Here is a 144179-nt window from a genome sequence, read left to right on the forward strand (position 1 = left end):
TACTCCTTCATTTCGACACGTACGCGGTGAGTAGATTCCTCACATTGTGCTTTCACCAATTCTATTTGTGCAGTTAATTTTCGTCTCTTCGGCCTGATCTTTGAGTTCCTTGGTCTTCGCCTCTATCCGCTGCTCTAATTCGGAAAAACTGTCTTGTAACTGCTGCTTAATCTCAGTCTGGACTAATTTCATTTCTTCTTGAGTTTGAGTGACTGTCACTAATTGTGCTTTAATATCGGTTTTCAGATTTTCCTGCCCTTCAGTAACTGAGGCTAATTTCGTTTTCAAATCATTTTGCCCTTCAGTAACTGAGGCTAATTTCGCGTTAATGTCGGTTTTCAGATTTTCCTGCCCTTCAGTAACTGAGGCTAATTTCGTATTCAAATCATTTTGCCCTTCAGTAACTGAGGCTAATTTCGTATTCAAATCATTTTGCCCTTCAGTAACTGAGGCTAATTTCGCGTTAATGTCGGTTTTCAAAGTATTCATGCTCTCGGTTATCATCTGCATCTGTCTCATGATAATTACTAATGGATCCAATCCATGCTGCGTACGTGCTGTTACACCTCCAGCCGAGACTACAGTGCGTTCTATTGCGCTATCTGTAGCCATCGGTCCTACAACACTTCTTACTGCATCATTATTATCAGTGCTAACAGCTGAAGGCTTTTGCGTGCTGCTATGCTCTGCTTGACTCATCCTAAACATTGCCCTAGTTAAAACCATATAAATGTTCTACTGTCACTATATATAACTCCCTTCTACTGTCACTACATGCAACTCCGTTCACACAAGAGTACTTCTTTGTCTACTTTCTTAATGTACATATACAGATAAATGCAACTGGGACAGGTCAATCAAACACATCTAACATGAACACAATTAATCTGTGTTCAAATATCAAATAACACTAAACAGAAAAGCGTATACTTCAACTAAATTAGCAAGCTTCAATAATAAAAATATAGATCTGGCCTTTTCTCTGCGCCCTGCGTGATGTCTTTCGGCTTTATTTGTAGATCCAATTATATCACCTGCGAGTCTTTCCTCTCCTTTCCAAGCGTCAGTTAGGTTAGCTCGTCGTAGTTGACATGAAACAGAGAACAAAATTATTTTAGCAACGTTCAAAAACGTGCCCTGTCACGGATTGGCCATTTTAACACTGTTAAACACTGCATTCAGTCGGGAGAATCAATCGTGTGGACAATTTGTTCCTTTTAGGAAAGATTGCGAATTCCAGATGTGTACGAAGCCTTTTTGGACGATTTAACACAGACTCTGTGATTGCAGGCTCTCTTCGACACAGCTGAAACTTCCCCACTAATTACAGGGCCAATGTGATCATCAAATGATTCAGAAAAAACTCATTCGTTCATTCACTCCGGAACAAAAAAAGTCACTGATGAAAAATATTATTTAAAGGCAAGAAAACATTTTATTAGCTTTGTAATTACACCCTGGATACGAAAAAAAACACATTTACTGTAAGAAAATACACAGAAGTTACACACAAGCCAAGAATAAAGATATTGATAGCAGAGTCATGGAGCAGCACATAAATATAGACGTCAAGGAATTTTTTCTTTTCTTTTAACACTTCCTCCAAAAGAAAAAATCATGAAATTATTGCTTTGTCTCTTGCATGCCAATTTCTAAACATAGAAAATTAAATCGAACTCGTTCAAGAGGTTTCGTCAAAATATCTGCCAACTGGTTGTGTCCATCAATGTGTTCCAAGAAAATCTCACCGTTCAGATATCTTTCACGAACATAGAAATGTCGGACCTCTATATGTTTAGAACGTCGATGATATTCTGGATTTTTTGCCAACTTCAATGCACTAGCATTGTCAATGTAAAGAACTGGAGGCTGCCCCGACATTTCCACTAATTCTGATAGCAGACGACGTAACCAAACTAACTCTTTTGCTCCTTCACTAGCTGCAATTATTTCCGCCTCGGTTGTGGATGTGGCCACTACTTTCTGCAACTGACTTGTCCATGACACTGCACCACCTGAGTACTTTGCAAGAATTCCAGTTGTTGAGCGCCTTGTCCGGTTATCACCTGCGAAATCTGCATCAGCGTAAATCTTTAACTCTTCTTTTTTATTATATACAATTCCAAAATTTAAGGTCCCTTTCAAATACCGGAAAATGCGCTTTACTCTATTCCAGTCTTCAGTGGTTGGTTTCTCCATAGATCGAGCAGCTTTATTGACTGAAAAAGTGATGTCTGGACGAGTTACTATTGAAAGGTACATGAGACAACCAATTGCTTCACGGTAGGGTACAGATGACGAAACTTCTTCGTTTTGATTATTGTCCTCACGTCCGATAGGAGTTGAGATTGTATTGCATTCTGCCATTCGAAATCTTTGCAGGATTTCTTCTGTGTATTTCTCTTGACTTATCATTATTGCTCCATCTTCATATTGCTTTATTTTTATGCCAAGAAAATTGTCAAGGCTGCCAGTTGTTATTTCGAATTCATGTTGTAAAACATCCATAAAAACAGCAATTTATTTCTTGTTAGTGCCGACAATCAGGCCATCATCAACGTAGATTGCCACATAAAGGCTATTTCCATTTTGTCTACGATAAAATAGGCATGGGTCTGCATCACTGTTTGAAAAACCAGCTTTCTTCATGAACTCAACAAAACGTTTGTTCCAGCAACGTGGCGCTTGCTTCAACCCATAAAGACCTTTTTTTAAGAAACGTACTCGGCCTGTACCATCTTCGAAACCTTCTGGTTATTCCATATATACTTCATCTTCAAGTATTCCATTCAAAAAAGCTGTCTTTACATCGAATTGTTCTAGCAGCATTTTCTTTGAAGCAGCTACAGCCAACAGAGTTCGTATGGTGTCATAACGTGCCACAGGGCTAAAGGCGTCGTCATAATCAATTCCTGCTTTCTGAATACAGCCTTTTGCAACCAATCTGGCTTTAAAGCGAGTACCTCCATTGACTGCGACCTTTCGCCGTAGAACCCAGCAGTTTTGCAATACTTTGGCATTCTTCGGACGGTCAACCAGCACCCAGGTATTGTTTTCCTTAAGTGATTGAAGTTCTTCACTAATAGCTTGCATCCATTCTTCCTTCTAGTTTGACTGCAATATTTCTGAAAAACAGTTTGGATCTTTGTATCCAAGTGCATCAACTTTTGTTGCCATACAAAATTCACCACTTTCCATCCAGGTTGGTTTTCTTCGTTGTCTTTTATTCTTCTGTTTCTCTTCATTAGAAGATTCAGCAGCTTCTGCTTTTATAAATTCTGTTAATTCTTTATTTTCTTCAGATTCACTCGACTCTTGACTTTCTCTAGAATCGAGAGTGCCAATTTTTTCTTGAGTTTGGCTTCCACCAGAAGTGTACAGCCTAGGAGATTTACATTGGTCATCTTTAGATGAATTTGGATCATTAAATTCTTCCCGAGGGACTTCAAATTCAACATGATCACTATGTAAATCACAAACAATTTCTGGCTTAAATTTTACATCGTGACTCAACACCACTTTTCTTTTAGATGGAATCCAAACTCTGAACCCATCTTTGTCATTAACATATCCAACAAGTCGTCCAAAAACTGCCTTATCATCAAACTTGGAACGGAATTGTTTGTTAATGTGAACATAGCAGCCTGTACCAAAAATTCTGAGATGATCAAGTCGTCCTACTGGTCGATTAAACCATAGTTCATAAGGGGTTTTATTTTCAACTGAAGATTTTCCAGTACGATTTATTAGGTAGACTGCTGTGTTACATGCCTCTGCCCACAACCCTTTAGGTAATTTACTCGGATTTGGCATTGACCGGACAGCTTCAATAATGGTCCTATTTTCCCGTTCAGCCACACCATTTTGTTCAGGAGTGTAAGGCGGAGGAATCAGTAGCTCTATTCCCCTGTCTGCAAGCAGTTCACTGACATTCTTATTGTTAAATTCTTTGCCACCATCACATCTAAATTGTTTGACAACATGTCCATTAGTTCGTGCTTCATTTAAAAACTGCTTAAGCACAGTACACACTTCACTTTTGTGTCTTAAAAAGAAAATTCGACGAAATTTACTAAAATCGTCTTTGAAACATACATAATAATGCTTGCCTCCAAAAGATTTCGTGCTCATTGGTCCATTTACATCCGCGTGGATTAATTCACCAGTACTGGTAGCGCGTATTGTTCGTGTTTTGAATGGCAGCCTATGCATCTTTCCAACCGCACAGCCGTCACAAAATTCACTCTTGGCATCTTCCACATTAATGTTCATTCCTTTTAAAATATTCTTCACATGTTGTTTATTCTGATGACCAAACCTTTCATGGTACACTTGCAATGTTTCGGATGAAGTCATCAAGCTCATACGATTCATTTTTGCATTTCTAACAACACGCATGTTCAACACATAGTCCATTTTTCACATAACCTGTCATAACAATATTGCCACTGACTTGTTTTCGAACACAGACATTATTATGACTAAAATTAGTACTGTAGCCTCTGCAGGCAATGGCTCTCACAGAGAACAGATTAGCACTTGCATCAGGGACGTATAAAACATTGTCCATTCTAGCATTGTACCATTTATTGTTTCGTCGGATTTGGATGTAAACTGTTCCTTGATCGTACGCACACGTTTTCACATCTTGTTTTCCCAATGAAATTACTTGAGGAGCATCAAATTCACTATACGAAACAAAATACTGTTTGTTGGGAGTGATATGATTTGTAGCGCCACTGTCGCAATACCATTTATTTGGGTCACTGTGATTACTGGTACACACACCCATAGCGTATGAAGTAAATGCAGCGTGTTCACTGTCTCGCTTCTTCTCTTTTCTTTTATTGCTGTCACGAGTGTTCTGTGGACACTCTGCTGCCCAATGACCTAATTGTTTGCATTTATTACACGGAAACTTCTGTTTTAATTGTGACTTCGTCATCTTTACTTGCTGATTACTTGTTTGCCGTTTTCTTGTTTTAGAAACGACAAAAGCTGCACTTCCATTAACGTCTTGTTCACACAGTTCGATAGTACAGAGTTTTTCAATCAATAAATTCAAGCTTTGCTTTTCTGTCGGTATCGTATCCCAGAGATCCTTAAAATTGTCGTAGTCTTTTCCCAGTGTAGACAAAATTCGCCCATTTAAGATTCTTTCAGATAGCGTATTTTTTTCATGTTTTGATAATTCATCGTTCAGGTCCACAAATAACTTTTGCAGTTTGGCCACATGTGCACTAATATCTTCCGATTCATCACGTTTAACACGGAAAAATGTTTCAATCAACATATTCAAACGCTGAGTACTGCTACGTTCAAATCGGGCGCGTAATTTGTCCCAGATTTCTTTAGCATTATTGCACGTTAAGACGAGTTCTGCAACAGGTTTACTTAGCGCACTTGCTATAAGACTTGCTTCCTTTGCGTCGTCCTTCTTTTTGTTCACTTGTCGCATCTTGTGGCAACTCTACACGTTCACGTGTACCGTTAGTAATATCTTCTAGTCCATATGAACGTAGCACCATAGAAATATGCCATTTCCATTTGGCCCAGTCGTCAGGTCCTTCAAGCTTATCAATGCTGACCTTATAATCGCCGCTAGCAGTCATGTTTCTTTACAGACATACGCTCATTTCAAATATTGTTTTAATAAAACAGTGTTGTTTGCCTTTACACGTGTACTGGGCCCATAACCTGATGAAAAATATTATTTAAAGGCAAGAAAACATTTTATTAGCTTTGTAATTACACCCTGGATACGAAAAAAAACACATTTACTGTAAGAAAATACACAGAAGTTACACACAAGCCAAGAATAAAGATACTGACAGCAGAGTCATGGAGCAGCACATAAATATAGACGTCAAGGAATTTTTTCTTTTCTTTTAACAGTCACAAACCTTATTTATGCAGGAAATTGTGTATTAAATCCATCTCCATTACATGTCCCGATCTCTGGTGATTCCACGTCTTAATTTTTTTCCATTTACAGTCTCTTTCTATTCAAACAAACCGCTAGCGGCACAAATGTTAATTGGCTCGCTTTAGCGAGAAGAAAAGCAGAATATGTATCTCTCAGAAACACGCCAATCCCTCAATCGATACTCCAGAAGCTGTCCTAGTTACCACTCTCTAACAACCATGGAGAATGCATATATGCATCTCTGTTATTTCAAAGAATAAACACACTAGAAAATGCTTTGCGTCGTCGAGCTGTCGCCGCATATGTTACGAGAAAATCAGATAAGATACTTTTCCAAAGTGAATGAATGTGGATGGTTTGATTGACAATGATTAATTGGTGCGTGGTAGAGGGTATTTTCTGTAGGGACATTACACACTCTCACACCCTGCATCCTACTACGACTAAGTCTTAATTAACTCTTCATTTGCAGATATTCAACTCTGTTGCCACTGCTGCTGCTGCCGCCACCACTGCCACCCCTGCCACCACTGTCAGAACTGCACCAGCCAACAGTGCTTTCAGTCCCTACCACTGCTCCACTGGCACTGCCATCATCACTACATTTGGGTCCAGATGCAAAAGCACCAGCCACACGTACACCACCAAGTACCAAACCCACACCAACAACATATGCCGCAGCTGTGACTGCATCACCCACATCTGCATCAGCTTCAAGCCTCCCAGCTCCAAGTAATAAAAATAAGAAAAGTCCACAGTCAATATCCTCCAGCATCCTATCCTCAAACAGTCTTTGCAGTCCACCTAGTACAAATACCGCTAATATCTCTGATACCCAACTGCTGCCCCACCAGTCCCACACATCAGAAACTATGGAATATGCTCCCAGCCCATCCCACACATCTCCAACACATTCCTTCCTCCTATCACATCCTGATGTGAGATTCCTCAATCCTGAAACATTTTCCCTCGAAATAAAACAGTACCTTCTAAACCTTAACATATCACTACCCTTGTCCTGCAAAGACTCTGTAGTCATCAATCCTCTGATCCTAATTTTCAGACACATCTACTGCAACAAGTACCTCCCATTGCCTTTGGTCCACAAGCCGTCCTGGTCCCACTTAGCCCACCAGGACCCAGAAAACCACAACCCGCCCCCACCACACACTGACCCTTACTGCTGTGATCAAAGGGATGGACTCAAACATCATAGTGGGGACAGTTGAGTGGAAGCTAAATTTCAGTCCTGACTCCCAAATCTGAAAAGCCCTTCGTATTCACCACCATTCCGGTCATATTCATCCCTCATTCACATCTTTCACAAGATCTCTCAACCATAAATCACTTCTTTCAGAATGGAGCCTTCATCTATTACAATAAACATGAAGTTGAGCCTTCCTATTCCCAAGCCCAAGTCTACTGTTGCCACAAATGTCTCATTTACGATGATAATTTGTCTCCCGACTGCAAAAACCCTCCTACCTGTCTCTACTGCAACGCCAAGCTACTAACACTGCCCCAACATCAAGTCACCACCCACACGTAACACTTGCAACCAGTCCCATCCCAGTTACTCCAATAAGTATACTCCCAAACCCCCTCCTATCATACCTTAACTGACTGTCCCAATTCGCCCAACTGACATACCACTCGAGCCAAATAATTCCCTACATCCTACTCCTACCACTGAGGACATCATTCACTTCATAACAACTTCCCTTCAAAACATCCACTCATTTGAGCATTCACATATCCTTCTAGTCACCCTGGCAGCCCGTCCTGTACTTCATTTAATTGTCAATGTCGCATATTCCAAAAACCACTCCCACTTCCTCTTTTCCCCAATAGACACCCTCATCTAATACATTTCCATCCAACCTTGGGCAGCCCCTTCAACTCCACAGCACCCTAGATGCCTTCCATCACCATCCTTCTCACACCCACATCAACAATCTTTTCTCCTACTTCACAACTTCAGTGTCAGCTCTCTATCCTCATCTTTTGTTTCGCACTCCACCATGCTACCCATGATCTCTTCCATTTGCCCCTTACCTGAAGCTGGTCATGAAGCAGACGCCGTATCAGCATCATCTCCTGCAACTTGTCGCCTCTGACAGCTCGCTACGAAATGCCAATCTCAACACATCAGCAGCACCTGGACACCTTCAGTACTCCTATTTTGTTCATTTTTCTACATTTTAATACAGCTATTACAATAAAAAAATGTAGGCTGAAGAGCGGCAACATCACTGCTGGCATTCCGCCTCCACATGGGGAATTAAATGACAGTAAAGGAGAAAACCCCATCGCAGATTTTTTGGATATGCATGTATTTAAGGTGATGTTGATACTTAACACAGCGATCAGCGTACTCCTGAGAATTAATGGTGGAGGGGGTGAGAGGAAAGGAAAGGGAAGGAAATAATGATATCAGCTGCATCAGAACATTGTCCAGAATCAGTGGCGACAAGTGAAAACGTGCGACGGACCAGGACTTGAATCCGGGATCTCCTGCGTACAAGACAGTTGCGTTAGCCACAGTGCCATCCGGATGCCTTGTTTTTCGCAAATGCACGAGCTATCTTGGCACCCTCCCCAGCTGACCTGCACTCCCACCACCGACACCTATCTGCAGTCTCGTCCATGTCACACATGCTCACTAATTTTAGATTACCATTGGCGTTTAAACCCTGATGTGCAACCGCACTGAAGGTTGGGGATTCATTGCCCATCGAGGCGAGTCACTTCGTGTATAATCAGCACTAGCACTAGTCTGTACAGCTGCTATGTGTAATTGTTGTCAGTCTCACACGGTATATTACACTCTAAGGAAAAAAAAAGACGATCCACGACGTAGTTATGCAAATTGGTCACAAATTGATGCCATACAGGTATGGACGAAAATTGTAAGCTTTGGCGGCTGAGGGATGAATGTGTGACACTGCAGTGAAATTTCGCTGCACATCTGGTAAGGATAGTAAACAAAGAACTCGTCGATACCAGGGTAAAGTCTTTGCAAATTTCATTCTAACTGTCAGACAGTAACTACGCCTTGCAGACAGACGCATGAACTATATATACAGATGTCACCATTTGAGAGAGGGCGTGTAGTTGGGCTGAAATAAGCTGCTTAGAAAGGAGCAATGCCACTATTCAACGATGTTGGCAGAAATGGGTGAACCATAACTGAACACAGCGTAAGAAGGAAGCGGTCGACCTAGCGAGACAACAGAACTTTGAGGACTGAGCAATTTTCAGAAAGGCACTCAGGGTCATGGATTCGTCATTATCATCGATCCAACGTGCAACTGGTGCTTCAAATGACCACAAGGGCCATTAATACGTAGCTCACAGAAATGGGGCTGAGCTCACTGCACCTCTTGCGCCAACTACCATTGACCTCCACACACGAACAAGCCTGTTTGCAGTGGTATGAGATAACAACTTGACTGTCGCCCATCGTATGGCCTGACAACCAGGAGAGATGGTATGGGGTGCCATTTCATTTCATAGCAGGATCCCTTTGGTTGTCATCTGCAGCAATCTTACCGCAGAACGGTATGTCGATGATATTCCGCAACCCATTTTGTTGCTCTTCGTGGCAAGCCAGCTGGGCTTACATATCAATAAGATAATGCCCACCCGTACATGGTGGAAGTTTGTACTGCTGCTCTTCATGCTTGCCGAACTCTACGTTGGCCAGCAAGGTCACGGGATCTCTCCCCAATTTAGACCGTTTGGGGATTTATGGGCAGGGCCGTCCAGCCAGCTCTGGGATTTTTACGTCTAACGCACCAGTTGGACAGAGTTTGATACGATATCCCTCAGGAGGGCATCCAACAACTCTATCAATCAATGCTAAGCCGAATGACTGCTTGTATAAAAGCCAGATGTTGACCAACGCGTTATTAAACTGCTCAATTTGTGGATCTCTTTCTCTTGAATAAATTACCCAATTTTTCTGAAATTGTAGTCATTTGTTTTTCCGTACATGTGCATTGCATTTACCGATTTCCGTCATATTGTGGTAATTCGTTCGTGGTGGTCGGTATTTTGTCTTAGAGTATATAAATCCCTGGCACTCTCACGCAAGGTTACCGTATCTTTAATGGTTGCAACGTTTCTTCAATTTTCCAGAGTGACTGGAAGGCTAAACTGATTCCTCGTCTGTTTAGGACTCTACCTATCTTACTAATTCTTGTACCGCAGAAGGACGGAAAAGTCTGAACAATAGGAAACATGTTTCAAAGCCATTAATTACTGCATTAATGGGCGGCAGAAAGAGATTGGAACTTTAAAGTCGAGAGTGATGGACGACTGTAATGCATTAAGTAAGTGAAGAAGTAAGGAACATCAAATGAAAAGTGATAAAATGAAAGTGATTTACATTGCTAAAGATTTTGCACATTATGGTTCAGACTTGAACAACTTTAAGTAAAGGAAAACAAAACAAGATAGAGTTCTATAACAAAGACGTGAAACAGGGAAAAGATTCCAAACTTTGGGTACTCAGCTTTAGTGATGTTCTGTGATTTTTTTACTTATGTTAAATGATGTTTTGATTTGTGTACTTATAAATAAGATTGTCAGTGGATGACCCGTTTCCAGATGATCAGAAAAACTTGTTAGCAGTCATTTAATGTTACGTGCAGGTATAATATTCCGCCAAAATTGTGACTGTATGGGAAAGACGAGTTTTGTTATTCTTCATATCTGTGTATACCGAATTAGATAATAAAGGAACCTAATAATTACATACACCAAGTGTATTTATTTCGATGTGCGGAAATGGAGAAAACACCCAAAGATATTCCAATATTTGAAAAATATGACTAGAACAGTAAGACCAGTGCTACGAAGTGTGAAAGTAAAAGTCTTGACACCATACATTACATAAAAATTATGCTCAAAAATATTCAAAGGATTATGGGACTTCTAATAAGAGGCGAGAGCTCACATCCCAAGACTTTATCACTGAAGGACCCTATTACTGAAATCATGAGGGAACAAAAATATGGACAAAAACATGGAAAAACAAAAAACACAACATATTATTATGCCTAATATGGTGTGGGAAAACCGTTGGCATTCCAAACAGCTTCCAATTGTCTCTGAATGGATACGTACAGGTACTGCACGGTTTTCAAGGGAACTGTATACCATTCTTCCTACAAAATAGTGTCAAGTTCAAGTAATGATGATGGAGGTGGATAGTGATCACGCTCCCTTCTCTACGAAGTAGACCACAAATATTCAATACCATTGAGATCTGGTGATTGTGGTGGATATGGGAGATGCAACAATTTATCTTCGTGCGCACAAAACCTGCTTTGGACGATGCGAGCTGTGGTAACAGGATCGTGCTACCTTGGAGCACAGCATCATCGTTGGGAAACAAGCATTGTGCCATGGGATGGACATGCTCAGCCAAAGTAGTCACATAAACCTTGGCAGTAACGCTACCTTGTAGATTATCCATGCAGCTCATGGAGTACCACGTTATGACTGCTCAAATCATCACCGAATCCGCGCCGTGTTTCTCTCTTGGGACGTGAACTCGGTCAGAAGTTGTAAACAGTGTGACCAAGACCCATCACACCAAATAATATTTTTCTATCGCTTCATCGTTCAGGCTTTATGGCTTCGCCACCATGTTTTCCCATTACAGGCATTTGCGTCACCTATGAGTGGTTTCGGGATTCCAGCTCATCCTGCAATTCTCTGGTTTATGGAGCTCCCTTTGAGCTGTTTTGGTACTGACAGAATTTGCATGTGACATTTGCAGCGGTCGTCCTCTTATTTTTCGTCACAATCTTTTTCAATGATCGTCTGTCACGAGAACTCAACTTACACTTTCGTTTGCGTTGTGACTTCGTGGATGATGTTTTTCCGCTTTCCCTGTATGCTGTATAAATCTTCGACATGGTGCTTCTTGAGACAACAAACACTTTGGCTGCCCTGGTTACAGAAACACCCACCATACGAGAGCACGTTCGAATTCACTTAATTCCTGCACAATGCACTCACAACTTCACAGAACACTCTTCTGGCCATGACTGACACTTCCAACATGTTGAAGGTATTGCACAGGTGCCGCTCGTGGTCAAATACAACAGCGCTACCTGCAATCTTGGCTACATCTACGTTTATGTTCAAGCATGCATTTCTCGCTGTTTTTCAATATTTTTGACCAATCCCTGTATACAGGGTGTCCCAGAAATGTTGCGACAAATTGTGTGGGATTGTAGAGGGTGTCGTGAGGAACAAATCGAGGACAGGAACCTGTGTCTGGAAACGTCATCCAACGACGCTACAGAGCGTCAAATTTATAGGCGCTGGCGCCTACCACTAGGGCACTCCTGCAGCAATCGTAACTGTCTAAAATCTCCAATATTTTTCGGTATATAGGAGAAAAGTACATTGCAGATAGAAACCAATGTCGAAAACCGTCATCCAGCGCAACAGTGCATCGCATTCATAGGAGACAAGGCCTGTCGGTGCAGCAGCTAGGTCGTTCTCCACTGGCGGTCGTGGCAATCAGTCGCGATGACTGAATAACAGGCAACATTGCGAGACGTTCCGTCTCCAGACGGCCAGCGTAAAAAGTCCAGTTTCCTGCCGGCACCTATAACTTCGACGCCCTGTACCGTCGTTGGATGACGTTTCCGGATACGTTATTATCCTCGACTTGTTCCTCAAGGACACTCTCTACAATCTCTCGAAATTTGTCGCGACATTTTTGGGACACCCTGTATAGCGTTCAACATGTGGAAAAGTTTTGTACGTAACCGAAATAAACATGTAGGAAATCCCTACCATTGGGTATCCAGAATAACACCCATGAATGAATGAACAAATCTGTGATATTTTATTAATATAGCATCTAAATAACTGCATATAGCATCCAAATAACTGTCTACAATTTGATATCACTATCTGCACTTCGTTAATTTAGATTAAATACTCATGTGCACTTCAGATATGAATCACAACCAGAGGTAACATGGTCACTAACAAGGGAACTCCCCATCGCACCCACCTCAGATTTAGTTACACGTTGGCACAGTGGATAGGCCTTGAAAAACTGAACACAGATCAATTGAGAAAACAGGAAGAAGTCGTGTGGAACTATGAAAAAATAAGCAAAATATACAAACTGAATAGTCCATGTGCAAGATAGGCAAATCAAGGACCATATTAGCTCAGGAGCGCCGTGGTCACGTGGTTAGCGTGAGCAACTGCGGAACTAGAGGTCCTTGGTTCAAGTCTTCCCTCGAGTGAGAATTTTAATTTTTTTATTTTCAGTTTATGTGACAAACTCTTATGTTTTCAACACTTTCTTGGGAGTGATTATCACATCCACAAGATAACCTAAACCGGGCAAGGTAGAAGAATGTTTTTACCCATTCGCCAAGTGTACAAGTTAGGTGGGTCGATAACATATTCCTGTCATGTGACGCACATGCCGTCACCAGTGTCGTATGGAATATATCAGACGTGTTTTCCTGTGGAGGAATCGGTTGACCTATGACCTTGCGATCAAATGTTTTCGGTTCCCATTGGAGAGGCACGTCCTTTCGTCTACTAATCGCACGGTTTTGCGGTGCGGTCGCAAAACACAGACACTAAACTTATTACAGTGAACAGAGACGTCAATGATCGAACGGACAGATCATGACTTTGCGAAAATAAAGAAAGTAAATTTTTCACTCGAGGAAAGACTTGAACTAATGACCTCACGTACCGCAGTTGCTCACACTAACCACGGGACCACGGCGCTCTTGATCTCACATAATCCTTGATGTTGCATATCTTGCGCATGGACTACTCAGTTTGTATATTTTGCTTATTATTTCATAGTTCCACACAACTTCTTCCTGTTTTGTCGATCGATCTGTGTTCAGTTTTTCAACGCCTATCCACTGTGCCAACTTATAACTAAATCTGAGGGGGTTGCGATGGGGAGGTTCCCTTGTAAGAATAGGTATCATGTGCATTACAATATCACTCGATATTTGTTATGGTAGGCTTGAAAGATAACACAAAAAATAGAACAGTCACAATTCGGTCTTATAAGTTTTTTAGCAGAGCCTAAGTGCCTTTAATAAGTCAATTCAGACCGCTCGTCGTTACTTACATACACTGAATACATAACTTTCGTAAGATAGTTCTTTGGTCCCTTTAACTATCATTTCACTATTAATGATAGACACATGATTTCTTGTGACGTTCTGCACGTGATTTTATATTGACGTGCTATATAATTAATGAAATCTTCCCACTATTAACCGTCAGAGTTATTACTTTCACTCCCAATCACACGTAAGGCTTGATTAGATTTATTGTCGTTGAACTTCCGTTTAGCTCCTTTCAAACTTTATATGGGCCGTGAGAAATGCCATTAAAGTTGCTTACAGAATCTTTCCGGAACTACAAGCACTCAAAATTAATATCCTCGCATTTCGCATCAGCAACAGACACATACCTGGCAATAAGTAACAGACGCATACCTGGTGATGCATAACTTTTTAACATTGACAGTTAGACATCAGACACAACAATGATTACAATTTTATCGTTTCATGTACTCGGCAAGACATTTTGATGTTCAAATTGAGTCTTCACAATGTCTTCCAGGTCGCCTGTCACCCGCTAGCCGTCGGCTGGTATCCGCCCCGGTAGCTAAGCGGTCAGCGTGACAGACTGTCAATCCTAAGGGCCCGGGTTCGATTCCCGGCTGGGTCGGAAATTTTCTCCGCTCAGGGACTGGGTGTTGTATTGTCCTAATCATCATCATTTCATCCCCATCGACGCGCATGTCGCCGAAGTGGCGTCAAATCGAAAGACCTGCACCAGCCGAACGGTCTACCCGACGGGAGGCCCTAGCCACACGACATTTCCAATAGCGCCCTGTGTACCCGTTGCCGCGTCGTCAAAACAACAATTGAGTACCTTGCCTGGTCTCTACCGTAGTACATGAAATACAGACCAAACGTAGGATTTCTTACAAAAATTCATGTAATATCTATAGCAGAAAATTATAATACCTATTTACACCTGCCCAGCGTCGCTCAGCGGAACATATCAATGTTAACCACGATTTATCGTAAACACTACAATCAGTAAAGGACACAACACATGTTAGGGAGGCAGGATACAAAGAACGGACAAACACTTCAATATGTAACAAAGATGAAACAAAACACGACAGAAACTCGTGAGGTCGCTGTATGTACAATCGATATTTTTTTGGTACAAAATCCCTACAGAGCCCCCTCCCCCCCTCTCCTCTCCTCCTCCAGTGCGGAGCATCAATGGGCAGGCTTGGCTCTAACGGTGGCGTTCCCCAGTGAGCTGTTGCGTCACGACCAACTGTGCTGTCGCAGGTCTCCAATGGATGGACCGTTTCTGCAGTGTCCACTTCCTACCAGTTGTTGCAGTGGTATGCGTTCCTGTAGCACAACAGTAGGACCGTTTCTCGCATGGTAAACTCTTTGGTGGTACCCTTACTCCCACGGGTACTCATTCAGATAGGGCAGCGACGTAAGGACACAGCTAGCTGTAGCTACAGCTGTCATGGTCGGCGGCACCGTGTTGTGAGAGTGGCGTTGCCATGTCAATGATCTCTGTGGGAGGGGAATGGTGTTGAAACTCAACTGGAGGCGGGTCTGCTTGGGAAACTTGATCTTATAGTGGAGCGGTGTGTCCATTATCCACTTCTTAACTCTGTAGCGCCCAGGCTGGTTTCAGACGCTGGACAGAAACAGTGGAAGGTTTTCCATTTAGTAGTATCTTGAACGTTTGCTCGTTGTGCTCTAGGATCTACATCTACATACATACTCCGCAATCTACCATACGGTGCGTGGCGGAGGGTACCTCATACCAGAACTAGCATCTTCTCTCCCTATTCCACTCCCAAACAGAACGAGGGAAAAATGACTGCCTATATGCCTCTGTACGAGCCCTAGTCTCTCTTATCTTATCTTCGTGGTCTTTCTGCGAAATGTAAGTTGGCGGCAGTAAAATTGTACTGCAGTCAGCTTCAAATGCTGGTTCTCTAAATTTCCTCAGTAGTGATTCACGAAAAGAACGCCTCCTTTCCTCTAGAGACACCCACCTGAGTTCCTGAAGCATATCCATAACACTCGTGTGATGATCAAACCTACCAGTAACAAATCTAGCAGCTCGCCTCTGAATTGCTTCTATGTCCTCCCTCAATCTGACCTGATAGGGATCCCAAACGCTCGAGCAGTACTCAAGAATAGGTCGTATTAGTGTTTTATAAGCGGTTTCCTTTACAGATGAACCACACAAAATTCTACCAATGAACCGAAGACAACTATCCGCCTTCCCAACAAGTGCCATTACATGCTTGTCCCACTTCATATTGCTCTTCAATGTTACGCCCAAATATTTAATTGACGTGACTGTGTCAAGCGCTACACTACTAATGGAGTATTCAAACATTACAGGATTCTTTTTCCTATTCATTTGCATTAATTTACATTTATCTATATTTAGATTTAGCTGCCATTCTTTACACCAATCACAAATCCTGTCCAAGTCATCTTGTATCCTCCTACAGTCACTCAACGACGACACCTTCCCGTACACCACAGCATCATCAGCAAACAGCCGCACATTGCTATCCACCCTATCCAAAAGATCATTTATGTAGATAGAAAACAACAGCGGACTTACCACACTTCCCTGGGGCACTCCAGATGATACCCTCACGTCCGATGAACACTCACCATCGAGGACAATGTACTGGGTTCCATTACTTAAGAAGTCTTTGAACCACTCACATGCTTGGGAACCAATCCCATATGCTCGTACCTTAGTTAGTAGTCTGCAGTGGGGCACCGAGTCAAACGCTTTCTGGAAGTCAAGGAATATGGCACCCTTCATCCATGGTTCGCAAGATATCACGTGAAAAAAGGGCGAGTTGCGTTTCGCAGGAGCGTTGCTTTCTAAAGCCGTGCTGATGCATGGACAGCAACTTCTCTGTCTCAAGGAAATTCATTACATTCGAACTGAGAATACGCTATGTTCGAGAATCCTGCAACAAACCGATGTTAAGGATATTGGTCTGTGTGGTCCAGTATAAGGCTGTTGTAGTTCTTTATAGACAGTGTCGCTTCGAGGCATTACATGTCCACAATTGGTCAACACCTTGTGAACGAACATGCCGTGCTCACTCTGAGGTGGTGGAGGTGGTGTATGGACACTGGCAACATGCTGTTTTACCTGTTTGCCCAAATCCGTTAATTCAGACTTGGCAGGTGGTGGAGCTACAGCCATGACGTCTGTTGGCAGAATGAGACATTCACCATATAAAATTTCCTCCAAGGATGCTTGTGAATCTTCCTTGTAGGCCTATTGGACCCTAAGGAGCACCCAAAGCGTCACTTCTGTCTACTGGTCACTGTGACGCATGAGTGCAACTGTAAGGGCGTGATGCCAGCACTCAATGAGGTCGTCACTATGGGGATGATAACTTGTTGTTTGAAAGCATCCGATACTACACAGTTCAGAGAAGAAGTGTTACTCGAACTGGTGTCCTTAGCTTGTAATAATGGGCATAGGGCAACCGACCCCCACTATTCACATCTGTATGAATGCCAGAGCCGTGCTTTCAGCTGTCATATCCACCAAATGCATTGTCTCCAGCGTGTTACTCTGTCTGTTGTTGACAGGATGTAACGATAGCCACTGGCTTCTAGTAGAGGTGGAACAACTTTGGGATGTGTGTCTTGTAAACGTCCTTTCGGTATTGTTTATCTGCCGTGTATTGGAAATATGTGACATCTGGCAGATGATGAATGTTCATATCCATTCCATGCACTCAGATTTCACATTAGGCCACACGAAATATTCTGTGAGAATTATGGTGGTTGGGTGTACACAGGAGTATGACATATTATGCATATTATTAAAATTATCTTGCGGAATTTTTGTAGAACAAGTGGGCATAATGTATGTTGCGATGATCATACCATTATTCCTTGTCAGTGCATGGGGTGATGTGAGAAACTGCAAGGTTTCTCCACTCTAGTGACAGCCACTAATGACTCCAACTGACAGACACAATTGCATCTAACAACAAATCTGCATGCAACAACCAGACAGTTCAATGATTCATGAGTGGCTATATGATAATATAAGATGAATCAGTAGCAACATCCATCGATAGGGGTGGTATGTTGTTACCACCATCAGTAGAGGCTTGGGTGTATGATGTCATAATAAATGCTGCTGCTGCTGCTGCTACTGCCAAACTTCATGTCAGTTTTACACTAACTGTGCAAGGACCAAACTGACATAATATCAGTGCCAGCCTGTTTTTTATAGCTGAGGAGAGGTGGTGGTGATGGTGGTGGCGGTGGGGGGTGAGGGGATAAGAAATAACCAATCACAAGTGAGCTTTTGTTCTGTGGACTGATGTATCAACCAATGCCAAGCAAGTTTTCACTGTGGTGTATGTTCCTAATGCACACCTCACGTATCAGTGAAAGTTCACTTGTGATTAGTTATTTCTCACATCCTCTACCCACTGCACACATCTCTTCTCGGCTATACAAAGTAAGCTGACACTCCAGTTTTATATCAGTTTCCTCTGCATTAGCATCAACGTCATCATGAAGTGTAACAGTAACATCATCAGCATCCATAGTGACACCAGACACCGAAGTCTCGACGATGGTAATAATACACCATCCCTACTGATGGATGTGGCTATTGATTAATTTTTAATGGATCAAATAGCTGATCTTGAAGTGGGGAGCTGTAATCCGGCAGGCACCAGAAATTTCCCCCGATTTTTAGCTCGGCATGGTTTGCGGGACAGTCAAGTGCCTTCGAGAAATGTTGGAACTATTCGGTGCAGTGCCTCATCAGTGTGAATTGTCTGCCTCACTAAGCGATTTTATTCTTACCATCATATGCCAGTTGCATTGCTAGCTTTGCACTCGTATCAATGATTCTTTGTTCACTAGGCTCAAACTTACAGTACTTACAATTTTGCATCAGTACCGTGTCGTTTTATTTGTTGTTGTTGTTATGGTCTTCAGTCCTGATTAGATTAGATTAATACTAGTTCCATGGATCATGAATACAATACTTCGTAATGATGTGGAACGAGTCAAATTTTCCAAAACATGACATAATTAAGTTAATTTAACAACATAATTAAATTAATATAACATCTTTTTTTATTTTTTTTTAATTTTTTAAAAATATTTTTTGTTTTTTTTTTCCTTAATTTATATCTAAAAATTCCTCTATGGAGTAGGAGTAGTTGTCATTCAGAAAGTCTTTTAATTTCTTCTTAAATACTTGTTGGTTATCTGTCAGACTTTTGATACTATTTGGTAAGTGACCAAAGACTTCAGTGGCAGTATAATTCACCCCTTTCTGTGCCAAAGTTAGATTTAATCTTGAATAGTGAAGATCATCCTTTCTCCTAGGATTGTAATTATGCACACTGCTATTACTTTTGAATTGGGTTTGGTTGTTAATAACAAATTTCATAAGAGAGTATATATACTGAGAAACTACTGTGAATATCCCTAGATCCTTAAATAAATGTCTGCAGGATGATCTTGGGTGGACCCCAGCTGTTATTCTGATTACACGCTTTTGTGCAATAAATACTTTATTCCTCAGTGATGAATTACCCCAAAATATGATGCCATACGCAAGCAATGAGTGAAAATAGGCGTAGTAAGCTAATTTACTAAGATGTTTATCACCAAAATTTGCAATGACCCTTATTGCACAAGTAGATGAACTCAAACATTTCAGCAGATCATCAATGTGTTTCTTCCAATTTAATCTCTCATCAATGGACACACCTAAAAATTTTGAATATTCTACCTTAGCTATATGCTTCTGATTAAGGTCTATATTTATTAATGGCGTCATACCATTTACTGTACGGAACTGTATGTACTGTGTCTTATCAAAATTCAGTGAGAGTCCATTTACAAGGTACCACTTAGTAATTTTCTGAACGACATTATTGACAATTTCATCAGTTAATTCTTGTTTGTCACGTGTGATTACTATACTTGTATCATCAGCAAAGAGAACTAACTTTGCCTCTTCATGAATATAGAATGACAAGTCATTAATATATATTAAGAACAACAAAGGACCCAAGACCGACCCTTGTGGAACCCCATTCTTGATAGTTCCCCAGTGTGAGGAATGTGGTGAACTTTGCATAATATGAGAACTGCTTATTTCAACTTTCTGCACTCTTCCAGTTAGGTACGAATTAAACCATTTGTGCACTGTCCCACTCATGCCACAGTACTTGAGCTTGTCTAGCAGAATTTCATGATTTACACAATCAAAAGCCTTTGAGAGATCACAAAAAATCCCAATGGGTGGTGTTCGGTTATTCAGATCATTCAAAATTTGATTGGTGAAAGCATATATGGCATTTTCTGTTGAAAAACCTTTCTGGAAACGAAACTGACAGTTTGTTAGTCCTGAGACTGGTTTGATGCAGCTCTCCATGCTACTCTATCCTGTGCAAGCTGCTTCATCTCCCAGTACCTACTGCAACCTACATCCTTCTGAATCGTTTTATTTAACAGTTATTTAATGAAGTCATCATACAGTATCAGTAGTCAGCTACTGATACTTGGTCGCCCCCTACTTCTGAAACATAAATTATTTTGCTGCACCCCCTCCCCCCTCATTTTTCTTTTCTGCTTCAGCGCTTCTCATAGCTGGCACAACATGGCTCAAGATATCTATGTACCCATGTAAGGTACACACATTGCAACTGTGATGTACAACAATAATAATAATAATTATTCAAGCACATGGGAGTTAAACCTTTTTCAAAAAAGTAATGTGCATTTGTGTTATTCAAAGGTGGTGAAAGTTAACAAACAAAGCTACAGTTGCATGTACAGTTGTTGAAGTATGAAGAGCAAGTATGTGTATTTCACTATGTACATATTTCTTTAAAAATAGTTCACAGGTTAGTTAGTTGTTTAAAGCTTAACTGTTTCCATTTACAGGGTGTTTCACAATTGATGTTACACACTTCTACAGTTTGTAGAGGGAACTTAGTAGATCACGTTTTACACAGGAACCCGTGTCTGGAAACGGTTTATTTCCATATTGCTACTTAATTGCACGCTAGATGTTTCTTAATGCAGTTCGCCTGTTATGGAAAGCTGCCCACATTCATGAATGGTACAATGACGGGATGTCCTCTGTTTATGGTAACTAGTACTACAGTAACGGAGTGCCTGAGTACACGTTCGCAGCATACATCGATATGTTGTAAATTTTCGGTGAAGCTCGCTGTAATGGAAGAGAACCTGAAATTCTGTGCCCTGAGTATATTTCAAATCGTGTGATTCCATCTCATCCAACGTCTGCCAGAGTAGAACAACGACTGCAGGAAAGTGGGAAATTTACGGGCAATAGAACAAATTGTGGTGCTCCAAGAAGGTGGTGCACTGTCCTATTGGAAGAAGAAGTGCTTCATCAAGTTGGAGGAGAACCTGTTGACCAATAACCAAGCCATTGCATGTGACTTGCATGTGTCTCACGTCTGTCTGGCATGTTCTGCATGAACAGCAAGTACACTAATATCACCCATGTAAGGTACACACAATGCTCCTGGCCGATTTTGTTCCACGTTGGTTATTACACCATTGCGTCGATTTTCCTCAGTTGCCACGGCAAATTTTGTTGAACACTTGAAATAGCCACATTTGGGACCAAGAAAACACCATTGCCACATGAGTAAAGGTATGTTGAGGTTTCTGGTTCACTTTTTTATATCAAATTAACATCAATTTGATTATGCAAAATAATTAATTGATCAATAAATTATGCCCACCCCATGACGATGTCATGGGTTTTCCCCAACCGGCATGTGGGCCCCCTCAGGGAACTCCCAGTCCTCTCCCCTCCCATTATGTAATCCAAGATGGCGGATTGGAGAAAATGACAGGATATTCAAATTTATTGAAGGGAACATCCAATTTCATTTTTTCACCTTGAGGTCCGGAGACCAACTGATCTAGTTCACAACACAACCACCAGATGGTGCTATTGGTCCTCCCCCCACCCTACCCCCTGTAACGATTTGAACTACATACAGGACTCCTGTAGCAACATCAACTGTGAATGAAACGCACTTACACCTATTTATAAGTCATAAGTTGCATCCTAGCCAACAGAAACACGGGAAATATATCGTACAATATTTTTTTTTTTTTTTACAAATGCAGTGCTCATTATCTTATCTGAACACAGTGTCTCAAGATGAAAAAGAAAACTGACTAGTCACCTCTAGTCACTTCCAGTCTAATCCAGCACAGTCTACCAAATGTATTGTGTACCTAAAGAGCACAGCCACCAACCATCACAGGCCAAGCTAATCCTCTACTTCCTGCCACCCGAAGACTCCCGACATCACCCGCAGTGCATTGTGGCTTGACTCAGACTAAATGCAGTCCCATTCCTGACACAGAGCCCCCAGTTTAAAAAATCCGAAACGGAGATGTTCTTTTGTCAATACACCTAGAATTTACCCTGTGAAATGTATATTTCTCCCTTTTATACAAGTTATTTTGGAAGATAGAAGAAATAGGACCATACACGCGTTTACACATGGCTTAAGTATCGTTCCTTGTTGTGAAAGTACTGTACAGTACTATGGCACAGATCAACTGCAAGGTTGAGTACTTACCAAACATTTAACAACCACTAATGACAATAAGCCATTTGACAATGGACTTACACTTCCTTCAACAACTGCCTATAATACTAGATTGTTAATCACAGCCAATGTGACTATCTTCCCGATTTCCGCCAGCCTTCCAGAGTCAGTTCAAGGGTAATGAGTGTCTCGCAAACAAGAATCTTCATGTGGCCCCACAAGAAAAAGCCTAAAGGGGTAAATCTGGGCATCTTGGTGGCCAAGCATGTGGTACATCTCGACCAATCCACATGTCCCAGTATACTACATGTAGATGGTTTTGACATGAACTGCAAAAAGTACTGCTGTACCATCATGCTGCAACCACAATTTGTACCAATTTGTTGATGGCACATCTTCAATGAACTCCGCTAGTACTTGCTCCAGGAATACCAAGTACGAGGCACTGTTATGTAGCTAGGAAGGACGTCTGGCCCAGTCACACGACCATTAAAGACATCTGCCCAGACACTTATGCTGAAGGTATGGTAAAATCTTCATACACATGTAGGTAGTCGGGTGATGGGGATTTCTGGCACTTTTGACATCAAATTCATTATGCAAAGTAATTAGTTCATCAATTAATTACCCCCACTCCCCTGATGATGTCATGGGTGTTCTCCAGCCAGCACATGGGTTCCCCTCAGGGAACCCCCAGCCACCTCCCTTCCAATGATGTAATCCAAGATGGCAGCCCAGAAAGAAATGGCAGGAATATCATATTTTGTGTGTTCATCGTGAGGTCCAGAGTCCAACTTACCTAGTTCGTAAGATGAAAAAGAAAACTGTCCAATCACATCTAGTCTAGACCAGAGCATCTACTGACTGTATTGTGAACCTGAAGAGCTGGCCAGCTGCTGTCTATTACAGGTCAAGCTAATCCTCTACTCCCTGCTTCCCAACCATTCTATCCATCAGCCGTGGCTCAATATGGCCCAGCTTGAACTAACTGCAGCCCCAACCCTGACATAGGCCTGCCAGTTTAAAAAAAGGGGATCTGACATTCCATGCTCCGATCTGCAGAATGCCATTTTTCTTTTTCCTCATAATGACGTCCTCTTGAGTAGTCCCCGCCCGGAGATCTGAATGGGGGACTATTTTACCTCCGGAATATTTTACCCAAGAGGACGCCTTCATCATTTAACCATACAGTAAAGTTGCATGCCCTCGGGAAAAATTATGGCTGTAGTTTCCCCTCGCTTTCAGCCGTTTGCAGTACCAGCACAGCAAGGCCGTTTTGGTTAATGTTGCAAGGCCAGGTCAGTCAATCATCCAGACTATTGCCCTTGCAACTACTGAGTTTGTGGCACAACTTGACAAGAAGAAGGCACAATTTGACAAGAAGAAGGGACCGGTTGGTAGGACATATTCTGAGGCATTGGAGGGCAGCGTGGAGGGTAAAAATCGTAGAGGGAGACCAAGAGATGAATACACTAAGCAGATGTGGAAGGATGTAGGTTGCAGTAAGTACTGGGAGATGAAGAAGCTTGCACAGGGCAGAGTAGCAAGGAGAGGTGCAGCAAACCAGTCTCAGGACTGAAGACCACAACAACAACGTTTTTTTTTCCTTAAATTGTGAACATGTTCATTTTTGCATGTCACTTCCTCACATGTGCCCTATGTGCCTGAACACGTTTCAAATATGTGAGCAGTTAACAGAGCATCTGTTGGGCTGCTCTACACATGACCCAGTATGTGACACACTCACTGAGATGAATAAAACAGTGAAGGTTATGAATTTTCTTTATAAGACACGAGTACTCTTTGCTGTATATGAGGACTGAGTCTCTCCTTACCCCTGTGGTGGACTGTAAGGGTGACTCCAGTGCTTCATACACTACTCTCACAGAGCAGCGTGTAACTTTTGTCGCAGCGTATCAAATTGTATGTGCATATGAATCAAATAAATCATGATGATTTGTACACTGGGCAAGACCCAGTGAGATGGTTGCTCACTGAGCTTGAAGACCTTAGAAGGAAAGCTCATGTGATTTATCACACCAATGTTCCTATGGCTGTCATTCAATAAAACAGATGGTTGCTCAAGAATACAGTTATTGTTATATTTTTGAGTAGCCACTAGCTTTTAAAGCTGAAAAAACACAGAGGGATCATTTCCATCTATCTGACAAATTCTGTGCTGCTGCACACAGTTCATACAAATTGAATTACCAACGCCCATAACACATACCCATTTTCACTCACAGTTTAGGTGGGTATGATGCTCATTTCCTTGTTGAGTCCTTGACTGATTTTGGTCTGAGTAATGATCAGTTTAGTGTCTTGTCTGATAGCACAGAGAAACATTTGTTTTCAAAGAGAATCACCAAAAAAATTAAACTGTACTTCCTGGACTTTCTAAGGTTCATGCAGCCACCACTACAAAAGCTTGCTGAACTCATGCATCAAGAGAGTTTGCATCTCACTCAAGCTGCACATCCCAAAGATGCTAAGTTGCAGCTCATAATGAAGAAAGTGGTCATACAAATATCTGGACTCGGTGGGGAAACTCAATGTAAACACACTGCCTGACTTAACCGCATTATCCAACAAACTTAGAGGCACTGCTGTATAGGATATGGTGTATGGGCAGGTGGTGAGTGTTTGGTATGAGTATCTAACTTATGGAAATATAAAAGTCTCTTATGGACACAGATGTATGCTTGCTTACAGACATTCTCAAAGGATTCTAAAGCGCTTGCCTGGAAGCAATCTCTGAATCCTGCATTCTACAACACCACATTAGGGTTTTCATAGGGTAATCTTCTCAAACTCATCGTTTCAATACTAAACTCATAACAGATGCTGACATGCTGTTATTTTTAGAGCAAAGGATTTGCAAGAGACTTTGTCAATATGTCCATACATATGAAAAGCTAAATAACCAGCAAAAGCATGGACAGTTCAATGACATGCACGATGATTAAAGTAACATCGTGTACTTGGATGTCAACAACTCATACGGAAATGCCTTGCAACAGTCTGTACCAATTGGAGAATTTTGACAGCTATCTGATAATGAAAGCATTAGATTGGGTAATTTCTCAGCTGTGGCAGCAGATTCTGAAACAGAATGTGTTTTAGAGGTGGATTTGACATATTCTAATAGTCTGCATGACATACACAGTGATTTGCCATTATGTTCAGAGTACTGAGATCTGTGAAATGGTTTCCAGGCAAAAATTTTAACAATGCTGGAGGGAGAAGGAAGGTACATTACACATTATCAAAATCTCCAACAGTTACTCAAGTTGGGGCTGAAACTGGAAAGAGTCACTAGCGCTATTTCTTCCACACAGGATCCCGACTGAAGGAACATGTTGTTGTAAACACTGATAAGGGGCTTCTGTAACATAGCATATGAATAATGGAATTTTACGTAAAAGTGTGAAAAATATTAGAGACCGTCATAAAATTTACTTACTCAACTGGTGAGGGGGGAAGGGGGGGAGGAGAACGCCTCACATGGAAACTGTTGTTGGTCATATTTTCACATTGTATACTGCAATTAATGTGTATTCCAAGCCATGATGTAATGTGAGATATATTTTGTATATTTATTGTCTGTAGACTGTAAAACAATTTTGTGAATAATGTTCAGTTTTGTACTTTGTTTTCTGTACAATATATTAATAACCTAAATGTAAAGTGGTGACATTTACACTTCGTAAACACTGTTCAACTTTTACTGCAACATCCTGACCTAGTCATGTGGAAGTGGCTTGGGATAGTTATGATGTTGCTTAAAAATGATGATTACATTGTATCTAAATAGTACTGTGCATCTCACAACATAACGCCTCAGCTAGAACAATGTGTTGTAACTGACAGGAAATGGGGGCATGCTGGACTTCCGGTCACACCACTGAAAGCCAACAGCAGGGTATTGTGCGATTGTAGGATGGACATCAGGCTGGCACAGGTCATCACTAGCCACGAGTAATGCTGTCGGCTGCCAATGTTCGACTGGTCAGTACTCTGTATCTGACTCATATGGCTGATGGCTGGCCATAGCACAGCACAGTCTCTCGTTGTGAGAGATGACATTTCAGTTACAGTTAGCTAGCGGTGTGTGAATACCCAGACAACTGTGTTCAACCTCTGTCCAACCAGCAGCACTCTGGTCTTGCCCATAGTCTCGATAGTTTTGGCTCTGAAATGCCATGTACATGAAGGCTACTGATCACTACTGTCATAAAATATTGCTCATTTCCTATCATGTGGGTTTGTTGCATTTTTGATGTTCATGATTGGTCACTTCGTATAAATTTATTTGGCTCCCAAATGTGCTTCATACGCATTTTCGGTGGCTGGCTATGAACAAGGTCAGATACTGTCAGTTTAATAGTTGCCACCCATCCTTCTACATCTACATTGATACTCTGCATACCACATTTAAGTGCCTCGCAGAGGGTTCATCAAACCACCTTCATAATTCTCTATTATTCCAATCTTCTATAGCACATGGAAAAAAACGAACACCTATATCCTTCCGTACGAGCTCTGCTTTATAATCGTGATCGTTTCTCCCTATGTAAGTCAGCATCAACAAAATATTTTCGCATTCGGAGGAGAAAGTTGGTCACTGGAATTTCGTGAGAAGATTCCTCCATAACGAAAACCGCCTTTGTTTTAATGATGTCCATCCCAAATCCTGTATCACTCCCCTATTTCGCGATAACACAAAATGTACTGCCCTTCTTTGAACTTTTTTTATGTGCTCCGTCAATCCTACCTGGGAAGGATCCCACACGGCATAACAGTATTTTAAAAGAAGATGGACAAGCTAAGTGTAGGCAGTCTCCTTCGTAGATCTGTTATATTTCCTAAGGATCCTGCCAATAAAACATAGTCTTTGGTTAGCCTTACCCACAACGTTTTCTGTGTGTTCCTTCCAATTTAAGTTGTTTGTAACTGTAATTCTTAGGTATTTAGTTGAATTTATGGCCTTTAGATTTGATTGATTTGCTTTGCAATTTGTTTTGATCTTCTGATGACTTTACTAGCTGGTAAATGACAGTGTCATCTGCAAACAAACTGAGACGACTACTCAGATTGTCTGCCAAACCGTTTATATAGATAAGGAACAGCAAAGGGCCTATAACACTACCTCGGGAAACGCCAGAAGTCACTTCTGTTTTACTCGACGACTTTCCGCGTATTACTACGAATTGTGACCTCTCTGACATGAAATCACAAATCCAGTCACATAACTGAGACGATATTCCATAGGCACGCAATTTCACTACAAGCTGCTTGTGTGGTACAGTGTCAAAAGCCATCAGGAAATCCAGAAATATGGAATCATTTTGAAATCCCTTGTCGATAACACTCAACACACTGTGCGAGTAAGGAGCTAGTTGTGTTTCACAAGAACAATGTTTCCTATACTTGTGCTGACTGTGTCAATAGACCGTTCTCTTCGAGGTATTTCATAATGTTCGAATACAATATATGTTCCAAAATTCTGCTGCATATCGACGTTAATGATATGGGTCTGTAATTTAGTGGATTACTCCTACTACTTTCCTTGAATGTGGGTGTGACCTTTGCAACTTCCCGGTCTTTGGGTACAGACGAATCTTTCGTTGAGCAAATGGTTGTATATGATAGTTAAATACGGAGCTATTGCACCAGCAAACTCTGAAAGGAACCTAATTGGTACACAATCTGGATCAGAAAACTTGCTTTTTATTAAGTGATTTAAGTTGCTTCACTACTCCGAGGATATCTGGTTCTACATTACTCGTGTTGGCAGCTGTTCTTGATTCAGATTATGGAATATTTACTAATTCTTTTTTTGTGAAGGCATTTTGGAAGGCTGTGTTTAGTAACTCTGCTTCAGCAGCACTGTCTTTAATAGTATCTCCATTGTTATCAAGCAGATAAGGCGTTGATTGTGTCTTGTCCCTGGCATATTTCACATACGACCAAAATCTCTTTGGATTTTCTGCCAGGTTTCGAAAACTATTATAAGCATCTTGCATTGAAGTCCGTGCTAAATGTCGAGCTCCTATGAAAGATTGCCAATCTTTGAGATTTTGCGTCTGTTTAAATTTGGCATATTTTTTCGTTGTTTCTGCAACAGTGTTCTGACCCGTTTAGCGTACCAAGGAGGATCAGCTCCATTGTTTGTTAATTTATTTGGTATAAATCTTTCAACTGCTGCTGATATTAGGTATTTCTTTGAGTATTTCTTTGAATTCAAGCCACATCTTGTCTACGTTTACATTGTTAATTTGAAAGGAGTGGAGGTTGTCTTTCAGGAAGGTGTCAAGTGAATTTTTAAAAGGTTATTTTTCGTTTATTTTTTGAGGATTTGGAGGTCTTGCTACAACAATCCTGTGATCACTAATCCCTGTATCCGTTTTAATGCTCATTATTAACTCAGGATTATTTGTTGCTAAGAGGTCAAGTAGTGTTTTCGCAGCCATGTACCATTCACATGGGCTCATGAACTAAATGCTCGAAATAATTTTCAAAGAATGCACTTAGTATGCATACCTCTGAAATTAAACATGTATTTTCACCAACATATCGAGGGTAAATTAAAGTTACCACCAACTATAATTGTATGGGTTGGCTACTTGTCTGAAATCAAACTCAAGTTTTCTTTGAACTTTTCAGCTATTGTATCATCTGAATTGGGAGTCAGTAAAGGGATACAATTATTTTATTCTGATTGCTAACAATGACCTCTGCCCATACTAACTCACAGGAACTATCTACTTCAATTTCATGACAAGATAAAGTACTACTAACAGCAACACCGCCAACTGTGTTTGGTCTAGCCTTTTGGAACAGCATTGGGTTCTTCACAAAAATTTCGGCTGAACTTATCTCCAGCTTTAGCCAGCTTTCAGTGCCTACAATGATATGAGCATCAGGACTTTCTATTAGGACTTTGAGCTCTGGTACGTTCCCAACACAGCTACAATAATTTACAATTGTTATACCGATGGTTCCTGGATCTACGTTCTTCTTGTGTTCGGTCTGCACCCCTTTGTGACTGAAGCTCTTTTTGTGTTTTCACAAGACCCTCTAACCTAAGAAACAGCGCAGTCCATACCCCACAGCCCCTGCTACCCATGTAGCCACCTCCTGCATATAGTGTCTCCTGACTTATTCAATGCAACCTGGAACTCAACCACCCCTTGGTGCAAGTCAAGGAATCTGCAGCCTACACGGTCGCAGAACAGTCTGAACCTCTGAGACCCTACACTCAGCTCTTTTTTTTTTTTGTTATAGTTTTAGGGCGCAAAACTGCAATAGCACCTGTTCTGTGGCTTAGGGAAGGGTAAAAAAAACAAATTGGGAATCAGCTGCAATGGGAGCGAAACTCAAAAAGTGGGGAAACTAAAAAACAGACGGAAAGCTTAGAAAACCACTACAGAACAGGGTGTGGTTTTCCCCAAAAAAGAGCTTCAGATGACCAATGTCATCTCACTGACACTGATAAACTCGAGGGCACGACTGGTTGAGCTAGAGTCATCTGGTAAAATGGAAGATATATCGGGCGACAGCTGTAAACGGGCGCATAGCAGAGTAAAATAGGGGCACTGAAGTAAAAGGTGTCTCACTGTCCACAGTTAAGAGCAGTGGGGACAAAGCGGGGGAGGATCGCCACTTAAAAGATGTCAATGGCTAAACAGACAGTGCCCTATCCGGAGTCTAGTTAAAATTACCTCCTCCTGACGATGTGTTCGGGAGGAAGAGGCCCAAGCACAGGGAAGAGCTTTCACATCCCACAATTTATTACTGGAAAGTGTAGACCAATGTTCGTGCCATAAAAGAGCAACACAATGACATAAAATACTCTGTATATCAGCAAAGCGAACCATCCAAACAGCAGGCTGAGGAAGAGAGACTGCAGCCTTGGCGCTATATCGGCCTCCTCGTTTCCATGGATACCAACGTGTCCTGGGATCCAGAGGAATGCCACAGAGATGCCCCCTAGGTGGAGCAAGTGGAGGCAGTCCTGAATCCAGTGGACCAGAGGGTGGACGGGGTAAAGAGCTTGGAGACTGAGCGAATCTGAGCATATAATATACTGTATCCGCTGATGGTGACAACGGATGTATTGGACAGCCTGGAGAAAAGCGTTAAGCTCCACAGTAAAAACCGAACACTGGTCAGGAAGCCGAAAGCTATAGGGGTGTCGCCAACAATATAGGCACTCCCAACACCAAATGATGTTTTTGAGCCATCAGTGTAAATAAATGTGGCATCCTTCATTTGTGTGCATAGAGCAGCAAATGCCCGATGATAAATAAGAGAAGGGATACCATCCTTGGGAAACTGCCAAATGTCCCGGAGCAGGCAGGTCTGGGGTCAGAGCCAGGGCAGTGCTGTACCCCCAGTTATCAAGAAAGTTTTAGGAAAGTGGAAGGAAAGAGAACGTAGCAGTTGACAGAAGCAGACTCCCGGTGGTAGTAGAGAGGAAGGGCAGCCTGCATACCCTAAATCCAAGGAGGTGTCAAAACAATGGTCATGGGCCGGATTAGCAGGCATGGAAGACAGATGGCTAGCATAACAACACGGAAGGACATCTCACCGATTTGACAGCGGAGGTTCAGCAGTCTCAGCATAAAGGCTTTCCATGGAGCTGGTGTAAAAAGCTCCAGACGCTATACGTAATCCACAGGGGTGTGCAGTCAAGACGCCAAAGAATAGATGGCCAAGCAGAGGACTAAACTATGCTTCCATAATCCAGTTTTGAGCGCACTATGGCACGATATAGGTGGAGAAGGACCACTCTGTCCATTCCCCAGGAGGTACCATTCAGAACACGGAGGGTGTAGACGGATCCCAGATAGCGAGCCGAAAGATACGAAACGTGGGAGGACCAGCACAGTTTCTGTCAAACATGTCCCAAGAATTTAGCGACGTCCGCGAACGGAAGGTCGACAGGGCCTAGATGTAGGAAAGGCGGAAGAAACACTGTATGACACCAAAAACTGACACAAATGGTCTTACTGGGAGAAGAGCAGAAGCCGGTTTTGATGCTCCAAGAGTGGAGGCGATCGAGACATCCTTGAAGACGTCGTTCAAGAAGGCTGGTGTGTTGAGAGCTGTAATAGATCGCAAAATCATCCACAAAGAGGGAGCCCGAGACATCGGGAAGGAGACAATCCATAATTGGATTTATGACGATGGCAAACAGTACAACACTTAGCACGGAGCCCTGGGGCACACCGTTTTCTTGGGAGAAAGTACAGGAGAGAGTAGTGTTCACCTGCACTTTAAATGTGCGCTCTGTCATGAATTCACAGATAAAAAGGGGTAGCCGACCTCGAAAGCCCCAAGAACAGTGTGCAGAGGATGCCTATCCTCCAACAGGTATCGTATGCTCTCTCCAGATCAAAAAATATTGCTACTGTTTGGCGTTTCCTGAGAAAATTGTTCATGATGTAAGTGGAGAGAGCAACAAGATGGTCAACTGCAGAATGATGTTTTCGGGCATTGGGCAGGTGTTAAAAGGCTTCGGGACTCCAGCGACCAGGCTAAACGGCAATTCACCATATGCTCCAAAACCTTACATACACTAGCCGTGAGAGAAATGGGGCGATAGCTAGAGGGAAGATGTCTGTCCTTTCCAGGTTTCGGGACAGGAATGACAATAGCTTCTCGCCATCTTCTGGGAAAAGTACTGTCAGTCCAAATTTGATTATAAAGGCAAAGGAAGTAACGCAGACTATGGTATGATAAATGCAGCAACATTTGGACATGGATACCATCTGGTCCTGGGGCAGAAGAGCAAGAAGAAGAGAGTGCGTGTCGGAGTTCCCGCATGGCGAAAACAGTATTATAGCTTTCGCTATTTTGAGAGGAGAAAGCAAGAGGTCGTACTTCCGCTGCACGTTTCTTCAGGAGAAAGGCTGGCAGGTAATTTGAGGAGCTCGAATCTCAGCAAGGTGTTGACCCAATGAGTTAGAAATTGTAACAGGGTCCACTAAGGTATCATGCGCAACAGTAAGCCCAGAGATCAGGGAGAAACTAGGCGCACCAGATAACCGTCGAATTCAATTCCAAACTTCTGAGGAGGGAGCGAAGGCGTTAAAAAAGCTAGTAAAGAAGTCCCACCTTGCCTTCTGGCTATCGTGGATGACGCGATGGCATTGCGCACGTAACTGCTTATAGCGGATACAGTTGACCAAAGTAGGATGGTGGTGGAAAACGTGAAGAGCAGGTCTCCGCTCGCGTATTGCGTCACAGCACGCCTTGTTCCACCAAGGAACTGGAGATGCCAGTGCAAATCAGAGGTGCGAGGTATTGAACGTTCCGCGGCTGTAAGAATAACTTCTGTAACATGAGTGTCCTGATCGTCGACGCTAGGAAAGTGACGGTCATCGAATGTCGCTAGACGAAAAAGTGTCCAATCAGCTTGGGCAAACTTCCAACGTCTCAGGCGCATAGATGGCAGTTGTGGCTGCAGTCTAAGGACACATGAAAATGGTCATGAGTGTGTATCAGCAAGAGCGAACCATTCAAAGTGCTGAGCTAGCTGAACAGTACCAACCGAAAGGTCCAAATGAGAGAAATTTGTCGTTGAGGCAGACAAAAATGTAGGTTCCCCAGTGTTGAGGCAGACAAGATCCGCTTGGTGGAAGAGATCAATCAATAGAGAGCCTCACGGACAAGGACTTGGAGATCCCCAAAGCAGGTGGTGGGCATTGAAGTCCCCAACCAGCAAATAAGGGGGTGGGAGCTGACCAAGGAGATCAGCTCTTGCCATCTGTGTGGACAATGGAATGTATACGGTACAAAGAGAGAAGGTGTATCCAGAAAGGGAAAGACGGACAGCAACAGCTTGGAAGGAATTGTTTAAGGGGATTGGGTGATAATGGACAGTACCGTGGAGAAGGATCATAAGTCCCCCATGTGTTGGAGTGCCATCAACAGAGGGGAGATCAAACTGGAATGACTGCAAATGAGGGAAAACGAAGCAATCGTGGGGACGCAGATTTGTTTCCTGAAGACAGAAGATGACCGGCGAGTAGGATCGTAAGAGGACAATTCATCCTGATTGGCTCTAATGCCACGGATATTCGAATGGATAATGGACATAGCGTGTACAGAAAAGGGAAGAACCTTACCATGGTTGCTCTCAACTCAACGACTGCTGAGAGCCGGTCGACAGTGCGGAATGGCATTCACCCAAAGGCAGAAGATCCTGATCCATAGGTTGTTCAGGGGCAGCTCCTGCCACCAGCAATCAGCTGGTTGATTGGCCACCAGCAGTGCGCCTTGGCAACACGGGAGAAGGCCGAGGGCGGTTACCACCAGGTGGCGCTGTAGATGAGACACGCTGTGGCGGAGGAGGAGAGGAACTTGGTTTCATATGAGCCTTCTCAGAAACAGGATGTTGAGATGAGGGAGGAATCGGTGGTTGCAAAGTCATGGTACATAAAAAAATCTTTGTGAGTAGGCTCTTTTTTGGAAGTCCAGGTGTCTGATTTTGGGGCTCGTGATGTAGCAGGAGCCGATGAAGGATGAGCCGTAGAGTGAACAGGTGATGGTGGGGAGGTTGAACGGCCTATCTGACAACTGTGGCACTAAGGATGAGATCAGAAGTCTGTGTTGTTGCCTCCTTAGTAGGCCGAGGAGATGCAAGGACAGTGATATATTTACCTGCTGGAGGCACAGTGGGCTTTCGACTTGTGAATAACTTGCGAGCAGCAAATGTTGACACCTTTTCCTTCACTCTGATTTACTGAATGAGCTGTTCATCTTTGAAAATGTGGCAATCTCTAGAGGAAGCAGCGTGGTTGCCCATACAATTGATGCAACGAGGGGATAGAGGTGTACAAGCACCCTCATGGGCATCCTTGCCACACGTAACACACTACTGTTTAACAGGAGTAAAACAAAGCACAGGGCTATAGATAGGGAGCTGCTGAATGATGCTTTCAATGACTACTATAGCAAAATAATATCAAAGGATTTCTCACAAAACCCCAAGGAATTCTTGTAATATGTAAATGCTGTTAGTGACTCGATGCTAACTTTGGTACTACTGAGTACAAGACAGGGTCTGAAACTGAGGGTAGCAAAGAAAAAGCAAAAACGCATAACTCAGTTTTCAAATGAAAATCCTGGGTTATTGCCTCAATTTAATTCTTGCAACACTGCAAAGATATGCAATATAAATATATCTAGATGCTACTATATGATCCTGATTTCTCCCGTCTTCATGGCCCTTATGAGAAACATATGTTGGTGGCAGCACAATCCTCCTGCAATCAGCTTCAAATGTCTGTTCTCTAAATTTTCTGAAAGGTGTGCATCAAAAAGAACATTGCCTTCCCTTCAGAGATTCTCATTGAGTTCTCTTAGCATCTCCGTAATAATAAACATGTTGTTTCAACCTACTTGTAACATATCTAGCAGCCCGCCTCTGAATTCCTTCCCTTACTTTGACCTAGTGCTGACTCCAAACACACTAGCTGTGCTCAAGAATGGGTTGCACTAGTGTGCTATATGTAGTCTTTATAGATCACACTTTCCTAAAATTCTCGCAATGAACTGAAGTCATCAGTTTGCCTTCCCTATGCTCCTTACATGCTCCTTCCTTTTCATATTGCTGTGCAACATTATGCATGGATTTTTAATCGAAGTGACAGTCAAGCAGCACACTACTAATGCCGTACTCTACCATTATGGGTTTGTTTTGATTCTCATCTGCATTAATTTACAATTTTCTACATTAGAGTTAGTTGCTATTCCCACCAGGCTGTAATTTAACAAACAACCTTTGGCAAAAGTATATGCTACATATTTTGATGTTGCTATTAAAAAACTATTGCCATTGCTAGTTCCTTGAATCTGTTACAATATTTTGAAGTTCTGTAAGAAACAACCACACTTGCACCATTTTGGTGCCAAACTGCACAGCAGATATCTCTAACACCAACCACAATCTTGGCACCAATATTTAAATAGAAATAACACCTTGTGACAGGAGAGTTGCCACAGAAAGTCGAATGAGACAAAGTCACTCATGTAGGAGTTCCACCTGCAGGCACTAATGTGTACCCACCACCAGTAGTTGATTAGGGAGGAAGTGAGGGGTTTAGTGTTAATAGCACACTAGGAAAAGCAAGTTCTTGCATGTAGAATTGTACATTGATAGCAAGGAATTTATTGGTGAAGGGATAACAACTGTGGAAAGATGGTCAGTGAGATAAATTGTGGACAACTGTTTGGAGTGTTGTAACAAGCAGTAATGGGGCCATTACTAAAGAGCTGGAGTTGGATTTGTAGATCTCTGGAAAAGGTAAAAGGTGGTTGTCAGGGGATTGCTAGAGGTTGATTTTCACTTTTTGCAGCATTCTCAAATTGAGAAAGAATGTTTCTTTACAATTCAAATTTTCCATAGTGAAGTCAAACTACAAACATCCTCAAAGGGACATTACGTGCCATACAACCAGCTAGGAAAAATGGTTAATATGAACAGTAGCCCTTTTTTTTTAATTAAAAATATTTTGAGTCTGAACATGACCAAGTCCATGATGTTTATAGAGTAAGATATATTCATGTCAGAAGACATCAAAAACACACTCATAACTATTACATATTCTAAAAACAAAATACAATACCCATATGACTTACTAATTCAGCATGGGAATTCTTCAATCAGTATTGGCAGAAGAGTTTAAATTCATCTTTAACCATTAGTGGTAAAGGTTACTACAGAACGTCCTGAGAGTCTACATGATTGTCATGATAACGACTGATGATGATACTGATACACATACAATTATCCCAAAGCTACTCAATTATCAATTGCCATTTTAACATTACACTACTACCAGTTCTCTCTCTCTCTCTCTCTCTCTCCCCCCCTTTTTTTTTTAAGTGAAAGCATACAGATGTGAAGAGGGGGAAGAAAGGTGGAAAATGTAGAAAAGAGGGGCAGACCAAATTTCTTGAGAAATGTTATCAACAAAGGTCATCTGCAAACTACATACACATATATATTACAAAAAAGTTGTCAAAAAGACATTCCCTCCTAAACATGGACATTGCAAATTTGTGTCTTATAACGCTGCATAACCTAATATATCCTCTGTTTTATTACGTTGGTTACTAATAATTATTCCAACACTCTCTTTTACAAACGGCACCAGTTATGATGCTTTCAACTGGTAATGATAGTTTAATTGAAGGAAAAGGCCACAAAACATTAAGAAAACATTTTGCTTACAAAAGTTTATCAGTATACAAGGTTACACAATGAAACTTCACAAAAACATTTTTCCCCAATGTCATATTAGTCTGTAATTGTGGGATGAACAAAATAATTTGTTTGTTTCAGATGTTTTATTACAGGCAAGTCATTTTGTACCTCTATCTCCCATTTGCATAGGTATATTTGAAAAGTTACAAAAGTTGTACAAGAAATAAAGATGTATCATTTACAGGCAGAAGAGAGAGATGAATGCATTTAGTAGCAACATTTAGGTCAAATTTATACTTTTGCATTCCATCATAGTTGTTTGATAGGGGTGTCCTGATAAGAATGATGACAGTATATTTAGAATGACTGACTAAAAATATAAATGAAAAGGCAATGTAACAAGTCACTACATTTTAAGTTTTTTTATTTATTTGTGACATTTCGGAGGCTACACGGGTTCGTATGGCAGGTGTTACTAATGAGCTGCTTACAAACTTTTAATGGCCAGAGACGGAGGAACTGCTTATACAGACAAGAACTCTTACCCAGTAACATTCACCTACTTACACTGCCTACAGAACAGTCTTGCAGGACAACAGTTTTGCAAAAATAATAAGAAAAATGTGGTTCTGGCAGAAGTTTATAAAAATTTGTTAACAGGTTTGACAAATGCTTAGACAACAGTAGCAACTTTGTAGAAAAATAAAGCATGAATTAGACAATGTGATACAAAATTATAATAAAAAACTCTAGTTTCTATGAGTATAAACTAGTGATCTTTGCTCCTCAGGCAACCAGCATACCCATATACACCTGCCAGGTGGTAACACCATGACTGTGGTGTCAGATTCAGCAGTAACTTACACGTAAAATTCATTTTTTCTTGGTCAAAAGACATCAAATTATTTTAGTCAAAGCTATAAAGCCATATTATCAAACAATTCTATTTGGAAACAGGCTGATATGAATGTTTAGAGATTATTCAGTGAAACACCACAAAAGAACCTGAATTATAACACTTCAGAAGCTTTATATATGAGTTCCTTAGCTGGGTACCATAATAACATAGAATAACAAACATTCAGACTTGAATGATAGCTAGAGAACTTCAAGAAGTCAAAGCTCAATTTAATTGGCACTTCTACAGAAGATAACACTTATCAAACAATTGCAAGTCCTATTACGGGCCAGTACACTAATTAATAACTGTAATGAATTATGGCAGTGGTACAGCATCAGTGACAGAAGCTTTGCAGGCAACACATTGTACACCTGACAATAGTCAGTCTTAATTACTTTTTTTCTTTTTCATATTTCCACAGCCATGTGATACAATAAACTACTTAAACCACACTAGCTCAAACATTTTTATTATTCTACATTACCCTGCAGTGTTACAGAAAATCCATAATCCACTAAGGTAATTGGTATATTAGGATCATCCATCACCAGATATCACATGTGTAAGTTTTACCAGCAGTAAGTTATAACAAAATATACTAAAGTGCACATTCAATTAAGGATACTATAATTGTAATTTTAAAACAAATCACAAAAGCAGCACTTAGATTTTTTTTATAAAATAACAAAATACTTTCTGACATTGAAATATATTTCACATGTCAAAACTGAAATTAGGGATCGGCATTAGGAAAAATATACAATACTTCAAAGGGGCTATCTTCTTCCTGATAAAAAGCTCTGTTGTCCAAACAGTAGCAGTGTTAAGATACCTCAGTGTTTCAACTAGTGTCATGTTAATCATCTGGTGAAAAGGTTGAGTATGAGACTTCTCAAAATGTTCTGGTATCTCAATACTGCCACCTACCTGAAAACTCATTAGTGTTTCATCAATAGTATGCACTGGTATATTTACGTTCTTTTTATCAGATAGTAGCAGAACATGAAAAATGAAAACAAAATATATATTAAAGACACAGACTGTTAAAAACACAGTAAGGAAGCACAGTTAACAAAAATAACAATAATAAAATTTATAAAGCATTTCTGATTCACAGTTTAGTAATATAACAATGTATCTTCTCATAATATTGGATTACAATCTATATATGACAAGAATATTGCAAACTGATTTTTCTTTTTTAAAGAAAAGAAATTTCCATATATAAAAGTTCTGAACAAAAGCCTTCTATTACATTAAGAACAAATTCATCATTTGACAAACATTCACAAATAACAACATCTCAAAAATCAACAACCCGTAAGTCTAAAGGAAGCAATCAGCAAGCAATCTCCCCCCCCCCCCCCCCCCTCCCAGAGAGAGAGAGAGAGAGAGAGAGAGAGAGAGAGAGAGAGAGAGAGAGAGAGAGAGAGAAAATCATAACTTAATAACAGCAGCATGCTCTCCAGCAAAGAGAATCAAACATACGCAACATCATTAGAAAGATCTGGTATCAGTCCAGCAAAGGATCAGAATCAGATTTATTTACATGCAACACCAATAGAAAAAAATGGTATCAATCCAACATAGGACTGGTGTCAGTTTTATTTATTAAATATTTACTTCTTCAATACAACAACAAAATTATTAGCTCTGAAAATGATTTTCCACAACCAAAAGTCTGATATATAAAAAAGTGAAATTGCACAGACAGAGAAATAACCACACTGATCAGATTGTAATTACATTCTCTGAAGTAATATCTACATAAAACAGAATTACAAAAAACCAGTCCATACCTATTACAAAACGTATTTCTTGTTAACATAATGTGTCACAGGACTCATCACAAAAGCAAAATTAGAATTTTGTATTACTAAGCAAGGCGAAGTGGTTACTCGGCTGTAGCAGGAATTACCTTATATCACATGGCTACATACAGCCCTTGTGTGTGTGTGTGTGTGTGTGTGTGTGTGTGTGTGTGTGTGTGTGTGGTGCGACCATGCAAACTGATCTCAAAAAGTTTTAATGGGAAGTACCTTTATGAAACAAGAAAGAGTGACAGAAGATGCAAACAAATGTTGATTTAAGCAAAATTAAAGTAAGTCAATGATGTGTAACTTAGATGACACAATGGTGTGTAAATTAGATGACACAATGCCGAGTAGAGCCAGATCAAGTACCTGCCCCAACACAAAGTAAGTAGAAAGCACATGAATATTTCACTAATAATATACATAGATGTGTTATTAGACAGCAGTGCCTGCAATATTACAAACTCTACAAAGAAAACCCTCTTTGCAAAACTTCACACCTTTTGTTACACAGCACTGGGCTTTCAGGCTATATGTGTTGTGAATAAATGTTGCACTGAGACATTACAGAAGAGTATTGCAAAACAGCCAGGAAATGTTTCACTGTTGTGAATGCAAAGCTTTGTTTCGTACTCCCTTCTCCTCTATTACTATGCGGCAAAACTTCATACTATCTTGTAGAAACGGATAGAAATAAAGTAGAGACAAGAAAAGCCAAACTTTTGGACCCCTTTATTCTGCTGACAATATTCTGTAAGAAAATGGTTCCCTTCCTACTGTCATGCCATCTAAACCTAGATCCTGCAAAGAACTGGTTTGGAATCTCAAAGTATTAGATTCTTAAATGTAATACATCAAGCATAATAATCTATAACCTGAAAAAATAACAGCTGCTGCTTTACTGCTAATAAATAAATGTTTGTCATCTAGTCTGGTGCAAGTTGTTTGAATCTACGTTGTCAACTTGAATATCCAGTTCACTGTTTTTGTATGCAAACAGCTTTTCATTTGGCCTCACAGGGCTGATTGGACCTCCTTCCAAACCGCAACACCAGAGAAAAAGTTGAAGTGATCACCAGGAATCAACTTTAGGACCTTGGCTTTACTGGCTAAAAATGCTTACTACTAGACCATTGGGTAAATTTGCTGTTGCACCTATGACAATTGCTTTTAGGTGTTGCGACTAAGAACAGAAAGGCTGTTCATCGCACTAAAAAGTGTTATGAACACCGTAGGAGAGAGGCTTTGATGATGAAGACTCTGAAGATATTATAGAATCAGCTGGCATATATTCAGAAAACAGTGGGCAATATCACCCATGACAAACAGCAAACAATGGGTCGACAGACACAGCTGAGGAAAACAATATCACTGGGGAAGGACACTGCCAGCAAAGCATTGCGGGCGGTCAAGGTGAGATGTATTGTAAGTCTTGTTTCTGTTCTAGTACTAAATGGACACTTCATTCAGTGGCACGTACAGAAGTGTAGCGAGTAGCAGCACCCCACTTTTAAGAGTACTGGAGAGTATGCTTTAACTACCTCTCCTCTCCTGCTTATCAGATATAAAAAGTAACAACACTGCCACCCTGGCCATGTAGCCAATTCGCTGCACTGGGTAATATACTGATTTGATATCAAGCGCCACAAGGCACAGTTATGCAAACTTGCAGAAAAAATACTTGTATATAAAAATGATGTATGTGATGAAGGACGGGAATTTTACACAAATACTGGTACCTGATGTGAGAACTTAATAAAGCTACCTTGAGTAACTTTAATAAATTAATTATAGCTACAGTTCTACAAAAAAGGTGACATTCTAATGCTTTATTTCATTTCAAGGCCACAAGAATGATGGCAATAACAAATCAGACAGACTATAAATTATGTGCCTGGGCAGAATACTTTTCATTCAAATAAACAGCACAAATCACAGTGGAACACGAGTTAGTCTGTTAAAATGTTCCACTGTTGAGGAAAAAATTTTAACAGAAATAATGGAAAGAAACGAGCACACAGAAACTGTAAATTAACGAAAGTCAAAGGGAACTGTATCCAAACTTTCGAGCAGTCTTTTAACAGATAAATAAAAAATTGCACAGAAATTGTTGCTAGGAAAAAATAATCCACTGCTTAGTTATTTACATGTCAATTTTTCTTAGAGAATTTTCATCCAGTCTTGATTGTGCGTCAACTTTACAAAATCAAGCCATTTCACATATTTTTGAACAGAAACTTTGTCCTATGTAGAAGTACGACTGTAAGTCTTCTCATACAATAAGACTTCACTAAAATTAATTGTAGTACGATGCAGTGTGTTCCATTTCATTGAGTACTATAGCTTTCCATTGTACATATCACTTAAAAAGATTTACAAACAAAATGATAATGCATTTGTTTGCATGGCCACTTCTAAAAATAAACACATATGTACAATACTGAAAATACATGGTGCCCACTCAAACCTCCCTGATTTCAAGGAGCCAGGAGAGAAAAACCACAGTAGATACAACAATGAGAGATGCATCACATTGTAGAGCATCTCAAAGAATTTATATTCCCACATCAGAAGGGCCAAGTATCATCGCCAGAGTGCAGCATGGTCGCATGAAGTAAAAATGGCAACTCCACAGCAGTGCGCACAAGCAGTAGTGTGGTTTGCAGAAACAAACTCACCGATTACTGTGCAAAGAAATTATCATGTGTGTGTGAATGTGATCCACATGATGTGAAAACAATTCAGGAATGGTATAGCAAGTTTCTGGCTACAGGAAGTGTTCACAAGTTCCTGGATAGAAAATTCCCCAATCATTACATCTGATGCGGAGGGCTCATTGCCTGGCCACCACATTCACCTGACATTATGCCACTTAATTTCTTCATGTGGGGATTCGTGAAGGAGCGAGAGTACGTGACAAAAGTGGATGATATTCCTATGGTGCGACATCATCATATCACTTATGTGATTGCAACAATAACAGAGGAAATTTTACATAGAACTTTGAAAGAAATTGAATGTAGACTCAATATTCTTCGTGCTACAAATGGTGCACATGTACAAGTGTATTGATGATCAATAAATTAATTATTTGAAATGCTCTACAATGTCGTGCATTTTTCATTTTCGTATCTACTGTGCTTTTTTTCTGGGTCTTTGAAATCAAGGAGGTTTGAGTGGGACACCCTGTACTTATTTACAAGATGTGTGAGAGACGTGAAGCTAAACTGATGTATGAATATTACATATTTTTAAGCTCATCTACGATCATTGTACTTTTTTGATATACATTGTAAATTGAAGTTTGCAAGAAATGGGGTGTACCAATAAAGAACTTTCTCCCAAATCAACAATGTCATTTTCACAAAAGTAACTTGGCTCAATAAATCACTCCCACAACATAACATCTCTCAGCATGACAAATATGCTCCACCAAGAAGGAAGATTATGGTTTAATATCTTATCTACAATGAGGACTTTGCAGATGGGTGTAAAAACATTGAATGAGAAAGAAAATTTGCCACATTCTTTTCAAAGAAATTATTCTGCCACTGACCTTGACTGAGTTGGAAAAACAATGACAAACCTAAATCCATTTGCTCAGATGGGAAATTTAATCCTGTTCCTTGTCAATGTAAGTATCATATAGACCCCTTTCATCAGTTTGCTTTGCCCAAGAAGACAGTGGATACCCAAACACGAAAGATCAACTTGCTGATCTCATAATGCAAAATCATTAAGTAGAAATGAGACATACTGGACAGATGCAGACTCCTTGGAAAATGCAATGCTTTCACATTAATGATGGAAATAAACCATGCAAAAGTGTTACTAAATAAAACGACATAGCAATAAAGTAAATTAGAGACAAACCTATAATATTTCTGACACTTCATGCAGAAGCAACTGTTCAGTCTTCACAAGAAAGAACAAAAATGACTGCCTCACCGTGTGTTTAGTCCAACCTGTCTTGCAACATTACTTGCTCTACAGAAACAATTATACAAAAGCATAAATTGCTTATAAATGCTTGTAACAGCTCCTTCAATGCCCTTGGATCACATGTACAGAGACCTTCTGTACTGTACCTTACTGTAGTAGTTAACTGAAAGAAATATGCAGCGAGATGAAGAGAAATGATACTTTTATCAAAGACAATAACTACACTGAAGTCACCGCAATTTACAATGGTCCCTTGGACATTACAAAGGGCAGCACATGCTTCTTAATAGGGTGTGGATCACCATGGATGGCAATGCACGCTCTGCGATGTGCTGCCAAGGTGAGCACAAGGTCGGTAAACAGTTTTTGTGGTACAGCATTCAATTCCCCCCCCTCCCCCCCCCCCTCTCTCTCTCTCTCTCTCTCTCTCTCTCTCTCTCTCTCTCTCACACACACACACACACACACACACACACACACACACACACACACACCTCCACAAAAATGACACACACACACACACACACACACACACACACGACTCCACAAAAATGATCATGTTCAACAGTGCTAGACATACCCTCTCATACGGTGAGAGGTGGGAAAGGGTAATGCATCCGGCAACTCTGTTGAACATGATTGTTTTTACGGTTCAGGTAGTATGACACGAGGAGGCATAATGGACATGCTGATCTTCACATTTTTTAACACTCTACACTCACCCGTCAATGTTACTGTGACCCTGAGGTCCTTTATCATGTGTGTCTTGTCAAGGGTGCATCCTGCAAACTATTTTTATGGACGAATTGCGCTACCACATTGAACCGCACAGATGAAGTACTCTCAGAACAAAAAGATATTTGGCAAATGTACTGGCCTACCTGTTCAGCCACTTTAAATCTCATGAAGCTCATGTGGGATGCACTAGGGCGACATACTGCAGCACATCCAGATGCAACAATGACCATCCAGCAACTGTCAACTGCAAAGGAGAAAGAATGGAAAACCCTACAACAACTCCTTACCAAAATTGTGGCCAGATTGGGAGCACTTTGCACAGTGTGCACTGCTGTCTGTTGATCCCACACCCTATTGAAAACCATGTCCTGCTGTTTGTAATGTCTATGGAACAAGTGTTATTTCTGTTTGTCTTATTGTGCAATTCTTTCAGTTACTTTCTGTACTATACTGTAGCAGTTCTTTCTATGTACGGTCCACGTTTCATCAATACATCATGCAAAATTTATTTTCATCCTTATGTTTTGCGTAGGGGTGTAAGCCATGAAGGGATTTAACTGTGAATAACTTTTTTTTTTTATTTATTCTTCTCTCAATTCCATTGTTTCAAATTCTGACAGGAAAGATCAATGAAAAATACCATTATATAAAGTAGTTTAATAAATTGGATTGGAGATGACAAACACATTTCTATAGTAAATCATCACAAATGCACTAAAAATCAAAAATATCTGTAATGAACTGCCCTGCAACTAACAATTATTAAACAACAGGTTCCTCCATCAGTCTCTGCTATATTACACACACATTTATAAAAGAGGAAATCAGAAGCCATATCACGTGAACTAACATGAGTAAATATCTTTAACTAGAGCTGAATTACAGATCTCTCTCTAGTTGGATTTGGTTTCTTTTTCACGTGGTGGTAGTTACAAAAGAAACATTTCCTCAGTTTTGAAAATTGTTGGAAGGATACTAATCCTAATCTTGTTTAAGAAAAGTGCAGCATTTCTTTTTAGTGACAAGGAACTATACAATAATGATGAAAGGTATCAAAGTTTTAATTATCACCCAGAAATAATTATGCTACACTGACGAAATTTTTTTCTGTGTCATCATTGCTTCTTCTGTGCTTTGTGTTGAAAATTTCAGTTAATTATATCCTTTACTTTTATTTTTATTTTATTTTATTTTTCTAAGGAGTGACATAAGTGACTGAGGTGGAAGATGGAGAAAACTGTGGCTTATGGTGTGATACAGTTCCTACATCTGAAGAGTAACAGTGTCCAGGAAATCCACAATGAGATGTTGATGTTTATGGAAATGACTGCCTGTCTTATGACACTATTATGAATTGGGAAAGAAATTTCTTTACCAGTCACATGTCCCTGACAGATGAGCCAAGAGCAAAAGTCAGCTGGGAAGGTCATGCTCGAGTTTTTGGGGTCTGTTGCGGAATCATCACAGATTACCTTGTCAAAGGTCAAATCAACACTGGCAGATACTACAGTAATCTACTGGACAAGATATGAGAAAGAACAGGGTATGCTCTTCAGAGGTGTTCGTTTTCTGGCTATCAATGCACCGGTCACAGATATTACAACACAGCTGACATCATGAAAAAATTGCAAATGTGGTTTAAGACAAAATCTGCAGACTTCTACAATAAAGGCATTTGGATGGTTAAGAAACACTGGAAAAATGCATAAACAGGGATGATGACTACACAGAGAAGAATTAACAACAAATCAACACAAACCCCCTATCACATTTTTAAGGACGACAATCCGAACTTTACGATGGACCCTCGTACTTACTGCTATTAATATATTACCAAAATAATTAGTGGTAGTGGTGCTGGAGGTAATAACTCACCTCCCCCGCATGCACCTACATGTTTCACCCTGCCTCGACCATTCTTAAAGCTCCCCCAACCCCTCCTCCTCCCCTTCCCTCCAGCACACACCTCTACCCTTACTCCCACCATCCAGTGAACATCACTGTTCACTTTAGTCAGATCTCAGTGCTGGGAGATAGCAGTAGCAACATGTACCTTTTCCATCTGCCCGTCAGCTTCTTAATTTAACTTGGCCACTAATACTCTGAAAGAAATGACTCATTATAACACATGGTTACTTAGAAAATGCTGTGGAGAAGAAGAAGAGAACTTACGTACAAGCGGTGAATTGCAATATTGTTAAGTAAAAGATGTTGAAAGTGTGAGTGGGGGAAAAAAGTAGCCAAAGAGAACAGACAAAACAAAATAGTTTTCAAAAACAGACACAGTTGATAGCACCAAATTTGTTACAAATGGCCATACCATTGAATTTGATGTTGCTGCAGATTTTAAATATTTCTAACAAGATCATTGCAGGGATAACATAAAGGAATTTTTAACTTCCAACGTTTGCAATATGTTGGAAAGAACAATGGTGCACCTAAAATCATCATGCATTACTGACAGAGATTGCGAGTATTCTGAACAAGTGGTGATGGACAAATGTACAGTAATGTTACAGAAATGAAACAAATCCATTACAATGTTTTTATGATTACTGAGATAGCACCGACTTTGACAGGACAGGACAGGACAGGAAGACTAGACAGGGAAATACTATACAGAAAGGAAAAGGAAAGGTACAAAAATGGTAGAAAATGTTTAGTTGTAAGAACAGAATTTCCTAAATTCTGGTAGTCAGTGTACAACACAATGCTGAATTAACCAAGCATTTAAAACACTTTGAGGTTTAGTTAAATCACATGGATTTTCATGTTTTTTCACTCAATTCCATGAGCAAAAATCATAACAAGTCCAGGGTCAACCATCATGTCATCACTCATATGGGTATTGTCACACAGCAAAACTACTACGGCTTGCTTTCCTGGCACCCTCTTACACACGTACTGTTCATATTGACGACGATTATTTTGCCTAGTTTCCAGAGAACACAGTCCAGGTGGCCAGCGCCGTTCATGTGCATTTTCCATTAAATCATCCACAATATGGGGTGGACAGCCTGACTCTGACAACGTTCGTTTTATCATTGCCTGCACACAAAGCACAAGTGTGTTACACGTTAAATTTATGCAAAACTATTTTTACATTTTTGAAGTAATATTTCTGTACAGCTTTAACTTAATTTGTTTATCATAAGTAGAGGGGCAAGGAAAAACCAGAATCCTACATTGTAACTGCCTAATCCTTTAATTGTAAGTCCCTGATAAGAATTTACTACACAAAACAATCAATTGCTGCTACAGCTCCATAAATCAGCCTTTTCCATCATCCTTTTAACTTCCAAACATGCTTTGGTTTGTCACAAAACCAAAAACTGTGTTAGCTACACCAAATTTTATTATGATTCTCAATATTAGACATTAAAGTCTTTATTAGGAAGAAGAGGCACACAGTAGTCAGTCGCAATCCCGTTAGCTTTTATTATTCTTGCAAATATAAATTTCGGCTATAAACAGCCATCTTCAGTACATTTTCATTGTATTTCAACAGACTCTTGGCAGTTCATGTCACCATATATTCTTACAGGTGTATACACTGAAGGACACTGAGGCTGTTGCTGTGTGGCTCTCCTTCCTTATAGTATATGGTCACTGCACACAACAGTTCCTGAGGAATCAAAGTTGCTAAAGTGTTTATTGTAACTGAATGAATTAACTTTAAAAAATTGAATTACAGGTAAGAGAAAAGCTATTCAGTCACTCAAAATATATTACAATATCTTCAGTCGCTAAGAAATATAGTGTACGTTAAAGAAACAAAACACCTTTCTTTCAATGTATCAGTTTCCCTATAAATTACATCAGGCATCAGAAAGAGGCATGTTACTTTTTATATCCATAAGAACAACATATTGTCAAACTTACTTTTTATGTAAGTATTCAACCAAAAAAATCACCGATAAGCTTTATGACCAAAGCACGTGTGCGCGTGCAGACAATGTGCATACTTACTCTGTACCCAGAATAAATCAAGTTCATGTTGTATATTTAATGACCTTGCAGACAACATTAACAGGAACCTCAGACATTTTGCAGACAATGCAGTTATCTATAATGAAGTACTGTCTGAAAGAATCTGCATAAATACCCAGTTACATCTTGGTAAGTTTTCAAAGTTGTCAAAGATTGGCAACTTGCTTTAAATGTTCAGAAATAAATTATGCACTTCACAAAATGAAAAAATGTAGTATCCTACGACCATAATATCAATTAGTACCTATTGGAATCTGCCAACTCATACAAATATCTGGGTATAGCACTTTGTAGGGATACAAAATGGAATCATCACATAGGTTCAGTTCTGGGTAAAGCAGATGGTTGACTTCAGTTTACTCCTAGGACATTGGGGAAGTGCAATCAGTCTACAAAGGAGACTGCTTACAAATCACTCACTCATGCCACCAGTTCGAGAATATTGCTTAAGTGTGTGGGACCCATACAAGATAGGTCTAACGGGGGATATTGAATTTATACAGAGGACAGCATGAATGGTCACAAGTTTGTTTAATCTGAGGGAGAGTGTCACAGAGATATTGAAGGAACTGAACTGAAAGGCTCTTTAAGATAGTTTAATCTATCCCAATAAAGACTATTAACAAAGTTTGTAAACTAGCTTTCCATGACGACCCTATGAATACACTACAAACCTACAAACTGCTTTGTATCACTCACATAGAGACTGCGAGGATAAGATTAGAATAATTAATGCACACACAGAGGCATTCAATCATTCTTCCCACACTGCATATGTGAATGGAATGGGAAGAAACCTAATAACTGGTGCACTGGGATGTACCCTCTGCCATGCACCTCACAGTGGTTTGCAAAGTATTAATGTAGATGCAGAAGCCTTCAACTCCAGCTACACTGCACACTGTTTTTGAAACTTAAAACAGTGTGATGGGGATTCAAATCCAGAATCTGGCCTTGTATGGCAATGATCTTACAGTAAGAACACTGTCTATGAATGGCAAAGTTATGGGTTGGAATCTTTGTCTGGCACACAGCTTCTTATCTGCCAAGAAGTTACTACACATTGCATCATTTAGATGAAACACTTCCCTCACGACACATATCTGGAAATATTACTACTCCACCAATGTTACAAGATATTCACAAAATCTTAAACTTTTTGTTCTATATGTCTATCCTAGGAAATGAAATCTATTAAAAGTACAAAAGAAACATACCTAGCAATTACTGTAATACTTTCTTAAAAACCCAAAGACTTCTGTTGTATCAATTACATATTACGTTTTTTTTCTGCTACAGCATCTACTGCTATTCAGTCAGGTCTAATTTTTACCCTTTAAGACAATTTGTCTCGCAGAGATTAGAACGCTGATGTACTTACTTTCTTGTTGTGCACCATGGGAAAGGGGAGACCATTTTTTCATATTGCCCCAAAGTTGTTCCTTGTTTAGTCCACTTTTAATGTTTCGATGCATAAATTTTCTTTCAATAAGGCCTTTTCCTGCTAAACTGTCCAAACCATACGATTAGTTCAGGATATGCAATTTGTGTGCTTGTTATTTCATCAACAGTCAATATTTCTGAGCCTCACATTGTAGGTTTAGCTGTCACACTGTATGTTCTCTTCCCTCTTGAGTACCTTCCCATCACCACTTCAAGAGGCCGTTAATTCTCCTGTTAAGTGCTCATAAAATCTGTTACGCCTGTATCAATTTTTACAGTTCTTCATAATCATGATATGCGACTTTCTCTTTCTAATGGCAGTTTCTTTAATAACACAATTTGACAGTTTCCACCCTGAGGGTCATATGAAAGCTTAACTTCTGTTTTGCTTTGGTTAGCATGTATGCTGCAGATTTCTAAGAAAGTGTGTCAGCTCTGGGGCAGTGAGGAGCAATCACTTGCAACAGTATTTAAAATTAGTGAAAACTTCTGTATAGAACTACTGTATGTTCAATAGCAATTTTTTAATTTCTTTGTTTATTTTATAAACACTGGGACTGCTAATCAGATATTAGTAGTGCACAGGAATTCAGCTAGTTTTAGCCAGTTATTTAGTCTCAGTTCTGCAGACTTCTATATGTTCGATAGCTTTAATGTCTTCAATTCTTACACCTTGTTACCTAAACCTGTCTACTAGTTACAGGTGTATAGAGACTGTGCTTGTTGTGTGTGGATGTAGAGGAAACTGGCCAAAGACAGCAAATCATTAGAACCTGCAATTGTGGTGGTTGTCAGGCTTGAAGACTGCTGCCCATTGCTGTGGCACCAATGTGGCAGTCTTGGCATCTCTTGTGTCAATATCACCCAGCTGGTGTGCTTTCCGATGCACCTGGACTGGCTGAGGGCAAAAGGAAGACACTGGCTGATTGCTAATATCGAGGAAGACAGCAAATGCTGGATATACTGCTATCCCTGTGCATCTTAACAATAGATATCAGGTGTTGCCAAGTGCTATCTCACCAATCTGGATTGGACCCTATCTTCCTATGAGGTTCCCGGAGGGAAGGATGCCTGTTATTGGCAGCTCACAAGACTGGCAATGGGAGCCTCTTAGAAATGACAGCTTGACCAGGAAGGGTGTGCAGTATGGACTTCATGTGCTTCCTGGAAGTCTTGTCTGAGATGTGTAAGCAGCTCTGGATGGATGGTTGGTTGGTTGACCGATTGGGGAAAGGGAGGATGGGAGGGTATAGAGCTTAAGCAGTGAGGGCATCCATTCCTCATGCATGGGGCAGTCCCTTTGGAGTTAAGTGATACCAGTCAGAAAACTGAATTGTGACAGAATGTAGAGTGGTAAAACTAAAGCATTGAAAGCAATATTTATGCCAGAGATGAGAAGTAATTGTGTGAGAGAAAAGTCTCTGGATTATGCTGAACTGCAGACCAGATAGCAGACGAGCCCATTCCCTGAAACCATCTGCAGCAAGAGGCACCTTCCCAATATCTGACCACCAACAGCCTGTTGCTGGTATAAGACAGTAACTGAATGCATAATTCCTTCCAGTTGGGTGAAAATAAGATCATAAAGTATACGTAAAAAGGCTAAAAATGTGATTAACACTACTAGAACTGACAATACTAAAATAAGGTGAGAGAAATAATCAGGTCACTAGGTAGGTGCGAGCAGCTGAGTGTCTTCTAGGACAATCACCCTCCTATCCATGATGCATTATAGTCATACAGTTTAAGATGGGAATAGAGCCCATTTTCTTGGCAGAAGCATAAAATCCTCTTTAACTTTTCTTTCTCATCATTAACTAGTATTAAGGATAAGGAATTATTAATGTCTTGCCTTCACTGAAGTACTATATTACGAAGAGGTGGTACTGCAGAAAAAAAAAGAAAAAAATGATGAGGGGTGAGTTAGGAAATAAAGGATAGCTGCATCTGAAAGCAATTAGAAATAATAAAGAGCTTGTGACCAGAGTGGCTGGCAGAGGAGGTCGGGTCTAGACACCCCACCTCTGCTCTCACCATCAGACCCAGTATGCAGCAAGAGGTACACCAACCCCAACCATCTCACTCCTGCCATGAAATCAATTTAAAACATTATGTTCTGATGGGGAGATAGTGATTGGAAGTATTACATGGTGACAAGGACAACACTGATCAGACATAGTGACAAGGACAATACTGATCAATAGGGTGGATACTGATCATTGAGTTACTAGAAATTAAAGCTCAGTCGAGGGGATTCTGCTAAATAAAATTATGCCTCTGTTAACTGCTATCAGCTCCACCAAAAAATCACTACACGTTCCCAGAAAATAATGTTGCTCCTCAATGTGTGGAGATGTAAAAGCATATTCTCTTCTGTCCATAGTTTTAGAGTTGTCTGTGTGAATGATGGTTATCAGTCTGAAATTACTGAACAACAGAGAGAAATAGACATGGAAAGTGCAGGGGGGCAACAAAGTTCAGTGTCCTTGAAAGAGACAGATCCTAATCGATGGTCTGGGAACTAACGAGTGTCTGGGAACCAACCAATGAGACTAGGAACTAACAAGGAGTGCCTGGGAATACACAAGTAGTACATTCTAAAGGGGGCTAAGTGGACATCTCAGCAGAGGGTCTCTAGACACATTCCAACTGGGAAAGAAACCCAGTGGTGATTATCATGGCACCAACATATCTTGAATGAAAAAGGAATTCAGTAAGTCACATGACTATGAAATTATTGTATGCTGATTGAATAAGTGATCAAGAATTGGTACTGTCAGAACTGGAGAAATAATATAACTGCTTCTACAAAGACTGTCTACAAGACAGAACGGAAGCTGCCAGTGAATAGTCTTCATCAACGATGATGTACTAGACCCAATATTTGCAAAGTCAAAAGTGCTGCTAAGCCATAAACCTGGAAATCATAGTCCAGCCAAGATGAGACTACAGCCCAGTAAACACGGAACAATAGTGCAACCTGCATCCCAAGAAAGATGGGTGAGGAAACAGATAATGTCAAGGTTCCATACACAGTCTTTTGTTGACAAATATGGGGCAGCAATGCCAGCTTTCTATCAAAATGAAGTCTTAAACATTTGTACTCACACAGAGTTCTGGGTCCAGATGAACCGGGATACAATGACAGGAAGGCATGACCCCTGTTTTCTTGGGAGAAAGCTGGTAGCCTTTGGAGAGGGTTTAAGTGGAGAGTCCTCAGATGTTTCCTTGAAGCAGACATTCAGCAAAGGCTACAGATTGGGAGTTAATACAAAAGACGTTGACATACAGCACGTGGGTAAAAAATGAGAGACTGTATGGAAGTCTGAGGGAAGCTGTCCTTTTGAATCTGTGGGGAGCTGAATGACATACCAACATTCACCTGCCATGATAGGAGGGATAGAAACTAACAAAAATCAGTAGCAGAAACTGGCACTGTCTTTGGAGGAAAAAGATTGATAGGGAGACTTGGAAGCCAATCACGGAGGGGAAGTGAAATGTGATGGCACTAAGAGGTATTGTACACCTTATGTATGTCGAAAGAGACTGTAATTAGATGTGTGTGTTTAGAAAAATGCATTTGGCTTTTTTTCTTGAATCTAACTAGATAATTGATTATGGATCATCCTGTCCAGAAAACACACTGACAGCGGTATAAAATGACTTAGGTGGGTTTGTGTACCATCATCAGAAAGATACAGATTGAGACCACAAAAAAATTGGTCAATCAGAAGACCCCTTGGCATTGAAATATCGAGGAGAAGGAAAAAGGTGGCAGGGGAAGAACTGTCAGATTTAGGTATGGAAGTGACCTGCCCAGAGATAAATAGACATTGCAAATGGTGATTGCTGGGGCCATTTGCACACCCACTGCTTTTGCTTCCCATGTTAACAGAGCATGACACTCCTTGACAACATTTGACAATTCATACAGAACCCTCCAGATGCTCTCTTGGGGCCCAAACAACACTGACAGAAGTCACAGTAGTCTCAAAGGTTTGGAAAATGGCCATTGTTGAACAACAAAGATTGCAGAACAAGAGGAAATTATTATTATTATTATTATTATTATTATTATTATTATTGCTGTTGCTGTTCTGGCAAGTGACAATAATATCCATTGCAGTTCCACTGAATTATTACATTTAGGGTGTCCTGGTTCCACATGAAGAGGTCAAGAGGACATGTGATGGTCCAGGATCACTGTGTTACCAGTAGGGACGGAAGAACATTGACAAACATAGGTTGAGAATTCAATGATGTGGGGAGATCTGGTGCCTCCAGGATCACCTTAGCAGCCTTCTTCTCTCCAGGTTTGTTTTTTCTTTTTCTCCCTAACTACTTTAGCCTTTGATTACTTGCAAGGGTTCTGCTATGCGGGTAGGAACTGAAGAGTGAGCATCCCTGGGGCTTGCAGTCTTGGGATCCTTCAGCCACAGTATGGTGTCTGGTCAGTGGTCTGTAGATTTCTGAGGAGTGGGTTCATTAAAGGTAGCACTGTCACAGATAGATGCCAGAGGAAGATGGTGTTTCTCTAGCCAAGTGCAAGAAGACAACGTTTCCAAAGTTGGTGCTGCAGGAACCACAGGGAGGTAGAGCTGCCTCCTCTCTCACTCTCACTCATGTGACCTGTGGCATTTGTTAACAGAATTGTAGGGGCTCCATAATACGCCAGACATGCACGAGCAGCAGAGAATGGGTGGGGATACACACTGAGATTTTTAGGTAGGATAAGCAGCACACCACTGAGCCAAAAGCAGAGTACCTATAGTTATAGCCCGTCCGGTTAGCCGTGCGGTCTAATGCACTGCTTTCCAGGTGGGAAGACGTGCCAGTCCCTGGCACGAATCTGCCTGGCGGATTAGTGTCATGCTCCAGTGTGCTGGCCAGTCTGTGGATGGTTTTTAAGGCAGTTTTCCATCTGCCTTGGTGAATGTGGGCTCGTTCCCCTTATTTCGCCTCAATTACACTATGTCGGCGACTGCTGCGCAAACACTATCTCCACGTATGCGTACACCGTAATTACTCTACAATGCAAACATAGGTGTTACACTCGTCTGGTGTGAGACATTCCCAGGGAGAGAAAGGGGGGGGGTTTAAGGGGGGGGGGGGTTCTGGTGGGGGTGGGGGGGCTCCACTGGGGGCCAAACCGCACAATAACCCTGGGTTCGGTGTGGGGCGGTGGTGGGGGTGAGTGAACTGCTGTAGGCTCTAGGTCCCCAGTTCCATGCAATACAATACCTATAGTTGTTATGCAACAGCAAACATCACTTCAGGTCATAAATAAAACTAAATATTAATTAGCTGCAAAAATGTTCAGGATAAGGTCTTAAGGCATATTTTCATTTATGAGTGACAACAATACACACAGTGCTTTGAATACAAAGTTGGGTGAAACCAGAGTTAAAAAGCACTCACATATTAAATGCTAAATAGAGTGTAACCATAATGAACAAACCATTAGTCATACCCAGGAGATTTCTCACAACAACATGTCACACTGTCTCTAATCTTGATAATAGTCTCAATTCTCAGAGAGAGAGAGAGAGAGAGAGAGAGAGAGAGAGAGAGAGGGGGGGGGGGGGAGGGGGGGGCGGGGTCACAAGCTTCTTCACGTAAGCCACATTCAGCTGCAACTTCTCACTGATTATTAATTCCTGTAGAGGTATCAAACTGAGAGGGTGCGGATTGCTATGCTTCATCCAATGTTCTAGATAGCCCCCAACATTTTCAATGTGATTAACACTGGGTGACTTAACAGGCAAATCAATGTTGAACAGAATGCCAGAGTGCTCATCGGATGAGGAATGTAAGTGTGCAGACCTGTTAACACAGGTATTATCTTGATTATCTTGAAGACAGGAGTGCCCACACTATACTCATCATGATGAAGGAGAAAGGGCAACCCTTAGCCACTGAGGAAGTTTAAAAGCATCCTGGTTCATGTTCATAACAAGACCGAACGAATCAGTCGATATTACGTCCTTAGAAGACTGAATAAATCAGTTGATGCCATGTCGTGATACAAAAGAAACCCCCAAAACACCATGGACTCACCCTTGGCCCAAACCACATCCTCACACATTGCAGATTAAATTTATCACTAACCAAATGTTGGAAAACATCCATATTTATGTTTATGATAGTCTGAATAAGTAGGTTCAAATCACAGTAAGAAAACCTGTGGGTTAAACAACTCATTAGTTATTTAAGTACTTGACATCTAGCGTAATTAGAAATTAGGCACAAAACATGTGCCCAGTCAGCTACTTTGTGTGGGGCCCACTTGTAACACTATTATCAATATTAGCTATATTTGTCTTATTTAACTTCTGTATCACCAAGTTCTTTGATGTAACACCTCCGTAAATGTTTTATTTATTAATCATGTCAATTTATGTCAATGTAACTAATCTACAGATATAACAATATTATGAGAAGGAAAGCTGCTACTTACTATATAGTGGAGATGCTGAGTCGCAGATAGGCACAACAAAAGTGAACTCACAATGAAAGCTTTTGGCCATTAAGGCTTTTGTACAGGAGTGTGTGCGCACATATGTGTGTGTATTGTTGACAAAGGCCTTAATGGCCGAAAGCTTTAATTGTGAGTATCATTTTGTTGTGCCTATCTGCGACTCAGCATGTCCGCCATATGGTAAGTAGTGACTTTCCTTCTCATAATATTGTTACATTCCATCCTGGATTTTCCATTGTTTAATCTACAGATGTAACTTTAAAAATAATCTTCTGTAATCGAATGTAAGTATTAAAACTTTACCTACTGGTTCATGCACACGGAAAGTAGGTTTGTAATCATGAAAAACTGATGGAAGTCCCTCTGTAACAAAACTGGCTTGGCGGTAATAGAAAAGGTGGATTTGGCAGTCAAACTGCAAGACTTCTTTGAGGCCAGAATTAGCTGGTGGCTAGAAGGCAAAATGTTCACATCTTGTGAACTGAGTAAGGCAAGAAGAAAAGCAAGATTATAATACAGCCTCGGATGTGGAAGTAATTTGGCTTATTATTCATAGCATACTTTGGTTAGATCTGTACTACAAAAATCTGATGCTCAGAAGAGAATTTACAGTGTTTGTTACACAACAAGAGCTATGGACACTTTTCCTGCTGTTTTTGAACAGCCACAGATCAACTCTGCCACTACCTTCATCTCAATGAATCAGTTGAGTACTATATAATTACAAGGACTAGTTTCTTTTTCAGTAATAAGCTGGTGTTCTTCAAACTTTGTGTTGAACACACCTGTATTTTATCATAATCATTTACCTACGCAGGGTCCTGTCCCAAGTGCTACAATATTGCCAAGTATCTTATTTTATTGAGCTGAAAAGTATAAGGTTCAGCCAAAGGAAATCTGGTCAGTACATCCACGTTTGCCTTACATGTAAGGTGGCACCATGTAACTGCAGGTATGATGGCACCATCTACTGGTAGAGAGAGTGATGCGTGCACACTGTTTGATGTTGCATAGCGCCAGTGTTGTTTCATGCCGAAGAGAAGGTGGTCACACAAGTTATTGTCCGCTACTGAACATGCAGGTGAGTAAGCAGGAACAACGAGGAGTGATTCGATTTTTGGCAGCAGAGGGAGTTGGAGGCTGTGAAATGTATTGATGGATGAAGGCTATGTATGGTGAGTACAGTCTGAGTTGTTCAAGTGTTGTGAAATGGCACAAATTATTCCTTGGGGGGCCCAGAGTCACTGGAAGATGATGCTCGTCCTGGACAGGCTCATCATGTCATCACACCCGAAATGGTTGTGGAAGTGAATGCTTTAGTCTCTGACAACCGCATAATCACCATGGATGAGATCCATCGGTGTTTGGACGTCTAAAACAAGCTATTCGCGGATATTGATTCGCAATGGATGACTGAGTGAGAGACTGGGTTCAGGCCTGGATCCGGCAGCAGCCTACTAGCTTCTTCAAGGATGGAATCGACTGGCTAGTGTCGCAATGGGATAAATGTGCCAACAGTTTTGGTGACTATTTTTGAATATGTGTACTGTGTATAACTCCAATTTTGAGTTGATAAAATCTTAACAGTTACTTTACACTAGTGACCAAGTTTCATTTGAATTCCCCTAATAATTTTAATAAATGTTGACTACAGTTAATAAACTTTGTGGAGTAGCAAATTTCATAACTATTTAGTGAGCCTAAATTTTGAAGTACTCCTCATATTTCATAAAATGTTTCACCAAAGTACAATTGCCAAGAAAAGATTTAAAGTATTCAGTTTAAAGATTGTTCTTATTGAAATCTCAGTACAGTATTACAGTTACCTGCAAAACTATAATGATAGTTACTGGCCAGTAGACTTCGAAGGTCTGGCATAAGTATTAATTACTGTGCAGGTCTGGAAGAAACAGTGTTTATAATTTCATGTGTATATAATTAGTGTTTCTCGTGTTGTGTTGTGACTAAAATATTCAGCCTTGAGCTGTGTGTAATGATAAGATTTGTGTCCCAGCCCCTTGGTAATTGTTGAGCCAGATTTAAGTTTCATATTACAACTACAGCATTAATGAGTTGCACTTGCCAGTTCTTTAACTTTTGTGTACTAAGATAACTGGCTACAACTATTCAAACTATACTAAATCCAAGTAACACACGTTCAATCTGAGCTAAACGGTATAAGAAAGTGAATGCTCCTCGAGAATAAAAATAGTAATCAGACTAGAGTGTAATTACCTGAAAACCATATCAATGACAGTATTTTCCAATGACTAAGCTGATAAAAGAACTTCTTGTCCAGTTAATGTTGCCTCACCATCTGCAATTATTAACCTACATTACTCATTAGGTTTCTGCTTTAATATTAAGTGTTGTTGAGAGCCAGCTTTTGCAAAAATAGTTACATATTCCTTCTGTTGTTCACACCAAACTACTGTTACATTGCCTGATAAATTGCGCAACTGCTTATTTGCAATACATAATTTCAGAATCGAGTACAGTCAATCCCAATAGTTAACCTTCATGAACAGTGCTAGTACTTGATACAACTTTGCCTAATTAGGCTGGCGACCATTTCCTTTATTACTAATAAAAGTTTGGTTCAACTCCCACTTGTTCTGCTATTGCTTCATTTCAGTAGAAATAGTATCAAGAAATGAAATTCAGTCCGATACCTTATCTGTCAAGCAGTCATGACCTTTCCAAATCCTTTCACAGAAGTAACATTATGGTTTACTGCATATTTAGTAAGAACCAGTAGTGTTATAAACTGAACACATGCAGCTTTATGTATTACTGTTTGCAATTGATTTTTGCAGATACCCAAATCAAAATGTCCATGCATGCAGTTCCCTTTATGACAAAGCAAGCTGCAATATTTTTACTTGTTTTGCCATCTGTTTCCTTAAAATTCATTTTTTCATTTTTGACTAATTACCTTTAACATACATGAGTATCATCTGCATCTTCATAAAAGAGAAAGATTGGCCCTCAGTTTTAAAGACTATAACACCAGATCTAATTTTGTGCGTAGTTTTATGTATGTAATTAATCTTATAATTTATTTGGACTATTCCTTGTGAGTAACTTTTGATATAGGGTGAAATCAGTAATTGTTTCATTACTTAAATTCTATAGTTGAAATATAAACAAATATAAATTCTGTACTAATTATAAAAATTTGGAGGAACAACTAATAGTATTCTTAAAGGATCTATTTGGCTCTATTCAAAAACATGTAAGCAAAGCCAGTCCTTAATTCCAAAGTAATTAATAGTTTTGTCAACAGTATTGTTGGTGTAACAATGTGTGTTAATTTCATCATTTAAACAAATAATTTGGCCTAACTCTCGTGGTAGAAAAAGCTGTTGAAAACAAACTATGTTTCTATATGTATATGCGGTTAACTGAAGGAGTTAAATTTGAATTGTAATTTCTGTACATTAAACATCCAACAATGTATACTTTCAGTGCCTATTATTGTGATCATATAATATATGGGCCCAATTTTTGGTCCCGAGACAGTCAGTCCATGGCCGAGTTTCATACAAGAAACCTGTGTTGGTTAGAGCAACAATAATGCATCAACCTAATCATGAAATAAGTGTTACACCAATAGGCCATGTATGACTGTGTTCAATTTATCTGAAAGATTGAAATGTGTAGTTAGGTTTTTACTGCTCACAGATTTTAGACAGTAAACTATTGTAGCAGTATATTGATTTTTGGCTGCAAACTATTAATGGGGCTTATCGAAAGTTAAACAATAGTGCACTGGTCATATAACTGTGTATTATTGGGGGGTTGTGAACAGCGTAAGTAAAGAACTGTTAAACGCAGATGTGCACGTGTAGGCTACATCATTTAAAATAGTGAGTGTTTAACTTCCACACCCCTCCCATTTTTCAGCCAGTGTAGCAACGCAGTACGTTAACATTGAGGACAATCAATGAAGAAATAAAGCAGGCGAATGTCACACCTTCACAATGCTTGCTTGGAAAGTGGTTGAGATGGATCTGCTTAGCAGTAATTTCAGTCATATTTGAAACCAATTACCACTGACAAGGCAAAGCACTAGCTTCCCAATCCTCTCACTCAGAATTCTCTTACGACCAGTGTTCATATGCAGTGTTAGATAACTGCGAGTTGAATACCATCCCCCTGTAGACACACTAAGGCACACTAAGTCAATGCTGATACACCAACAAATCGAGCAATTTCACTCTCAATGTAGTCGTGCACATGTCTAAACATGGCAGCTGCTGCTCTGTCAGATCTCCACATCAATCCATCTTATAGCAATTATTTATACAATCAACTGACTCCACTCCACTGTCCTCACATTAGAAGTGGAGGGGCACATGACACCTGGTACCAGTTCAACACCATTCGCACAGCACTCCATATTGACCAGTGTGCTTTTTCAAGGTGTGGTCAATATTTTGCCCTGGTAGTTTATTTTGGTAGGATAAGCTTGACACTAATGGTAGACATATTTCTACTTCACAAGTGTGATGGCAGAAAGGTAAGAAGCTATGTGGGCAGTCAGTGGCCAGAGACAGTGGTCATGTGGGTGAGAGTTGTGTTAGTGTGAACGAGTGCCTGTTTTCTCCTGCACAAGAAGGTCTTTACAGGTGTAATTTTTTTTTTGTGTCTGTCTGTAACTCATTGTGTCCTCTATATGGTGAGTAGCATTCTACCCTTTTCATAACATTGTCATTATTTCATCCTGTGTTTTCCACTGTCTTATCCCTTCTTTTAGTCATGTTGTACCAATGACATATTTTTTAATTCTGCTTTATATTAGATGGGACTCTTGCTGAGAACCTTTACATCAAGAGTACAGAACTCCACCCTGAACACTGGCAAAGGAGGCAAAAATCTGCATGGTATGTATTTTTGTGTCTCGTATTGACATTATGTAGCTCATTGCTCAGCTGAAATTGACTTTTATTGACAGCAACAAATCCCATTAAGGAGCAGATGAATTGGGGTAGTGAGTCTAAGAATTCCAAGAGCCTTAAAAAGGCTTCTGGAAGATGTGTGGTTATCTGTTTTACAGAGTATTCTTACTGCTCAGTTCTGATGAATGAACGCTATTTACTTTTGATACACTGCCCCAGGAGGAAGTTCCATAAGACAATGGACAAAAAAAATGTAAAATAAGGCAACATATCTGTCATTAGAACCATCTCTCTGTGTATTGATCTAAGGCCAAAAAAATGGTAACCGAGTCTCCTGATAAGTTTATCTGTGTGTTAATCCCATGGAATTCTAAAGAAGTGTTTCATTTAGAGTATGATCATTAAAGTTTACTTCTGGTTCTAACAAGCAATTTTGGATTCTTTTGAAATTGCATAATACGAGTCTTTGTGAGATTAAGTCTTATACTATTAGCTATGAATCACTTGTAGGCATCTTGAGCCATCATATAAGCCACGGGTGGGCAACAGTATAGGCACATGGGTCACTTTGTGGAAGCAGAGGTCAGTGGAGAGCTACACCTTTTAAAATGATTGCATGCATTAGTTAACTCTCCACTTCAGAAAAGGTATAAATTGTTACATAAAAATTCTGAATGTCTTGGTAGGCTGCAGAAAAAACCATTAGCAGACCACAGGTGGCCTGTGGGCTGCTATTCACCCACATTTGGCTATGACTCTGTTTGGACCCTACATTTGTATAATCATCTCAGCAAACACTACAGTTTCTAACTGCCCTTTAACATCATAAGATCATTTATGTAGGTTACAACCAAGAATGGTTATATTGCTGATCATTATGGGACACCTATTCTGAAGTTATTTTCATGGCTGCAATACAGTCTGTCAATCAGTCCAGCTGCTTTCTGTTATGAAGAACAACTTTGTCCCTGCAAGGGAGATTGCATTAATAGCATAAAATTTTGTGACCCACATAATCTAAGACTTTGACAAAGTTACAGAATATTCCAAATGGATAATTTTTCCTTGTGTAATTGTGACAGAACTTCAGTTGCAAGTTGCTGTATGAAAGAGAAACAGAAGCAGTTCACAAGGTTTTTTTTTTTCCCTCCCCCAACTAAATGAGTTTGTATTCTGTCAATTCTTGGTGCAGTAAACTTTATTACAACAGCAATTAATATATGATCAGAAAGTATAACTTTAGACCAAACACCCTTATTTGTTTGGTCTGTAGCCATTACAGACCTCCTTCTTCTTCTTCTTCTTCTTCTTCTTCTTCTTCTTCTTCTTCTTCTTCTTCCACTTACTGTCTTAGCAGGAGCTTTCTCAAACAGTTTTGAAAAGACTGTAAAGAGTGGAATGGGTTTGACATTGAAGATGGCTCAATTATCTCTAGCTGCTTTGTTCATTTACAACTTCCAGAAGCCAATAAACAAGTTTATCCACTTTCAGAATCATACAATACAGTTCTGCAGTGTCCTACAGTACACAAAATGTGTTCATATAAAAAATTTGAAAAGTTGTTTGAGTAAGCAGCACTCCGTACATAGCTGGGTGTTACCACAGCATATTTAAGTCTGTCAGACATGTGACATGAGTCACTGATTGATTACAATGGTAACTTGAGGGTAATCATTTCAAGTCAGTGTAAGTTTCTGCCAGAAACACCATCATAGTCAGCAGAAGTACTCCTTTTTAGCGCTCTGGTTAATTTTTTAATCTTATTATGGGTTGTATTTTTCATACAATAATGACTGGAGAAGTAAATCTAATGCCTGTGTGCTTCGTTGTGTATTAGTGGGTGGCACATTTTCTGCCACTGTGAGGAAGTAATCACTGAATTTGGTGGCTAATGATTTGAAAGCATTACCATTTCTGCCAAAGCTACTTTTGGTGGGTTCAATTTCATTTCGTTTTTTTATTTTGTCATTTGTCTCAATCTTGCGGTGTTTTATTTTTGAGCTTAGTGCACGAGTTTCACTTCTTAACAACAGACTGGAGGCTTTTACAAAACGGATGATAATGGATTTTCAATTCATCACTGCAGCTTGTTCTCTTAATTAGGTAAAGAGCTCTCTTCCTAACACAAGGCACTTCAATCCCACGAGCTATCCATTACTGCTTCAGCTCCAGTTTACGCTTATTTGTTTCAGGGGGACAGGAGGTGAAAAAACACTATCTGAACATGTTTAAGAAAGAGCTAAATTTATGTCTACACTGTCTGCTTTGTAAATTTCTCTCCAGTATTCTTTCTATTGTTACTTTGTAATCACTGATAAAGTCTGATTCTACTCTGTATACTTTACTATAAGATTTGACCAGCATGGTCAGATAAATCACTGGTTTCACAGCAAAATCACGAGAAGAGGTTGGTTGTATCTCACTGATCTCAATCTACTGTAGAATTATGAAACATTGTGTGTTCATGCATGATAACTTTTCTGGAGGCCAAATAACTCATGTATGAACCAACTTGGTTTCCACAAACAGCAACTATGTAAAATCCAGTTTGCTTTGTTCATTTACAGCTTCCAGAAGCCAATAAACACAATACAGTTCTGCACTGTCCTAAAGTACACAAAATGTGTTCATATAAAAAAAAAATTGAAAAGTTGCTTGAGTAAGCAGCACTCCGTACATTGTTCTTTATCTGGAGGCATGATCATGTAAAGTAGCATTCAGTGTACCTCGAGGTAGGACTGATATTATTCATGAAATTTATATATAATCTGGCAATAATGTCTGTAAATCTATGAGATTATCAACAAAGGATATTTGTGTGACATTGTTAAAAAATTGTTATAAAATACAGGATCTGATGCAAGACTGGCAACTTACCCTCAACAAATTTAAATTAATGAGCTGAAATTTATGAAAAATCCCCAGTATTGTTCAATTCCACTTGGTAATTACTCACATAAATTCATAACGGGGTAGCACATTCATACATAACTGGTTTACAGGTTTGAGCAATGCATATTTTTCAGTAAGCAATCCATGGAGAAATAAATATTTGTCTTCCTCTGGAACCTGCAAGGATTCCTTCTTATTTACACCAACTAACACTTCTGCATCTCCCTTTGTATAGATGTAGCATTAATCTTGACATCATTTCCTGACGCATTTATATCAGGTATAACCAGTGGTACCATAATGTAGCAGCCCAGCTTGCTATCTTGTAGTTGTGTTGGTATATCTGATTACCTTTTAAAACAATATCTGCCACCAAGTATCTTGTCCTCTGTCAGATATAAGAAACTGCTTTTTACTTCAGCAAACTTCTCAAAAATTTTCAAGGCAGCAAAAGTTGTTCCACTCTCTAAAAAAAGGTGAAATGAGTGATGTTAATAAGTAGAGACCCATTTTCATCTTATATCAAACATATGAACAGTTCTTGAAGAAAACATTATGTGGCCATATCTCAAAGTTCCAGGCAAGAAACTACTTATCAGGTCTTCAACAGCTGAGCTTTTGGAAAGTGATGCCAATAAATGAGCTCTTGTACCTATTGTTAAATGAATTATGCAGTGCAATTAATCCAACACAAAAAAAGAATGTAATTCAAGGCCTGAAACAGAGCTCTGATCCGTCAATCATACATCACTTTTGGTGAACTGCTACAGTGTGGAAATAATGGTAAATGCAATACAGGTATGGATTATGTATCACTGAAAGTGTGCAAAGAATTGTGGTGATCACACAAAATAGTGAAAACCACACTGCCAAAGAAGTAGTTGGATGCGGTATTCCTCAAGATTTCGCACTTTGACAACTTGGGTTTATTATACTTGTTACTTATCTATCCCAAAGTGTTTATGGCAGTCGATCAATAGTGTCTGCTGTTGATACCAATATACTGCTTTTAAACAACTATGCTCATCACTTCAATATGAACTGCATGTTTCCTTTTTACTAATGATATCATTAGCATCAGATAATGCCAGAATTGGAAAACCTCAATAACTTTAAACAATCCCAAAATTTGTTGGTGTGAATATTGGGGAATACTATAGTGGACATGGTAGGAAAGTCAAGACAGACTAATTATATTACACTATGCATGTAGTACTCTCTAGGAAGTTTGAAACAATAAAATTGGAATATTTTGTGCTTTTACACTCTCCAGTTCATATTACATTCTCTTTTGGGATATCTTGCATAAGCAGTTATTTACTATCTTTAGGGTAATGAAGTAAAAATCTATCTGTGCTACCGCTAAACTTCTCACCCAGGATCTACATTATTACCAATACAATAAACATACACCCACAAAACAACATGCTACATTCTCAAATTTCTGCATTTATTTAAAAATTGAAGCAGCCTAACATAGACTTACCATTCCAATGATGTATTTTTAGTTAAGTAACAACTCTGAATAAGTCACAGCAGTGCAAGACATACAAACATAATTGTGTATCACACAAACAGGAATCCATATGTTAAACATAAAGGACTATCAATTAGCAGACCTATTTCCATAGAAAAAAATGGAAAAAAGAGGAGTTCTCATGACTGTTAAAAATAACACGAAGTTCAAGTCTATTGAATCCAGTTGTTTCAGCTTAGATCGATAACTGGAAGCTAGTGTTTGTGCGTTGCTGATATCTGGGAGTCATTTGTAAGTATAGATCCCCACGGGGAAATTTTTGCACATTTTTAGGGAAAAAGGAGTCATTATTATGTCACCTAGCAGACAAAAGAAAGCAAATGACAGTCTAGGGAGAATTTGATGTTAAATTTCTGAAAGATCCTGATAAAAGAAATAATTTACAAACTTTATTTAACATTTATAACCTGAATTCTGTTGTTAATTTTCCCACCGGAAATATACAGGGCAGCAATGCATTAATATATGACATACTGCACTGCTGAAGGCATCATGGGAAGGTTTCCATAATACATTTTAATGTATCTTGTGGAATAGCACTTATTTCATGGCAAATGGCACCCTTAAGTTCATTGGTTGTCTGCATAAGATTGACAAAGGCCCTTTACATACCCCACAGGAGGAAATCCAGAGCTGTTAAATCTGGGAAACAGGATGGCCAACTCACCTTGCAAAAGTGGGATATCACACAGTTTGGAAACATTTGTTGGAGTATGCTGTGTGAGACATCGCCTTATCCTCCTGAAACGAATGTTATTCAGCAACCCTCTTGCCCGCAATTCCAGAATGTAGACATTCTGGAACGTTTTGCACGAGCAATGGCATTCACTCTTGCTCCACATCCAGTGTCATCCACAAGAAAATAGGGACAAATAATCACATATACACACACGCACACACACGCGCGCGTGCGCCAACTATACAGTATACTACAACTTTTGGACTCAACTGGGGCTTTTCAAGCAAACATCATGAGTGTTCCTGAAATCAACAGGCTGTTAACATACCTAGTCATGAAAAAGTTTGTTTAATTGGACATAAGCAGTTGCTGGAGAAATAGTGGTTCTCTGTTAAACAACAGCAAGAATGTAAGTGTAGTTGGCAAGTGTATTATCCATCATTGTCTCAACTCTAGCCAACTACAATTAACGCAGCTGAAACTTCAAGTCATCCAGTATACTATGAATGCTACTACTAAACTAGGTAACAGATGGACTGCTTCCTGAAAGTCATCTTCAGAGAGGCAAAGAGTAAGATAATAAAAGTATTATTGTTGGATCTTAATACCTACTAAAGATATTGCTTTCCATTATTTACCACGACGTTCCAGAAGAGGCTGAGTAAGACTGGGGACGGACAGACTAGTTACTGTAGGCTTTATGGACTTGTCATTGGAATTGCCTAAGAGAGTAGAGTTGTATTTGCGACAGCTGGTAACAATTATTACCAGTTTTTTTTTAAGCCATTGCTTTCAAATATTTCCCACAGCCTACTTCATTTCACCCTTGCGATGCTTTAAAATAGCACATGAAAGGATTGCATTCCAAGATTAAATTTACATCTTTTCCTAGCAGTTGCTGTGTGTTTTTGTATTCACTACCTGGCTTAAACTTTTTTAGGCAATCTAGCCACAATCTACTATCGCAAATGAAGAGGGAGATGTACGGCAATACAGATGTTACAACATTTAAAAGTGTGAAGCTGATCTTAAATATAGATTTAATCCATAAGAAATTTAACATCTCTGTTTCCAACTTCTCTCAAGTTTATACATAGCAACTGCCTAAGAACTGTCCTATAAACATTTTCTACAGTGCACACACGATTCTACTGACAACTAAAAAAGGTAGGTAGATAGAAAATACTAGAACTCTATGTATTCATGACACAGAACTTTGTTTTAAATTAATAGAATCATACGTAGCAAGAAATTATTAGCTTGTCCCGTGAACTCAGCACAGTGAAAGTATCTTACAATCAGTTCTATTAAGCTGCCTTGAAGTTTTCTGCATTGGCTAGGGGTGGGGGATACTACTCTGCCTTTCAAAGGTTAATTGTGCCCTCTTTGAGGTTATGCTAACAAAAAGTGGTGAATGCATTTTTTTCCTGTGATAATCTTTTTGAATGCTGCTGAACCTTTCAAGCTGGTGTACTATCAATTACAGATTCAAGGATATAGAGGAAAGAATGTTAGCATTTAACAACAACTTTATTAGAGACAGAGCACAAGTGCAGATTGGTGAAGGATGGGAAGGAAACTGGTCTTGTCATTTTCACAGGAGTTTTCTTGTTATTCATCTTAAAGAGTTTTACAAAAACTACAGACACCAAATTATAGTTTGACCTGCTGTTGTTCCAAATCCTCAATAGATTGCAATAAGAGAAATAACATACTTACACACCTTGATGTGACTATAAGTTACTGTTCTCTCATTTCACATCTTTACAGGAAGCATTTAAGGGTAGTGTTGACTTCCTGTATGGAAAGAATAACTTCATAACAAGATGCAAAAAGACATAAAAAAGGGGGGGGGGTGGGGGGCCAAGATACAGCAGTTTACAAAATTTGTTTGTGGTTTGGATCACCCATAAAATGGCCCCAAAAAGTATTGAACTTAGGCGTTTAAGATGGCTTGCAATGTATTTCTGCAAACCCTCCTCTTTATAGTGTCTGTGGAGAGCTGTTTACTGTGTCCTCGATTCCTTCAGAGCGAGAGGGGAGTAACCTATTACAGTAAATATGCACTCTATGTGCCAGTGGAAAAACATAGAAGATTTAACACTGTTGACAATGAATCTGTTGATTGCATATGATATGCTGCTAATTCACTGCCTCCCTACCTCACTGAGGATATATACGCAGACAAAGAAAGGGGGGGGGGGGGGGGGAATCCAGGATTTCCTAGTCAAGAGTAAACTGCCTCGGGTGAAATTACACTTTTCCTGGGTGAAAATACCCTACATCCCAGGTGAAATTACATTTTTTCTGTGTTAAGTAACAATATACTTTTCCTCAGAGCTGTAAAACTTATCAATCCTTTGAATGGTGAATGTTTTATACAGGAACATAAAACTTCCCGGCACTTTATTATGAAAATATAAACATACATTCCATCAGACAGCACCATAGCTTGCAAAGCATTGAAATCGAGATTGTGATGCTCTTCTGCCAGCCAATCACAGCTCATGTAATGTGATCTAGCCAGACAATGACAACAGATATTCAGAGCACAGGATCCATGATGTAGCCAGCCAATAGGAACATCTTCGTTAAGCAGTGCGAACACAAAAGTTGGAAAAGTTAATGGTTTAAATTATTATATATACAGTATAGTTACAAGAAAAGCTAAGCTTTTACATATAATATTGATTGTCAAAACTTTTTTTTTATTTTTTTCCCTGAGGGTGTGGCTGGGCAGTATCCTACAGGCACAGCTTAAATTGCAGCAGCTGATTATTTCTGACAAGCACAATTATAGCTTTCATTGTTGTGCACTGAATATTTTGTGGGTTACCTGGCTGAGTACATGTTTTGCTGAGCACTTCAACTTTTCTATAGAAAAGCATCTTACATGTGTAGCTGCTCAGGAATTCAAATCACAATTTTTTGAAGGACAATTACACTTTTTGCCATTTTTAATGCATAATTTGTAATCTACAAAACTAATTTTGAAGCTTGGTCTTTTTCAGCATGTGTTACCCTTTAAGACATATCAAACAAAAATATGGCAGTAAAATTTCAAATAATGGCATAAATGGTTGGTCTTCTGAGCCCAAAATTTTTCTAAGTGGCTGGTCCTCAAAGTGTTAAATTTTGAATGAGAGTTTAACGCTCCACGATTTAAGGAATTCATCACACAACATAATTCACCTTGCATGAAAGGAAATTTATTTTGAAAGTAAGTCTTCTCAAAACACCATTCGCAATATTTTCCCCACAACGTATTAGAAATGTAATCACTTGTGACGTCCCACTCACCTAAACAAGGACCACAAGTGTTTTTCATGGGACCCGCATTGAAAGCAGTTTGTTGTTACCAAGTGTTGCATCATAGTCTTCGACATTTTTGCTGTCAGCAGACACCTGTTGTGCACTGTCTTTTGCTGTTGTAAATAGTGCATTTTCTTTGTGTTATTTTATTGTTTATGTTTTACAGTTGCAGTATTATTCTGCAGCAGCAGGATGAAGATAATCTTTGTTATAGAGTACCAAGCCTTACCATACAAAATTACAAAAAAATTAACTGAAAACTAAAACAATGAAAAGTTCCTGGAATTCTAATAATTCAGATGTTTTTTCTGGGTATTTCCTGGATGAGAAAATTCCCAGGTTTTTCCCAGATCTCCCGGGAAGTATACACACTGATCACCACACAAACTTTAAATATTAATGTACATGTAACGATAATTTTAAAATGGGCTAGAACAGAACTTTAACACTGATTTCTCAGTGATCACGAACAGCTCATGATCGATCAGCTTACCAGCATTAGAGTCTGTAACAAAAAGGTTCAGTTCAGGGGGCCAATAACAATTTACAGTTTTTTGAACACTAGTCCACTGTTCATACAGATATTAATGGAAAGCTGTACTTAAAAATTAAGCATGTCTTTGAGACAATGACCAATAACTAAACTGGCACCTCCCTCAGACTGAAATGGTCAATTAACAGTGTACAACAGTTTTCCTAAATAAAGGGAAAATTATTTTTAAAAAATCCCAAATTATTATGAATACAATAAAAACTTAGTCAAAATGTCCTCTGAATGAAGACATTAGACTCTATGGCATTTGGTGTGGACACTGGATTTCTTACCCTTCCCTTCTCTCTCAAAGAAGAAAAATACCAACAAAAGATAAAATGCTTCACTTCTCGTACACACATCACAATCACCAATAGTTAAACATGTGACAAACCAGACATGCAAGTTGTTAAAAGGTGACCATTTGAAAGGCTTGTACAAGTGAACCACAGACATTTGTTCCCTACCATATGAAAAGTGTCCATATATGGCACACAGATAAAAATGGGTTCTCATTTCAGGAGAAAAGAATAATTTAGAAAATACTGGCAGCCTTCATGTGCAGTTATCCATATTTCTGTAATTAGCAAATAGCCAGCTGAAGAGAGAAAACTAAATGTTTGAATATACAATATATTTTAGAGGCTACCGACATCATTCTTATAAAGAGCTTACAAGATTTAATACAAGCATACACAAACTGCAGAGAGTATTAACTGCAGAACTTATGTGGTAGTATCAAATACTTGTATGTCTGATGTTTAGACATCTTATTACCTGCAAAACATCATCAGGGGTTGAAATCATTCCACCCCATCTAGTTACTCTTGCCCTTGTCAAGGAATTGGACCACCTCAACACTTCATCTCTTTCCATTTGGTCCGCTATAGCTCTCATCGCTGGATTGGATATACGCATTGCTCGCATAAAATCCTGAAAGAATGTCTCTAATCATTCTTTTTGAACTCACTGCTCAGGAGACAAGGACCATTCAATAAATAACCAGAAAAGTTGTATAAAAACCACAAAACTTCAACAAAGTTTGTGCTTCTTTGTTATTTTTATTTTTTGATGGTGTCCTAGAACTACTTCCAGAAGGGGCTGGCACACCTGTCTAGCGAATGGGATATTGAGAATCATTAAAACAAGATGGCACAAACCTTGCACGTTTGCACCAAAGTGGAGCAGTGGAGGGGTCATTAGATTTCTGTTAGCTGAAGGGTTGAAACCAATCAAAATTCACCATTGCGTGGCAGTGCAATACGTTGAAAGTTGTTTGAGTCAAACACAAGAGTATGACTGGGCAGATAAATTCAAACAGGTTGTAACAAGTGTTGAATATTTGCCGGGTCCAGGAAGTTCTCTCTGTGCAGTCACAGAGAACAGCATTGGCAGAATTGATATGAGAAAACAGGCATATTACAGCAAGTGATATTGCAGCAACAATGAACATTACTGTCAGATCAGCCCACCACATTGTTTATGATGTACTGACTTTCAATACTGTGCATGCGAGATGGTTTTCAAAACATTTGATATCAAAATGAGCAGTACGTGGGTGTGTGCAGTGAGATGTGAAGTTCACCTGCTTACCTCACCCCTGTATTCCTGAGATCTGGCACATTTTAAATTCATTGAAACAAGCTCTTAGTGGCTCAAGGCACAATGATGGTGAGGTCTAGGCAGTAATGCATAACTGGTTACGCACCCACTCCCCAAGAATTCTGTGCACGTAGAATTGAGAAGCTTGTCCAGCACTGGTATAAGTGCACAGAAGTTCAGGGGGATTGTGTTGAAAAAATTACAGTGTTGTATCCCATTCTCTTAACATATTCTTTAAAAAATGGGTTTCTTATTGAATGACCTTATAATAAGACTAGCAAGACTGCAATATTATAATATACCTTATATTTACATAAAGTTGTGGAGTGGTGAAATGAATACTGTACCATACCAGAACCACCAAATAGCCAGTTCTTAAATTAATAACACTTCCATCAAACATAAGGAAAACACATGTCTTATGAAATTATTTCCAAATACAAAATAATAAACAATATTATACATCTCCTACATAATATTATACATCTCCTACGTAATATTATCCATCTCCTACGTAATATTATCCATCTCCTACGTAATATTATCCATCTCCTACGTAATATTATCCATCTCCTACGTAATATTATCCATCTCCTACGTAATATTATCCATCTCCTACGTAATATTATCCATCTCCTACGTAATATTACCCATCTCCTACGTAATATTACCCATCTCCTACGTAATATTATCCATCTCCTACGTAATATTATACATCTCCTACGTAATATTATACATCTCCTCTTTTCATGGTCGAACTGTTTCCCACAACTGATAATTCGTTGTCTGTTATCAAATTATTTTCATTTTCACATTCAGTGTCCTAGCATGTAAGCAAACTTTAGGTGATGTTTACATCCTTCATGTATTTTATTTCTCTTTTTATTGTGTGAATTCTGTGACACTTTATTCACACTTTTATCCTAAACACAACATACTATCAACTGAAAATGTTATTTTCCAATCTTAGCTGAGAATTTTATTCTTTTTACTACAGCTTTCCTGTCTCTAAATCTAAGTATAATGTTATTAATCTCTTGTCTATAATGTGCCAGCCAAGACACATGGAAATACTGTGGGCACAAATATTTGAATTCCAACAATGAATTCTCTTTATGATGTGCTACATGATTCACAGTCAATGTTAAAATGGCAGCTCAACCACTTACTTACAGTGTAAAAAACTGTAGAATTTATACATTTTGAAGCTCAAGCCTTCATCACCAGAATAGTCATACAAGACTCTTTAAAACTGTCCAATATAAAATGTAAACAAGAACAATAAAAGTAATAATAAAATAACATGACTACTTTCCTTCCACCCTGTCCTCTTAAGATTCAAATTCACATTGCCATCAACTGGTAAAATAGATTAAAACAGAACATACGTTGTCCTGGGTACTGGCAACATCACAACAACAGCAATATGCATATATAGCCAGTGTATCTTCCTGAATGCCACATCCTGGAGGCAAACTCTTAACTAATACAAGTGAGCACTTCATGAATGTAAACATGAAATCCAAAGAGAACACCAAAGAAACAAAGATATACGACTATGTTGGTAGTCCAGAAATTTAAATCTCATCTGTGGAGTCAATAATTAATAGATATTAAACAAGATCTGAAAAGCTTCTGTTTGGATTTTATGTTTACAATCACAAACTGCTCATATATGTTACTTCTATGTTTGCCTGCGGGAGGTGGCCTTCAGGAAAAAACACTGGCTGTGTATGCATAGTGCTGTTACTGTGACTCGGCCAGTATCCAGAATAACACATGGAATTCAATTTCAATCTACTTTTATCGGCTGAAAGTGATACGAATGTACATCTTGAGAGGACATGGCTGCAACGGAAGTAGCCACATTATTTTATTATTACTGTTATTGTTCTTGATGATTTTTTACACGGTTGTTGCTGTTGTGGTCTTCAGTCCTGAGACTGGTTTGATGCAGCTCTCCATGCTACTCTATCATGTGCAAGCTTCTTCATCTCCCAGTACCTACTGCAACCTACATCCTTCTGAATCTGCTTAGTGTATTCATCTCTTGGTCTCCCTCTACAATTTTTACCCTCCACGCTGCCCTCCAATGCTAAATTTGTGATCCCTTGATGCCTCAAAACATGTCCTACCAACCGATCCCTTCTTCTAGTGAAGTTGTGCCACAAACTTCTCTTCTCCCCAATCCTATTCAGTACCTCCTCATTAGTTACGTGATCTACCCACCTTATCTTCAGCATTCTTCTGTAGCACCACATTTCGAAAGCTTCTATTCTCTTCTTGTCCAAACTAGTTATCGTCCATGTTTCACTTCCATACATGGCTACACTCCATACAAATACTTTCAGAAACGACTTCCTGACACTTAAATCTATACTCGATGTTAACAAATTTCTCTTCTTCAGAAACGATTTCCTTGCCATTGCCAGGCTACATTTTATATCCTCTCTACTTCGACCATCATCACTTATTTTACTCCCTAAATAGCAAAACTCCTTTACTACTTTAAGTGTCTCATTTCCTAATCTAATTCCCTCAGCATCACCAGATTTAATTTGACTACATTCCATTATCCTCGTTTTGCTTTTGTTGATGTTCATCTTATATCCTCCTTTCAAGACACTGTCCATTCCGTTCAACTGCTCTTCCAACTCCTTTGCTGTCTCTGATAGAATTACAATGTCATCGGCAAACCTCAAAGTTTTTACTACTTCTCCATGAATTTTAATACCTACTCCAAATTTTTCTTTTGTTTCCTTTACTGCTTGCTCAATATACAGATTGAATAACATCGGGGAGAGGCTACAACCCTGTCTCACTCCTTTCCCAACCACTGCTTCCCTTTCATGCCCCTCGACTCTTGTAACTGACATCTGGTTTCTGTACAAATTGTAAATAGCCTTCCGCTCCCTGTATTTTACCCCTGCCACCTTCAGAATTTGAAAGAGAGTATTCCAGTTAACATTGTCAAAAGCTTTCTCTAAGTCTACAAATGCTAGAAATGTAGGTTTGCCTTTCCTTAATCTTTCTTCTAAGATAAGTCGTAAGGTTAGTATTGCCTCACGTGTTCCAACATTTCTACGGAATCCAAACTGATCTTCCCCGAGGTCCGCTTCTACCAGTTTTTCCACTCGTCTGTAAAGAATTCGCGTTAGTATTTTGCAACTGTGACTTATTAAACTGATAGTTCGGTAATTTTCACATCTGTCAACACCTGCTTTCTTTGGGATTGGAATTATTATATTCTTCTTGAAGTCTGAGGGTATTTCGCCTGTCTCATACATCTTGCTCACCAGATGGTAGAGTTTTGTCATGACTGGCTCTCCCAAGGCCATCAGTAGTTCTAATGGAATGCTGTCTACTCCCGGGGCCTTGTTTCAACTCAGGTCTTTCAGTGCTCTGTCAAACTCTTCACGCAGTATCTTATCTCCCATTTCGTCTTCATCTACATCCTCTTCCATTTCCATAATATTGTCCTCAAGTACATCGCCCTTGTATAGACCCTCTATATACTCCTTCCACCTTTCTGCCTTCCCTTCTTTGCTTAGAACTGGGTTTCCATCTGAGCTCTTGATATTCATACAAGTGGTTCTCTTCTCTCCAAAGGTCTCTTTAATTTTCCTGTAGGCAGTATCTATCTTACCCCTAGTGAGACAGGCCTCTACATCCTTACATTTGTCCTCTAGCCATCCCTGCTTAGCCATTTTGCACTTCCTGTCGATCTCATTTTTGAGACGTTTGTATTCCTTTTTGCCCGCTTCATTTACTGCATTTTTATATTTTCTCCTTTCATCAATTAAATTCAATATTTCTTCTGTTACCCAAGGATTTCTACTAGCCCTCGTCTTTTTACCTACTTGATCCTCTGCTGCCTTCACTACTTCATCCCTCAGAGCTACCCATTCTTCTTCTACTGTATTTCTTTCCCCCATTCCTGTCAATTGTTCCCTTGTGGTCTCCCTGAAACTCTCTACAACTTCTGGTTCTTTCAGTTTATCCAGGTCCCATCTCAAATTCTCACCTTTTTGCAGTTTCTTCAGTTTCAATCTGCAGTTCATAACCAATAGATTGTGGTCAGAATCCACATCTGCCTCTGGAAATGTCTTACAATTTAAAACCTGGTTCCTAAATCTCTGTCTTACCATTATATAATCTATCTGATACCTTTTAGTATATACAGGATTCTTCCAGGTATACAACCTTCTTTTATGATTCTTGAACCAAGTGTTAGCTATGATTAAGTTATGCTCTGTGCAAAATTCTACAAGGCGGCTTCCTCTTTCATTTCTTCCCCCCAATCCATATTCACCTACTATGTTTCCTTCTCTCCCTTTTCCTACTGACGAATTCCAGTCACCCATGACTATTAAATTTTTGTCTCTCTTCACTACCCGAATAATTTCTTTTATCTCGTCATACATTTCATCAATTTCTTCATCATCTGCAGAGCTAGTTGGAATATAAACTTGTACTACTGTAGTAGGCATGGGCTTTGTGTCTATCTTGGCCACAATAATGCGTTCACTATGCTGTTTGCAGTAGCTAACCCGCACTCCTATTTTTTTTTATTCATTAATAAACCTACTCCTGCATTACCTCTATTTGATTTTGTATTTATAACCCTGTAATCACCTGACCAAAAGTCTTGTTCCTCCTGCCACCGAACTTCACTAATTCCCACTATATCTAACTTTAACCCATGCATTTCCCTTTTTAAATTTTCTAACCTACCTGCCCGATTAAGGGATCCGACATTCCACGCTCCGATCCGTAGAACGCCAGTTTTCTTTCTCCTGATAACGACGTCCTCTTGAGTAGTCCCCGCCTGGAGATCCAAATGGGGGACTATTTTACCTCCGGAATATTTTACCCAAGAGGACGCCATCATCATTTAATCATACAGTAAAGCTGCATGTCCTCGGGAAAAATTACGGCTGTAGTTTCCCCTTGCTTTCAGCCATTCGCAGTACCAGCACAGCAAGGCCGTTTTGGTTAATGTTACAAGGCCAGATCAGTCAATCATCCAGACTGTTGCCCCTGCAACTACTGAAAAGGCTGCTGCCCCTCTTCAGGAACCACATGTTTGTCTGGCCTCTCAACAGATACCCCTCCGTTGTGGTTGACCTACGATATGGCCATCTGTATCGCTGAGGCATGCAAGCCTCCCCACCAACGGCAAGGTCCATGGTTCATTGGGGGGGGGGGGGGGGGGGGGGGTTACACGGTACCATCACATTAATGTGACCACCGCCTATGTTTGAAGTCAATGTGTAATATCCACTCTCAGACAGAAGATGGCAGCATTAGCAGCAGATGGTATATAAAGCATGTCCAAAGAATGCAAAAAACAGAGTCATTGTCGTAATGCGGAAATGGATTGATTTATCTAACGTCCAAAAGATCATAATCATTAGCCTTGAGTCCTAGGGTGGATGCCTTTCCATTGTTTGTAAACCATTCCTGTTTTGCCATAGTTAAAGTATACTAAGCGTAGAAAAACAGCCCTATCCAAAACTGGAGCCAGGGAAACTGTGGTGCACCAGAGGGCATAAATGACAGGGGTGAACAACAGCTGTCGAGATGTGTACGCACAAGTAGAGTCGAGATATGTGCGCACAAGTAGATGTACAACTGAAACATTTGACCACCCAAATCAACTTAGGGGCTACTAACAGTGTCTCCTCAATGACCATTCTGCGGACTACTGCGTATGGGCCTCTGGAGCACATGCCCAACTGCTGTTGACTGTTGATGAAGGCTGGAATTTGCATGCCAATACCACAATTGGATATCCACTGAGTTACAATAGGTGGCCTTTTTGGATGACTTCTATTTTATGCCCCACTGGCATGAAATGTCTGAAAACAACCACCCTGCAATAATTGTCAGAAGCATCCACACCTGAGGATGGAGCATTATGGTCTGTGGAATGCTTTCATGCCATTCCATGGGTTACGACATCATTCTTGAAGGCACAAATGAAGAACAAGTATGCCTCCATCCTTGTGGGCCATGTCGAACACTACATGCACTTTATTTTTCCTCAGCACAATGGCACCTACCAGCAAGACAATGCAATGTGTCAAACAGCACACAGTGTACATGTGTAGTTCAAAGAGCACCAGGATGAGTTTACCATACTCCCCTGGCCAGCAACTCCCCCAATTTAAACATTATCGAGAATCAGTGGGACACCTCAATCATGCCGTGGGTCCTCAATCAAGAAACCTAGTGCAGCTGGCCATGCCACTAGTCAGCACAACTTCACACCTCTGTTGGTACCTTCCAGAACCTCACTTACGCTCTTCCTGCATATGTCACAGCAGTTTGCACTGAAAAGGCGGTAATTCAGCCTTTCGGCATGTGGTCACATTACTGTGATTGGACAGTTTATATTGGTCACTTTTAGAGATTGCTTTATGGTTATTATGATGGTGCAGGCTCGACTTTTGAAATATGTAAATTTCGGTGTTTCTTTTTTAACCCTGTAAACAGGCAGCTGGACCAAATTTTAACATTGATTTTTATAACAATGACCTCATAAGCATTATGCCAATGTTACAATTCCATTTTTAAATTCATATTTTATTTTTTCTGAGAGAAATTTTATTGAAGCTACCTTAGAGGCAGTTCAGGAGTTATGCTGTGAAAAATTTATCAGTGTTCTATCATTCAACAATTTAAGCATTTTTCAAACAGCTGAAGTGCACCTATAATTAGAAGTTTGAAATTTTTATTTATTTATTTATTTATTTACACGTCTAGTTTGGTGGACCAAATTGGGGAGCAAATCTCCAAGGTTATGGAACGTCTAAGTACATGAAATTACAACATAAAAGTTATAACACACAAAATGTTTATGAACCCACAAAAAGTCAAGCCATAAGTTTAAGTAGATGCAATCAACATTTTATAAGATTAGTATCAGCTTAATTTTTCAAGGAACTCCTCAACAGAATAGAGGGAACGACCCATGAGGAAACTCTTCAGTTTTGATTTGAAAGCGTATGGGTTACTACTAAGATATTTTAACTCTTGTGGTAGCTTATTGAAAATTGTGCAGCAGTATACTGCAGACCTTTCTGCACAAGAGTTAGGGAAGTCTGATTCAAATGCAGGTTTGATTTCTGCCAAGTATTAACTGAGTGAAAGCTGATAATTCTTGGGAATAAGCTAATATTGCTATGACATATGCAAATGAAGGTCAACAAAGTAGACTAATTTTAATGTTAAACGATCACTTACTTCAGGCCCCATTCGATAAGTAAAAATGGCAGCATTAAGTCTCTGAACAAGATCCTGAATGTGGGCTTTCCAATGACAGTTTACTATCTATCTGAACACCTAGAAATTTGAACTGTTCAGTTTCGCTAATCATATGCCCATTCTGTGAAATTAAAATGTCGGGTTTTGTTGAATCGTGTGTTAGAAACTGTAAAAACAGAATCTTACTGTGATTTAGCATTAGTTCATTTTCTACAAACCATAACTTATGAACTGCACTGTTTGAAACAGAGCCCATGTTGCACACAACAAACTTGCTAGTGCCATCAGCAAACCGAAATATTTTAGAATTAGCCATAATACTAGAGGGCATATCGTTTATATAAATACGGAACAGGAATGGCCCCAACACTGATCCATGGGGGATCCCCCGCAATTTGACCGTACCCCACTCGGACCTCACATCACAGCCATTCTGAATAATGATCTTTTGCAGTATGTTGTTAAAGTAAGATGTGAACCAATTGTGAGCTACTCCCCATATTCTGTAATGGTCCAACTTCTGGAGCACCACTTTGTGATCAACACAAACACCTTAGTTAAATCAAAAAATGTGCCTAGTGTTCAAAACTTTTTGTTTAACCTATACAGTACCTCACAGTGAAAAGAATACAGCATTTTCAGTTGTTAAATGACTTCTGAAGCTGAACTATACATTTGATAGCAAATTATGTGATATAAAATGATCAATTATCCCTACATACACAGCCTTTTCAATAACTTAAGCAAACACTGATGGCATAGATATAGGTCTAAAATTGTCTATATTATCCCTTTCTTCCTTTTTATAATGCCACTTTACTACTGAGTAGTTTAATCATTCAGGAAACTGACCATTCCTAAAGCAAAAATTACAAAAATGGCTAAGTACAGGGCTAACGTGCAGCACAGTACTTCAATATTCTGCTAGGCACTCCATTATTTCCATGAGCATCCTTAGTCTTCAGTGATTTAATTATTGACTCAATATCCCCCTTGTCAGTATCACAGAGGAGTATTTCAGCCATCAGTCTCAGAAAGGCATTTTCTAAGAGCATTATATGATTACCTGTAGAAACTAAACTTTGATTTAATTCACCAGCAATGCTCAGAAAATGGTTGTTTAATACTGTACATACATCTGACTTATCAGTAACAAATGTTTCTACTGCGAACCGACTTTATATCGTCGATCTTGTGCTGCCGACCAGACACTTCCTTCACAACTGACCATATGGTTTTAATTTTATTCTGTGAATTAGCTACTCTATTTGCTTACCACACACTCTTTGCCTTTCTAATAACATTTTTAAGCACCTCACTATACTCTTTGTAAAGGGCTACTGTAGCTTGATTGTGACTATTTTGATACAATACCTGCTTTGTTCTACACAATATCCTTATCCCACTAGTCAGCCACCCAGGCTGCCATTTCCTGCTAGTACCCCATTTAGAGCGTTCTAATGGAAATCAACTCTCAAAGAGCATGAGAACTGTGTTACCGGCACTATAAACATCCTGCCACTCTTGTTCCTTATCAAGGTTTAAAAAACTCTCGACTGCCATTGGATTAACTTTCCTACATAGTTTGTAACAGTATGCAACATTTGTTTGAGTACAAAAGCCTTTTAGTGTTAAAATTTGTGCATCAAGGTCTGAAAGGCCATTCACCCTTTTACTAAGAGAATGCCCATCTAGTAACGAGGAATGAATACAAATATTGTCTATGGCTGTGCTACTGTTCTCCTGCATGCACCCTAGATGGAAAAAACACATCCTGCATCAGATCATATGAGTTTAGGAGATCTGCCAACATCCTTTTTATTGCACAATCACATACAAAATTAATATTGAAGACACCACATATAACTAATTTCTGTTACTTCCTATAAAGTGAACCAAGAACCCTCTCTAGCTTGAGCAGAAATGCTCTGAAGTCAGAGTTAGGGGATCTATAAACAACAACAATTAGAAGTTTCGTTTCGCTAAATTTGACTGTCTGCACAACATTCAAATATCTGTCCAGTGCAGTACCAATGTCTCTGGATTCAAACGGAATACGGATTTTTTAAGTAAATGGCCACTCCCCACTCCACCAGGAACTCCTTGAAAAACAGCCAGATAATCTGTATCCTGGTAAAGGAAGCCTCTGAAGTGTCAATTTATTTAAGTGGTACTCTGATATACCAATAATATCAGAGTCAACATCCATAAGCAGTTCACTACCTTTATTTCTAACACCTCATATTTTGATGAAATGTGTTAATTCCTTCTCTATGTGGATTCCTGACCTCCTCTGAAGGTGATTCCTTAGTTAGAGGGACTTCCTTTAAGCAAGTATACGTAACAGCTGACTTCAACCTAAAAATGTGCAGCTCTAGCACCAACTACTACAGGAATTTTTCCGTGAGTGTTCACATCACCGCCCACCACACTGTCCCCTATAAGCTTTGCCAGCCTCCCCTTCCCATACCTATTGAGGTGCAGGCCATGCCTAGTGAAACCCGATCTACTGACACACTCAACTGGCACCAATGCAATGTGACTCATGTCCTCTGCTATCAACGCCTTCTCCAGCCCCATGTTAACATCCCTAACAGCCGATTAAGATGCTGCCAATCACGAAGCTGAAACAGTTGCATGAAATGCACATTAGTGCCAACAGTTTGAGTAGCTATCTTTACCGGAGATTTTCTTATAGCCATTTTTTACATAGATGTTGCTACAGCTTATTAAAATTTGCTTCAAGTCACTGACTATTTACGGTAACTCAAGGGCAATAATCACAATACAATTTAAATACCAAGCTAAAAAACCTTCATAGCAAGAATAGCTCCCACTTTTTAATAGTAAAATATTTTTTGTAATTTCCAGGTTCAGTCTGAGAAACTAATAATTTTTCATTTGTGAATCACTGGATACTGTAGTAAAGGCAATTATTTGCATTTGTTTATCAGTAGGTGCAATACCCACCTTTGTGGCAAAGAAGGCTACCACATTCCAGTGAACTGACATGATCTGGAAGTACCTTGTTCAAATCAAGTGGTGGGAAGGGAAGGTCCCTGTGATGCTAATGGAGAGAAGTAAGATATGTGGTAACATACGGTTTCATCCGACATCATATTATTCAACCATTGTCATTTGTCAGGAACCACTATTTACTCCACAATTTTGTACGTTCAATTTTATTTTCATATATTTCAAGGCAGGTTTTTGTTCTGTCATGGTCAGCAGAATGCCACGTACTTTGTCCTTTGGGCATCCAAGATTAACAGTTTTCTAAAAGCAGTGACCCCACCATCACCACTACCAACATCCCACAAAACATTTCTAGCTGACATTTGACACACAAGCTGCTGAAACAGTACCATCTAGAAAGGCTTGCCCAGGTTGCAAGTCATTCAAAGGGTAAGGTGAGAAGGGTTGTTCCAATGGCTGCTACCACAACGAAGGCCCTGTTATATCAGTTTCAATGTACCATAATTTCTGCTATGGGTACACTCTGTGAAGTCAATTTTGTCCACCTAAAAGACTTTACTTATTTTGTTTTGGGCTTCTTTTATTGTGACTGTGTAATATCTCTCTCTCTCTCTCTCTCTCTCTCTCTCTCTCTCTCTCTCTCTCTCTCGTGTAATACTGGTGACACTGTCCCACGTTTTGGTTTTAATTAATAATAAACTGATTAATATAAGTTCTTTCAATCACAATCATTAAAGCAATCATCTGTCAGGGAGAAAGCAGTATGATAAAGTTATTCTGAAGATGCATAATTTGACTACAAAGTAGGGTCTATGTACCAGACTGTACAAATATTATGGATGCAAAAAATACTTTCATGTGACTCTTCTTTCCCCCACATCTTAATCCCCTTTTAGCCTATCTATTAGGCAATTGAAATATGTAATCTTTACACTCACTGATGATGGCATCAAAATCAGTTATTATTCACCATACACCATTTTTATTAGTTGCACTTAGATTGTTCGTAAGAAGCAGATTAAAAATAAAAATAGTTTCTGACACTATTAATTAGTATACTTATTTTAAAGTGTGATACAAGAATGGTTGACAGAAAATAACATATTTTATATGGAAGTGATTGGTGCTTTGTACAGGTTATAAATGGGAAAAGCTTGAAACAATGAACTGGATTATGCAATTGTTTGAATTTAAAGTGTGACCTATATACAAAACGGAAATATTTATTCAGTTTCAATCTTTCCAAAACATAGTTTAAGCATGAAATATATGATAATTTATGACACATACCTTTAGTAACTGTAGTTCGCGCTTTTGTTCATTTATCTGGAAACGTTGCTCAGCCATCTCTTGCTGGAAATCAGTCATTTTTTGCTGCTGTGAGTGGATCAATGCACGCAGTTCTCTCACACAGTTGTGCTCCTTTAATTCATCCTTAGGAATTACCAGGCCACAGCCTTGTTCACATGTTACAGGTCGTTTTGGATTATGTTCACATTCTTCCAAATGTGATGATAAAGAGTCCAGTTTCATTACTGATGTGCAGCCATAGCTTGCATTATCACATGTTATATATAACCTGAAATAAAATTGACCCATAATGGATTACTTGCAATGGAAGTAACATTACCCCCAATTAAATTTTATTTTTCTCACTTGCATCTTTATTCTTTAACATATACTTCAGTCTCCACAGGTAAGTTTGTTACCATACTCTTCAACATGAAACACATATTTAAGCTGTGACAGCAATTAAGGAAATCTTTCAACCATTCATGTCTCAATGTAATCACAAGTAATAAGCAAAGAATATTTACTGGTCCATTTGTATTGCTTAAAAATTTCCTCTTTAATTGTTACTCACTAATTACCTAAACCTATCCTCCCACATACTGTATAAAATAAATAACTTCCCTACCCCTTGTAATGGTCGCCTAGTCGTAGATATTGCTATAATCTCACTATTTCACTCCCATTTACGGAGCTTGTTAGCACTTGATGTTAGGTTGGCGCCATTAAAATGCATTATGGAAATCGCTGCTGCTTGCTGCTTGTATTTGTAACCTTGTCAAAGAACTACTAACAAGAGATATAATTTATAAGTGACACGTACATCTGTTATCGTAAATTGTGCAGAAAAGTTATTAATTTATATCAAGTGACATAATTTAACAGGTTATTAAAATGACAGACAGGTTTTTTGACTTGACAGGATAATTCTTTGTTACAAAAAGGCAGCTTTTTAGAAGTTTGTCAATTGACTTCTCTAATTTGCCTAAATAAGTAAATAACATGAACGATTAAGAATTACATTGGTTTTTGTCTAAAATAGGAGTGTTTACATGAATACTGAGTGAAAACGGTCCTAGTGAACAAATAGGTTTCAGTGGGTGATTTTTATTTAAGGAGATCCAAAATACGTCAGTTGGTCACTATTTTTTGTACTTCATATTAATTATTTTAGATGAACTTAGTGTTTTTACACGACAACATTTGCTGTATCAGTGATCAAGTGATATTAACTTTTGTGTGGGTCAGTTATTCAGTATAATTTAATGGGTTGACTGTTTATGGAGACATGTTATGCAATCATTGTTAACATACACAATAACTTTTCTATAATCAAATACTCGTTAAACTGGTTGAATTTGGAGGGTATCACATACTTTGGTAAAGTAAAGCCTTTAATAGGTTCCGTTACACCCTGCACTGTTGAGAAAATGCAACCTGCTGGCACTACCATATTCTAGATTTTAGCTGTTTTGTCCATTAAAAGTGATTCTGCAGCTCTCCTACTCATAAAATTTACCATTGCACTGTAAATGAGTCAGCAGTTCATTACTGGCAACAGCAACTGTGTCAAAAACTCTACAGACTAAGTATGGTTCCATCTAGCCAGATATTGTCTAACGTTTGTTATAAAAGTGTTTCTCTACCTGGAAAAATCTTTTTTCTGCAAATAAAGTGTTGGGTAATCAAAGTAGTTCTTACATCTAAAGAAGAAACCTTCCAGTAAGGAGGCTCCCAACTGATGCTGAATTTTATGCAGAAGACCCGGGTAGAGGAAAGAAGTGACAATGCATAACGTTTATGAGACATGTAGACCACTGGGAAACAAATACATTTCCAGAAGTAAATAAACCAATCAGAAACAGGAAATCAGAATAATATGGCTACGAAGTCTTTCGCGACGTATTTCTTGAGTAAAAATCTCTCGGTGTACATGCCGCGTCAAATCAGGATAAATCTCCAAGCTTTCGACCACTACCTCCATGGTCGTCGTCAGGGCTAAAACTGACTGTCGTGAACTAGCGAGGTTCCCACTTTTATATGCAAAGGACGGCTTCTGATTGGCTAGAATACGTCAGCGATATGGCGCGTAGCGAAGTGGTGCCCTCTACTTCCATAGATGTAGTTGCTATCCCGCGTTGCTTGCAGCGCCATCCCTTGAATCAGGAGGTAAAGTGCGAGAAGTTTTTCTCTGCAATTTTTCTTTATCCAGTGCACTCTTCCAAGTGTTGCTAAATGCATAGCCGTTGTCTCTATTAAAGTTATTATCGCTAAGTCTAATTTCGACTGCTTCCCGGATCACAGAGTCCCAGTAATTCGATGTGTGAGCTATTACTCTGGTTTCTTCAAATAAAATCTTATGCTTGTTAAGCAGGCTATGTTCAGCCACCGCTGGTTTTTCCAAATACCTGTATTTCAGGTGGCGTTGGTGCTCGATGCAGCGGTCGGCAACGGTTCTTACAGACTGGCCCACGTAATTCTTGCCGCATTCGCAAGGAATAGTATAAATTCCCGGTACTCTTAAGCCGAGACTATCTTCGACTGGTCTCAACATTTCCTTGATTTTCCTAGGTGGTCGGAAAACTGGTTTTATTCCTTGCCTCTTCAGGACTCTGGCTATCTTGCTCGTTGTAGCACCGCAAAAAGGAAGCCACGCTATGTGTTGGTCCTCTCCTTGTATGTGGCCGGCATCGTGTCTTACTTTCTTGGACAATACTGATTTAATTTCACCGACAGAATAACCATTTCTCTTGAAAACAGTCGTCAAATGGTTAATCTCGGGACCAAGGTGGTCCTTGTCGGAAATAGTCCTGGCTCTGTGTACTAAAGTATTCAGCATAGCTCTCTTCTGAGACGGATGATGGAAGCTATGGCTATGCAGATATAAGTCTGTATGGGTTGGCTTCCTGTACACAGAATGGCCCAGTTGTCCATCCGGCTTTCGCTCTACCAACACATCTAAAAAAGGTAACTTCCCTTCCTTCTCTACCTCCAATGTAAATTTTATGTTTGGATGTACACCATTCAGATGTTCGACGAATTGCTGCAGCGTGTCACTGCCGTGTGGCCAGATTAAAAAAGTATCGTCGACGTATCTGTAGAAGCATGATGGGCGGAGGTGAGCACTGCTCAGGGCTCGTTCTTCGAAGTCCTCCATGAAAAAATTCGCTATTGCTGGTGACAGTGGCGAACCCATGGCTGTTCCATCCGTCATTTCATAATAATTTCCACTGTATAAAAATTAAGGAAATGTTGAGACCAGTCAAAGATAGTCTCGGCTTAAGAGTACCGGGAATTTATACTATTCCTTGCGAATGCAGCAAGAATTACGTGGGCCAGTCTGTAAGAACCGTTGCCGACCGCTGCATCGAGCACCAACACCACCTGAAATACAGGTATTTGGAAAAATCAGCGGTGCCTGAACATAGCCTGCTTAACAAGCATAAGATTTTATTTGAAGAAACCAGAGTAATAGCCCACACATCGAATTACTGGGACTCTGTGATCCGGGAAGCAGTCGAAATTAGACTTAGCGATAATAACTTTAATAGAGACAACGGCTATGCACTTAGCAACACTTGGAAGAGTGCACTGGATAAAGAAAAATTGCAGAGAAAAACTTCTCGCACTTTACCTCCTGATTCAAGGGATGGCGCTGCAAGCAACGCGGGATAGCAACTACATCTATGGAAGTAGAGGGCACCACTTCGCTACGCGCCATATCGCTGACGTATTCTAGCCAATCAGAAGCCGTCCTTTGCATATAAAAGTGGGAACTTCGCTAGTTCACGACAGTCAGTTTTAGCCCTGACGACGACCATGGAGGTAGTGGTCGAAAGCTTGGAGATTTATCCTGGTTTGACGCGCCATGTACACCGAGAGATTTTTACTCAATCAGAATAATAATTGTAACTTAATACAGATTTCGCCTGACATACTGAATCAATAAGACATTTTATCTGCAGATCATTAAACATGAAAGCTTCTTACTATGTATGGTATTGTTAACCAAAGAGCTGCCATCAAAAGACTATACATGACACACAATGTAGAAGGGGATTGTAATTATAATATGATAGCTGATTTGACAGATGTGTGACCTAGCATGTGAATGATCCACTAAGACATCAAATAATGCAGTTGAAGACAGCAAATGATAACAGAGGAATTTTGCACAGTCTAAAAACGTTGCTTGGAAGTTCTCACAAAACATACTATACCAATTATGTTTCACTTTGCAAGGTAACATCAAAAAGGAAACTCAGAATAAGGAAACATGGAGACAAATCTCCACAATGTCAGTACCCAAACTACATAGAGAACTAATACTGATTGAGGCTAGCCACATCTATGGTTTCAGTGATGAAGAATGAGAGCACAGTCAGTAGCTCTAATAAATAGAAAGTGTACAACTTTGCTTCTGCCGTTTACCAATAGGTGGAGACAACGGTAAGTAGCAGTTGAAAGAAAGAGATTGCACATGTCAGGCAGTTATCTTGGACCTCGGTCAACATAACCTCATTCAAACATTTGGCAATTTGTGTCTGCATTATAAAGTTGTTCTTGATTGAAAATGTCAGTTTATGAGCCTAATTCTCATCATCTACAGGAGGTGTTAGTGTTTTGTTTCAATATGAAGAAAACAGTGGCCGAGTCTCATCGAGTGCTCTCAAGTGCATATGGTGAGGACGCTATTAGTGAAAGAATGTGTCATGAGTGGTTTCAATATTTCCAGTACTGTGATTTTAACATCTTATACCAGCATAGTGGTGGAAGAGAGAATGTTTTCGAATATGTAGAATTGGAGACATTGCTGAGGGAAGACTCACCTCAAACTCAAGAAGAATTGGCACGATTAGTGGGGGTGACTCAGCAAGCCATTTCAAAACATCTCAAAGTTATGGGCATGATTCAGAAAGAAGGAACTTCGGTCCCATGTGAGCTGAAACCAAGAGACGTTGATCAGCATTTGTATGTTTGTGAACAGTTGCTTCAGAGGCAAAAACGGAAGGGATTTCTGCTCGCATTGTGACCGGGGACGAAAAATGGGCTCATTACGATAACCCTATATGCAAAAAATCATGGGGATATGCCATGTTTCCAACATCGAAGGCCAAACCGAATGGTCACAGCTCCAAGATTATGCTCTGCATTTGGTGGAACCAGCTTGACATCGTGTACTATGAGGCGTTAAAACCAAGCGGAACAATCACAGATGCTCGTTATCAAATGCAATTGATGCATCTGAGCAGAGTATTAAAAGACAAATGGCTGATAAAGTGATTTTTCAGCACGACAACGCTCGACCGCACGTTGCAAAATAAGTCAAAATGTACTTGGAAACGTTAAAATGGGAAGTCCTACCCTACCTGCCGTATTCTCCCGACATTGCTCCCTCTGACTATCACCTGTTTAGAGCAATGGCGTATGGCCTGGCTGACTAACACTTCTGATCTCATGAAGAAGTCACAAATTGGATCGATTCGTGGATCGCTTCAAAAGATAAACAATTATTTTGATGCGGGATTCTTACACTGCCCGAAAGATGGGGAAAAAGTAGCGGCCAGCAATGGAAAATACTTTGAATGATACATGTGTAACCAATATGTTTCATTAAAGCCTCAAATGTTGGAGGAAAAAAAAAAACAGTGGAAGCAAAGTTATATACCTTGTAGTTGCACAAGATCAGGCTTTGAGGACTTGCAATATCTCACACCTTTCACTGCTGAGACATAACCCAGTCCATTAAGTTTTGTGGTTTTATGAAGTTTTTGCTTTCTTATACTCTTTGTTCAGTTTCCTATATCAGTATCATAGTATTAGTCAGTTGCAGGTTTTGTAAGCCACATCCTTTGTGAGTCAACAACACTTCCAAAATAGCACTCAATTACCACTTTTGAATCACCATCCCCATTTAATGTCACTCAAATTATTTCACACTTCAAATCTGACAAAGCTGGCCAGATATATTAATTACAGCTACAAACATGCTTGCAACACCTACGTTGAGCATATCTTTACAATACATATTCCCATTAGCATTAACTGCTATTAACTTCTGATTTCTGTGCCAAGTATTATGAGGGCATTATCACCATTTATAACAGACTAGTTCTGGGGACTTTTCAGTGACATTTCTCCAGTTAACTAATATTGCATTAACATTTTCTTTATCTGATCTGCCATGCTGTAATTAATGAGGTTCACATATTAAACTCTCCAAAACCAGAATGTAATTCATAGGCCTGTTTCTCTGCCCTAAAATACCTACAATGTACATAAACTATATTCTGCTATCCTAGTACCCATTTTCTGTGTGTATTGCATTTTTGACCTGTTAAGGGTAGCCCTAAAATTTTCCTCCTGCCACAAATTTTCCTTCTGGTGGCAGAGATTGAGAAATCCACATCAAAAAATGATCACAGAATTGTCTGGACATCTGGCTTAAAAGCCTTGCACTCTGCTCCAAACCAGTTGACAACAAGTGATTCTGGAAATCATCCTGCAAAATTTTAGATCAGTTTCCACAATATATGTGACAGTAGTCTTCAGTTCAACTGGTCACCTGTAGGAACTAAACCCAAGCAGCAGGCATAATTCACGTCAACATGAGCCATGTTTAGCAGCCAATTGCACCCAATGTGCCCAATGATAATGGCCTCTTTTTGATACACTCACTATTTTCTACAGGGCTTCCATCATTTGTCTAGTGTTGGAGCTCCCAAAGCAAGCACAACCTCTGCACTTGTCTGGGCTTTTCAGCATATCAACCCCAATCTCAACAGAAGAGGTAACGACTGCTTACTCAGACGTACTCTCAGCAATGAGCGAAGCATAAGGGGACAGTCAGTATCAACTTTCTCTTTTTCCCCAGATATTTGTGACCTCACACTTGGGTGAATGTGAGCTGACACAGTTGAGTATCTCTAAAGGTACTGTAATGTCAGGGACCTAGAAGTTCACGCAATTACACCAAAGATGAAAGACAAATAGAACAAATGTCCCACTTCCCCTATCTATGCCAGAAACTATTACATAAACAATAAAAGATGTAAGTTTCAATGCATCAGTTTTACTATACAGTAAAAAATAAAACCACAACAGATACACTGCTAAATTCATATGTGAGAATAGCAATGATTACAAAGGTATGTGGATGATGAGCAAGGTCCCCTCTTCAAAGAGAAAATCAAACATATAAGTAACTGATTGAAGTCCTTGTGGGAAAAGAAAAGTTGCAATCTACTAGAAAAAAAAGGATAAAAATTTATGCGACAAGAGGCACAGACGAGCACTATTGAGGAGGGGGAGGGGGGGGGGGGGATTACAATGTAAGGAAATGCGATGTGATGTATTGCATAAAGTAAATAATGCAATACCGCCCAATAATGAAGAGAAATGCATAAAATTAAGTTGAAGATTGACCAAAGTTTTAGGCCCGAAAAGACAGATTACTGGTAGGGGGAAAGAAAAGGAACAAGTTTATGTTTCACATAAAACAGCACAAGAAAACAAAACTTTGTTATTAACTTGGTTCAGTCATTGGTGAAACACTATATCAATGTTTCTCTGAGAATTAACAACTGAACTGCATAGAAATATGATTTACTGATAAGTCCTTAAAAAAATTGTTTACCTGGAGAGCAAGTTTCTTAAAATACGTGGCACAGGCCTCAGCTGTGCTGAAGTGATATTCTGTCGGTCAACTGGGCATGTTGGTTGTCTTGATATCCATTCCTGAATACATTCACGACAAAATGCATGCTCACATATGGGGGCCTAATAAAAATACAGAAAGCCTCTTTAAATGTACAAAATATGAACAGTTCACTCTTCACAATTTAGTACAAAAACTCACCTGTAGAGGATCCTCAAGAACACCTGAGCATATTGGGCAAACTAATTCCTCATCGACTTCACCCTGAAATCTGTTTACCTCAAATCCCATTCCTCAACAATATTGATTTTTTGAAACAGCTGCTGCTGGTGTCAAGATGAATAACGGGAAGAAAACACTGTAACAATAATAAAATTTATATAAATTCCTTACACTGACAAGATTACAGCTACACTTCCATTATATACATTTTTCACATTGACACTAAACTGAGACTTTTTCCAAGGAAAGAAGTAAAGGTTTTAGTGGAGACGCATAGTATGAAAACTGTCTTTGCTATGTTAGTCTTTCAATGTTGCACAAGGCATTTATGTATTAATTCATGAAACATTATTGATTAGAAATGCATTTAGGCATGGCAGTGAATATTATATAGAAAATTAGCAAAAAATAGAAAAGGATACGAGATTATCATTGTTTATGCCACAAGTGGCAGTACACAGTAGATAAGTTCAATATGACATGATTATCAGATCTTGGCAGTACAACATATTAAGACAGAATTCAAAAGTACTTTCATCTGGATGAAATTTGGTACTACCAACCCAGATGCCTTACATAATTCGTACAACACACCATATACGGCAATAGGTGTAGTGAACACAATGTTGTTGTTAAAGACACACATTCCTGTATGCATTTATCAAATTTTACATCTCCTAAAATAAACCCAACAACTGCAGTAATGGATCCCAAAATACAACATAGTAGCATGAACAAGAAGGTATAAGTTCCATGAAAGACTGACCACAATCAATATCTAATCTACAGGAACTCATTATAGACAAAGATCTCGCAAAACATCATTAAATGCACAAGATGTATCACACACAAGATGTACAACTCTTCCAAATTAAGCAAAAAAATTTCTGGGCCATTATTAAACAAGTAAATAAAAATGATGACATGAATGAAACAAAGTTCTCAGACAAAAGCTGTGGCACAAATGATGACTCTGCCACCATTAGACATCAATTTAACTGAATTCTCTCTTTTAAAGGCAGCAAACATGGAGCATATTAATAAATTTCAGTCAAATAGAAATGAATTATATTTACTCTGTCTGTCAATGTCAATTGCATTGAGAAACGCAAAATAAAAAAGTGTCTCTAACAAGCAATCATCCTTATAGCTAAGATGGTATTTCTAACACAGCATCTTTTGACAATGATGATGCTACTAATCTTGATTACACAAATATAATAAAAAAGGCCGATCCCAATCATACTAAACACTGTCTAGATACTAAATGAACCATTGATGCTACTCATTCAAATCAGCATTAAATATTAGCCTTATGTGAACTACTGAGGGCAGAGAGCACACTAAATGAAATGGTGTTTTAATTATTTTACACGCAGTTGGGTACCAGTTGTGAATAAAATCAACACATGGAGGAAAGAAGGTCATTAAAGGACAAGAACAAGCTCAGATTGGGAAAGGCTGAGGAAGGAAATTAACAAAATCTTCACTAAACAGACTATTGCTTTAAGCAGTGTACAGAAATCATACAATGCAGGTCACAACCGGTATTTGCATTGTTGTTATTATTTGCGTTACGGGCATCAAGTCATGATCCAAGGCCAATTTCTCTACCTAATGTTGTCTTCCGATGCTGGAGACATCATAGGCCATAACAACTTTAAGAGCAGTTACAACCTCAAACTAGCTCTGCAAGTCCAACTACTTATAAATATTCAGACAACAGAGTTTGTGATGCCTTGAGACAGTTGTCCAAGATTGCAGAGCCGCAATGACTTGTATTATGGAGCTCTATTTATTACTAATGTCCACAATTTATCTAACAGAACTACTACTATTTTTCTGTTAATTTTGATTGTGTTTTTTAAATTTCTATGGCCTCTCTTTACTTCCTTGTGTAATAAATATTCGATCTTGATAAAATCATGGTGTCAGAGAAACAAATTTGGTGGTTCCCTGGTCCCAGTTCATGATCGGCTAATGCTGATTTATTGGTGTTGCAAGGCAGGGAAAAACCAAATTTGCAAGAGATTTTATATACTGCTGCTGTGGCAAGCAGTGGGCATAGATATTTTGCAGTGATATCTGTGTACTTTCTTTATTGATTTAAACTGTGTCAGTTTCATGTCTTCTGAGTATTCTGCTGAGCTAGTTTGAGATTGTAACTGCTTTCTGAGATGTCAAAGCCTCTGACAATGTCTCCAGCAATGGAAGATGAAATGTTAGGCACAAAAATATGCCCTGGACCATGGCCTACAGCCTTTAAATAAAATATCGTCAAGAATTTACAAAAACTACAGAAAATAAAAATATGACATGGATATCCAGATAAGGTTTTCTAATACCTTCCTCACAAATGGCATCTATCTCGCTTCATATTAACACTCAGGCAAATTAATCGACAAGTTCAGTTAAGCCATTTTTCAAAGCCTCATTAATAGTTTTTTAATCTTTACACTAACTTGTGAATACATTAACTCCTTCATGCCACTTGTTACTAATAATAAAAATTAGTTTGAGTTGAACTATGTTTTACACAGCCTCAAAGAAGATAGAAAAATTTTATGTTTGTATATGTTATGCCTCCCTGTCTATGGTTCAGAATGGCTTTCTCTATTCTGCCGCAAGCTTCTTCAAACCACCTCTCACATAACAAAGCACGAAATCAAATATACTATAAACTCAAAAGAAAATAAAAAGATATAATATTATCTGCTGCAGATACATGACAAATAATGATAGCACACATAACTGTAGCAATTCAATAAATAGCAAAATGGGGATGAAGATACTATGTCAGCAACAAAAACAAGTACTGTATTAGCTGTTTAATATAACTGAATAAGCATCTTTTCTCAAAGTAGTAGTTTTCCTGTGAATTTTATTAGGAAAAATTTTGCTTGAGTTTCACAATAGTTCGCAGTTTATTAGAGATGCTTCTGTGTATACCTAGACCTGTTCCATATCACTGGTGGCTCTCCTTCATGATGGTACCCACAGAACATGATGAATAAATTAATGAATGAACATGCCAATAAGATACGTATTAACAGAAAAAAATCAAAACAATACTGGATGAACTGGTAGTGCAAATCATACAAGTCAAGAGCGAATGTGTCACATCACTATTTCAAAGTTTGCTGAAAAAATATATGTTGAAATTCTACATGATACTTCTCCAAAACTATAATATTTTGATTTTCTGATGATTTGTTAAAATGTTACAGACCTCTCTAAATGAGAGTATTTCTGGAAATGTTGTAACGAAAGGTAAAGTTGTAATAAAGGAACCAAAAGTGAGAGAGGTCTTAATTTATTTTCAATAAATACTTTGTTCCCAATACTATGAGACAATTAAAACACACACACACACACACACACACACACACACACACACACACACACACACACACACTTCTGAGCTTTTTTCTTTTCTTTTTCTTTTTTTGGAAAAATATACTATGAAAACTTTTAACTTTTTGTGAATTTCAAAATTATGTTTTAAAAATACAAAGAGTAACAAGATGTTAACTGTCTTGAGAAATGATAAAGTGGAAGAAAAATGATTCAAATGGCTCTGAGCACTATGGGACTTAACTTCTGAGGTCATCAGTCCCCTAAAGCTTAGAACTAATTAAACCTAACTAACCTAAGGACATCACACACATCCATGCCCGAGACAGGATTTGAACCTGCAAACCGTAGTGGTCGCGCGGTTCCAGACTGAAGCGCCTAGAACCGGTCGGCCACTCCGGCTGGTAAAGTGGAAGAACTGCTAACTGTCAGTTATGACATTAATGCATGAAATACTTAAACTGTCAAAATATTTGTACATAAAGATGAAAGAATCTGAAATTTGTTGGTTATTTATAAATTATTTTCTCCCAAATCCCCACCATAAATGTTCTAAAAACGTCATGGTATGTCAGTTGGTCATTGCACTTAGGGAATGTACAATCAGAGTGGGCAATATTTGTCTGAACAAAATTGAGAAATTTTTTAGGCACACCTAGCTCTACTGTCAAGGTAAAAAAAAAAAAAAAAAAAAACCATGGACACTTAAATATTGAGAGTGAGTGCTGATTTCAAGTAAATGTTGAACGGAACTGGTATTTATGAATCAAAATAATTACTTTACAACATTATATGTGAGTGGAGAAATAATCACTAATCTTGTTCAAAAGCATTTTGCAGTAAAAATGAGATACAGAATATCAATATAATGGAAGGAAACATTCCACGTGGGAAAAATTATATATAAAAACAAAGATGAGGTGACTTACCGAACAAAAGCGCTGGCAGGTCGATAGACACACAAACAAACACAAACATACACACAAAATTCAAGCTTTCGCAACAAACTGTTGCCTCATCAGGAAAGAGGAAAGGAGAGGGGAAGACGAAAGGAAGTGGGTTTTAAGGGAGAGGGTAAGGAGTCATTCCAATCCCGGGAGCGGAAAGACTTACCTTAGGGGGAAAAAAGGACAGGTATACACTCGCACACATGCACATATCCATCCACACATACAGACACAAGCAGACATATTTCGTCTGCTTGTGTCTGTATGTGTGGATGGATATGTGCGTGTGTGCGAGTGTATACCTGTCCTTTTTTCCCCCTAAGGTAAGTCTTTCCGCTCCCGGGATTGGAATGACTCCTTACCCTCTCCCTTAAAACCCACTTCCTTTCGTCTTCCCCTCTCCTTCCCTCTTTCCTGATGAGGCAACAGTTTGTTGCGAAAGCTTGAATTTTGTGTGTATGTTTGTGTTTGTTTGTGTGTCTATCGACCTGCCAGCGCTTTTGTTCGGTAAGTCACCTCATCTTTGTTTTTATATATAATGAGATACAGAATATTTATACCCATTTTTCTTTTCATGATATTATATTATTGTCTTCTATTATGATTTCACTTCTTCATGACTTTCCATGAATTAAAATTGCCTCCAATGTAACAATCGACACTGTACCATTGAAATAGAGTTTTTCCATCTGCTTTTCATTGACTTTTATAGCTGAGCTGAATTTGCACACGGACTAGAATGATCAAACAAGAGCAGTATTAGGGATAATGGGAACTGAACACTGATCTTTTGATGGTAACCATCTGAAATCATTAACAGGACCATCAGGTGCCATAAAGGACATAGTTATATCTTGCAGCTCTTTAGAGACACTAGCTGTCCCACCCATCACTGATTGTCATACACGCAAGACATGAAGTGCTTCACTACAAAGTATTCTAATGTATACTGTGGTCTCTACATATAACAGACTGTAACAGGCTGCATTTCACGGAGAACCATTCTTTTAATGTACACGTCACTCCGGGATGCAACCCAGTAATGACCTAGTTGAATTCCTACCACAGGCTTCATAGCAACAGTAGCATCTTTTATAGCATCAACAGCTTCATGCTGGAGATCAAATCTTATTGCTGATATTTAGAGACCTCCTATTCCATCACATGCACTTTTCCCATGACCTGTTGCTGCAAATACCCTTTTTTGTCTTAATTCCTGTACTACAGTGTTGACCGAGCTCGTAAGCTGAAAGCAGTCTTTAAAATGAGATGCTGCAGCATCAGTCACATACAGTTGTTTAGAAATGCTTGGCCTCTAGATGCTATGTCATCAATTACCATGTTGACAGTGTAGCTTGCATGTGCACTGTCATGAATAGCAAAACTGTGTGATGTTCCACAAAGTGAGCAACACATGGAATATTGATACCTGTGATGTGTGCCAGTGGTAACTTTGAATTTTGTTCTGCAAAGCAACAGACCAGTTCTCAGCAAAGTCAAAAAGAAGAACTAATGTTTTAGTATTCTGGGATGTGGCCGATTTTATTCCTGCTATGACCTGTCTCTGTATCCTCCGGATATGATCGTGACCTATTCCTTTCATGACCCAATACTTGACCTCTGTAACAAACTTCTCTGGTCCTACTGTCTTCACCAACTCTCCTCCCTCCCACAACGCAAAGGTTATGTCATTATCAGTATCCTGACAGTGAAATGCTTCAACAATCATCACTTCAGCACCACAACACATTGCACACTCCTGCAAGCAACATTTATCTTGTGGCTCTAGATATACACACACAAGTGTCAGGTACTTCTTTCCTGTGAAACTGCTTATTGCGAAACAAACAAGTTTCAAATTACTGCAGTAAATACATGTGCATACTTCCTTCACTCGCTGGCAACTTACCCATTCTGGTCGTAAGAACTATAATTTTTTGAAACCAGTTTTTAAATTCAGTTTCTCCGTTTTCATTATAAGATATGCTTCTCTTATTTATCTTGTCATATATCTTTTACCTTCATAAGTTTTTCACGATTTTCACTAACAGAGATAACATCAGCCTGGTTAGGATTTAGCCTGTGGCAATCTTTGTCATCACTTAGGTAATATTCCAGAGCAACAGTAATCTTATCATCTTGCAACAAATGCCCACAGTAAGAAACTGGGCATGCCCAAATACCTTTCTTATTCGTTATTTTACTAGCTTTTGAAATCAAATAATGTGAGGAAGTACGTATGCATTTCAGTATCTACTGGTTAGAGTAGCTATCTGGTATCAGTGTCAGTAACTGTACCTCCTGTATAGGTGGCTGCTGAGATAGCAGTATTTAGGTTTTGAAACCATACATCACATTTCGTGCATAAAAATACTGTCCACTGAGCTTATACTCACTAGTAACATCTTACCCAAGCAATACTTTGTGTAATTCTCAAAAGTTTTCGGATGGGGGTTATCAGGTAAATAATTTGTAAAAACTCATAAAAATGCAATTTTTTTTACATTTTTATAAATAGCTATTTACATAGCAGAGAAAACAATGTTTATAATTACATCAGTATATCTGGTAATGTGACAAAAGATAGATTCCACATTTTAAAAAAATTTTAGTGGAATAATTAACTTAAAATTTCATATTTTTGTCTTAAATTTGTAAGTTAGGGAAGCCCATTAGTGTGTGGGTGTCAACTAAATTTCAACACACTAAGAGCGAGCTTTAACACAAATGTCTCCAGTAATATTGGTTTATTAGTTATCTTTTTTGTTCTCTATTGTTGTAAGAGTTATTAACATAAAACAAAAGTACTTTATTTCTTAACATTTATAATAGAGGTCTATTTTTTTTCCAGAGAAATTCATGGCCTTGAGTTGACATGACCTGTATGATTTGAGTTGAAATCACCTTTGTTCTTCTTCTTCTTCGTTCATCCCACCTAATATAGTATTTTTTTTTTCAGGCTTTTGGCAAATTGTATTTCAATACTTAACTTTGTGGTCAGATGCCCTTCCTGATGTCTCAGTCATTAAGGTTAATGTGAGGGAGGGAAGCTGCATATGCCATTTGTCTGAACTCATGCAAACTTTGTTCCGTGTCTTATATTGTAACTACCTGTGTACCATATTCCCTGAGGTGGCATTTGAGGACTAGCACAGCATTTATCTAAAAAAGTGGACAGCTGCTTAAAAACTGCACCTGAGCAGGCATGTATTCCAGAACACACTCAATAATCCACCACACAGTTTCACCATGTTTGGCTCACCTCCCCATCTCCAAGCTAGAGTGCTGCATGTTACACTGTACGAACAGATTACTTCATATGAAGCTAAAGAAATAGGAAAAATATAGGTGTCACTGCAATTACAGAAATATAAAAAATTTCATCAATCATTCTTTGTGAAGGGCAAATAAACTGAACAAGTTTTACAACTTGTAACATTGTTATGATGAAAAACACAGGAATCCAGGATGTGCATTTACTTAAAGGCCAAAGACAATAAATCAATATTTGTACATTATCAACTTTTGTCAACATTTACTATTTTCTGATCTGAAAACAGGCAGCATGTGAAGGAAGACAAGAGATTTGTCAACAAGGAAACTTACAACAGAAAATGTAAATCTGAACAATATGCTATGTGCTAAAGGAGTGATAACTTTATCCTCTGGTGGCTGTTCACATGTACATGTACATTTGTCAATGTTTACATTAGCATTTGGTTCTTTATTCCTCCTTGAGATGAAAGATCCTAAGGGTGGTGGTGCCAAGTGCAAATAGAGCATAATTATGTTGCAATGTTTACTGACACTGGTCACAAAAAATAGTGAATAAAGCACCTTTTTGATGCTCATATACAGTCTTACATGTGGCAAATCCTTTTGTGCATGTGCGTGCGTGCGCATGCGTGTATATCGATGGGAAAAAAATTTGTGGCACCAAGACAGAGCTGTGTGACAAAAGTTGGTAGGCATGTTTCTACGTCTCAAAGATGATGTCTATTCAAATTTCAAGCCAGACGCATAAGAATGACACTTGTAACACCAGTATGAAGAAGCAAATCAGGTTTGCTTTAAATACACGCTGTAATGATTGTGAGGATAATTACCTTTGAGAGTGGACGATGTAAGTTGATGTTAGTCAAGAATGCCTTTAAGGCAACGAAGACGCCTTTATCAACACCTCACTTAGTTTGAATGCCACAAGACTGCGCGGCCACAAGAAGACGGGGCTCCACACTGCCATGTGGCACTACCGAGAGCTAAGACCATCATTTTTGGCATATTGTACTGCATCTGCAGCAGAAATTTGAGCAGTAGTTGGCACCACATTGACACATCATACTCTGTAGCATGCATTCGACTGACCCCAAGCCACCGCCATTTGCGACTTCTGTGATGGCAAGTGAGAGCTCACTGGAGGGCAGGGCGGAGGTGTGTTTTATTTTCTGATGCAAGTTGGTTTAGCCTCAATGCCAGTCATAGCTGTGCATTGGTTAGGAGGATGCCAGTTGAGGGTCTGCAACCAGACAGTCTGCTTGCTACACACATTGGACCTAAATGGAGTAATGGTCCAGGGTGTGACTTCCTATCACAGCAAAAGTTCACTCAAATATCCTGAATGGAAATTTGTAGGTCCATCTGGTGATTTGATCTGTTGTGCAGCCATTCACAAACAACATTCGAGTGGTTACTTTCCAACATAACACTTGCCCACATACCACTTTGGTAACACAAATTCTCTATTGTACATTGACACATTGCCTTGGCACGTTCGATAACCAGATCGATCTCCAATCGAGCACATATGCGATCAAGCATGGAACTCCACCACACACACTGGCATTTGGCACCTGTACAACACAATGCATGAAGGTTTGCATGCTTGCATTCGACATCGTGGTAGATACACTGGTTATTAACTTTCGAGTATTTCACATTTGCAGTGGCTTACCTCATGCTTACATTAACCTTTGATCTTGCAATGTTAATCACTTAAACATGTCAGACAAATGAATTCCTGAAGTTTCATTACTTTATGTTAATTATTTTTTGGTGTTGCAATTTTTGTTTTGTCAGTGTCACAAAAACTGATTAATATATCCTTCCCTACATGGAGAACACAGGTGCTAAACACTACAACATAATGATGCTGAATTTTCAATGGCATCAGCCACTCCAACGGCCTTTCTCCAGAAGAGTGAATAAAGAGCCAACAGCTAAGGTAAACATCAACAGATGTCCATCTAAATGTGAACAGCCATCCAAAGATGGACTTCGATTTGGCACTATTTGTGTGAGTAAATAGCTGGCTGCTGTTTTCTTCTTTGCCAGAATGAACCTATATTTTCTACACACAAGACTTAAGTGTTTCAAAGGCAGAAAATAAAATACAACTTTTAAACCACTGTAGTGTAAGGACTTGTGCAGCAATGATCAAATACTCTATCTTGTAGGATAGTAAAGTTTTTTGCTATACCAGCAAACGATTTTGTGCTGGTCTTTCATAAAACAGTCAAAAACTTGGTGGTTCTGCATTACATGATGAATGTCATATTCCACAAAGAGTGGGTTGGAACATAGAAAGGAATCAAATCTGCATGTTTTACTCAAGTGCAACACAGTGAAATGAGTTTTATAATTCTAATTCTGATTATAAACTACCATAAAAAAATTAAATTAAGAGTTTCTGTGAACATGTTCTCCATAGCTGTAAACTCCACATTATCTAAAAGACATTTAATCATGCATACCGCAAACATAGTTTACTTTCGGGAGTGTGTCTTCCAATTGAGGTTGTGCTCTACCTGTAGTCCCAAAAACTTCATCTGATAAGCCTATTTTTAATGCCTATGGAGCTCTACCATTAGCACTGAGCTCCAAGTATTGGTCTTGTTAAAATTCAATGATAATCCATATGTCTTGAACTCTCTAATGATTTTTAAAATATATTATTAGTATCTATTGAAACGGCAAGTGCTAGACCATTTATGTACATCTGAAACAAAGAACCCAAAATTGAACCTTGTCATACACACCATGTCTGATTGCTTCAAATTCTGAGTACCTGTAACAATGTGTTTGACATGGAACTGATATAGATTTCTTTGGCATTTGGATAAGGCAAAAGCCATGAACCTGCCATTCCTATTATTCTATAATATTTTAACTTTTGTTTTAGGACATAGTGGTTCTCACAATCAAAAGCCTTAGGTAAGACAAAAATAGTATTCCTAATTGTCACAATTTCCGACTTACTGGTTCTAATATATCATCTATCAATGTAAATGCAGCCAGTTCAGTTTGACAATCCTGTTTGAAATCCAAACTATTTGCTGTTGCGTGAGTTTTCCTGTACAAAGTGTGTATAAAGTCCATTGTACATGATGATCTCAGAAAAGTTTGGAAATTGTGGCAGTAGTGAGATGAGTTGGTAATCCTTTAATAATGTTCTCTGTTCCTTTTTGTGAATTGAGTTGACAGCAGCATGTTTAAGCCCCTCTGAGAAAATAACATTGAAAAGAATCATTACATAAGTAAATCAGTATGTTACTAAGTTCATTATTTTACAACTGATTTCATCATAGCCCCTTTAACATTGATTAAGAGAGTTGATAACATTGCAAGCTTATTTTGGATATGCAAGATGACATTGAATTTCATTAACGTTGTTTCAGAGGGCTATCCTTAGGAACTGTAGGCTATATGCAAAGGAAGAATTCAAACCTAAATTATCTGCTACTGACAGAAAAAACCTATGTACACTTTTTAGCTATCTTTAATCAGTTCATATCTACTTTTAAAGAAATTTCTTTGTTTTATTAATTTGTTTTTCTTGTTTTATTTTTATTGCGTCCCAAACAGTTTTTAGCGTTTTGCTGGAGGAGCTTATTTTTTCTTATAAGTACATGCGTTGTGATGCTCTGATGCTTTGCTTACAGTACAGTTTGTAATGTGATTTAACCGCAACATCCGAGTTCCTTGATGCCAAGTAGAGTCTTTTCTTAGTTTTTAATGTTACTCTGATCCTATTTGTAAACCAGGATTTGATGCATTTAATCTGCTTCCACCAGTTAATTTATTAGGAAAACAATTTTCAAAGTAGCCTGTCTATGACATGGAACACAATATTTCATTTACACCATGGGTATGGGGCATATTGTTCCAGTCTGTATTTTGCAACTTATTCTCAAATTCAGTGTACAGTCAACCTTGGTTTCAGTTTTATTCAAGTAGCAGGAGGCAGAAACTTTCTTTCTCCATGAAATCCAATACAATGCCACAGTAAGAAAGTAACAATTGATTGCTTTCCAGCTCACAACCATACTGTCTTGTTTCAACTGTACATAAATTTTAAGATATTCCGTTAACATTCACATATACATTTTGACTCGAGTTACCAGTGCTGTATGATCTTTTATTCTTTCAAGTTCTCACTGTGATAGTTCTTCTCCTGCACCAAAATTTAATATATATTTTTTAAATTAAATGTGTCAACAAGGAAGATGGCGAAACGTCTAAGAAACTTCTTGGTACATATGGGTTTATATTTCAGTTTGCTTATAAAAAGGTTTATTTTTAATTATAAAGCTTTGCCCACATAAATCTAAACAGTCATTAAACGAGCAAAGACACTGATATGTCTCACAGCCTTTTATATTCACTTGCACTAAGTTTCTTAATATGTATAGAACATTGTTGAATGGTTTCAAAGCAACTATTTGTTCTACTTACAGTACAATTGTTGTGACAACACAAAGATTAATAAAACATTCTCAAAGACCAAATTCAGCATAATGTATTTGTCTTCTGCAAGTTTTCTCTCAGAATGCAAGTTATTAAAGAATGGTTTGTCAGGAGTCAGGACATAATGAGACCTGTGCACACAAGCCTCACTAGGGTTGGATCACAAATGTTTAACAATACATATCACAGAAATGCAGTGAAAGTAAAAATTTTAGCACAGATCATCAGCTTAAGAAATAAGTAACCACTTTTTGATGTTACACCTAACGACTTCTTTTGGTGCAACATATGACTATCAACAAGAGGATACTGCTATTGCCCCATGTAAGTTACTTACCAGAGTAGTATAAGAGATTTGCAGCACTTGGTATGCTATTCACCCTTGACCTACAGTGCCCAAACTTGAAACACCTGCTCCCATGAACTGCCTTAACACTTTAACAACCTAGATTATAACACCATCTATTGCAAGCGTAGTGATTTTACTGAATGTCAGTGAGGCAGCTGAATTTGTAACTCCAACAGAAAACTGTGTAGGGCTTGTGTAAACAATGAATGTGCATTCTGCAAAGCCAACAATGCACACGCAAATGCTTGATCACACACAGAATGCTGCTTTATATCAACAAGAGAAGTTACAAGGTGAATAGCATTGAGCCATAGTGATGTAGTGCAGACACCTGGAATCATTTTTAAAACGTGTGCCCGTGACTTGCCCCATACTCGTCACCCTATGCCAATGAATGCAGCAGATGACCGGTATTTTTGATCTCTTGCATGCAAGAACCTTAACTGGAATGTCCCTATGACAAACAATTACTATGTGGTGCTAACAGGATCAGATTAGATTAGATGTGTTTTTCCTTCCAATACATTGATAGTAAGAAGATCTTCCAGGATACAGAAGATGACAAACAATAAGAATACACAGTAAATATCTGCAAAGAAAAACATATGCTAATGTACTTTCCACAGATCACAAGTGAAAAAGGTCCTTATGGATGTGGAATAACTGAAAAAAATCTTAAACATATAGGAAGCATGTGTCCAAATTGTCCAAAAAAGAAATCGCAGTGTAACGCTCTGTATGACAGACAACCATGAGGCGGCCCCATCATTAATCTGACATGAAGCTAGACAGCAAGAAAATCTCCAAAAATGAACTATGGAAGTTTGATGCACTGCTCTAACAGTGGAATGTCACATATCTGACACCAGATGACTGTCATCAAAGAATGCAGAGGGAATTTGATAATGCTGTATCACAGATACAGTCTGTGAACTGAATGAAGCAAAGATGTTCAGGTAGTCAAATGTCATGGTTGTCAATGCAGGACAAACTCAACACACCACAATACTTAGTTAACACCTTCCATCAAATAGAAACATTGCATCTGCATTTCAGAGAAGAATTAAAGTTTATGGATGACACTCTGGAGGCCATCGTGCAGATACAGCCAGTAATTTCACCAATCATGACAGTACTGCCTAACTGCATGTTCCTGTGATATGAATACCATGGAACATAGCTAAGAGCGACTGGAAAGAGCTGTGCACAACACATCCTAACCTACCACAAACTCTAAACTTGTGTGCAGCATACCACATAGCTTTGCAGGCTTGCAGTCATGCCAGTATAGATGTTTATTCGTTTTGAATGAGGGTGCTGCACAATGTGGTTACCTCAAGAAAAGTGTTTGCTGGGTTTTGGTCATCAATAAATTAGAATGCATTATTTATGAATTACTAATTCATTATTTTACAGATTGAGTCAACTAATGTTCAGCAGATGGAGTATAACTTTTTATTATGTGTGAAGAAATATGAATGCCTCAAAAAAAACAAAAGTTAATTCAAATCTACAATTGCAGCAGACAAAGTACTTACAATGCCTTCATTCAAAAATCATTGCTAAAAAACTATGCCACTTAAGAATGTGTTGGGATAATGCATTTGATATCTCTGCAGGAACGGGGGAAAGGGGGGCGGGGGGGAATGGAAGAAGACGAGACCAACGTCCCACTGGCTTCGAGGCCATTAGAGGCAGCGCAAAAGCTCGGTTTTCGAAAGAAATTCACGTTCTACTCAAAGGAACCATTCCTGGCAATTGCAGTAAAGAAAAACATCTCTAAACGCGTGACAGGGTTGAGGCTTGCTTTTGCTGTATTAATAATTCGTATATTTTCCTCTACGGTTTTCCTATTACAGATGTACGATACAAAGTGTCTTGTCATCCAACTACATTGTTTTGTTCGATTTCTTTCTGAAATAAAATAGCCTTGCGGTTGCAGCCAACACTGGCTTTCCATTACAGAAAAGTTAAACACTTCCATTTTCCTTCATCTGATACAACATTTTTCTGTATTTTACAAACCCATTTCTCGCCTCTCTACATATTACTTACGGGTAATAACGAAATTGAGAAAGCAAGTCCGTAAATCTAGAAATAGCGTAAAAATAAGTGAAGAAAGTTAAAACAGTGTCTTCCTTTCTTGTAGATACAACTTTGACACTGGGTGAACAAAATACGCAACAGTAAACTATAGCAAGCTCTGAATGGGGCCTTGTTTTATACATATTGTGGATTAAACTAGAGCGAGTGTGTATCAATTTCTGAAACGCGGATTGATTCATTACACACCGCATAATATTACAAAGGTTTCTCGGCCTTTCAGTTGGTTTCTTTCAAGAGATTAAATAAAAGATTCTTTTAACCTGAGAAGCGCATGTATCTAACGAAGTAATACATTAAATGTCATTCTGCATTAACGTAAGTCAAGAAATTACAACAGGTTCTACAAGGCAAGCAGACTATATTTTACGCTGCGAAATTGCCAACTTCCTACCTATGCCTCCTATAAGTGTGGGTGAATGAATCTGAGTTCCGTTTAATCTTGCAAACTGTGAAACCGAATACATGAAAACATCAACTCCAAACCACGCAAGACCCACTGACACTAGCTACATGTTGTTACCAAACATCATTCAGTACAAAACTTCTACTGTTCGGTACACGCAGGCTTACGATTAACCAAAGACTTTATATTTAGCGTACGATCAACTCCGAGGAAAGGCCCACTAACATGACTAATATATAAACAAAAGTTTGTAATTATAAGCAGATTTAATTTAGAGCAATCAGAATTTTCAAATATTTACGTCGGAAGTGAATTTGGAAACTCAACAGATCTTATAGGATTTTTTAGATTTCTAGCGTCATATTCATATATGCCAGTTCACACGTAAAGATCTGATTTCGTAGATGTCTGTGCACAATATTGTAACCTGTAGCAAAAATGCTGTAATCTGTGGACTAAACTGCTCCAATATGTGTGCAAAAATGACATGAGCGGAGACAAATCATTGTGTGTGCACTGGAAATCACCACAAATCCGGTGCGCAAAACGCGCTTCATTCAACAATTATTCAATCGTGATTCTCGTTTACTCTAAAGAGCCAGAAAGTGGTACACCTGCCTAATATCACGTAAGGCCACAGTGACCACACAGAAGTGCCGCAACACGGCGTGGCACGGACTCCAATAATAACATCTGAAGTAGTGCTGGAGAGAGTTGGCACAATGAATCCTGGAGGGCTGTACATAAATCCGTAAGAGTACGAGGGAGTGGAGATCTATTCTGAACAGCACGTTGCAAGTCATCCCAGATATGCTCAATAAAGTTCACGTCTGGGAAGTTTGGTGGCCAGTGGAAGTATTTAAACTCAGAAGAGTGTTCCTGGAGCCACTCTGTAGCAATTCTGGACGTGTGGTGTTTCGCATTGTCTTGCTATAATTGTCCAAGTTTGACATAATGCACAATCGACATGAAGGAAGCAGGTGATCAGATAGGATGCTTGCGTATGTGTGACCTGTCAGAGTCATATCTAGACGTATTGGGGGCCTCATATCACTGCAACTGCACACATCCCACACCATTACAGAGCCTCCACCAGCTTGAACAGTCCCCTGCTAACATGCAGGGTACTTGGGTTCATGAGGTTGTCCCCATACCCATACGTGTCCATCTGTTTGATACAAGTTGAAAAGATACTCGTCCGACCAGGCAACATGTTTCCAGTTATCAACAGTCCAATTTCAGTGTTGATGGGCCCAATCGAGGCGTAAAGCTTTGTTTCATGCAGTCATCAAGAGTATATGAGTGGATCTTAGGCTGTGAAAGCCCGTATAGATGATGTTTTGTTGAATGGTTCGCACACTGGCACATGTTAGTGGCCCAGCATTGAAATCTGCAGCAATTTGCTGAAGGGTTGCACTTCTGTCACGTTGAATGATTCTCTTCAGCCATCGTTGGTCCCGTTTTTGCAAGATTTTTTTCCAGCCGCAGCGATGTTTTACCGGATACTCGTGAAATGGTCGTACGGGAAAAATCCCCACTTCACGGCTACCTTGGGGATGCTGTGTTCCATCGCTCGTGCGCCGACAGTAAAACCACATTCAAATTCACTTAAATCTTGATAACTGCCATTGTAGCAGCAGTAACCGATCTAACAACCGCGCCAGACACTTGTTGTCTTATACAGGTGTTGACAACTGCAGGGCTGTATTCTGCCTCTTTACATAGCTCTGTATTTGAATACGCATGCCTATATCAGTTTCTTTGGCACTTCAGTGTAAAATTTATGATACACATCAGTGCTCTGTAGAGCTCTTTGCTGAATTTAGCGGTCCTGCAGTATATAGGGGCCACAAACGTTCGAAGAAACTTGAGAGCAAGGAATATAACTGTAACGACCTGAAGAGCGACCGAGAATTCACAAGCAACAAATTGACTGTTACAGGGAGATATATTTTGTCTTTTGCAAGTTCTCTGTTTTCTATTTGCCATTTTCTCTTTTGACCTAGTGACATCGTATGGTGTAAACTTGGAGTGCATTAAAGATGTTTAGTAACAAGCTGTATGTACATTTATTCTGGATCAACACATCACTTACAAAATCCTACATTGGCGACCTGAGTAGGAACACGGGAAAATGGCGGATCAACTTGGAAACGGCATCGTTAAACAGGAGGACGCAAACGAGGTGCAGCAAACACCACATTTTGCTGCATACGTACTTTCATCGTCCATCAGTCACCGATTCATCCATTACCGAGAACAATGTAGGATTGCACATCAAGTCAAACTGCCGCCGTTCCGAACATCTAGACGAGAACTCCGGTCCACGCAAGCTGAAAGCATTTTCTGCCGACATGGTTCAAATGGTTCAAATGGCTCTGAGCACTATGGGACTTAACAGCTATGGTCATCAGTCCCCTAGAACTTAGAACTACTTAAACCTAACTAACCTAAGGACAGCACACAACACCCAGCCATCACGAGGCAGAGAAAATCCCTGACCCCGCCGGGAATCGAACCCGGGAACCCGGGCGTGGGACGGCCGACATGTTGTTCACGATGACACAGCTCAATTTCACTACATGATTGCACATTTGAATGAATCACAGACTGTAAAGGTGCAAGAAATTTTACATACACGTAATTCATTGGCATTAGAAAACCGGTAAATCAAACAATTCACTGGAAGCTAGGTTACTGAGGATATTATCGGACGATTATTTGCTAAGCAAGTCACTCAAACAACTCTTGCTAGAACTTTGTTCACTGGCGGTTTCAGACCTGTTGCCTGAGATGTCATTGAGACTGCTTCAGTTAAAAAGGCTTCCTGCAAACTCGAGAATGATAATAGCTGTCGACACAAAGCTGCATCTAACCATGTTGGCAAAAAAAGGCAGAAACCATTGCTGCTTGTCTACAATTCACTGTTGGCAACACTGTTGCTTGAACTGGCATGGCTGCCTGGTCAAAACCAAGCATTTTAGGTGCAGTGACTTGAACCAGCCTAGGACCAGTCATTCAGTTGGATGCTCCGATGAATTCCACGGAGCAGCTGGCAGAGAGCACTCAGGCACATAGTGTGCCAGTGATGGCGCTACAGGTTAGAGAGTGTCCAGAGACACAAAAACTTCTAAAGGGCACCAGCTCCTAACAAATAAGTATAAAAGGAGGATAAATAAATTGATGAGCCAAAACATTATGATCACCGCCTGTCCCAAGGATGTATGCTGCTGGGTGGCAATGAGGGCATGTGATGTGGTAACAGAAGTATATGAGTAGAGCTGAGTGGTGAATCATTCTCCTGATGATAAGTGGCGCAAATGCAGAGATCCTCCGACTCAAGCGACTTTGACAAAAGCCAGACTGTTGTGGCCCAGTGCCTGGGAACGAGCATCTTGGAAACAGTGAAGCTGGTCGGTTGTTTGCATGCTACTGCCGTGAGCATCTACTGAAAGTGGTTGAAGAATGCTGAAACCACGAGTAGGTGACAAGAAGTTGGACATCCATAACTCATCACAGAACATAGGAATCGGCGGCTTGCTCGCTCTCTAAGGTAGGATAGGTGGCAATCTGTGTCAGATCTGACAACAGAGTACAGTGCTGACGTTGGCACAAGTGTTTTGTTTGCAGCACACCATTCAGCGCTCAGTGTTTAACATGGTGTTCTACAGCAGAGGAGCCCTATGTGTTCCCATGTTGAGGCAACAACATCATCAATTTTGATTACTGAGGGCATGGGATCATTGAAACTGGACACGGATCAATGTACTCACGTGGCCTAGTCAGATAAATCCCATTTGTAGTTAAACCAGGTTGCTGGTCCTGTCCAGATACTCTGTTATCTAAGTGAACAGCTGCTCAACACATGCAGCACACCACGAACACAGGCCAATGGGAGCAGTGCTATGTTATGGGGGACATTCATCTGGGTTTCCATGGGACCCATAGTAGCAATTGAAAGCACTATGACAGCTGTGGACAACATGCTCATTATTAGGAACCACCTGTAACCTCTTATGCTTGGTGTCTTCCTCTACAGACATGGCGTCTTCCAGCAAGAGAACTGTCTGTGTCACAAAGCCAGAATCGTGATGCAATGGATTTAGGAGCATTGTAGTGAACTCACGTTAATGTCTTGGTCATAAACTTTGGCTTTTTTGAATCCTACGAAGCCCTAGTGGGAAGTTATTGAATGCCAGCTCTGCGCACACAAATCAGCTGCCCGTAAATTATGGGAAGTGCATGACCTGTGCATAGGCATCTAGTGCCCAGAACCTCTAGAAACCTATCAAGTACTTGTCAAATCCATGGCAAGCAGGATCACTGCTGAACTGTGTTCCAGAAGTGGACCAACACGCTTTTAAGTATGTGGTCATAATGATTTGGCTCATCAATGTGTGTATAAGGATTATTGGTGTTGCTTTCACTATCATTTTGGTGATACAGTATCTAAATGGATGGCCCCTTGCAAACGCCCAAACTCTTACAACAGCCTATGCAGGGCGCTACAGGCTGCCTTGTTGCATTTTCAGTCAACCCTCCCCCACTTCCCCTGCCAAAAATACCATGTTGGGTGTATTGGTGGCACCTGTAATAGAAAAATTCCGCGGTGTGCACTTGGGCACAAAGTCTAAGAAGTCCCTGGAGGAATTGTCACAGTGTTTCCTGCACACAGCACTAAATTGAACAAATTTGAGCCAGTGCCCCACAATGAATTAATCAACACATGGTATATTGTATTACTTTCGCATCCAGCTGCAAAAACCTCAGCTTCAAGAAGTTACAATTTTATTTCCATGATACAACCAGCAGTCCTAACATGCCTGGTCAGAATCGTCAAAGAATTGGTTTTACAAGTGCATGCTCTTTTGGCAGACATATATTCAGTAACAGAGATTTTGGCGTGCTACTGATAAGTTATTTCCAGGTGAACAATGTGGTGGCTCCACTATGTCTTACAGTGGTGAACAAATCAGTCATCAAGGCGTGCAATAAGATCATGAAATTAGACATTGTTTTAAACAAACTACATGAGTGGAATCTTTTAGTAGTGGATGTCAGCGACACCAAAACAGAACACTACCTGACAGGTATCCAATACCATGCAGCATTGATTCCAACTCCATGGCAACAGCTAATGTCATTAGCATCACTTGATTGCACCCGAGTCTATTCACAATTTCCTGTGGCACTGATAAATGTTGAAAAGATGGTCCTCACGACATAATTCGCATTATTCAAGTACCATTATATGTCATGTAAATGGAAGAACCCGCCCAAACTTGGCAGCAATTCATCCATTAAGTGCTCAGGGACCTCCAATTCCTCTTTTGTTTTCTAGGGATGTTCTGGTTTTCTAAGAGTCCATTACTCCGCACTAGGTCCACCTGCACCAAGTTTTTCAGCATCTACAGGAACCAAGATAAATGTGCATTTGGAAAGATCAGTGTCAAATTCCTAGGCTTTGAATTTTCATCAGTGGGAATCACATACTTGTTGGAATGCAAGGATGCTGCCCGCATTGTATCTCTGCATACAAAAACACAAAGATCTGAAAAGGTTTCTGGGCATACATGACCATCACTACTAGCACCTACCCCATGCCACTGCATAGTTAGCACCATTGACTGCGCTCTTAAAAGGAAAATATACGGCTGGAACAAGGAAGTGGAAAACGGGGTAATTGTTGGCGTTCAACAAAGTCAAGGACTAAGTAGCTGGTGCTATACTGCTTGCACATCCACGTAATAATGTGCCTATGGCACACATGTTAGATGCCAGTCAGATGTCAATGGAGGCATCCTGCTGCAGTTTATAGACAGCACGTGGCAATAGTTAGTAATTTTTTCTTAGCTTCTCACCAATGTTGAGAAGAATTTTAGCTCCAATAAGAGAGAGTTGCATGCCATGTATGCCGCCATCCAGCATTTTACAGACACTTCAAGGGAACACATCTACGTTTATGACACTCCTCGAATGGCACCCTTCACAAAAGGAACCTCCAACAGGCATCCTAGACAATATAGACATGCAGATTTCATCTCACAGGTTAAGACAGATGTAGGTCACATTAGTGGAAGCAGACATGTGATTGCAGACTTTCTGTCCAGATACTGTGCAAACATAAATGTTGTACAGTTAAGTAGTATTGCTAAGGGTACATCTTTATGCTGTGACAAATCTTGTAATATGCTTTGAGTCCTTGTCTCCAAACACTGTCAGTATTTCGTCTTCAATGCATTTCATAATTTATCTCATCCAGGAGTGTGTGCCATGGTGTGGTTACTTACAGAGAAAGTTATTTGGTCTGGGATAGAGAAGGATTGGAAAATATGATTTCATTGTGTTATTGTTGCTGGCAATACAAATTAGGCAGACATGTGTCAGCGCCTAGAGGCACCATTATTACGCCTACAGTGCAATTCTCGCATATTCATGAGGACTTGGTAAGGCCATTACCATATTCATAAAATTATTGTTCGTTGCTCATGGTTGTAGGTCGTTTCACAAGGTGGACTGAGACGTATCGTACTGCAGACATCACTGCAGTTACAGGCGAATGACGTTGGTTAATGTTTGGATTTTATGATTCGATCCATGCAAACGATTACCACCGATCGAGTAAGGCAACATGAAGCATCATTGTTTCAGGAGTTGCTTCAGCTATGCAGTTACTCACACATTTGCACCACCAGATACCATTCCGCAAGTAGAAGGATGGTGGAACAGCTGCACAGGACCTTGAAGGTAACACTGATGTGCAGTGGTGAAAAGTGGACTGACACCTTGACTTTGGTCCTGCTGGGTTTTAGGACAGCTCTGAGAGAAGATATAGGACGCACAATGACCGAGTTGGTCTATGGGGAAAACTTTAAGCTGTCCTCTGAGCTTTGTACAGACAGACCCACACAGGTTCCACTGGCGGCAGGTATTTCTGAGTTTGGGAAGCTATTGTGCGAGACTATGTCTCCGCTGCAGCTGACCATGCCTAAGTCTCATGGTGAAAAACTGCTGTTCATTCACAGGAATCTGTTCAGTTCTACTCGTGATTGGCTGCGAGATGATTCCATCCACCCACCTTTAACGCCACCATACACTGGACCTTATGTGGTGATACAACAAAGACCACATCCTTTAAAATTTTTTTGGAAAGAGCGTCAGAAGATGGTTTCAGTTGAGCGCTTAAGGCCAGCTTATCTTCCAGAGGCGATGACTGACACGGATTCAACTGGGTACCAGTCTATATCTACCAGATGGGACCTCCAATCCATTGCCACTTCGCCCCAGGTAGAAAATTTGACAGACACAGACACTGAGCAGACAAATGAGCAGCAGTAGCTACCTCAATCATCTGTGTCAGAACATCCTCCGACAGTGATGAGGGCAGGATGGCGATCAAACACAGTTCCCTTCTGACCTAGTTATACTGAACTGTGTAAACTTGGAATGTATTAAAGGTTAACAAGCCTTTAGTAACAAGGCGTATATGCATTTAGTCTGGATCAGCGCAGTGTTCATCAAATGCTATACAGCAGTTGTGATAAGAAGGTTGTTTTTGATAATTTTTAACAGAAAAGTAGGAGCAGTAGATCCTGTGACAAATAGAAAACAGGTAATAAAAAAGAACAAAAAATATTTGCAGATTGCTTACTGTAAGGAGTTAGACAAAGTAAAAGAAATCAGTCTGATTGATGCCAGACATGTATAAGCTACGTTTGACGTTTTGTGCTCTCTGATCGATCAGTAAATATCAAGACTCAGCAAGAACATGGTTGAGAACGCTCTTGATGAGGCAAAGGCAATACCAAAGGAAAATTGATGGAATTGCTTTCCTTACACAAGCATTTTGTCGTATTATATGAGGAGTGAAGAATGTCAATAGATATTTGTACATTCATATCCATTCGTAATTAAACCAGTTACAAAGTAAGACTTGCAACTCACAAAGTAAATTAAGAGTGAAAACTGTTGTCACTTAAGGATACACTGTCTTTACCACTATATCGTTCTTTATATATATATATATAAAGACAAGTTGCGAACTACAGAAAACTTTATCCTTTACATGTTTGTGTCATGGACTACAATATCCTTTGTGATAGTGTAGCTGCTTGCAGCTTGAATTTCTGTGCTAAGCCGACAGATGGCAGGCCAGCAGTGCAACTGTGTCATGTGAGTGTATGAGAGTTGTGGTGATTTAATGCATTTTCAGATGTCTGCACACATAGCTACATCGTTGCCTGTGAACTTTTATTATGAAACGAATAAGTCTCAATTATTTGTAGGGTATTCATTGTTGAAATTTCGATACTAAGACTTCAACAAAGTACTACATACAAGTGGCTCATAATTAGAGTACTACCACCTAATCTGCATGTGGGCAGAAATGATAAATGTAGTTCCAAAATATCACTCTGCAGAAATATCAATGCAAGTGGTTGGTTGAATAATAAATAAAAACAATTCTATCACTGGAACTGGGCTGTCACTGTGGCAAAGGTATGCCCCTTTCCAAATATCAATGCCCACCTTTACTGGTGCTGATGCATAACCTCACTAGTCTGCTGTGGCAGTAAGTCGACTGTGCGTGGTCGCATGCGATGAAGCATAATCTAGCTCGTTGGACTCAGATGTCGCGAAGTCCCATCCAATGTCTGAACTCCGAATCATCGACATCTAGTGCCAGCGACCCTTCATCTTCCACAGCCACACCATGCGTCTCTGCTCCTGACTCCGCTCTTTGCGCTATGCTGGCCACAACCGCCAATCGTCGAAAATGTCACTGTTTTCCTCCAAATATGGTTAGTGTTGTGTACATAGTTCCGCATAGTCAGCGCGTGCACAACTTTCCCACTAGAGTGCGCCCCACTAAGCACAACAGCACAGGAGCAGCGCTTGTCCGTCTCCGCACTACGAGATAGTGCTGCCTTAGAGACGGACCAAATTCTGCTTCTGCCGATCTGCGTATTAATATGTAACGCAGCCAATGAAATTGTTGCTAATGTAGAACCTTTTCTCATCGTGGATCACACTCGCGCAGTGATACCTGAACGCTCGAGGTATTATAATGAGTGTACAGACCTCCGATTAATCAGTCTGCATCAGTCTGCATTAGTCTGTAGTCAAGTTTTAGTATGCGCATAATAAGATTATCATATTCCTGTACATAGCCATGAAGATAAATGAATAGACACTTTGTCAAGTATCAGAGATATGTGAGAATAAGATTAACGTACCAAGAGCAAAGGAACTTCAGATTGTTAATTGTAAACAGCATCCAGAATCAAGTTAAGTAATTTCTATGATTTTTATTCTTTTAATAAATGTGTGTGAAAATTAATCAAGTTCTGTTTAAAGTTGGTCACCATCAATCTGCTACTCTAAGCGTGCAAGTGGCATTTCTATCATCTGACCTAATGGCAGAAGATAAACACGCCACAATAAGACCACGAGACATATTGCTGACACTCGCCAACTTCGTTAGAGTGACAAGTCAAATAATCTGATGGTGTGTGTATCGAAGGTCTTACAGTACGCACACCACAGTTAGCATATGTGATAATATTTATAAAAAAACACATTTTTTATGATTTAGATATAAGGAAAGATACTGAGTTTGTTAAAGAGATATCTAGAAGTGGAAGAGAGGGGCATTTGTTTCACTTCCTTAATTATTTGTTATTGAATGATAAATATCTTCTTGTGGGATATCCCCAAAAATGGAATGCAGTACACAATTATTAAGTGCACTAGTGCAAAGCAGCCTAATTTTAGCGTTTCTATGTAACAGACTTTAAAATACAATATCAGTTACATAGGCTGCTCATTCTGCCAAATCATTTATTTTTATATATGTCCTACCAAAGAGTGTTATCTGTCGACACTCCAAGGAATTTTTTGGTTATTTCTTGGTGCATAGACGCATTCTATTTCCTGATATCTCCTGTCATTGATGATGCTTTTTTAATGAGCGAAAATTAATACACACTGTTTTATCTTTATTTAACAGAAGTTTGTTTTTATGCTGTCTGCATGCTTAGCTGGGTAGTAATGTGCCCACCTCCCATGCAAGTAGGCTCGGGTTCGATTCTCGGCTGGGTTGGAGATTTTCTTCACTCGGGTACTGGGTGTTGTGTTGTCCTCATCATCATTTCATCCTCATCACCGGCGGGCAAGTCACACACTGTAGAGTCGACTGAAATCAGACTTGCACTTGGTGGCCAAACTACCCTGGAGAGGGTCTCCAGGCCAAGGATGCCATACTTTCATTTCATTTCGTTTTTATATGATTATTCCGTAGAATACAAACGTCTCAAAAATGAGATCGACAGGAAGTGCAAAATGGCTAAGCAGGGATGGCTAGAGGACAAATGTAAGGATGTAGAGGCCTATCTCACTAGGGGTAAGATAGATACCGCCTACAGGAAAATTAAAGAGACCTTTGGAGATAAGAGAACGACTTGTATGAATATCAAGAGCTCAGATGGAAACCCAGTTCTAAGCAAAGAAGGGAAAGCAGAAAGGTGGAAGGAGTATATAGAGGGTCTATACAAGGGCGATGTACTTGAGGACAATATTATGGAAATGGAAGAGGATGTAGATGAAGATGAAATGGGAGATATGATACTGCGTGAAGAGTTTGACAGAGCACTGAAAGACCTGAGTCGAAACAAGCCCCCAGAGTAGACAATATTCCATTGGAACTACTGACGGCAGTGGGAGAGCCAGTCCTGACAAAACTCTACCATCTGGTGAGCAAGATGTATGAAACAGGCGAAATACCCTCAGACTTCAAGAAGAATATAATAATTCCAATCCCAAAGAAAGCAGGTGTTGACAGATGTGAAAATTACCGAACTATCAGATTAATAAGTCACAGCTGCAAAATACTAACACGAATTCTTTACAGACGAATGGAAAAACTGGTGGAAGCCAACCTCGGGGAAGATCAGTTTGGATTCCGTAGAAACACTGGAGCACGTGAGGCAATACTGACCTTACGACTTATCTTAGAAGAAAGATTAAGGAAAGGCAAACATACGTTTCTAGCATTTGTAGACTTAGAGAAAGCTTTTGACAATGTTGACTGGAATACTCTCTTTCAAATTCTAAAGGTGGCAGGGGTAAAATACAGGGAGCGAAAGGCTATTTACAATTTGTACAGAAACCAGATGGCAGTTATAAGAGTCGAGGGACATGAAAGGGAAGCAGTGGTTGGGAAAGGAGTGAGACAGGGTTGTAGCCTCTCCCCGATGTTGTTCAATCTGTATATTGAGCAAGCAGTAAAGGAAACAAAAGAAAAATTTGGAGTAGGTATTAAAATTCATGGAGAAGAAATAAAAACTTTGAGGTTCGCCGATGACATTGTAATTCTGTCAGAGACAGCAAAGGACTTGGAAGAGCAGTTGAACGGAATGGACAGTGTCTTGAAAGGAGGATATAAGATGAACATCAACAAAAGCAAAACAAGGATAATGGAATGTAGTCTAATTAAGTCAGGTGATGCTGAGGGAATTAGATTAGGAAATGAGGCACTTAAAGTAGTAAAGGAGTTTTGCTATTTGGGGAGCAAAATAACTGATGATGGTCGAAGTAGAGAGGATATAAAATGTAGGCTGGCAATGGCAAGGAAAGCGTTTCTGAAGAAGAGGAATTTGTTAACATCCAGTATTGATTTAAGTGTCAGGAAGTCATTTCTGAAAGTATTTGTATGGAGTGTAGCCATGTATGGAAGTGAAACATGGACGATAAATAGTTTGGACAAGAAGAGAATAGAAGCTTTCGAAATGTGGTGCTACAGAAGAATGCTGAAGATTAGATGGGTAGATCACATAACTAATGAGGAAGTATTGAATAGGATTGGGGAGAAGAGAAGTTTGTGGCACAACTTGACCAGAAGAAGGGATCGGTTGGTAGGACATGTTCTGAGGCATCAAGGGATCACCAATTTAGTATTGGAGGGCAGCGTGGAGGGTAAAAATCGTAGAGGGAGACCAAGAGATGAATACACTAAGCAGATTCAGAAGGATGTAGGTTGCAGTAGGTACTGGGAGATGAAAAAGCTTGCACAGGATAGAGTAGCATGGAGAGCTGCATCAAACCAGTCTCAGGACTGAAGACCACAACAACAACAACATGATCAGTTTGCCAGATTGTAGTTTGTGTCAACAATTTTGGGGTTTCAGTCTATGAGGATAGACATCAGAATGCAATACAGTAATATCATTAGCAAACATTACTGGTAGACCTTCTTCTGTAATGCAATAAACATCATTCATTAATAGTTTGTTACTTGTAGTGTTATTATTGTTATTCGTTCTCTAGCATGAACTTTCCTGTCTCTAATTGGTACTTGACATACGTGACCAACGAATCCGAGAGAACGAGATGTTGGACATTTCTTCACACAGAAGACTCACATTTACCTTGGCTCATAGGAAAAGCCCAATAACAAATGTCGATAACAGGACGCCGGTGACGAAGGTAGAAAGCTGCAACAGTTTCTGTTGATTTAACGCCATGATGACAGGTAAATCCGTGTCTCAATATACTGCTCAACAGTCGAACCTGTAATATGGACCTTGCCACTACTATTGATAGCTACGAATTGTGACCATTACCGTGGTTTACCATTGGCTTGGACGCTGTTTATAGAGCTACAGCTATAAAGGGAAGATGATGTTTGATAATTTTGTTCTGCTGCTGTTTGAATGAGTTACGACAGTGGACAAATTAGGGTTTCTTCATGCTTTTATTTACACAATTCCTAAGCTTTCTGGCAAACGCGTTCCAGCACCTCATGGGAGCAGGCATAGTGATCTACTTAACTTATATCAAGCAACAACATTCAAAAAGAATTGCTGGGAAGATTCGGAGGAACCATCAATGATATGGATTGGATTTTTTTCAGTATTTAGGGTCCAAACAAGAAGGGAACACTACGAAAGCAATGAACAAGCTAGTGAATATGCGTTGTGGGTAGAGTCCTGTGCTGAGGGGTCTAAGGTGCTGCAGTCATGGACTGTGCAGCTGGTCCCGGCAGAGGTTCGAGTCAGGCATGGGTGTGTGTGTTTGTCCCTAGGATAATTTAGGTTAAGTAGTGTGTAAGCTTAGGGACTGATGACCTTAGCAGTTAAGTCCCATAAGATTTCACACAGATTTGAACATTTAGAATCCTCTAGGTCAAAAACATATGATGGCACAGAATTGCACATAGCCAGCATTTACAGTTATAAGTTGACAAGTCTACCCTTAGTAGAGCTGAGTATAACAAGTAGTTACTGTTTGTTGAGCAGTTGATGTCGTGCTTGCAGTAGAAGAGTGTAACTTAGTGGCGACGGTTCAATCCCGCATCCGGCCATCCTGATTTAGGTTTTCTGTCATTTCCCTAAATCGCTCCAGGCAAATGCCGGGATGGTTTCTTTGAGAGGGCATGGCCGACATCCTTCCCCATCCTTCCCTAATCCCATGAGACCGATGACCTCGCTGTTTGGTCTCTTCCCCCAGACAATCCAATCCAATCCTGTAACTTAGTGAGTCTTTGGAGAATCCCGAGCCTGCAGTGAAACATAACAGAGTGTTAAGTGGGTTTTGAGTCTGAATAAATATGAACAGAAAGGTACAAGCTTGGAAATGGTTTCCGCTCAGCAGATATGGAGAGGGCCTGAGGGCAATGACAAGCGAGCGACTACTGGCGGCCGCAGGACAACCACGATGGATCGCAGGTAGTTGGATCCTAAAGTACACGGCTGATTAACGGCAAACATGGTACACACTTCAATAACATGAAATGAGGCTAAGAAGACTGGTACATTAAATGCAAGAGCATCAAATCAATCAACAGAGTGCAATATGACGTATAAAAAATTACCAGCTGGCATCATAAACATATTTACAATTAAACTATTCATTCAACCAAAATGTTTACACCTACTGAATGACAAACAATTTTATGATGCACAATAATCTGTGTGGCCAGTAACGACACTGCACAGCAACAGTCATCGAGACAGAGAACGAATGTTACGTTGTTGTTGTTAAATATACTATAATATTAAGTTTGTATGTCTAAGAATATCGAACCAAATCGTTCTCCATAATTAAACTGATAAAATTAAGCAATATATAGTTATTAGTGAATCGATATATTAATCTATGGTCAATGCTAATTATAATGTGACTGCGGGTGCGCCAGAAACACAAATAGGTCGATGTTAATAAGATATGTGTTTAAAAATGAAAAGAACTGGTGGAGGCAGATATGTAATGCCATAACCTGTCAATTACAATACGTTTTTTAGTGACAGAATAATTAGTCTATCAAGGAAATTCCGGATAATCAAGTGCATGTTTCACTTGTGACATTCAGTACAGTTCCTAAGCTTTCTGGCAAACTCGATCCAGTACCTCACGGGAGCAGGCATACCGATCTACTTTAATTATATCAAGCAACAACATTCAAAAAGAATCGTTGGGAAGTTTCGGGGGAACCATCAATGACATGAATTGGACAGTCCATTTGCATATACACTAATAGGAAAAAAAGTTAGTGCACCCTTTTTAGAGGTTTTCAGTTCACTCAAGATTTATTGTTGCAACAGTGCATAATGAATACATGAAAGGAATAGGTCAACAGCACAAACAGTTCTGAGGTACCAGGTATCTTCCGTGTTGAAACATCCATATTAACATGTGGTATAGCATGAATGGGAAACAATTCAGGCGCTGATTCTAATATCTAGACGAACATACAGATGCCAAATACTATACTGGGATATGTTATGTCATGCCTGCTAGACATGTTTGCATAAGAGTTGTTGACTGACGAGTCACACAAGTCACTTCTCGTCTCATCATATCCCATATGTGCACGATTGAAAACAAATCTGGAGATTGTGCTGGACAGGGAAATTATTGCAGGTCTTTTGAAGCACGTTGAGTTTCACAGACAGTGTCTGGGAGTAGTGGGACAACCTATGTGCCACCCCACTCTCCATTGTTGCCAAATTTATTCAAGATGGCAGCGCTGACGTCATCCAAGATGGCGGCTTTTGGCGGGAAAATAGGCCAATTGTGCTACGTCCACTAACCTAACCTCAACAAAAAATGGCAGGGATTTCTGAATTTTGGCGGGAAAATAGCCCAATTGTCTATGTCCAATAACCTACGCCGCCAGAAGAAAAAAATGGGGAAAGTTTGAATTCCAACAGGATAATGCATGCAAAGACGGTACTTGTCTTTATTATTATTATTGATTATTATTTATTAACATTCATTATTATTTATTATTATTTATTATCATTTATCATTAATTATTATTACCGACCCGCCTCCACTAGAAAATTCCCTCCAAAATCAAGTTCCAACAGGAAAATGGCTGCAAAACCTTACCTTTGTTTGTTATTATTGATTATTATTCATTATCATTTATTAACTTTCATTGTAATTCATTGTCATTTATTATCATTCTTTATCATTTATTATCATTCATTATCATTTATTATTATTATTTATTATTATAGGCCTACCTCCACTAGAAAATTGCGCCAAAATCAAATTCCAACACGATAATGTCTCGAAAACTGTACTTCTATTATTATTATCATTTATTATTCATTCAAGATGTCCGATTTTCTAGGCAAGAAATCCATTTTCTTACATTCATAACAGAAATCTATCACAAGTTCAAATCTCAACACCATAATTGATCACACGTACAAACTTTCTCCATCACTTATCTTTTTTCACTGGTAGCCTATCATAATTGCGTCGAATAATAAACTGCTCTTATAGTAACGTAAGTCACATCCTTTGAATTTGCAGGGGGGAATGGTCTGAAGACTTTATTTCAAGGAGTACGGTCATCACTTGTTCTTCAGCACAGTCAGCACACACATCTTTGATATCACAGTGCAGTCGCCACGACGTCCGCGTTCCAACTGAATTAGTTCAAATCCTCGCCACCCCCTAGCCAGCGCGCGGAGACACTGCTGACGCCTGTCACGTGAGGCGGCCGCTCGCGCTGGACTGCCGGTACGCTGGGGCGGGAGCCCAGCGAACGCTCCCACGTCGTAAACATGTTTTCGCTGGACACGCTGGAACTTGCCGAGTTTGATGTCACAGCGGCTCCTTGTCCGCTCACCACGTGTATTCGTCGCCTCCACACGTTTCCCGCCAAAATTGTTGGCCTCGGAGCTGAATCACACAACGGTCGGCTGTTCCCAGCCACACGTTTGGCGCCAAAATTGTTTTCCTGGGCACGTTGAAACCCGTCGATGCCGACTGCTCACTGTCCACCACGTGTCCCTGTGTGAGTGAGCACGCAGTGCTACACTTTTGGCGGCAATGTTTGCTCGACAGTGGAATCCGCCATGACTATGTAACAGCACGTTTGGACCGCATTAGAACGCTCGCCAATTGACTCTCTCTCACGTGCGTGTAATAACTGTACAATCGCTGCCCCGCCGCCCTGCTTACGTCACACACCCTCCATACATGCGACAGACCTAGTCTTCCGTAAATACCTAAGTACTTAATTCCATTTCGTTTTTAATCATATTAAATAATTCAATTTACAATTTCATATATGTATGCAAAGGTGTTCAACTACCTAATTTCAACTACTTTTCGAGGACAAGACAGACACGTCTTCCTAGGAACCAGCGCCGAGTTTGAATTCTGGCAGTAAAGAAAGGTCGCTTCTGCTTTCTCTGCCAACCTAACAAAACTGTTGTAAATAAAGGGCACTTGTACTAACCTCAGCAACCCGACCACGACGTCCTCCTAGGAACCAGTGCCAAGTTTGAAATCTGCCATTAAACAAAGCTCACTGGCGCTTCCACCACAAACCTAAGAAAATTGTTGCAAACCAAGCTCATCACCGCTAAACTAAGCCACCAGCACTCAACCTATTCGTGCACGTTTTGGGTAAAAGGACTCACCCTGCACTAGGCCCATGGATGGAGGAACCAATTTGCTTTATTTAGGAATGGAGTATATGTATCACACCGACATGTTCCACACCATACAGACCTGCAAAACACTCCTACATAACTCATTTATAATGTTCTAGACACATGCTTGCTAATTGTAAACAGTTAAAAATAACTCATAGCACAGCGTACAGACATGCGAACCGCTCGTAAATAATGCAAAACATTTACCTCCAAATAGCCAAACAACAGCTAATTTTCGGAAATAATTTCAGTGCATAGGCTGATTGAAGGAGGAACGAGTGTACTTTATTTACTTGCGACATATCTTTTTGAAACTTTTACTTCTCATAGGTTTCGATATGTAAGGCTGACATAAGGCTGTTTCTGAACTCCAGTAGTGCACTACACTTGGCAACACAAACACACCCATCAAGATATTCATTCCAATCCAGACCTGTGACTCCTCTACAGATAAATTTGTCCAGTTATTTGTCTACTCACTCACATTCTGACCAGATTGCCGTTATTGCGCAAAAACAGCTCAGACTGCGCTGTGCTGCCCGGGGAAGTAATGAAGGGCCGCACTCTATTTATTTGGAGCCCTTTTATTTAGTCGTGGAGTATATTTGTCACAAAACACCCGCACTTATCCGACTGTGGTCATCTGGCACAGGCCACAAACACGTAAACAACTCCTAATTTCACCACACAATAGCAAACAGCTCTTAAATAATGCAGTACACAATATCAGCAGACAAGCTCTGTACTCTTAAACTCTCCAAATAAAGCACTGCACAGTGCACATACATGCTCGCAAAATAGTTCAACAGACGCACCCAAACACCCCCAGCTGCCAAACCGACCAAAAGTCTCTGCTCGGCCTCCCCCAAACATGACCTCAACACAGTCACATTCGCACCTATCACCAGAGAAATTGATATCGCCTATGCGCTTTAAATTACACTCCAAGGCAGGCCGCTCGCTCTTACAGTCGGTGGGGAAGGGGGTCCAGGGTCTCGGGCCAAGTTCAGCTTCCGAGCGCTCGTGACAGCCGACACATGTGAAAGCTGCATTGTTCTTCTCATGTATACCGCCGGCGTCTCAGATCTGGACCTGCCTTCACGTCTATTGCTAGAATAGCTCATAGCTCATTGACACACACGATTAACGCGGCCGGGAAAACATTTACTACTCGCTTGCAACCGAGATGGTGACGGAAAACCAATCACTCTGATCTGCGCTGCAGGTGCGTGTAATCATTGAGAACACTCTATTTATTTTTTCGAACAATTTATTTAACCATACAGTATATCTATCATGCTATCACAAAACACCAATTCCAGATGTGCCCTGGGCCATGTTGCACAGCCCACAGACACGCACCCCATCACAATTTCAGTACACACTATAGCAAACAGCTACTAAATAATACATCACACATATGTGTAGATACGCTCAGTACTTGTAAACTATCCTAATAACGCATAGCAGAGCCTGCAGATCCGCTCGCAAAATAACTCAGCAAACGTGCACAGGTACCCCCACTCCGCACCCTGTCCACAGGGTCGTGACGTCACCCATCCGTCTGATTTCAGACCTCGCACAGCCCCTGCTTGGCTTCCGCAAGCGTGAGTTGGCGCAGTCAATGTGCTCGTCAGCGGTCAAAGCACACTCATATGTCCATCCAGGACCACAATCCCGACCCGCGACCACCGAATGCAGGTGAAAGTCAACTTTATATCAACATAGCATAATTCCAGAGCGCAGCCTCCATACGCTAGACACATCATAGCAGCACATGTCTTTACCTCCGATGACACTATAGCACACTGCACATTGCTCCTCACACGAGATTACACGGCCCTTTAACTAAACGTAACTACACATCCCTGCTCTCACCTCGTCATGTGACCAGCCATCTAAAACCTTCTCAATATTATTCTTACTTTACAACTTTTTCTTAAAAAATAAGATCTAATTTACACCTCCCACCGCACCTAACCTCACACCCATCCCACCATCAACATACGCAAACGTCCTCAACCCTATCTTGACACTGATATATCACCCCCACAAACGATGCCCATCAATCAATTTATCATTCTCATCCCCTCTTTTCGAATTACAAACGTAGCCTCTATCTAAACACCAATCAACTCATCTTTCTCGCACTTTCAACAGTAAAATTAATTTTACACACACCCAGAAATACCAAACGCAATTAAAGAGTCAAACTTTTATACAGAGCATCAAGCACATACGACACTCACACCAACATTCAAAGCCTGGTCCATATTTACCACCTCCACCTTCAATTAAATATTATTACCATTGCTGCAACATTCTGCCAGCGCTCGATTTGTACCTATTTCTCCGCTCTTAACTGTTGTCACTAGCGGTCGAATATCACTGTCTATAGATTGCATAAATTTCCACATAAAAAAAATCTCGCCCCGCCATTTAGAGACTCCTATATCCGAACACATAGCATCATTCAACTATCACTTGCTCTTATCTAATAACTCATCCATCAGGTCTGGGGGCAAGGTCATCCCTTTCTTTCTTTCTTTCTTTCATTCAGCAGCAGACAGCTATTTTTTTACAGTGGTATCTAAACTGCACCATCAACTTAACATCACCATTCGTGAAGCATATCTTCAAATACGTAAACACACTTACTCAATTACACAGCGGTCCCGCTGAGGACATGACCTTCAATGTTACAGTTCTTAATCGAATAACCACCGAAACAAGTACTAAATGCTCAAACTAATCCCATAGCGCCTTACAAAGCGAGTGTCTGAGCGCCGCCGGCGGCATGTCAGAGCCACATAGCTGTCCATCTAAACAGCTGTCCACTCAGCCCCAGGACCAGAATGCTGAAGTGGGCTCTCCCTATACCTGCTCTCCAGCTATTGTCTAACGACATACAGTGCACAAATGGATTCCTGAATAGCGCAGATCTCTATCTCCCCCTTGCATCTCCAACAGGACATGCAAACAGTGTCTTCCCCAGCCAGTGAACCCGACGTCCACTCACCCTTCGCTGACAATTTCCGCTCGCATATATACACTCCTGGAAATTGAAATAAGAACACCGTGAATTCATTGTCCCAGGAAGGGGAAACTTTATTGACACATTCCTGGGGTCAGATACATCACATGATCACACTGACAGAACCACAGGCACATAGACACAGGCAACAGAGCATGCACAATGTCGGCACTAGTACAGTGTATATCCACCTTTCGCAGCAATGCAGGCTGCTATTCTCCCATGGAGACGATCGTAGAGATGCTGGATGTAGTCCTGTGGAACGGCTTGCCATGCCATTTCCACCTGGCGCCTCAGTTGGACCAGCGTTCGTGCTGGACGTGCAGACCGCGTGAGACGACGCTTCATCCAGTCCCAAACATGCTCAATGGGGGACAGATCCGGAGATCTTGCTGGCCAGGGTAGTTGACTTACACCTTCTAGAGCACGTTGGGTGGCACGGGATACATGCGGACGTGCATTGTCCTGTTGGAACAGCAAGTTCCCTTGCCGGTCTAGGAATGGTAGAACGATGGGTTCGATGACGGTTTGGATGTACCGTGCACTATTCAGTGTCCCCTCGACGATCACCTGTGGTGTACGGCCAGTGTAGGAGATCGCTCCCCACACCATGATGCCGGGTGTTGGCCCTGTGTGCCTCGGTCGTATGCAGTCCTGATTGTGGCGCTCACCTGCACGGCGCCAAACACGCATACGACCATCATTGGCACCAAGGCAGAAGCGACTCTCATCGCTGAAGACGACACGTCTCCATTCGTCCCTCCATTCACGCCTGTCGCGACACCACTGGAGGCGGGCTGCACGATGTTGGGGCGTGAGCGGAAGACGGCCTAACGGTGTGCGGGACCGTAGCCCAGCTTCATGGAGACGGTTGCGAATGGTCCTTGCCGATACCCCAGGAGCAACAGTGTCCCTAATTTGCTGGGAAGTGGCGGTGCGGTCCCGTACGGCACTGCGTAGGATCCTACGGTCTTGGCGTGCATCCGTGCGTCGCTGCGGTCCGGTCCCACGTCGACGGGCACGTGCACCTTCCGCCGACCACTGGCGACAACATCGGTGTACTGTGGAGACCTCACGCCCCACGTGTTGAGCAATTCGGCGGTACGTCCACCCGGCCTCCCGCATGCCCACTATACGCCCTCGCTCAAAGTCCGTCAACTGCACATACGGTTCACGTCCACGCTGTCGCGGCATGCTACCAGTGTTAAAGACTGCGATGGAGCTCCGTATGCCACGGCAAACTGGCTGACACTGACGGCAGTGGTGCACAAATGCTGCGCAGCTAGCGCCATTCGACGGCCAACACCGCGGTTCCTGGTGTGTCCGCTGTGCCGTGCGTGTGATCATTGCTTGTACAGCCCTCTCGCAGTGTCCGGAGCAAGTATGGTGGGTCTGACACACCGGTGTCAATGTGTTCTTTTTTCCATTTCCAGGAGTGTAGAATCACATTCACGCCTGCCAAAACTCACTTAATAATAAAAAAAGCATTCTCCCTTTCTAAGCATAGATGTGTATTCATTTATCTTCACCCATCTGATCTCTGCAATTTAAGTCAGAGAAAGACGTATCTATTACCTTCTGCAACCTGTGTATAACAGAACGATCTCAGTTACTACAACAGGACCTTGTTTTGGCCATTTGCCGGAAATGCGCGCAATGTTTTATGCCTCAAACTAGGTACAAGTACAACAGATCCTCAACACCGTATCATCTTTATCCTCTACCATCAAACAGAGAAAAAGTCATGAAGGCACCAATGCGATCCACCTCCAGTGCGGACAAACAGAATTCACAATACTCCCCCCGAATAACTCAGAGTGCAAATATCCAAAAATTCCGAACAGCTCACCAAATCCTATACCTCAAACTACAAATGCCTATATGAACAAGATCATATTAAAGAGAACCCTTTAAAGTTTGATCACACCTACTGTAAGCGAATGAGAAGCTGCCTCTGCCCCTTGTTCAAACAGTGTTTTCTAACACGCTTTTGCACACTGCTGAGCATTTCGTCTTTCTGCCGCGACTCCGAAGTCATTGTCTGATTCTAAACAGACATTAACATGGACTGATGCACGGCCTCACACAGGAAACTATACCTTGCACCTTGTAAATCATATTCTTACAGTCGATAGCATAACGCTGAATGATTTTAAATAAAGGACAGCCACAACACAAGGAAAATAGAAGAGCATGCTGGCGTTGCAGCGACTTCCCTCGAAAGTGATTGACCACCTCTACATTTAAACTCATATGTCGCAGTGACCGAATAGTTTATAACTCTGCATTCCATTTCTAGTGATTGGTCATTTTTGCACACAAGTATGGGATTACCGTTTTCGGTGCTAGCAACCCCGGAAGTTGTGGTCCATCAACCAAAATACTGCCCAATCATGTGACACCTTGTTTTCTTAATTTCAGTATCATAGCTAAACCATGCATCCTCTACTTTGCAAGTATCATTGCGACCATTCATAGATGACTGCTCAGAATGTCCATTCGCACTTAATTCTCGAACACATAAAGATGATCAAATTATACCAGACAATGCTATACATATTTCTAAGACCTCGCAGATAGTACTCAATCAATCTCTCTGCATATGGCGGCCACAGAGTCATCTAGTCCTCTTACGTTAAAAGACCATCCTTACCTTGGCATTGACCTACCTACCCCACAGCATCGCTACCCAATTATTCCTCAACCGAGCAGACGAATACAGCTACACTCCACCTCTCTTGACTGAATAGAGCTTTCCTAGTCCTAACCCATCCAAGTACACCACATTTCTCGAAATGTAACCCAGACTTGGAGCTTAGCACACCATATCGCTCTATAGTAACAGACCTCAAAGTGCCTTAATTTAATACCATACAGTTAAGAAGAACAAGAACAGAGCGATATTTATACACAATGTAGTTCGATAGATTTTTGAGCAAATCATCCAATCTATCATGTGTAAAATATTGTTCTAGAGTCCATGATCGGTGCATCAAAGGTTCTGGTATGAGAGAGAGAGAGAGAGAGAGAGAGAGAGAGAGAGAGAGACAGAGAGAGAACATAAAAACACACACACTCCTAAGACTAGAACGTTCAGCACTTAAAAACGGGCAATAACCTTAGATCGCTTACTTTTCCATCCTGTCAGACATACATCCTTCTCCCCAGTCACCCTACGCTGAGCTATCTGTACCCCCATCGTAAAACTTTTCCTTTCTATGATACGAGCCCAATATAGCCCTGTGGACACGTCTAGTGCCCAATGATCACACCAGATCACGATTCAGAAATAATACTATTACTCCATCAGGTCTATATAAAAAATGATAGTTAGTAGCAGCCGGTATATCCTAAAAGTAAACAGATACGTATAACAGCAGCGTCCAACATGTGAAAATAAAAAGTCATCCCGTCACCAACTCTGTAAATACCCGTGTGTGTACACACACAAGGATTTCAGCCCCTCACAAATACCCACAGCTAACTGAGTTATGACGCTAAAGTCTCGATTTTACACCAAGCATGAGACAGGGTGGTGATTGCGTAAATCAAAGTGCGTTTAGAGGTATGTGTCAACTTTCATCACACATGAGATGGAAGTCCTCTGATGACCGACGGGTTCACCGTTAATGATCGCAAGTAGACAGCACTTTAAACCACATACCGAACAGGTAGCCGCATACGACTAGAATGCTGGCTATATCACATGACTAAAGCATCCAAATAGAATACTGGAAAAAACCTACCTTCAGCAACTTGTCCTTCTCTAGAATAAATGAGTCAACGTTTGAAACGTACCTAGTTGCAGCTCTGTCTCAATCAATCATCCCATACACCCTACGTTATCATTTAACACAGATGTGAGTAAGTTTTGACCAAAATGATTATCTGTCCTCCTGAAAAGCATCAAATACAGTATTCAACTCGTGTGTATCACTGCTACCTCAGTAGACATACACTATAATACGAACTCAACGAGAAAAAATTGACTACCTTCCTTATTCCACTCGCTTCGACGTCATCGTTTTCCTGCATTCCTCTTGTTGCCGCACACTTGACTCCATGTACAAATTCCCCCCTGCGAACCAGAAGATAACCAAATACCTTCTCATTTTCACCGCATTTCGGTGTATATTCGGTTAGTTTATATCTATGCACTAATCAGTTTTCGCTTTTCTTTCGATTTTATGTCAGATCCATCCATGCGACTGTGACATAAGTTATCGTTCTGTGTTATAAAATTGTCTCTAAATGTAACCAAGGCGTATCCAGCCACCTCCACATTTGGAGAGCGCTTGCTCTGTTTTCTGTATCTCTAGGTACATGCACGCCTCGCGGAAGGCTCCCAGGACCGGCGTTTTAGAGTAGGGTTAACGTTCGAATGTGGATCCACCGCGAGTTATATGGAGAGCGGTGTTCAGATGCGGATCCACAATATGCATGCTTGGTGTAAAATCGAGACTTTAGCGTCATAACTCAGTTAGCTGTGGTTATTTGAGAGTGGCTGTAATCATTGTGTACACACTTACCCGAGAGACGGGTGTTTACAGAGTTGGTGACGAGATGATTTGTAATTTTCACATGTTGGACGCTGCTGTTATACGTATCTGTTTGCTTGTAGGATGTACTGGCTGCTAGTAACTATCATTTTTTATATAGACCTGATGGAGTAATAGTATTATTTCTGACTCGTGATCTGGTGTGATCATTGGGCACTAGACGTGTCCGCAGGGCTATATTGGGCTCGTATCATAGAAAAGAAAAGTTTTACGATGGGGGTACAGATAGCTCAGCGTAGGGTGACCGGGGAGAAGGACATGTGTCTGACAGGACGGAAAAGTAAGCGATCTAAGGTTATTGCCCGTTTTTAAGTGCTGAACGTTCTAGTCTTAGGAGTGTGTGAGTGTTTATGTTCTCTCTCTCTCTCTCTATCATACCGGAACCTTCGATGCACCGATCATGGGCTCTAGAACAATACTTTACACATGATAGATTGGATGATTTGCTTAAAAATCTATCGAACTACGCTGTGTATAAATATTGCTCTGTTCTTGTTTTTCTTAACTGTATGCTATTAAATTAAGGCACTTTGAGGTCTGTTACTATAGAGCAATATGGTGTGCTAAGCTCCAAGACTTGGTTACCTTTTGAGAAATGTGGTGCACTTGGATGGGTTAGGACTAGGAAAGCTCTATTCAGTCAAGAGAGGTGGAGTGTAGCTGTATTCGTCTACTCGGTTGAGGAATAATTGGGTAGCGATGTTGCGGGGTAGGTAGGTCAATGCCGAGGTGAGGATGGTCTTTTAACATAAGAGGACTAGATGGCTCTGTGGCCGCCATATGCAGAGAGACTGATTGAGTACTATGCGCGAGGTCTTAGAAATATGTATAACGTTGTCTGGTATAATTTCATCGTCTTTATGTGTTCGAGAATTAAGTGTGAATGGATGTGCTGAGAAGTCATCTATGAATGGTCGCAATGATACTTGCAAAGTAGAGGATGTATGGCTTAGCTATGATACTGAAATTAAGAAAACAAGATGTCACATGAATGGGCAGTATTGAACTTACTGTAAATTTTTTTGCGATATCAGCTGTGATGGATAATATTACAGTAGATCGGTGGTGTCTTGTGCATCGCATCTGTGCATTGGGTACAACATAATGATTGACTGACAATGTTTGCTTGAGTTTGGTGACAAATTTTGGTTGATGGACCGCAACTTCCGGGGTTGCTAGCACCGAAATCGGTGATCCCGTACTTGTGTGCAAAAATGACCAATCACTAGAAATGGAATGCAGAGTTATAAACTATTCGGTCACTGCGACATATGAGTTTAAATGTAGAGGTGGTCAATCACTTTCGAGGGAAGTCGCTGCAACGCCAGCATGCTCTTCTATTTTCCTTGTGTTGTGGCTGTCCTTTATTTAAAATCATTCAACATTATGCTATCGACTGTAAGAATATGATTTACAAGGTGCAAGGTATAGTTTCCTGTGAGAGGCCGTGCATCAGTCCATGTTAATGTCTGTTTAGAATCAGACAATGACTTCGGAGTCGCGGCAGAAAGACGAAATGCTCAGCAGTGTGCAAAAGCGTGTTAGAAAACACTGTTTGAACAAGGGGCAGAGGCAGCTTCTCATTCGCTTACAGTAGGGGTGATCAAACTTTAAAGGGTTCTCTTTAATATGATCTTGTTCATATAGGCATTTGTAGTTTGAGGTATAGGATTTGGTGAGCTGTTCGGAATTCTTGGATGTTTGCACTCTGAGTTATTCAGGGGGAGTAGTGTGAATTCCGTTTGTCCGCACTGGAGGTGGATCACATTGGTGCCTTCATGACTTTTTCTCTGTTTGATGGTAGAGGATAAAGATGATACGGTGTTGAGGATCTGTTGTACTTGTACCTAGTTTGAGGCATAAAACATTGCGCGCATTTCCGGCAAATGGCCAAAACAAGGTCCTGTTGTAGTAACTGAGATCGTTCTGTTATACACAGGTTGCAGAAGGTAATAGATACGTCTTTCTCTGACTTAAATTGCAGAGATCAGATGGGTGAAGATAAATGAATACACATCTATGCCTAGAAAGGGAGAATGCTTTTTTTATTATTAAGTGAGTTTTGGCAGGCGTGAATATGGTTCTATATATGCAAGGGGAAATTATCAGCGAAGAGTGAGTGACGTCGGGTTCACTGGCTGGGGAAGACACTGTTTGCATGTCCTGTTGGAGATGCAAGGGGGAGATAGAGATCTGCGCTATTCGGGAATCCATTTGTGCACTGTATGTCGTTAGACAATAGCTGGAGAGCAGGTATAGGGAGAGCCCACTTCAGCATTCTGGTCCTGGGGCTGAGTGGACAGCTGTTTAGATGGACAGCTATGTGGCTCTGACATGCCGCCGGCGGCGCTCAGACACTCGCTTTGTAAGGCGCTATGGGATTAGTTTGAGCATTTAGTACTTGTTTCGGTGGTTATTCGATTAAGAACTGTAACATTGAAGGTCATGTCCTCAGCGGGACCACTGTGTAATTGAGTAAGTGTGTTTACGTATTTGAAGATATGCTTCACGAATGGTGATGTTAAGTTGATGGTGCAGTTTAGATACCACTGTAAAAAAATAGCTGCCTGCTGCTGAAAGAAAGAAAGAAAGAAAGAAAGGGATGACCTTGCCCCCAGACCTGATGGATGAGTTATTAGATAAGAGCAAGTGATAGTTGAATGATGCTATGTGTTCGGATATAGGAGTCTCTAAACGGCGGGGCGAGATGTTTTTTTATGTAGAAATTTATGCAATCTATAGACAGTGATATTCGACCGCTAGTGACAACAGTTAAGAGCGGAAAAATAGGTACAAATCGAGCGCTGGCAGAATGTTGCAGCAATGGTAATAATATTTAATTGAAGGTGGAGGTGGTAAATGTGGACCAGGCTTTGAATATTGGTGTGAGTGTCGTATGTGCTTGATGCTCTGTATAAAAGTTTGACTCTTTAATTGCGTTTGGTATTTCTGGGTGTGTGTAAAATTAATTTTACTGTTGAAAGTGCGAGAAAGATGAGTTGATTGGTGTTTAGATAGAGGCTACGTTTGTAATTCGAAAAGAGGGGATGAGAATGATAAATTGATTGATGGGCATCGTTTGTGGGGGTGATATATCAGTGTCAAGATAGGGTTGAGGACGTTTGCATATGTTGATGGTGGGATGGGTGTGAGGTTAGGTGCGGTGGGAGGTGTAAATTAGATCTTATTTTTTAAGAACAAGTTGTAAAGTAAGAATAATTTTGAGAAGGTTTTAGATGGCTGGTCACATGACGAGGTGAGAGCAGGGATGTGTAGTTACGTTTAGTTAAAGGGCCGTGTAATCTCGTGTGAGGAGCAATGTGCAGTGTGCTATAGTGTCATCGGAGGTAAAGACATGTGCTGCTATGATGTGTCTAGCGTATGGAGGCTGCGCTCTGGAATTATGCTATGTTGATATAAAGTTGACTTTCACCTGCATTCGGTGGTCGCGGGTCGGGATTGTGGTCCTGGATGGACATATGAGTGTGCTTTGACCGCTGACGAGCACATTGACTGCGCTGACTCACGCTTGCGGAAGCCAAGCAGGGGCTGTGCGAGGTCTGAAATCAGACGGATGGGTGACGTCACGACCCTGTGGACAGGGTGCGGAGTGGGGGTACCTGTGCACGTTTGCTGAGTTATTTTGCGAGCGGATCTGCAGGCTCTGCTATGCGTTATTAGGATAGTTTACAAGTACTGAGCGTATCTACACATATGTGTGATGTATTATTTAGTAGCTGTTTGCTATAGTGTGTACTGGAATTGTGATGGGGTGCGTGTCTGTGGGCTGTGCAACATGGCCCAGGGCACATCTGGAATTGGTGTTTTGTGATAGCATGATAGATATACTGTATGGTTAAATAAATTGTTCGAAAAAATAAATAGAGTGTTCTCAATGATTACACGCACCTGCAGCGCAGATCAGAGTGATTGGTTTTCCGTCACCATCTCGGTTGCAAGCGAGTAGTAAATGTTTTCCCGGCCGCGTTAATCGTGTGTGTCAATGAGCTATGAGCTATTCTAGCAATAGACGTGAAGGCAGGTCCAGATCTGAGACGCCGGCGGTATACATGAGAAGAACAATGCAGCTTTCACATGTGTCGGCTGTCACGAGCGCTCGGAAGCTGAACTTGGCCCGAGACCCTGGACCCCCTTCCCCGCCGACTGCAAGAGCGAGCGGCCTGCCTTGGAGTGTAATTTAAAGCGCATAGGCGATATCAATTTCTCTGGTGATAGGTGCGAATGCGACTGTGTTGAGGTCATGTTTGGGGGAGGCCGAGCAGAGACTTTTGGTCGGTTTGGCAGCTGGGGGTGTTTGGGCGCGTCTGTTGAACTATTTTGCGAGCATGTATGTGCACTGTGCAGTGCTTTATTTGGAGAGTTTAAGAGTACAGAGCTCGTCTGCTGATATTGTGTACTGCATTATTTAAGAGCTGTTTGCTATTGTGTGGTGAAATTAGGAGTTGTTTACGTGTTTGTGGCCTGTGCCAGATGACCACAGTCGGATAAGTGCGGGTGTTTTGTGACAAATATACTCCACGATTAAATAAAAGGGCTCCAAATAAATAGAGTGCGGCCCTTCATTACTTCCCCGGGCAGCACAGCGCAGTCTGAGCTGTTTTTGCGCAATAACGGCAATCTGGTCAGAATATGAGTGAGTAGACAAATAACTGGACAAATTTATCTGTAGAGGAGTCACAGGTCTGGATTGGAATGAATATCTTGATGGGTGTGTTTGTGTTGCCAAGTGTAGTGCACTCTGGAGTTCAGAAACAGCCTTATGTCAGCCTTACATATCGAAACCTATGAGAAGTAAAAGTTTCAAAAAGATATGTCGCAAGTAAATAAAGTACACTCGTTCCTCCTTCCATCAGCCTATGCACTGAAATTATTTCCGAAAATTAGCAGTTGTTTGGCTATTTGGAGGTAAATGTTTTGCATTATTTACGAGCGGTTCGCATGTCTGTACGCTGTGCTATGAGTTATTTTTAACTGTTTACAATTAGCAAGCATGTGTCTAGAACATTATAAATGAGTTATGTAGGAGTGTTTTGCAGGTCTGTATGGTGTGGAACATGTCGGTGTGATACATATACTCCATTCTTAAATAAAGCAAATTGGTTCCTCCATCCATGGGCCTAGTGCAGGGTGAGTCCTTTTACCCAAAACGTGCACGAATAGGTTGAGTGCTGGTGGCTTAGTTTAGCGGTGATGAGCTTGGTTTGCAACAATTTTCTTAGGTTTGTGGTGGAAGCGCCAGTGAGCTTTGTTTAATGGCAGATTTCAAACTTGGCACTGGTTCCTAGGAGGACGTCGTGGTCGGGTTGCTGAGGTTAGTACAAGTGCCCTTTATTTACAACAGTTTTGTTAGGTTGGCAGAGAAAGCAGAAGCGACCTTTCTTTACTGCCAGAATTCAAACTCGGCGCTGGTTCCTAGGAAGACGTGTCTGTCTTGTCCTCGAAAAGTAGTTGAAATTAGGTAGTTGAACACCTTTGCATACATATATGAAATTGTAAATTGAATTATTTAATATGATTAAAAACGAAATGGAATTAAGTACTTAGGTATTTACGGAAGACTAGGTCTGTCGCATGTATGGAGGGTGTGTGACGTAAGCAGGGCGGCGGGGCAGCGATTGTACAGTTATTACGCGCACGTGAGAGAGAGTCAATTAGCGAGCGTTCTAATGCGGTCCAAACGTGCTGTTACATAGTCATGGCGGATTCCACTGTCGAGCAAACATTGCCGCCAAAAGTGTAGCACTGCGTGCTCACTCGCACAGGGACACGTGGTGGACGGTGAGCAGTGTCTCTGCGCGCTGGCTATGGGGTGGCGAGGATTTGAACTAATTCAGTTGGAACGTGGACGTCGTGGCGACTGCACTGTGATATCAAAGATGTGTGTGCTGACTGTGTTGAAGAACAAGTGATGACCGTACTCCTTGAAATAAAGTCTTCAGACCATTCCCCCCTGCAACATCAAAGAACGTGACTTACGTTACTATAAGAGCAGTTTATTATTTGATGTGATTATGATAGGCTACCAGTGAAAGAAGATAAGTGACGGGGTGAGTTTGTATGTGTGATCAATTATGGTGTTGAGATTTTAACTTGTGATAGATTTTTGTTATGGATGTAAGGAAAATGGATTTCTTGCCTAGAAATTCGGACATCTTGAATAAATAATAAATGATAATAATAATTAGATGTACTCGATGGCTCTTTGGAAACCAACTTGAAAAATAACTGCTAAATCTTAGCGCAATATTTCAGTTCCCTCCTCAACTGCGAACCACCCCAAGAAAAACTTGTCTTCTCTTCTCCAGTATTCACACACTGAGACTCACATGCCCCGGATCTTGAAGAAATTATGGAGATAGTCAAGCAGTTGAAAAGTAACAAAGCACAAGGAGAAGATGGGATCATTGCTGAGTTCTGGGAACTAAACGATCCTATACTTATGCAGAAATTACACCATATAATGTCAGACATATGGATAATGGAGCAGATACCAGAGGACTGGAAATGCACTCTAATTCACCCGCTACACGAAAAGGGCGACAAGACAGACATGAACAATTACAGAGGAATTTCCCTGCTCCCAGTTGCTTACAAAATCCTTTCCAAAGCGCTTTTAAACAGGATGGAATCTCAAGCAGATACACTAATTGGTGAATACCAGGCCAGATTCAGAAAAGGACGCTCATGTGCGGAACAGATCTGGTGCTTAAAGACAATATTACAAATGAGGAAATGCAGAAACGCAGTAGTTACATACATAGACTTCAGGAAAGCATATGATTCAGTGGACCGTGGAACCCTGTTTAAAATCATGGAAGAATTTGGGATCGATCGAAAGACACGAAAAATCACAGAACAGACACTTACAGGAACAACGGCCAAAGTGAAATTCATGGGCGAAGTATCAGAACCCTTCGAAATCAAATCCGGAGTCCGACAGGGGAACGGACTATCCCCAATCCTTTTCAATATTGTTCTAGAAAAGATAATCAGGGAATGGGAACCTCACGTAAAAGGTATCCAAATTGGTATCAAGAAAGAGAACCGAATTAAAGTCAAGTGCCTTGCTTTCGCTGACGATATTGCAATTATCACCAATAACAGAACAGAAGTGATTCACGCAGTGGAAAAACTACATGAAATTTCACAAAAAACGGACTACAGATATCTTATGAAAAAACCCAATATATGGAAAGGCATCCAGAAAATAAATCCCCTTTAATAACAAAATATGGTGAAATTGCACAAGTCTGCCATTTTAAATACCTCGGTGAAACTATACAGTCCTCAGGATTAAACCAAACTGCCAATGAACAAAGAATCACCAAGCTCCAGAAGGCCTACAAGCTAACATGGACGCATTACAACAAGAAGTGCATTTCGACAGACGCAAAATTAAGGCACTATACAAACAGTGATTCTTCCAGAAGCAATCTATGCAGCTGAAACAATGGTGATTGATGTTCATTCAAAAATTAAGGAAATAGAAAAGCAGGAAAGAAAAATTCTCAGGAAGATTTACGGTCCAATCAACAAAAATGGCATTTGGATGAAGAGACCACAAAACGAACTCTATAGAAAGATCAACATAGTAACAGATGAAATCAGAAAGCGCCGAGCCAAATTTTATACACACATCTACAGGATGGAAGACTCCAGAACTGCAAAGAAATTATTCAATATTATAACAAGGAGTAAATGTGGCACAGAATGGCTGAAAGAAGTCCAGAGGGATCTACAACAGATCAACCCAAAAAAATCTCGAAGAACGCACCAAGTGCCAGCATAAAATCAGAAGTGTGAAGTTTGGGGAAAGAACATCGCATCAGCCTGGTAAAAAATGGACAGAGGAATGGAAGAAGGAGCATTCTGAGAGGATGAGGAGGTTTTGGGAAGCAAAGAAGAAAAACATCCGAAGATGAAATTATGAATTCAAGTTCAATCGCTCTCCTAAAGGGGAACAATCGTAATAATAATAATAATAATAATAATAATAATAATAATAATAAATTAGAAGTACAGTTTTCAAGACATTATCGTGTTGGAATTTGAATTTGGCGCAATTTTCTAGTGGAGGTAGGCCTATAATAATAAATAATAATAATAAATGATAATGAATGATGATAAATGATAATGAATGATAATAAATGACAATGAATGATAATGAATGTTAATAAATGATAATGAATAATAATGAATAATAATAAACAAAAGTAAGGTTTTGCGGCCATTCTCGTGTTGGAACTTGATTTTGGAGGGAATTTTCTAGTGGAGGCAGGTCAATAATAATAAATGACAGTAAATGATAATGAATGTTAATAAATGATAATCAATAATAATAATAAAGACAAGTACCGTCTTTGCATGCATTATCCTGTTGGAATTCAAACTTCCCGCCATTTTTCTTCTGGAAGCTTAGGTTAGTGGACATAGCACAATTGGGCTATTTTCCCGCCAAAATTCAAAATTCCCGCCATTTTTTCTTGATGTTAGGTTAGAGGAGGAAGCACAATTGGCCTATTTTCCCGCCAAAAGCCGCCATCTTGGATGACGTCATGCGATGTTGCCAAGTCTACATGCCGCCATCTTGGATGACGTCATCGCCGCCATCTTGAATAAATTTGGCAACAATGTAGTGTGGGGTGACTCATAGTTTGTCCCACTACTTCTGTGATGGCATTATCCTGCTGGAACAACACATCACCTTTCTGTTGATAGAACAGCAAAAGAGTGGGTCTAAGAACATGTTGCACGTACCAATTGCTGATTAGCGTCCTCTTCAGAATATGCCCTCGCCCTTCCCCCTCTAGCGTTTGAGATAGGACGTCAAAAATTTAAAAGAAAAACGAGATTCCAAAATATGTCCATTTTGTAGCGCACATGTTTCTCAAGAATATGATATATAAAAAATACATGTTTGAGCAAACGTAAGACATTTTGTTTGGTCTTAAGTGTGCCAAAGTGCAGTGCCAAGCGTGTTCACACAGCACTCTTCTATCGCACATCACTGTATTCAGCTCTGTGGAATTGAAAGGTGGACAGTTTGTAATGGAAGCCATCAAACCTACGTTCAGTTCAGTGAAAATTAAAATGTCCTGTGGTGCCTCTCCTGCTCTCAGTCGGCCGATTTGACATCTTACCCCCCATGAAAAAAACTCACAGTTAATACTGTGTGGGATTATTTGAAACCGAGAGAATAAGAAATCTTCAGAAAATTTGCACCTTTTAGTGCCCATTGGATAACAACTTTCTCTTTTGTGTGACATAAAATTAAATATAGGAAACATAAAATCAGTAAAGACAAGAAATGCTGGGACCTAAGGACTGAAGACATGTGTACTGTCGTGCTGACAGTACACATGTCTTCAGTCCTTAGGTCCCAGCATTTTTTTCTTTCTAATCTTGCTACAGCTTTACACGGCGTGCTTTCCTTTCTGCAAAAGAATCTGTTACCTTGTCAACGTTCGTCAAACGTTTTGCAGCATGAAAAATACAAATGTCGCCGGGTAATACTGAAAAAGTTGTTAATAAGAGTAGTACCTAAGACTGGAGTGGTTTCTTGACTTCATTACGTCTATTTGATCACGGTCTGTTAGATAAGACGAAGCAGGCCTTTCTAATGTCGTAGCAAGTGTAACACACGCCCAATAAGCTAGACTGTTTGGTGGAAATGGTCATTTTTATCTAACGCATTTACATAAATAACAGGACGGAATATAATTCAGGAAGTATCAATATCCAATGCTTATTAGGCCTACTAAAAGCAAAACGTTTAATGTTAGGAACTAGTTTTACATATCATTCATATGCTCCTGTTTCTCAAGCATGAGATCGAACACTAGTAATACGAAATTTTTCTGCTTCAAGACAGAGTCCATTGGGACATCTTGATGAACACTCAATGCCATACACAACCATTACCACATGGACATGGAACTTTGTAAACACATTAATTAAACCACAGTCCCTTCCATAGTAGCTGCCACAGTTAGATATCGGAACTCGCACATTGGCCATGCTGACAGCTGCACGCTCATCTCCCTGCACCCACAGACTTGCTATTCCAGACACTCAGAGGCCGGAAAGAGTGCTTCCATGACTGTTCAGCTGTCAACTGATCAATTTATATGGGAAGGATAATCGACCAGCGCAATCACTCACTATATTACACATCTCTGGGCCACTCAGTCAAGCTGAGTGTAGAAAACATAGCGCATGAAGGCTCAAGCCCAACTATTCAAACTTATATGTGAAGTGCCCAGTACCGTTGTAGGTCCCACAGCACAACGTTCCCAGCAAATAGTGTGATTATTATATGTAGGTGTATAGTGTCCGAAAAATTATTTTATGACCGTTCACACCATCTGGATGTCGTGTCACACAGCTTACCATCATTTCCCAGTAGAAAAACCATACCGCCACATTGTCGTTATCACATAATTGTCGAGGGATAATGGGCATAATTAGAATTTAAAAAACCCTTGCATTTTTTATTTATGTTATGTACATTCTTGCACTATAGTCAGTGTATGCCACAGCAGGAAGAACTGACACACTTCACTAGAGATAATAACTTAGAAGCGTCCAAGAAACTTCTAAGAAAACATCACCTTAGCCGCCTAGACATCTCATCCCCATCAGATGTCTCTATTTCATCACTTCTATGAAATGAATTAACATATAGGTTTTCCAGCCACTGCAGAGCAGACTGCAGATATTCTGCTATTGAGATGTTGTAACAAAACGATCAGTCTCCAGATTTCACCATGAGTACAGAGTCATCATACAGTGATGCCATAGATAGTGGCTATTGGTATATTCCCATCCACACACTGTTATTGCGGTATCACTGGAATGATCAACGGTTCAATGGATGATGCATACGTTGGAGTGCAGTATGACTATCAACTTGGTCTACAATATTGTTGTTGATGATGGATAAGCGAACTGTTGAGGTCAGTGCTCTATAACAATCATTTTTGTAATATTTTTCCTCAATTTACCTATTTCCCATCAGTTACCACATTTTACCAGTTTTTTTCCATAATTGCGACGCATTTTGCCCAATTACTCAAGTTGAAAACCATTGCTCTTGATGACTTCTCATGTCAACAAAATGTCTCATCGCACTGATCTCATGATTCTATCAGCTAATGACATTGCAGTATGGTTTTCAAATTTTGTATCATTGTTAAACCACCACTTCCATTGCTTTGCGAGTGCTGTGTATTGTACATGTGGACATATCATGAACCCTGTTACATGGCCTGCATCACATGACGCAAATACTGATTTGTAGTGCTGGAAATAACCAGCATCAGAAAGGAAGGACAAAACTACATTCCTCAGCGGAAACATTTTATGATTTCTCTAAGATTTTATTACAATTGATCATCTCCCCCTGTGTGGCTGGGAGTCGAAGTATTCTGACATTCGTGGAATAAACTTGGGGATTAAAAGATCTCACCAACACCTTTAATGATTACCACCTCAGTAAATGAATCATACCTGTAGCAGCAATCTGTCTTATATTTCGAAACAAGCTAGCCCTTCATTGAAACTATAGGTTAAGAATCCTGAGCAAAACTCTAGATGGTCTCTCTCTCTAAGCGTCTTGTAACTCTTCCTCATTCTTTAACCAGTGCAGCATGCAACATCGCCTCTGATTTAATGTGGATCTGAGTAGAAGTAGGAGGCTACTGTACCGACTACATTTGATGTCGAATGAAGGAAGGTAGCAGTTTCATTATCTTAAAGTTTCTCACCATAGAGAGTGGGACAGAAAACACTCAAGTTGAATATAAGTAACTGGCCAAAGGGGGTGTTGGCACACATTTGATATCAAATTGATAGACAAGTTAATTAAAATGTGTCAGCTGACTGATTTATGACTTTAACCTATTGTTCTGCTAAGTGGTTTCGCATGTAACCTGTGCCCCTCCCTCTACCCTTAACCTATTGTTATACTAATTGATTTATGACCCCCTAAAGATAATTCATGTTCCTCAAAAGCCCACCAGCCCATCCCTCTCCCACTCCTCCTCCCCACCCCTCTGGGAAATCCCCAACGCATTCCTCCTCCCCCTTGCTGATACAAGCACACTTTTGATACCAAATTAATTGACTAATTCAATCGATTACTTAATTAATTCCTTCCTTTCTGAGAAATCCTCCAGTCCTTCTCTCCACCACTTCCCCATCCTTTCCTCCTCCTGGAAATTGGTGAGAAAAAGACTGAGGTCTTGCTGGAGAGGAAGGATCCTGACATGAAATTCAAATCAATGTCAGTAATAACATATTGATGCATATTATTTATTTAATCAGTTTGCAGGAGACAGGGCTGCTCCCCTCTAAGCCCCCACTTTCCACAATGTAGTAACTGTAAGCACCAAGGAATAGATTGCAGTGCAGTATATTACCTGCTGTTTGGGGTTGCCTCCAGGTATCTGTCATCTGGGCACCAGCAGCCTTGCATATTCATGCACATACAGGATGGGAGAGAGGCCCACATACAGGGCTGGCCCATAGTACAGGATACAAATTTGTCCTATTCTACTACGCCACACAGAGTGAATCAGCGGTGTTCATCTTGATGAATGGGCCTCAACTGTGCCAGTTTACAAAACTGCCACAGAGAGCACTTGAAATAGGTTTTTTTCGCTCCCACCACTTCCCTCAGGAACCAACAGCAACACAGCATTCACCTGAAAATCGGTGGGAGCCAACAGAAATGCGGAAACACTACATCTGGTCACGTGAGTATTGGAACATGTGTACCATTCCAAAGTACCGTTATCCAAGATGGAAGCGATTACGTCATCCAAAATGGCTGCTGTGACGTCATTCAAGATGGCGGATTTTGGTGGGAAGTTTGAATTTTGGCAGGAAAGTGCCACATCCCCATCCCCCAGAAAAATGGCAGGAAATTCACATTTCAACATGATAATGCACCACACCTTGGAAAATGGCGGGAACAATGGCACATGTCCTTATTCTGTAACAAGTTTCAAGCATGTGTGTTCTCCATGAGCTCTAGAGTCCAACTGGCTTAGTTGATATCGTCGCCACCAGAGCGCGCCACTGTGATGTCATCCAAGATGGCGTATTTTGGTGGATAGAAGGTCAATTGTGCTACCTCCACTAACCTAACCCCACACCCCCATGAAATGGTGGGAAGTTCAAATTCCAACATGATAATGTGTCACACCCCAGTTATCTCTACTAAGCAAAGAAAATGGAAGGAAAAAAGGACTTATCTTTATTATTTAACCAATTTCAAGCAGATATGTTCTCCACTGGATCTGGACTCCAACTGCCTTAGTTTGTATCGGTGCCACCAGAGGGCACTCTCCTGACATCAGATCATGACGCAAGTACTGTTATTCAAGATGGCTGCACCTGATGTATCCACCATGAGCTCCAGAGCTCAAGTAGCTTAGTTTATATTGTGACCACCAGAGGACACCACCAAGATGTCGGGTGATGATGCAAGATCGTCTGCTCTCTCTAGGGTGCACGCGTTATAACCGAACACGCGTCGCACCACCGGCCCGCGGGCATCCAACTGCTTAGGTCACACACCCTCAGCCGCCACCTCCATACAAGCGCTGGACGTAGTCTTCTGTAAATATGCCAACACCCACATCGTGCATCTAACCTATCAATTACCTAAGTACTTAATTGCATTTCA

General features: G+C 40.1%; 1 protein-coding gene across 2 annotated transcripts; it reads right to left on the reverse strand.

The window, feature by feature from the left end:
- Positions 1 to 46212: 46212 nt before the first annotated feature.
- On the reverse strand, positions 46213 to 106082 carry LOC124795234 (E3 ubiquitin-protein ligase NRDP1). 2 transcript variants are annotated; one of them, XM_047259160.1, is made up of 6 exons: positions 105909 to 106082; positions 90998 to 91154; positions 90776 to 90918; positions 83140 to 83428; positions 70780 to 70935; positions 46213 to 47286 (listed from the first exon to the last, which is right to left on the reverse strand). In XM_047259160.1, exons 2-6 carry the CDS (start codon positions 91085 to 91087, stop codon positions 47017 to 47019), a joined length of 948 nt encoding a protein of 315 aa, XP_047115116.1. In that variant the 5' UTR covers positions 91088 to 91154; positions 105909 to 106082; the 3' UTR covers positions 46213 to 47016. The 2 variants fall into 2 exon arrangements, with proteins under 2 accessions (XP_047115116.1, XP_047115117.1); XM_047259161.1 differs by lacking the exon at positions 105909 to 106082 and adding an exon at positions 103400 to 104767.
- Positions 106083 to 144179: the final 38097 nt, after the last annotated feature.

This window comes from Schistocerca piceifrons, chromosome 4 (assembly GCF_021461385.2).
Source record: "Schistocerca piceifrons isolate TAMUIC-IGC-003096 chromosome 4, iqSchPice1.1, whole genome shotgun sequence".
NCBI lineage: Eukaryota > Metazoa > Arthropoda > Insecta > Orthoptera > Acrididae > Schistocerca > Schistocerca piceifrons.

What these genes read in the sequence shown, in the direction of transcription:
- LOC124795234 (XM_047259160.1), bottom strand. Translation starts at nt 91,087, where the DNA reads ATGGGATTTGAGGTAAACAGATTTCAGGGTGAAGTCGATGAGGAATTA. An exon ending in TTCTTGAGGATCCTCTACAG is followed by an intron (nt 90,919 to 90,997) that starts GTGAGTTTTTGT and finishes TATTTTTATTAG; the next exon opens with GCCCCCATATGTGAGCATGC. An exon ending in CCCCTGATGATGTTTTGCAG is followed by an intron (nt 47,287 to 70,779) that starts GTAATAAGATGT and finishes CTTTGTGTGCAG; the next exon opens with GCAATGATAAAACGAACGTT.